Below are 144,179 nucleotides of genomic sequence, written 5' to 3'. Positions count from 1 at the left end.
ATAAGACTTGGGCACATCGGTCAGAGATTATCTATGCTAGATTTAGCTCTGAACAAGACTGTGAAGGATTATATTTGCTAGGTCAATTGAGGTGGGAAGATCCATTGTAGCTGGTGCCATTTTCCTACACTGGGATCCCAGACTATATTAATGAAGGGAGCAAGCTGAGTACAAACGCTCATTAATTGCTCTCTGTTTCTTGCTATGATAAATGTGACCAGCTGCCTCATTCTCCAGGTACAGTGACTTCTTTAGCACGAAGGACGATAACCTTGAACTGTGAGTGCAAATAAACCCTTCATCCCTATGCTGGCATGTCTATGATTTATCATAACAGAAAAAGATCCTAAGATGCTGTGATGACAGGTTGTTTAGCTTTGTTTTAGAATAGAGACCTTACGTACACTGAGAATCTGAGAAATTCACAGCAGTGAGAAAAACACCACTGACGACCTCAGGTCTGGGGCTTCACATCAAACCTCACAGAGAGGTTAATGCTGTTGAGACATTTTTCTGAGTTCCATCCTTGATGGGAGTCTGTGGTCCTCAGGAGGAATACAGAGCAAATGCAGAGCACATGTGTAAGTGTTGTTTGTCCCCTCTCTCTCCATGACTGTGATACAAGCTCAACATCTTTTCTGTCCTCTCCGTGATAGTAGAATGGACAACAGATTTGGTGTCAACAGTGTGCTTGACAAACAAGGACGATAATGTGAACAGAAACTAAATACATAGTTGAAACAGAATCATACCAATAACTGGAACACCAAATAAAGCAGTAGCTATAAATTGTATCTTCTGCTTATTATGAAGCTCTGAGTTTCTGATATAGAAAGTCTTCAAATGAAGATGATTACAATAAAGATCGAGTCTCTTCACAACTAATTGACACTCACACTGCAGTTCTTTGAGCAAAGTGCAGCATAAAAAAGAGATGTATGGAACTAAATAACAACCAGTTAACAAAACAGAAAGGTGAGAAATTTAAAAAATGTTTTCCATTTTCTTTATTTTTTCTTCTAATTCACTTTCACGCAAAACGCATATAGATAAACATAAACATATATTCCAACATTTATCAATGTCCCTGTCTCTTTGCTGCATAAGCCACTTTTATTTGGGAAGCCACTTCATGTGCCACTCACTTATGGTGAGACAGCTACCAGGAAGCTGTGAACATCAATGCAGTCACACCTTCTAACCTCTGGTCACACCCTCAACCCTCAGGAATGGTTTTATCATTTCACATCTGCAAGATGCTCTTCCTGCCCATGCTGAGCAGGTTGTCTGGAATAGCTAACTGCCCACTGAGAAGGTTGGTTCCCACCACTTCACCAGGAGGAACTGCCATTCTTAGGAAACTTTTCTTCAGAGGCCAAACTTTGACAGCACTAAGCTTCACAGTTCTTCAAGCAAGAAAAACCAGTAGGAAACAACCCTCTATTTTGAGATTTTCTGTGCCCATGTCCATCCAATGTACCCTGGCATTTACAATCAGAGCTCTTCTAACACCCTGCGTTATCGTGCCTACCCACACAGTGCTTGGGCATAGGGATAATGTGTCTTGCTGAGCCAGAAGCACTGAGAGCAAACAAATGAGAAAGATGTTTTGGGAATCAGTAAGAACAATAAAAGGTGCCCCTTAAAAAGTTTTTAGAAGAATATCTGGACTCTTCCATATTGGGGAATGAAATCCATAGCTAAACTTTTTTTCTCTTCAGTCCCTGTACTCTCACTATATCACATTTCAGAGAACAAACTCTTGATTCTCTGAACCTCCAATTTGTAAGTTCTGGGGTTACAGTGTAAACCACTAGTTCAAGCCCTCACATCATTCTTTCACTTTACGTATTTTTTTTTTATTTTGATGAGATGTTTTATCCCAGCTCATTATCCAGTAAGCCTAGGAATTCAGCTATTTAAATAATCAAAGGGATCTATGATTCAACCTGCAACTTAGCTCTTCAAAGCAACTCTCACATATTTTAAGTGAAGACACAGGTTTATAACAGCTGAATATGCAAGTAATATTGACTACTATTCATATTCCTGATAAAAATGTTCACATAGTGGACTGGAGAGTTGGCTAAGCAGGTAAGAGCACTGTCTCCTCTTCTCAAGGACCCAATTTTGATTCCCTGCACCCACACAGGGCCTAAGAATAATCTGCATGCCAAGTTCCAGTGTTTCTGACTCTCTCTCTCTCTCTCTCTCTCTCTCTCTCTCTCTCTCTCTCTCTCTCCTCTAGGAGTACTACACTCATTATCTGGTACACAGATATACCTGCAGGTAAAATATCCATGCATATAAAAAATTTTAAAAACTATTCACATACAGACCAGCTTGGAACTAATTAAATACTTGTCTGTCCTCTTCACCCTACACAGAGGCACAGAACATGGAGAGTTAAAACAAAACTGAGTTAGTAGGAGTTTATAGGAGAGCCTGGTGAACACGTCATTTTCTCCAGTCCTTTTTTCTGTTCTCTGTTGTTGCCTTGAGTGCACAGGGGTAATATGCTCAAGATTATTTGTGAGAACATGTATATATGAGCATAGTGAAGAAACTTTCTAAGAGATCTACTGAAAAACAAAACAAAAATACTGAAAATAATGAGTAATGTACCAAGGTGGAACCTTAGGAGGTAGGTTGAAAAGAAAAACATTAATTTTAGTTTTATAAATAAACAGATAGCTTCAAAAAATTAAAAGACAAAGTATCATTAAAATTATCAATATTGTAAGACATATGTCAGAATACTGGGAGAAATAAAGACCTAGGGTTGTGAATGAAAACACAACCCTAGGTTCAAACATCTGTTTCATCTTTTGAGAATTTATTTTGACCTGTACCCACTTTTGATTGTATTGTTTTCTTTCTTTTAAAATATTTATTTATTTTACAACTTAAATGCAATTTCTCCTCCTTCCTCACCTCCCAGTCCCTTTCCCCATTTTTCCTTTGTACCTCTCCCATCCACTCTTCCATTTCTATTGAAAAAAAGGGCAGGCCTCTCATGGATATCAAGAAAACATAACATATCAAGTTACAGTAAAAATGAATGTCTCCCCTTTTATTAAGGCTGGGCAAGGCAACCCAGTATGAGGAGTAGGGTCCCAAAAGCCAGTAAAAGAGTCAGACCCTGTTCCCTCTGTTAGAAGTTCCATAAGAAGACCAAACAACACAACATATATGCAGAAGTTCTAGGTCAGTTTCATGAATTCTTCCTGGTAGTTGGATAAGATTCTGTGAGGTCCTATATATCCAGGTTAGTTGATTTTGTGATATCCTTGATCCCTCTGATTCCTATAATCCCTCCCATCTGTAACCAGCAGGATTCCTCAAGCTTAGTATAAAGTTTGGCTATGGGTCTTTGCATCTGTTTCTATAAGTTGCAGGATGAAGCCTGTCTGGAGACAATTGGCATAAGCACCAATTCCATCACATTTAATAGACAGGATAGACTGTGGTCACAGGTTATGTGGCTAGGTTGATGCCCAATCCTTCCATTAGCCGTCTTGCCTGCTCACAGGAGACCTCAGTTCAGGCTACCCTACTGCCAGGATTCTTGAGTGAAGTCATCCCTGTAGATTCCTGTGAGTTTCCTTTGCACCAGTTTTCTATATAACCCTGAAATGCCTGTCCCCTTTCAGTTGTCTCTTTGAATACTTTTACCTCACTCCCAACTGATCACTTATGTTCCCATCTCCTCCTGGCCCGAGTACACCCATGAAATCTCTTCTATTTCCCCTTCCCAGGGAAATCTGAGCAACTCCTTGAGCCCTCCTTGTTACTTATCATCTCTGAGTCTGAGGATTGTATCATAGTTACTTTTACTTTACAGCTAATATACACTTTCAAGTGAGCACATACCATGTTTGTCTCCTATAAGAATGCTTGCTTGTCAGGTGCACAGTACCAATGTGGTCAAATCTCAAGGAAGTTCTGTCAATTCTCAGTTACTAGATCTTTGTAAAGTCTGCCCTAGGAACAAATTAACGCTGCTTCTGAGGAGTGACTATGTTCTCAATTGTTGGCTATTATGAAATCCATAGAGGATTCTTCTGTACTTCTGGTTTCCTATCTTCACCATCTGACTTCTCCATTTTCCACATATTGCCATGTGGTTCCTCCATAATGCCACCTACAATGCTGATGAGCAGATAGGGCTCCCAAGTCTTATACCTCATACCTCCCAGACTGTGAGCCTAGTGCATCTCATTTCTTCATAAATCATTCAGCCTTGGATAGTTTATTACAACAATAATTTAAGTAGTAGATTATGTTGATTGATTTATTTCCCTTTAAAAACTTAAAAACTAAATTTATTTCCAATTTCCTATCTATTTAGAATGCATTTTGCCTACATCCATCCTCACTCCTTTATCTCCTTTCCATCCCCTGCCAACACTTTTTTCATTATGAATGTCTTTTTCCCATATCGATGGCGTTTTGTTTAGTTTTGTGCTTTACTGATTGTTAGTTTATTTTCTGGGGTCCCTAGGCTTGGCCACTTAAAAAGTCAAAATCTTCTTCCAAATTTGTAGGCCAGGATATGGAGCCCAGAGAAGGGGGTGCAGTCTAGGGTTGTTGGATAGGATTAAAAGAGTTTATTGGGCAGTAGGGAGTGTGCAGTGTTTTATCTGGGATCTTCTTGCCATTCTGGCCACTGTGAAAGCTTTCAGAGTATGGGCCCTAATGTGGAGACATGCAGAGGGACTGTATTTTGGGATTGTTGGGTTGGTTTTAAGGAGTGTTAGTGGGTGGGAAGCAGTGTTTTACCTAGCTCTCCTGGATCCCACCCGGCCCCTAATAAAGCCTAAGACTCCTTCAAATGTAGTAGGCTGGTATATGGAGCCCAGGGGTGTCAGTGCAGTCTGTGGTTGTTGGGCAGGCATAATAGATTAAAGTGGGAGGTGGTCTGTACCTTACTTGGGGTCCCAAAAACCAGCCTGGCCACCAGTAAAGCTGCTGGGGGTGGAGGTCCTAGATCTGCCCTGTACTCAGGTAAAACCTAAATCTGCTTCTTAAGCTTTAGGCCAGGAAATAGGAGTGCACACTTCTACAGTCATTTTGGAAATCACTATGGCAGTTCATCAGAAAACCTGGAATCAATCTACCATAAGATCTAACTATACCACTCTGGGGCACATATTGAAAGGATTCTCAATCATAGAACTAGGAAACTTACTCAACTATGTTTATAGTAGTTTTGTTTGTAATAGCCAGAATGTGGAAACCATCTAAGACGGCTCTCAACTGAGAAATGCATAAAGAAAAGGTAGTAAATTTATATATTGGAGTATTACTCAGCTGTTAAAAGCAATGACATCAGGAAATCTGAAGGCAAATAGGTGGAATTAGAAAAAAGTCATCTTGAGTGAGGTAACACAGACCAAGAAATAAAAAGGTGGTGTATATTCTGTCATAAGTAGAGATCAACTGTAAAATAAAGAATAGCTATGCTACAGTCCACAGACCCTGAGAAACTAGGTAACAAGAAGGGTTCAATAGGGTGTCCCGCGCTTCCGTCTCGCCAGCAAGAACCACGCGGTACACATAGGATACTTCTGCAGTAAAGCTTTAATGCCCCTTGGGAGAGCGGGCATCAGCCAACATGGCGGAGACCCAGATAAGATGGAACCCATCCCTTATATAGGAAACAGACCCTGCTTCGGAACGTGTCATTCTTGGATTGGTCAACTGCTCCCAGTCCCAGGTGATACCTTGGGAGTAGTGGAAAAATACCAACACGTGTGAGCTTTCTAGCTCACCTGGCGGTGCAGCGCCATCTATGGTGGAGAGTGTGGTTGCGGCCTTCTACAATAGGGGACATCCAGATCTCCCTGAGGAAGGGAAATAGAAAGGTCTCATGAATGGATTGCAGAAAGGTGAGGATGTGATCATAAACAATCAGGCTTGGGGACATGCAAGAAACAAGTACTGAAAGAGGCTACTGTAAAAAAAAATGGCCTTTTCATGGTCAGGCAAAAACCTGGTGCAAGGGACACTCTCAGGAATCTACAAGGATGACCCTAGCTAAGATTTCTAGCAATAGGAATACATAGTCTGCACTGGCCATCTTCTGTGACCAGGCAAGGCTTCAAGTGGAAGGAGTAAAAAACCAACCTGGCCACATAACCTTTGCCCTATAGTCTGTCCTGCCTCTGGGCTGGCCTGGGGAAAGGGTGGCCTAGAGATAGAGGGAGTGGCCAACCAATGACTGGTCTAGCCTAATACCCATTCCAGGAGAGTAAGCACATGGCTGACACCTTCAGGAGCACCAGAACACACAGACAAAAGGACCTAGAATAGAACCAAACATGATTGGAGGGGAGCAAATATCAATATAATGATGGCTAACAATATTCTGCTTTAGTCATAGATTAGCCAAAGGGGTCACAAGAAACAGAGAGACTCAAATAAACTGGGTTGATAGGTGTTCACAGAGAAGACCTGGATATTAATCCACACACCAATGAACACCTGATTTTTTGATGCTAAAATTATACATTGGAAAAATGAAAGTATCTTTAACAAATGATGCTGGTATCACTGGATGTCAACATGTAGAAGAATGAAAATATATTCATATCTATCCCCATGCACAAAAATCGAGTCCAAATGGATTAAAGACCTCAATATAGATCTGACAACACTAAACCTGATAGAAGAGAAAGTGGAAAGTACTCTTCAATGCATGGGCACAGGAGACCGCTTCCTAAATATAACCTCAGAAGAACAGACACTGAGAGCAGCAATAAATAAATGGAACCTCCTAAAACTGAGAAGATTCTATAAATCAAAGGACACAGTCAATAATACAAAAAGTCAGCCTATAGAATGGGAAAAGATTTTCACCAAACACACATCAGACTGATCTTCAAAATAAATAATGAACTCAAGAAATTAGACATCAAAATTCTAAATAACCCAATTTAAAAATGGAGTATAGAACTAACAGAGAACTCTCAACAGGAAGAAGAACATATGTAGATCTGCATGGAAAATGGAAACGGGCAAGATCATTTGTTAAAAATCTAATTAAAAAAAAGAATCTCAAATAGCCAAAAGATACTTAAGAAAATGTTCAACATCCTTAGCAATCAGGGAAATACAAAGCAAAACAACTCTGAGATACTGTTACCTGTCAGAATGGCTAAGTTCAAAAACACCAATGATAACCTATGCAGGAGAGGATGTGGAGTAAGGGGAACACTCATTCATTGCATGTGGGAATGAAAACTATTAAAAACCACTTTGTAAATCAATATAACATTTTCTCAGAAAATTGGAAATCAACCTACCTTAGGATCAAGCAATACCACTCTTGGGCACATATTAAAAAGATAGTCAGTCATACTACAAAGACATTTGTTCAACTATGTTCATAGCATCATTATTTGTAAGAGCCAGGACCTACCTGGAAACAATCTATATGCCCCTCAGCCACAGAATGAATAAAGAAAATGTGGCACATTTACACATTAGAGTACTACTCAGCAGTAAAAAAAATGACACCATAAATTTTGCATGCAAATGGATGGAATTGAAAAACACTCTCCTGTGGGAGGTAACCCAGACCCAAAAGATGAATATGGTATGTACTCACTCATAAGTGGATACTAGCTAAGTAACTAGTGAACTAACTAGTGAACCCTAAGAAAAACATACATAGATCCACCTGGTAAGTGGAAACAGACTAGATCACCTGACAAAATTGGGAGCATTGTGGTGGGGGGAGAAGGGAGGGAAGAAGGGGAAGAAGAAGGGAGAGAAGAGAAGGGAAGGTTCTCAAGAGGAGAACTTGAGGGAATTGAATAGTCAAGATGGAGGAAGGATGGAGATGAGAGCAAGGAAAGAGATATCTTGATTGAGTGAGCTATTACAGGGTTAGCAAAAAATCTGGCTCTAGAGAAATTCTCAGGAATCCACAAGGATGACCCCAGCTAAGACCCTAAGCAATAGAGGAGAGGGGCCCCAATCTGGAATTGCCCTGTAGTAAGACTGATGATTATCTTAAATATTACCACAGAACCTTCATCCAGCAACTGATGGAAATAGAGTCAGAGACCCACATGGGAGCACTGGACTGAGCTCCCAAAGTCCAGGTGAAGAGTGGGAGGAATGAGAATATAGCAAAGAGATCAAAACCATGATAGGTACACTAATTGAAACAGTCTACTTGAGCTAATGGGAGCTCTCTCTCTCTCCAGCTGGACTGGGAAGGAGCAAGCATAGGACAAAACTAGTCCCTCTTAATGTAGTTGAAAGTTGCATTGCTGGGGCAGACTTAGGGGCCACTGGCAGTGGCACCAGGAATTATCTCTCCTGCATATATTGGCTTTTTATTAACCTATTCTCTTTGGATGATACCTAATCAACCTATACAGAGTAGGGAGGGCCTTGGACCTTCCCCAAAGAAATGTGCCTTACACTCACTGAGGATTGAATGGGGTGGAGTGAGAGGGTATGTAAAGGGAATGGGAGGAGTGGAGGGAGGGAAAACTTGGATTGGTATGTAAAATAAAAACGATAGTTTTTTAATAATGTAATAATAAGAAAAGAAAAGGAAAGAAAAGGAAAGGAAAGAAAAGAAAAGGAAAGAAAAGACAAGACAAGACAAGACAAGACAAGACAAGACAAGACAAGACAAGAAAAGAAAAGAAAAGAAAAATATCTAACCCTGAGCCATGGAGCAAGCTAGTAAGAGAGTAACTCTGTGGTTTCTGCTCACTTAAAATTTTGTTTTATATCCCCCCAATATTGTGTAGTAACACATAAAATGAAATAAACCACTCCCTCCTAAGTTTATTTGGTTCAGTGTTTTAGCACAGTATCAGAAAGCAGACTAGGACTGTACCTACACACACTGTTGACTTCTAATGAAAACAAGTCCTGCTCATATTTCCCAGTTCCTTTGAAGTTCTTTCCAGTAGAATTCAGCTTTCATTATGTTTGTTAAGTCTACTGCTGGTGTTCTATTTAAGTCTCTCTCTGAATCCACAGTGTAGTCCTTATGCTATGCTGGTAGTTATAATCTGCTTGTTGAAGAGATCAGTTAGCATTGACTTTAGGATGACAGATTTCACAGGCTGAGAGCTGTGTTAAGCAGATAGAAACAAAGTGGTTCTGTTCATTGAACATTTTGTAACAAAAGAACTGTTTTATATTGGTGAAGACCCATAGAGAGCCACTGTCATTTGTGTGACAAATGTGTGATGACTACTGATAGCTTCATCTGTATCTAGTGTAACTGATAGTATAGAGTTATTATATTTTTAAATTTTGAATGAGAAGCTGCAAACATTCCAATTTACAACAATTACAAACATCCCTATCCAATCCACCCAATAACTTTGTGCTGATAATTTTTCACTTAACTGGTATCAGTAGAGTGAATTTATTTATTTCTTTATTTATTGACTTGCTACTTTATTTAATAATGATTAATGTAGGTATTCAGATAGTTTGTGGCTTTATTTAGCGTATCTATAGGTACTTGCTTGGTAGTCTGTTTGCCAGAAAATACTCTGTGGTTCCTTTTGATATTCACAAATGTGTGATTCTTCTCCTCATTTTGCTGTGTAAAGTCTGTTGATTTGCCTCTCATTGTGCAATTCCATACCCATCAACTACAGGTTTGTTCTGTAGTACAGGGAATTAATATTTGCATCCAAATAATAGGCCATGATGAATTTAAAACATAAAGCATATCATCATCTTTCCTTTCTTTTAGCTGAAAATCCAAAAAGAAAGAGAAGAGTGGCAACTATTATAAAGAAAATAATTTAATTTGAGCATTCTTACAGTTTCTGGGTTTAGTGCATTTTCATCATGGCAAGAAGGATGGAATTATACAGCCAGACATAGTGCTAGAAAATCTGAATCTTGCAGACAGCAGGAAGAAGAGACACTGGAACTGGCTTAACTTGTGAAACTTCAAAGCCCACACCCAGTGATAGACTTCCTCTAACAAAGCCACACCTACTCCAAAAAGGCCACACATCCTAATCCCTCTCAGTTACTGCTGCTCACTAAAGCTCAAACACTCAAACATGATGGGGTCATTCTTCCTCAAACTAGCAACACTAACTAAGACAGCAAATATGAGAATTTAGTAGGTCTTCACTCTTAGAGTAACAGCAGATGAATCACAAGGGAGAACTGAAGACCCATTTAATTGCTCAGTCCTTGGGCCTGCTGTGTCAACAGTTAGAGTAATCCCAATGTGGTCCTCTCTCACTGGGGAAGACGATAAACCAGTAGTTCTCAGTTCACACGACTAGGGACCCCAGTCATCCTAGCATAGCATCAAAAATCACTAAGATTCCTGAAGAATACCTGTGTCTTAGTCCATGATGAAAGCCTGGAAAGGCTGGCTCTAGCATCAGCTGATACCAATTTGTACTAAATTGAAACAGAAACAAACCATAATAAAGGTCTGTAGACAAAAAGTTCCCAAGATTTTAACTCCATGTGGGTGGTAGGAATCAAAACTAGACACTCTTGAAGAGTAGCCATAGGATTATGGCTATACCATATTGCTATCAGGAATATAAATGATAGCAGAGGTTATTTGAATATATTACTATTAGACTCATATATCTTTACTTAAAATTGTGAGGATCTGTTTAAAAGGGCTAATGGGTAAATTGATCCACAGAGTCATTTGATTTTTTTCATTAAGTGGATTCCTAAGGTTACTGGAAAATTAAGTAGGATAAACATCGCATCAAAATCAAAATATACACAATCAAAAGTAAACAGATGGTGTAAGGTTTGGAGATGGTGGCTCACACTGTAATTCCAGGACTCAAAAGTTGGAGGGAGGAGGATTAGGACTCCGGGCCTGTCTTGGCTACATAGTCAGCTCTAAACCATCCTAAACTATATTAGATAACTCATCAGAAATAAAAAAAAGAAAATTAAGTTTGAAAGAAAGAGTGTTTTGAAGTAGATGAGCTGAGCCTGCTGACTCTATAGGAGATGCAGTGGAGTTACCCTTAAGTCCCTCCTCTGGGCTACAATACAGTGAAAGAATAGGAACAAAAAAAGGTATTATGTGTTGGTATTTAACTGTCTTCTCTATAAATAAGTTCTATACCTCTGTATCATAGAGCTAATAGATCCATGTGAAAACCTTTTCTGATCCCTTTTTATCACTCTTACTGAGTTCCTGAAGCATCCTTTACATTTCTTCCCTCTCATTGTTTGAGGCTCAGCAAGACTGTGTGGGTAGACATGATAACGCAGAGTGTTAGAAAAGTTGTCATTGTAAATGCCAGGACACATGTGGTTATGGTCACAGGAAATCTCAAAATAGAGCTCTTTTGGGTTTTGTTAAGAGCTGTGAAGTTTACCGTATTTCAGTTTTGTGAAAGTTCCACCTTAAGGCAGAAGTACTAAGACGTGTGAATTTGACCAGAACCAGCCAGTCCTCCCAGTGAAACTTCACCTCAACCTGGGACAGGAAGATCTAATTGTACTGTTATCTGATGATGCCACTGTGGTCTGAGGGACCCACTGGTTTGAATTTGTGACTAGATTTGTGCATCTCGACATAAAGAAGCAGGAAATTGTGGTTTAACAAATAAAGACTTTTACAGCAAAGAAGTCAAAGAAGTAAATAGATAATTGAGTGTGTATGTGTGGGATTTTTTTCCACAAAGCTGAATTTAGTGGCAAAATTCAAGAAAACAAAAACTTTCTTCAAACTTCATATATCTCTGTTACACGAGGCTGTTGGGATGAATTTTGGTGTTCTTTGTTTTGTACTACACTTTGGTCAAATAATCACAGTGAGATTGTCAGTCAGTTTGGTCTGAAGTGACTCTATTTTCTCGTGATATTTATGCTCATTAATAATTTACATTTTTCTGGAAATTCGGAGCTTAGTTGTACGGAGTCCAGAGGGTAGAGCTGGGAGATTTCTTTGCTTATGTTTTTTGGGCAGTCTGTGCTTGAGTAGATAGCTCTTTGATCATTAGCATTAATAGTAAAACTCAGTTTATAACCATAAGAGACATAGGATGTCTAACAAATGATTTAGCATCACAACATGTCAACTACACTTCTGGTTTTGTTTTTATCAAATCACTACAAAATGAGATGTCTGATATTACTTAGCAGGAAAATCAGCGAGTTCTATTTCAGACTAGTCAGGATTAAAGCAGTAGGCTATGCTGACTCCAGAGCCACCACATCGCCAAGCAAGGGTACAGCGTAGATTGCTGAACACATAGAAGAGTGAGAACTATCATTTCTCTTCAAAAAGAAACTGACATGGAGATATCACATAAAGATGTGTGGGTGAAGCCGGTCGGTGGTGGCATGTGCCTTTAATCCCAGCACTCATGAGGCAGAGCCAGGGGGGCCTCTGTGAGTTGGAGACTATCCTGGTCTACAAGAATAAGTTCCAGGACAGATTCAAAAACTACAGAGAAACCCTATCTTGCCAAAAACAAAACAGGGAGAAAAAAAATGAAGCTACGTTGCTAGAGCAGGCAATGATTTTCATAAACTGAAAATATAAGTGGTGTTATCTAAGTATACTGCTTTTCATTACCAGAACTGCAAAAAAAGACTCAATTAACAAAAGAATTTTAAGTTTCAGTTAGAAGGAACCAGAAGAACATATTTTACTTCTTCGGAGTGAAAGGGTCAGAAAACAATTTAGGATCCTTATACAAGTGAAATGATTATCATGGTGGTTAATGCCCCTTCAGGGATCAGATTCCTATGCAGGTACTTACATCTAGAAGAGACCCATGATCCCTCCAAATCTAAAATCCTCAAGGAAAAATAACACTATAAATGATTATACACACATTTGCCTAGGAGGAAGATTATCCATAAGCAAAACATCATTGTGAATCCTTTTCATATGCTCAAGGGGAACAAACTGAGTCAAGCAAACTACTGAAACGCAGCTCTACACACGCTCGTGTAAAACAGCTGATAACCAACCAGGCTTCTCAACTGGAAACTTCACATCATTTGTTCTGCCCTATATGCACATTGTATAACACTATTTCACAGATTTATCATTTGAGAGAGTTGTGTTTCCTACTCATCATATGGGATTATCATGGCCTCTTTCTACTGACTAAGTCCACTTAAACTTTTATCACTAAACCTGATGGCCTCTTTTAGTTGAACTAGAACAAATACATTTGCTTGATTTCAGATTTCATTGAAGCAGTCATCCAGTATGTCAGTGAGAGTAGTTGCACTAGCAGCCTACCAAATGAAGGGCCTGTAAAATTGGTACAAATCTACTCAAAAGACCTACCTACAGGGCTGGAGAGATGGCTCAGCCATTAAAGGCTAGGCTCACAACCAAAAAGACCTACCTATAGTGTTCAAATCAGAGTGAAACAATACCCATGTTCGCCACATTTTCTATATTGTGCTACCAAAGGAAAACATCTTCTCTTTCCAGAGGTGGGGAGGCTGTTTTGCATGTCTGTTATAACTGAATGGCTAATGTTCTTCTTCCCACTATTTAATTGATTCCAAGAATTGCTGATAAAAAGATATTAAGGCAATAGAAAAATAAATGTTTTAGAATAAGCATCATTTTAACTGTAATTCAAAATTATCAGTTAATGTTTATGAACTGAATTTTTCCCTCTACAAAAAAGATTGTGTTGCAATATAACTATGTAGTGTAAATTACATTAAAGTGTGGTTTAAATTAATGTCCTAATTAATATCTTTTGATAGAAGACAATAAGATGATTCATAAAATACTTAGCTTCAAATAATAAAGTGGTGAGAAAGCATAATATTTCTCAAGTGTATCAGAATATGTGGAATATTTTACCCAGGATTACCTCTGAAGATGTGCAAACATAAGTGTCAAGGAACAGTACTGTCAAATATTTTCTTCAGTTCATTTGTTTACCATAAAATTCAATTTATTTGCCGGGTGGTGGTGGCGCACGCCTTTAATCTCAGCACTCGGGAGGCAGAGGCAGTCGAATCTCTGTGAGTTCGAGGCCAGCCTGGTCTACAAGAGCTAGTTCCAGGACAGGCACCAAAAACTACAGAGAAACCCTGTCTCAAAAATTTAAAAAAAAATTCAATTTATTTTACTTTATTGTGCTCTTCTACAAAATAAGACAATATCATTTCTTCTTTAAGAAAAAAGAAAAAAAGAAACAAAAAAATAGTGTGGGTGATATGGAGTTGTTGAAGGTGTTTAGACAAAGAACCTGCTTAGTCATAGCTGCTGTGCCTATGAGCAGTAGCAGTAGGTCCACACAGGTGTTCCCGACAGTCACCTACGGAAGAAGGGGCTCCCCTGTGCCCTATTCCTCAATGCTGCTCTATTGGGGATAGAGATGGAAGTGACTAGCTAGAGGCACTCTGGAAGCACCCAATGAATTTGTCTTACACTGTTGAGATGAATCAATGTCTGTGAACTGTTTTGGAAAACATCTGGTGTATAATAATGGTAAATTTGAGTGATGACTCAGAGATAATGGTTTAAGAATCGTGAAGTGGACCCGTGAATGTCTCCATGAGTAAAGCACTGGTCACACAAGCCTGATGACCTCCTCAGATTTGATCCATGGAACCCAAAGTGGGAGAAAAGTACTAATTCCCAAAGCTGTCCTCTTACCCTAACTTGCAAACTCACATACAATTATTAGATATAATGATGATTATGATAATAATAATACATTTAAAAGTTCATTTTTAAGTCTACAAAAGGAGCCATGTAAAGAGACTAAAACCTACCATGTAAGACAATGGTCTTACATTGTGAAATAATTAGCAGCAAACATAAGAGGTAGAAATGAATGAAGACTAAGGGACTGAGAGTTAAAGGCTGGCTAGAAGTTAGTAAAAGAAGAGCTGCTAGTATTCAGGAATCTGTAATGGCCTGCTCTTGTGAATGTGACAGGACATAACCTCAGCTACAATCAATAAGAGCATATCCTGTCCACATTCACTGCACTTCATTTTGAAAGGGTGGGCCTTGCCCACCTCCAGTCTCTCTCTCTCTCTCTCTCTCTCTCTCTCTCTCTCTCTTTCTCTGCTTCTCTCATATCTTCTGTCATTCCTGTCCCCAAAGGCTGGTCTCCCTTCCTCCTCTCCACACATTTCCCACTCACTTTCCCCCAACAAAAAAATCTCTCTACCTGTCTCTGTTGCATGGCCTCTTTCGTTCTGGTGCTGCTGTTTTAAACTGACAACAAGAGAGAAGCAGGAAGTTTGCCTCTGCTATAGTCAAGAGGGGGTCAGGCTTTTCATTGGTGTATCAGTTCCTTTTCTTTTCTCCAATCCATTCCCCATTCTCCAGTGTCCCATTAATTTCTGTATCTTGATCTGATGTTCAATTTATATTTATTTCATTAAAAAAACCCATCAGGTTAGAAAACCTACAATCAAATGAAACTAAAGTTTATTGAGAAATTCTGTCAAGGGTTAGCTGACAGCGGCAGACTAAAGGAATCAAATAGCCTTGTTTTCCTCATTCCTCATCATCCTCACCATCATCATTGTGCTGTTTTAGATCTAGTCTGGGCCATTGCACATGCCAAACAAAGCCCTTTCTTGAATTATACCCCAATCCCAAAGATGCTTCTAAAGTCAGCAATCAGTATTGTGAGGCCTCACCAAGAGCTTTGAGGGAAGTCCTGTTGATGCAAAAAATCAGTTTTTCCCTTTAAGGTAACAAAAGATAGTTTCTTCAGCAGTCACTTTGAGTGACCATGGCTCCATATTCCAAAGTGGAAGTAGTTTCATGAAGTTTCTGTAATTTTACAGAACTGAGGAATTTATAAATCAAGCAAATTTAAGATATATTGGTGGACAACAGAGAGGTAGTTACAGCAAGACGGGGGAAGCTTTTCTATAGGTCATCAGATGACAAGTTTAGTTTTCAGATTGGTGAAAGTTAGTGGTCGGCTAAGATAATAAGTCTCACAAAGTTTTTATCTATTAGTTACAGGTTGTTAATTCTGTCATAGGTGGCCAAAGAATGGCTATGTAGGAGCTAGAGCTATTATGTAGTAAGGTAGTTAGTTTCTGTAGCTACGGAATCCCAACCTCTCCACTTCACTATAGTTTTAATCAGAAATGAGCAAATCAGTCTTTACTGATACAGCTTCTTTGCAGGAATTCTCATCACAAACTTTATGGGCAAAACTCATAGAGAAAAAAATCAACTTATTTCAGCTTTAAGCAAAGTAATTGTGAATGTTTTCACACACACAACTGGTGGACTATAAATGATTTACAGTGTGTGTGAAAATCTATACTACAGCTCGTTAAATGTCTATTTCCTTTGATCCCATGACTTCACACATAGAATGTCTTTCTAAGTATGTTCTAAAGTATAGTTCATATAGTTTTTAAATTAATAATCAATAAAATAGTGTAAATAATTTAAATATTCAACAGTAGGAGATTCTCAATTACTTAATTTAGTCTGTATAGAAATAACTAATAATTATGTCTTTAAAATTTGTAAATAAATATTTACAAAAGGAAAATGCTTATTACTTATTAGATAAGTAAAATTAAAAACATGGCATAAATGTGTATGTTGGTGGACAGCTAAATTTCCAGGAATGAAGAGACTGAGTTAAAAGGACTCAGAGTTTAAGGACAGCCTGGGCTGCAGAAGAAATACGATATAATAACTGTCTCATAAAGAAAATAAAAACCACCAAAAATCTCAAAACAAACCAATAAACAAAAACTGAGACTGGTACTCAGTCTTAGAATATTTGCTGAGCATGCAGAATATCTTAGATTTGATAACACACTTCCATGAAAACATCAGCAATAAAACCACTTCATATAGATTGACCTAAAGGACTACTGTCAACATTCTATATGAATAAAAAGCTAAAAGATAACATATAGTAAGAGTTTTATACCACAAACGTTAGTGCTTTAAAGGAATTCCTAGGGCACACGTAGCTGTAATAAACGTAATTCAAAAATAAAAAGTAATTTTAATGTTTTGTCAAATAGTAATGTTAGAAAAAAACTTCAATCAACCTATCACAAAATTAAGAGTGGGACATCTGCACTCACCTCTTTTTATTAGTGTTTTTGCTAAGGACACTGGTTTTACTTTCTCACAGTTATGCGCATTTGCCCAGTCTTCAAATATTGATTACGGACATTATTTACACTATCTGATATGGTAGCTTGGTTGTTTCTTTTCCGTCAGCATCAGCTTTCATCATACAATTTCCTCTTTTTGTTTTGGTCAAGAGGAGGGGCAAAAAGTCATGAGCTTGAGTATCACTCAGAGACGACTCAGTTCTGACTTTTCTCCTGGAGCTCTGAGAGAATCCAGGCCACTTGGAGGATCAACTGACTGCACCGGAATTGCTTCCTGGTAGAGACACAGGTAACAACTGTTATTGTTATTTTTCTATCACATGATCGCATATACACTAGAGAATTTCAGTGTAATTCTACATACATATAGAATTCTATATACATATATATAAATTCTGTATAGAATTTCTTTAACTTATTGGGGAAGCCCTGCTAGTTGTGTTAGATTTTGTTAATTCTGGTAGTATGTGAAAATTGGAGTTGGGCACTGATTTCTTTCTGAGTATGCTGTGTCTCATACTGTGTGCTAAGTAAGTAAGGTGAAGGGATCTATGGAGTTCATGACTCTTTAACTGGGTCAAATATTTTCATATTATTCATTGTGAAGAAGTCATAATAGCAATCAGGTAAGATGGCTCAGTGTGTAAAGATACGTACTACACAAATCTGACTGACCACCTGAGTTGATCTCTGAAACCCACATAAACGTGGAAGGAGAGGACTCACTCAGTAAAGTTCTCCTCTGTACACATGTGCACAATGGCACAGGCTCCTACCCAAGAACAATAATAATAAATAAAAAGTAAATATATGTATATAATAGAAAGATTCCTTTTACTTTAGAAATTAGGGAAAATGTGAATAATTTCAGAAAACTTCATAAATTAAAATTAGTGAAACGTCAATCCATGCACAATTTGGTTTCTGTATTATCTATTTGCTACCATCTCAGTTATGAAGGTAATGGTCAAGGTGAGTTATAAATATTTACTATTTAGTGATATATTGCTACCTATTATCAGACTGTATCCTTTATGAACATGAACTAATGACTGCATAATGATAGAGTTTATTCAAATATATGCTCCTCTGACAATATCATATACTACAATAGTATACATGAAATGTTTATGTACATGGAATCATTTGTGATTTAAACTTCAGGTTGTATCCTGCTATTATCCTCTCACCCTGTATAATGACCCTTTCTACTTTTCTGATTGCTGCAGTCACTCAGGTTTTGTATCAAGTGTGAATACTTGGAGCCAGAAGCCTTAGATGCAAAAGAACATGGAGCATTTGTCTTTCTGAATTTGTGCTCCCACTCGGTAGGATTTCCCATTGGTATCCATTTAGCAGGCCAGAACCTGGAGAAAAATGTGTGGGTGTGGCTGGGTGAAGAAGGTGAAAATATCAGATGTTTAGGCTTCAACACAAGAGATATTTATGTACTTGGAGTCCATAATGTTAATCACCAGTAAGTAGTATTAACATTCAAATATTGCTTCAAAGTTAGTGCCTGGAAAACTCGGATAGTCACGTATGACTAAAAAGCCTACAAAATACATTTTTATATTCATGTGTTTATCAAATCATGTAAATAATTTTAAAACAAAGATTTTTATTTGTTCAGAAAGTCTTGAATTTTCATATTTTAATTGATAGTTTAAAGGCATTCCAATGATTTGTGGTAGTACCAATTTTGTGTAACATTTTTATTTATGTACTGTGTCAATATGACAATCACTTGTTATTAAATTTATAAACTTTCTGCATTTCCTAGTAAAAACTCCTGTGACCATTAGATGTATAAATGACAGAAATCCACAAAGTGTTCTCATCTCTAGTAGAAATCAGGACTGGTCCAGGTGATTTAGGTTGTTTGCATTATTAAATTAATTAATTAGACCCCATTCTTTCCTATTGCACTGCAGCATCAGATCCAGGTATCTTCCTGAAGAAAGACATCTTAACTTGTTCTTTGGAAATCTCTCAAGATCAAATTTGTACATAGACCACACTTCATATATTCCCAAGATGACCGACAAGGAAATCACTTACACAACTGTGAGATTCCATAGGTCTTCAGAGTTGCAGAACCGAGGAAGACCTGATGAGGCACAAAGGTCCAGAGTAGCTGGGCATAGAAGTACGTGTTTTAAGCATTTAGTTTGTCTGTTCTTAATTCAACACAAACTTCTAATTTTGAAAATAATATCCTATTGACTGCTGTTAAAACCATTAATCATACTTTTGTTGCTGTGGCTGTTGTTACTTGGTTTTTTGAGACAGGATTTTCTTGTTTAATAATCTTGACTGTCCTAGACCTCACTTTGTAGAAGAGCCTGGCCTTGAACTCAAACTGTCTCGCAAGTGCTTGAATTAAAGGCATGTACCAGCAAGTCTGGCTAAAGTCTGTTTCATCTTATTTATTTATTTATTTTCTTTTTAATATTTTTTTTGGCAACGCAAAATTTCTCTGTGTAGCCTTGTCTCTCCTAAAACATATTCTGTAGACCAGACTGGCCTCAAACTCGGAGCTCCACTTGCCTCTGCGTACTGAGTCCTGGGATTGAAGGTGTGTGCCACCACCACTTAACAATAATCGTATTTCTAGTCATTAGCTAGTAACAAAAGACAGCCAGATGGGCAAATTAGAACAATGAGAGAGTTGAAGGAAACAATTATTAGAATGGAAAAAGGAGATGTAAATATATTCTGTCAAAGTTGAAAAACAATTAGGAGATCTATTTTAGTCTTGTAAAGAACAATTCTGGAACCTTTAAAAGGAACAGTAGAGTCTCAAGAAACACCAAATTCTCTAGTGAAATTAAATCTTAAGGAAATACAAAATATGCATTAGAAACAATACTTGTACTCTAGCAGAGGGTATTTTAATTGTCTCAAATATTCACAACCTCTAATATAATAAAGCAACAAACATAGTTAGTTGAGGGAGTCTCTTCCTGGAAAAAAGGGGCAGAGAAAGAGAGGGGATGAGAGAAAGAGAGTAGTGAGTGTGGAGCTCATTAAACCGCATTATGTGTTTTTGAAAATGTCAAAGGAGAAATAAGCTTATTAATAAAAAACTTCTTATCTGTTTTTTTTTCTTGACTCTATGTATAACGTCACAAATGAACTCTCAGGTACAAACTTTAACTTATTTGACATGGTGATAATCAGAGGCTTGACTTTCAGATTCCCAACACCTCAGATAAATGAAGATGTTTTGTATTATCTAGAGAAAATAGAACTTACAGAGAAAAAAAAAAAACAGAGAGTTAACTTTAGTCCCCTTCAAGAATGTACCTTTACACAGGTCAGCTCCAGAACCACCATGGTTTCCTACAGTTCCCGAGAACATCCACCCCTCTTCCCTTCCTCCCCATCCTCAGTTGTGCTCCCTTAAAGGACTGCATGCTCCAGTTTATCATCTTCTGCTTGGAATGTGTCTGTGTCTCTAATGCTTTCTGAAGGATGCACTTTTGATCGTTTAGTACTTGGTGAGGGGCATATGACTGCCATCCAGCTATTTCGAGGCTGAGTTAAGAAGACAGAGAATGTAAGATCAAAGATTTTGAAAAGATTTGAAATCTAGTGAAGCTTTACACATGTAGGATTTCTGCAATGGGTACATTTTAGGAAGAAAGAATTTTGAGTGCATGTGTTCAGTCAGTTTGTCTGATGGCTTTCTATAAAATATTTAGAGGCCAATATCCCCTTGATTCCATGCTACACAAAATATTATCACTATTGGGACATGCTCGTTCAACAATGATGACTTCTTTACTTTGTTTTGTTGATTTAAGAATCATCAGCATCCTGGCACTTCTTTGTGATACCTCTCGGAATCCTTTGTTCCATTCTGCTGGTGACAGGGGCAGTGCTCGTGATGCTCAGTGAGTAACGGGCATGCGTCTTCTTTGTCTTTCTGCCTAGACAATAACTTCAAACAGTAATTATGCAGTCAACATAGTCTGTCCATTGTACAGACTATAATCAGGGGATGTGCCACATAACTCTGTACTTGGGATGATTTTATTCCTGGCACACTACAGTGTCACTTTCTCTACACATCTCTTTCATTAATTTGGGGGCTGTTGAGAGCTTTTGTACTTCCTCATTAGTGGTAATGTTTATTCTGAGAACATGGTGATAGTCTGCCTTCTGAGCTCAGGTGACTGTGAATCTTAGGCAAACAATCTGTGAGAAACAGCTGTACAAAGGAAATGATGCTTTTCTTTTTTCCTCCGTCAATACTGAAAACATGATTGTGTAAGAAAACTAGATGTTTACATAGATATTAAAATTTCAGCCCTGTTTTATTCCTTCATATCTTTGGAGGAAATAACTGCCAGGCTATGCTAAAATATAACTACACACAAGGATATTATATTTCCCATCTGGTGCTTTGAGAATTGTGCCATATCTACATGTTTCTTAATTCACATTTTTAGTGTATGTTAGAGGTTGACTGAGTTCATTAGTTAGATATTTATTTGTAAGTTTTATGTGGGAAAAAAATTGAAGGGATTGTGGGGTAATATGCTCTCACCATAATTAAATTCTGCTTTATCATTTACTTTATACTGAAGTTTCTGGTAGAAATTGGTTTTCCATCTCTTTAGTGAGTGAATGAGATGTTATTTTTAAAAATGTCAAAATAGCAATTGAAGTAATGGCATATGTTATCAAGATGAGGCCTTTTCTTATATACTAAATTTCAATATTTAGTATTAATAACCATTTTGAGTTATATCTTTTTTATTTTAGTTTTTCAAGATAAATATGAGCTAAAGAAATGTCAAAACAACCTTGATCAAAGCACTGCACAAAATACCAGCTTCTTTAATAAAACATTGACAAATACGTCATCAGATTCTGAAGGCTGCAAAAATCAGGAGGAACAGAAGAGATGCTGTGGGAAAACTAAGGCTGTTTTAGATTACGGAAAGTACACAGGTAAGGAGCAGATCTTGAATAAGGAACTGGATTATTCTGTATTGATTGTTCTCCAGAAGATTTGAAGTCCAGTTATCAGGTTATAGTCCTGGTGATGTGTGGGTTAATGGTTGGGTTTCCTTATATTCTGTAGGGGCTTGGAACCCCAGAAATCCCTGTTTGAATTAGGAACATATTACACTTTCTAGAACTCAGTGACTGTTCTGTCTCCTACGGCTCCCAAGAAGGGAAGCTCAAATCAACACAGCTGAGAATTCAAGTTGTTTTCATCTGTGAGCAAAGCTGGGTCTCTCTTTCGTTGTTAACAGAATGTGGGAGTTTCCAGTAAGAGAATGTTTTCCAAATTCCTAGGCTGAAATGGACTAAGAACATTTACATGGACACTGTCATAAAAATAACTGTTTGTACTGTTTTTACTTTGGTATGAGAAAGTTGGTCTCTTTGTGACCAAGCTGTTTTCCCCACAGTGCACATGAGAGCTTCACCATGATGCTCACACTGGTGTATGTCTATCAGTGACACAAAGATGAAATTTTCTAATGTTACAAGGAATCTTCCCTTGCATCATGACTGGTTAGCTATAATTGACACAGTTTACCATTAATTATGAAGTGTTTTTTCAGAATTTAGTGTTCACAAAGAACTCTTGCATATAATCTCAGTGTTTAATAGCAAGAGTTGACCATCTTCACTATTCAAAGACTAATAATATCCTTAAAACTAGCAAATATAAAATATAAATGAATAAATTAAATAAACTAAATAAAAAATGAAGCTCCAAAAATAATTATTGAGTCATTCTGGATTCATCAAAAATGTTTTGTATTATTATATTAGAATAAAATGGCTGTCTCCTCTAAGTGGTAGCCCTGCAATGCTTCTGATTAGAACAAAGAGGAAGGATGATTGAAAATTTGAGAACAGTCTTGGTGTCCAGGACATTTCAAGGCAGCCTGAACTATACACTGATGTTACCTCTGCACAGAAAAATGGGTTGTACATAAAGGTTTATTAATACAGACAGGGTATCCTTACCACCAGAGCAAACAAATAAATGGCATTGAAATGTAGCTATAGAAACCACACATGTTTTAATGAATTCAAATTTGACACTTTGGGGCATGTGAGTGTACCATTGAAGGCAAGAGAACATAAGATCGCTATCCAAAGTTTCCTTATATGTCTCTTATTCCAATTAAGGTAAAAGCATCTAACATACACCACAGCACAGCTATACGTGCACGATAGCAGGTGGGTCACTGTGGGCACAGTGCATTGCTGCAGATCTCCATTGCATCCTACCTGTAACAGCCTCTGAGCACCGAGTACTCACTTCTCATTACTCTGGCCCCTGGGATCTTACAAACCTCTGCTTCTTAAAGTTGAAGTGTGTTAGAAACCTCATCTGATTGGAAACAAAAAGCATGGTTCTGGTCCCAGTTTGTTTCACTTTGCATTCTAACTTCAAATTCAACCACGCTTCTCTGACAGACTTTCTTTTTCTGTTGTTTTTTTTTTTAATTTATTTATTTATTTATTTATAAAAATTTCCATTTCCTCCCCTCCTCCCAATACCCTCCCGTTCCCCCCAATCCCTCTCCTCCTCCCTCTCCAGTCCCAAGAGCAGTCAGGGTTACCTGCCCTATGGGAATTCCAAGTTCCTCCCCCCTCCCTCCCTGTCTAGGAAGGTGAGCATCCAAACAGATCAGGATCCCAAAAAGCCAGTATATGCAGACGAAACAAGACCCAGTGCCATTGTCAATGGCTTCTCAGTTAGCCCCCATGTCAGCCACATTCAGAGAATCCGGTTTGATCACGTGCTCGTTCAGTCCCAGTCCAGCTGGCCTTGGAGAGCTCTCATTCGATCAGTTTCCTTGTATCAGTGGGTGAACGCACCCCTCGCGGTCCTGACTTCCTTTTACATGTTCTCGCTCCTTCTGCTCCTCATTTGAACCTTGGGGGCTCAGTCCAGTGATCCAATGTGGGTCTCCGTCTCTATCTCCATCCATCGTCGGATGAAGGTTCCTTCTGGTTCTGCCTTCCTTGGACACGTTCTCCCTCCCTCTGCTTCTCATTTGGACCTAGGGAGTTAAGTTCAGTGTTCCAATATGTGTCTCTGTCTCTATCTCCATCCTTCGCCCTATGAAGGTTCTGTGGTGACATGCAAAATATTCGTCAGTATGGTTATGGGCCAAGGCTAGTTCAGACACCCTCTACTCTGCTACCCAGGGAACAATCTGGGGACCTCTCCTTGGGCCTGGGAACCCTTCCAGAATCAAGTCTCTTGCAAACACTAAAATGGCTCCCTTAGTTGAGATATATACTTGCCTGCTCCCATAATCATCCTTCCTCGCTCCCCCATCCCATTTCCTCAAGCCATCCCCAGTCCTCCCCCTGTCCCCTATCCCTAACCATCAGACTTTCTTGTAGACTTCTGAGAAATGGAGGATATTGCAAAGATTCTGCTGTTTCATTCATAATGAATCTTCTCACAGCAGCTGCTGTGTCCTGACACTAAGTAAGCAGCAGTCAGGAGTCACTTGGGAGACTCATAAGTGTTGTGAAGTGCTAGATATTAGAAATGGTTTCATTGTATAACCAAAGCTGACTTGGAATATTCTCTATAGCCAATGCTGGCCTGGAATTGACTATTTAACCAAGGCTGACCTCAAACTGGAGGTGAATTTCCTGCCTCAGCCTATGTAGAGATGGGCTTATGGGCATCAGCCCTGCCCAACTTGATTTACTTCCCTTTCAAGGATATATGGTATTCCTTTGTGTGTACATGATACATTTTTCTATTGATTCATTCATAATGAACACTTAAATTATATTCACATTTCTATTATACATAGTACTGCATAGAGCATGGGTGTAGGATGGTCACTCAGCATTCTATTATCTCAATTTCTGAGAGCTGTGAGATTTTACTCAGTTATAGATGTGTAATAAATACATTGTTCTTATAATAGAATACCTGAAATTAAGAATTTTCACAATTCTTTCTCTGTTGTAGGCAAATGTACTAAAGCACACTTGTTGTGCTGTGGTATAAAATGTTATTATTTCATCAAGGACAATAAACGCTGGAATGACTGTAAGCTGACCTGCCAGGACTGCAGCTTATCCCTTTTGAAGATAGATGATGATGATGAACTGGTACTGTAGACTCTTAACAAGCCCATTTATTCTCTTAGACTGTGTCTCTAAATCTTGGAGAGTGAGATACTGACCCCAGGCAGGTTTATTGAAAGAGAGACCTTCCAAGATTAGATATGGTTGCCTATAATAAGAGCAAACACAGCATTAAGAGTCTCTCAGGATACTTCTCCTGCTCCTGGGCTAGTTGTCAGGACACAGGATCTGTTATGAGGAAGCTTTACTAAAGAGTCAGTTGTCTTTGCAAACTCCCCTGTTTCTCATGAGTCTGCAAGAGAGTCACTCTGAGAAGCATGTTTTCCCTGATGAAGTCATTATTTTATGATTTTATTATAGCACATTCTGTGACTGACAGTTATGTGTCTCCATAGAGTGCCAGCTACACCAGGAAAGGCAAATGTCTTGGGTTTGCTCTTTGGAAACTAGAAGTGAGACTACCTAAGATGAGTAATTGAACTGCAGTGGAGAATATAACTGACATCTGGGCCAACCTGCAGATTGTACGAGAGCCATGGAATTAAATATTTTTAGTTAAAATCATGCTTACTTTCACTAAATTTGCCCATAATATTTACCTCATGATATTCTAATATTTCATGAAATGTTATCTATCATTAGAAATGAGTATTAAAGGAAAACAAATGGCCAAAATACTGACATTAGATATTTACATTTTGACTAAAGAAATCTTTTCAAAGTCGTGTGATGGTGGCTCGTGCCTTTGAACCCAGTTCTCGATAGGCAGAGGCAGAATCCAAAGCTATAGTGAAAACCTGTCTAGAAAAAACAAAAAACAAAATCAAAAAAGAAAAAAGAAATATCCTCAAATACATAGAGGATCTTTTTCTAGGGAAATGATTGAATGGTCAGCTTGAAATCTTTTTAAATTAGAACTTGATGAATAATACTGCACCAATTTAAAACATGCTGTAATGCAGCACAAAATAAATTTTTATGTGAATTAATGATATAATTTTCCATTGCAATAGTAAATATAGATAAATTTACAATCATATTTTAAAATATATTCAATGATTTTATTAGCCATCATGTCCTCATATGTCACATGTAAGACACACTAATTTTTTCCACAATATCACACTTCCTCATATTCTGTCCCCTTCAGATCTGAATAATAGCATGGATTCCTCACTAGAACATGGAGAATAATGCACAGCTTTTCACAGCATTTTTCTTCTTAATGAATTTGGTTTGAAGACAGAGGTCACTTAAGATAAATGCTTCTCACACGCCTCCATAGTCTTCTAAAATATGAATTTGAATAATTTAATAACATGTCAGACTTACTTAAGGAGCTGGATATGCAATGTATATTTAGAGGTCTGAAGCAGGGAGGTTTAAGGCCGTCTTGGCTATACACTGAGCCTTTTTCTGAGAATCACAGAGGTAAATCTTTTCATAAAAGTAGTATCTCTAGACACTTGAAGCTTCATTTTAAATAACTTATGTAACTAAGTGGTTCTGACATAAATGAGTTACTCGTGAGAAATCACTTTAAAAATGAACTTGGAGGAGCTGAAGGGATGGAGGACAGGACAGAAGAGAAGTGATATAAGAATAGTTGGAACCTATCATGGCTATTTTTTTCTCATTTAACAGGAAAAAATGTTATCTTAAGAAAAATTTATTTTCCTTACAGAAGTTTCTAAAGTACCACCTTACTTCAGACACTTTCTGGATTGGATTATCTTATGATATAAGCAAAAAAAAATGGCAGTGGATTGACAATAGGCCATCTAATCAGTGAGTTTCCTGAATCCTTAAATTCTAAAACTGATGCCAAAGTTGGAAGGATTGTGTATAAAGGCTTTTCTCTCATTTCACATGGCTTTTCTCATTTTCTATGAAGCTCAAAGGTAAGGAAAAGAAGCAGAAGACAGTATCTGAGCAAGTATTACACAGGGAATAGAAATGTGTAGGAATTGATGGCCAGTGATGTAATACTGAACACATCAGGATTGTGTGTTGTAAGTTCCACAGGGCACAAAAAATAACCCAAAGGTTAAGATAATGTGAAGTGGTTTGATCTTCATGGAAGATACAATGAGCATGAGTATCTTAAACATTCATGACTTGTTTCTGTAGTTAGCTTTTAATTGTTAATTTATAAATATAGAAATCTCTATATACACATACATATCTACTTTAAATTTCAAGATTCTATAAGCTCTGAGCTTGTTCATTTTTGATCTGGTAGAAAACTGTTTATTGATTTTTTTCTTTATAAATAATATTTCTTAAAAATCTCATACATGCACAGAATTAAATATCATATCTATTGCCTACTTGCCCTCTCAAGCTTCATCTTACTGTACCCAAAGTTTTCCCCTGGTACATGTTTAATGGCCACCCACTGGAGCAAGGATACCTGGAAAAACCTTAATAAGAAATGTTTCTACCATTTCCAGCAGCTGTCACCTAACAATAGTGACTCTTTAAAAGATAAAGGATCCTTCTCCATCTATGCTGGAATTTCGCCCAGTTTGATCTTGTTCAAGTCTCACATAGGTAATCACAGCTGCTGTAAGTTTGTGAGTGAGAAAGCCTGTAACATGTAGGGGCCTGAGTGTTGGGGTTTCTGTCCTGCCCGGTACCCCACAGCTGGCAAACCCCCAAAGAAAATCACACAGAGATCTCCATACATTATAAGACTGATTGGCCCACTAACTCAGTCTTCTTATTAGCTCTTGTAGCTTATATTAACCCATTGTTCTTATCTATGCTAGCCACATGGCTCAGTACCGTTCACAGCAGGACAGGTCACATGTTGCTGCTTAGGTGGTCTGGGCTGGAGTATTTTGGGAAGCAGGAAGCTCCACCGAGCCATGTGGCTAGCATAGATAAGAACAATGGATTAATAAAAGCTACAAGAGCTAATAAGAAGACTAAGCTAATGGGCCAATCAGTGTTATAACTTAAAAAAAGTGACAGGTTGCAGATCATTTACTAATAGCAGTTCTACCCCATTTAAAAAAAGGATTCTAAATCAAATCCTCTTTATTTAGCTTTTCTACTGACCATTGTACATAACAAATTGTAACCAACACTCTAAAGAAAGGCAAACATTCATAATCCATTTTTGGAGAATATGAGTATACTTTTCCAGGCTACCTCAAGGTGATTAGAGGCATTGATAATCTTATGGAGACCTAAAGAAATTTTTGAATTATGTTCAAGTCCTGGATGGAATATTCTGTGAGGCTTGATCATCTCAGCCAGCAGTCTTAAAATGGTTCTGTATGCAAATACAGTAGCTTGGTGCTGCCAGGAACAGATGTGTCTCATTGTCATGAAAAGTCTTAAGTTTCTAAATATTTTAAATGCCATATTCTGAAGGTCTCTGAAAGATTTGAAGAATATCTAAATAACTGATATATATCTCTATATATTTAGAAAACCTAACTAACATGACTACTAACATCTATTATAGATGACTATCTATTAATCTCTATTTTTATCATACATTACATATTTTAAATGAACTACACAATCTCAATACCCAAATCAAGATCGGAAATGCATATACATATAACAAAATAGACCTTAAATTTGCCTCCATGAACCAAGATGCATACCAATTCAAATTATTCATATCTATCTCATATCATCTTTAAATGTAAAAGAACATTTATAAACAATATTTGGGAATATGCACGTAGTTCTGGCCATACTGCTTCCTGCTGTTTGGGTGTACTGTTAATCACATCTTTCATGGTATATTCTGCGTGTTACGTTTATCTCAGTCATTAGTTGGGCTAAGTGGGTTTTTTTTTGAGGATGTTTATGGCAACCTTACAGGAGGCCTTGGTCCATGAAACCCTAATTTCCTGGAAGCAATCCACAGGTTCCCATCTTCTTTGAAAACAAACAAAAACCTCTTTTCCCAAGCAACACGTCCATAGACCCAAATTTGGAAGTCATGATACCTTTAGAACATATATGTTGGTTTAGCTTAGCAGCCCATACAATGCAATTTCTTTATGTGCTTAGCTCCTTTACAATCAAAAGATTTAAAGATAACACAGTAGTATACATAATCCAGACACTGTGAATTTGCCGTTTTTACATGGCCTATTTTGCTTTCCTCTTTTTAATCTGAAACTATCTGTACTCTGTCTCTTTAAAGACTTTACTGTTTTTTATTTTTTTTTTCAACTGGCTGCAAAAGTTCAGTCATTTAATAACAACAGCTCCCCACCCTTATTCCACAACAGCACCCTGAGAATTATGGGCACCGCTGTGTAGGAGGCTGTGGAAAGCCAAACAAAATGAGGATGTCAGTCAGACTCCTGGGGGAAGAACTGGGCTGGGTAGAGGCCTCTTTGTCCAGTCACTGGAACGAACTTCATGGGAGGCTAGGACTGGCCACACACCACCAAAGTATGAGGGTGCTGGGCTGGTGCTCAGGTGCGTGTGCATCCCACTAGCTACTGCCATGTCCAGCTCCCAGTGAGGATGTCCAACTCCCAGGGAGGAATGGCTGGAGCTCACACAGGCCTTGTCTTCTTGGCCTTTTTCTCAGACCTCACCATTAGCTTTATTTTATGACTCTCTATACTCTTTTTCTTCTCTCTCCCAAGACTATGTATTTTTATCCAACACTGTGTCCCATTTATAGATAATTTATGTCTCAATCTGTCCTAATGTGTATCTGTAATTCTTTACTGTCCAGGAGCACTTCTTAAAATGCTAAGCGCTTCTTATGAATTTAGTTGTGCCATTAGTAGGGGTAATACTGTACCCTGTTTAGTCTGTTTGCCTGCCCAGTCTAAAACTTAAGCTACGCTATTACTATGATAAATATGGTGGTCCTTGCTGGCTCTGCACAGTCCAGCTTGGGGGAGACCTTTGTGCCTCTGAGTCTCTTGTGCTTCTGAGCCAACTGCACTGCCCCACTTCCAGGCACAAAGCGTGTCCTCATTGCCATCAAGCAAACTGCATGCAGCATGCTCCTCACCAACGCAACGCAAATGTTCTGTAGCCAGACCTCCTGCCCTTAAAGAGTCAGAACCCGTGACAGCAGCAGCCCAGGAAGCCAGCATTTTAAAACCACAGCTTTTATTCTGCTGTGACCGAGCCAGGAAAATCTCTCTCAAAGGAGCTGTGGCAAGAAACCAGAAAACAGCCAAAAGCTGTGGTAAACTCTTTCGTGTGTGTGTGTGTGTGTGTGTGTGTGTGTGTGTGTGTGTGTGTGTGTTTAAAATTAAGATTTCTCAGGTTTTTAAGGAGATTTAGTCCATCACGTTTGTGCCAATTTTTGTAAGGAGAAGGATGCTTGTTAACTTTGGCTCCCTGGCTAGCTTACACCTGAAATAAACACACAGAAACTAATTAATTAAAACACTGCTTGGACCATTAGCTCTAACTTCTTATTGGCTAACTCTTACATCTCCAATTTAACCATTTCTATTAATCTGTGTATCTTCACGTGGCAATTGCTTACCAGGAAAATTTCTAACTGGCATCTGTCTCAGGCAGACAATCCATGGCATCTCACTGACTCTGCTTTCTTCCTCCCAGAATTCAGTTCCATCTTCCCTGCCTACCTAAGTTCTGCACTATCAACTATGCCAAGTTTGTTTCTTTATTCGTTAATCAGTGAAAGCAACACACAAACAGAAGGAAATCCTACACAAATTCTCTGTGTATTTTTCATCTTTATGTGGCTTTAGTTCGAACTCTATTTCTTTTATTTTTAGTTTTAATTTTTGACTTTGTGAGACAGAGTTTCTTTTCTATACCTTTGACTGTCGTGCAACTCACTATATAGACTAGCCTGTCCTTGAACTCACAGAGATTTGCCTACTTCTGCATCCTATGTACTGGGATTAAGTGTGTGCTACCACACATTGAACTGACAGAGATCTGTATACCTCTGCCTCCCAAGTGTTGGGAATAAAGGTGTGTGCCACCACATCCAACTACTCTCTTTCCTTTTTTTATTTTAAGGATTTTATTCTTTTTCTTTCTCTACTTAACCTACATATATTTTTAAACCCACTGGAAAACATTTAGAGGTTTTCTTCATCTAAACCTTTCTCTACTGTATATTTCTTTGTATTCTGACCACATGACTCTTTAATTTGTTAATCAATAAAGTTAGTATTAAAGATGTGGATTTGATGGTTCTACCCCATTCCTTAGCTTTCTGAGAGTCTAGTCTCATGGAAGAGGTACTGACCAGACCCATGTTTATTACAATTCTATGCAGTTACAAGGTCTCAACCACCACCAAAACGCATATGTTTGACTATTCGTCAACACCATTTAAGTGTTTCATGGTGAGACCTCTTAAAAGGGCTGCAAGTTTGCAGCTAAAGCTGAGTCAAGAAGACTTTCTTAATTGAGATGCACATGACTCCGGCAAACAGAACCCACCTGAGAAAAAGCTACTACCAAGAATCTATGAACAAATCTGTTCTTTTGATTCCTGGGATTACTTCCCAGATTCTCTCAGGGTTTAAATGGATTTAGCTGCGCACGTTGATGCCGTTTGTTGACAGAGGTTTCTGTGCCACCTGGTCCTACAGCTGAGCAGCACCAAAGAAATACACAGATCTCTACTAAATAAATTACAAACTAGTTGGCCTATTAGCTCAGGATACATATTAACTTATTCTTACATCTTAATTTGACCCATTATTCTTGTCTATGTTAGCCACATGGCTTGGTTCATTTACCAGTGAAGCCTTCTCATCCTGCTTCCTCTACATCTAGAAGACTGCAGAATGCCTCTTTTCCTGTTCTCAGAATTCTCCTGTTCTCATTGTACCACTCTACTTTCTGTCTGGCCACCCCACCTATACGTCCTACCTTGCTACTGGCCAATCACTGTTTTATTAAAATACAAGTGACAGGGTGCAGACCATTGTCCCACAGTACACAGATCCTGAAAGCAGGTAACAGAGTCAGAGAAAACACATGCTTTCTCTGTTAGAACACAGACAAGAAGTCCATGCCACTTAACTGTTACACATATGCAGAGGACCTAGGTCACTCCCATGCAGGTTCTCTGCTTTTTGTTACAGTCTATGTGAGTCCCAATGAGCACATTTTGTTATTTTGTGTGGTTTTCTTATGGTATCCTTGGTGCCTCTGATGCTCACAATCATTCCTCTCTTCTTCCACAGGCTACCCGAAGGTTTACCTAAGGTTTGGCTCTGTGTCTCTTCACATTTACATCTACTGCTGCACCCAATGACAATTGAGCTAGGCAACATTCTATGAGTAAAGCAGTATATCAATAGGACTCATTTCATTGACATTTCTTGCCGCTCATATTTGGGTCTAACCTAGGTCTCTGGGCTGTCCAGACTCAGGTAGTTTTAGGGGTGGGATCCTTCTCATAGCATGAATCTCACACTCAACCAGTCATTGATTGTCCATTCCCATTTCCTCTGCTACACCTTTACCCCACTATCTCTTATAGACAAGGCAATTTGTAGATCAAAGGTTACATGATTGGGATGGGATCTCAATCCCTCCACTAAATGTCTTGCCTAGTTAAGGAAATAGCCTGTTCAGACTCTATATCCCCCATTGCTAGGAATTCTGGATAAGGTCACCCTCAATGATTCCTGGAAATTTCCATTGCACTAGGTTTCTAACTCAGATCACAAATGACCCTCAATACAGTTGTATTTCCAAGTATTCTCTTCTGCCCTTTCCCCAAACCAGATTGCTCCTGTTCCCATGCCCACCTACCTAATCCACCCATTATAACTATTCTACCTCTCATTCACAGTGCAATTTGTTGTGCAATCCCCCTGAATTTGAGCCCTCCGTGTTACCTAGTTTCATAAGTATGTGTATTGAAGCATAATTATTTTTTCATTTATGGCTAAACTCCCCCTATAAGTCAGTACATACCATGTTTCTTTCTTAATTTTTGTTAACTCTCTCTGAATGATGTTTTCAAGTTCCATCAACTTTGTGGAAAGTTCACTAATGTTCTTGTTTTTAACAGTTTCACACTACTCCATTGTGTGAATTTACCACACTACTTTTCTCCATTATTCTTGTGATCAATGTCTACGTTGGTTCCAATTTCGAGCTGTTATAAAAAAAAAGCCACTATGAATGTATTTGAAAATGCCCTTTGTGGTAAGATGGGGCATCACTTGGGTATAAGCCCAAGAGTATCATAACTGGCTCTTGACATAGGTCGATTATCTATTTTCTGAGAAACAGCTAGGTTGACTTCCAAAGTGACTGTATAAATTTGCACTCCCACCAGCAAAAGAGGAGATAATTATGTTTTAATTGCCTTTGATAGTTTGATATCACATATATAGTTGTTTTTAGACAGAAATTCAATTGTCACATACTGGTCTTGAACTCCTGATATTTTGGGATTATGGGGAGCTTTGACTCACCCTACATTGTCCTTTTCTCTGGAGAGATAGCAACCATTCTTATTTCATGTGTGTTAGTTGTTAATCCTACTGTCTGAAGTTCTATGGATTTAATGTACTGTCTCTGCTGACTTATGCTCATAATGCCATTTTCTTTCCTGTGTTTACTGAGTTTCTTCTTCCACATCCATAGAAACTGTCTGAAGCATAATATCCACATTGATAACTGTCTCAGGAATATTTCATTCAGTGTCTGGGAACATTGCAGGTCTGGCTCAGTTTTATTTAAATATGATAATGCCAAAATGGAGAGTTAATTTACAAATAAACAGGAAATTAAGTTCCTCTCTCCTCCAAAGACACTCTTAAGCCGGCTGTCACCAAGGGGTGTAGGAGACAGACACTCTTACAAGATGTTATAATATATTCAAAGAACACAGGCAATTTTTGCTTTTACTACTAGTTTTGGTTCTTATAGTTTAAGTATCATTTTATACAGGCTAGCCCCGCTCCTCCTACATCTCTCTCCCAAGCACTTGGATTGATGCTGTTTATCACCATGATTGGCCACAGAGTTAATTAATTTATTTATAGTCTAAAGTATCATACAGAGTCAGAGATGGGCAGGTGGAAACATGTGGAGTGCGGTATCAGTGGCTGGGAGGATACCTACATTCAGGTTAAAACATCTTTGTAGACCTTGACTATGCTACAGAACTCTCTGTTAAAGGTGGTATTAGTACTAGGGCCACTGTTGAGGATTCAGTTTAAAAGCCTGGTGGTGAAAAGACTTCTTTCACCAACACAGGCATTTTCTCCAGTGTAAAAATGCAGTAGTTTAGACACCTGATATAATGTCAGCATCTAATGGACCTAGTAAGCAGTTGTGAACTTAACTTGTGTTTCTTATATAGAGGTTGAGGTGGACATCACCTTGGACATAAATTTAGACCTCATGGTGATTCGTGTGTATTTTGAGTAATTACTGTCTTCTGGGTCTTTTCCTCTTTTCCAACATTCAATATACGTGCTTAATTGACTGTACCCATAATCACACCTCATGATTGACAAATGTGTGTACTCATTTCTATTTTATCTTACCTGTTCAGTCTATGCCCAAATACCAATGAGCATAATTTATTTTTTTTTGCTGTTACTGTGGTAAATCTAAATACTTTATTTTTACCTAATTTGAATCCAGGGGTTAAAAAATAAACTTTATTGAAGTTTTATCCTCATGACATCCCAGCCTATACAGTATGGATTTCATTCCTTATTTACCTTCTTTCACAAAGATTCTCATCAGCCTGGTCTTGGTAAATCTCACAGTGTTACCAAAACCATGGGACCTTGTCCTGTGTTCCACATTTATTCATTTTTATTTTTAAAATGTCTTTATTGCAAAAAGCATCATAGGAAATCAACTTTATTCTGAAATTATCTTTTGGTGAAAGCAAAAATTATATTTACTTGAAGATGGAAAATTAACAGAGTGGAATATATAAGGAGTTGAATTGTGATCAAGATACTATTCTTGTTTTATTATATTTCTTCTTTTATATTTATATACAACACATTAGTAGTTAGAAGGCAGTTGAAGGAGTCACTTTTCTCTTTCTACTATGTTGTATCTGAGGTCTAAACTCAAGTTATCAGGTTTGGTAGCAATGGTTTCCATGCACTGAGCCATGTCACTGGTCTAATACATTTCTTAAATAAGTTTAGAGAAAACTAAAAAAGCCTTTAGTAAAATACTTACAATTAACCTCATATTCTGTATATTTTGATCAATAAACATTGTTTTTAAAATTGTTAAATACACCAATATAAGATTCATATTTTATTAACTGCCTGTTATATGTTTTGCTTTATAGAGATTTGAAGAAATTAAAATTATTACAGGAAAATGGAGGCTGTGCATGTCTCAGTTTTCGAGGAGTACATGAAGATGACTGTGGTACAAAACACCCCTGCATCTGTGAAAAGAGAATGGATAGATTTCCTGATTCAGTGTGCAGTATGAAGGGAAAGTAAAAAGTGAAACATTTTATCATCTTTGCTGGTATCCTGTGATGATTTGTGACTGCTTAATGACTGAATGTTTTAACCACAGCACTCAGTCACCCGATCAAATACGGCAATGAGACAATGAGCTGGAAATGAAAGGAATGTTCTGCGTAAATATAACACACCACAACTCATCCTCCTTCCTACAAAACACATTACTTATATCTGGAGAATGGATGCCCTATGTCCCAAGCCCTAAGGAATCACTCCTTTGTTTCCTGAATGTCACACAGAAACAAATGCAGAACCCTGATAAATATCACATGTAACTCACCATCACTATCAAAAACCATTTCAATATTCCACTGCTTTGACATCACAATTAAGAACTAGGATACAGTTTCGGGATTCTATTTGTAGTTGGTTGCTTAAAGTTTGTAATTCTGCTCGCTCTCTCTCTTTCTTACCTCTTTCTTCTTCCTCCTCTTCTCTCTTTCCTCTTTCTGTTTCTCTTTCTCTTTCTGTCTGACCAATTTGTTGATAAGTTGAAATCCCCTAGATATAGGGATATTCTTTGAGGCCATCTGGATGTCATGACTCAGGCTTATAAATACTTGAGTTTGAATGCAGTCTGGGATACATAGTATGCTTCAGGCCATCATGGGCTACAGAAAAAGACTCTGTCTCATGAAGCATAATAATAATAATGGCGGTAATAATAATACTAAACTGTCCATAAATATTTTCTAAGATATTTCTGTTATAACATCATATTAAAATGATAAACTTCAAGAAATTCAGTACTGACCTAGTCATATGATCTATTCCATACTCCATAATAATAATTGTCAGTTTTCTGGGTTATATCACTATTAATATTTCGTCATATTCACTATCATTTGTGCTTTCACTGTAATGTCCTTTAGCTCTAAAATGGTTATAGACTTATGATGCCTTTATTTTTTGACCCTGACATTAAAATATCAAATTTGACCTTGGAGTGTATATGCAATTAAACGTCACCACTGTAAGTCATTAGACATGAGTTTAAAAACATGTCCATATCTTCATGAACCATTTTGCAGGTTAGTTTTTTGTCATTTTGACACAAGCTAGACTCAATCTGAGAGAAGAGAACCTCAATTAAGAGTGAGCCTCAAAAAGATCTGGCTGTAGGGAAGCCTATAGAGCTTTTTCTTAATTAGTGACAGATTGAGAGGCTCAGTCCTTTACAGGACGTATGACCCATGGACTGATGGTCCTGTGTTCTATTAAGAAAGCATGCTGAACAAGTCATGGGAAAATTCAAGTAAGCAGCACCTCTCCATGGCCTGCGCATCAGCTTCTGCCTCCTGGTTCCTGCCAGGTTTGAGTTTTTGTCCTGACTTCCTTCAATGAGGAACAGCAAACCTGAAGTGTAAGTCATATAAACCTTGTCCTTTCAACTTTCTTTTTGGTCATCGTGTTTCATTACAACAATAGAAACCACAATCTCTTGGAAACCCTTAATCCAGCACAGCCAATACATGGGACAGGATATAGGCCAAAGGTAATGTGACTGGGTTGGTTTCCCACTCCATCCCCTTGAAGCCTGGTCTGATCACAGGAGATGGCCAGTGCAGGCTACATATCCCTTATTACTAAGAATCTTAGCTGATGCCATCCTTGTAGATTCCTGGGAGTTTCTCTTGCATCAGGTTTTTACCTGACTGTGAAATGGCCCCTCTTTCCAGTAGTCTTTTTCAGTACATGAATTTTTGATGCCTCTGAACCTGAATTTTCACATTCACATCCTAACCTATCTGCATTTGATTCATGATATCTTTTCTATTTCCCCTTCTCAGGGAAATCTGGTTGTCCCCTTTTCAAGACTCTTTGTTACCTGGTTTCTCAGGGACAGTTTGCTTGATTTTACAATTAATCTCTTCTCTTGAGTGAACATATACCATATATTTCTTTCCTCGGTCTGGGTCACCTCACTCAGGAAGACTTTTTCTAATTCCACCCATTTGTCTTCAGATTTTCTGTTGTCATTGCTTTTAACAGTTGAGTAATGATTCATTGTATAAATGTACTACATTTTCTTTATCCATTCCTCAATTGAGGGCCATCTAGATGGTTACAGCATTCTTGCTACTACAAACAAAGCTGCTATGAACATAGTTGAGTAAGTCTCCTTCTGGTATGATTGGACATCCTTTGAATAAATGCTCGAGAGTTGTATAGTCTGGTCTTATGGTAACTTGATTACAGGTTTTCTGAGGAACCGTCCTACGGATTTCCAAAGTGGTTCCTTGTAGCTTTGAAATAGTCTCTACTTTTGGCCACTGGCTGGTGATTATAACTGAAATATCTGCGCCAGTATCTAGAAGGCCAGAAAATCTTTTTTCCTTTATAAACAAAGTGAGTTCTGGTCTCTGAAGACCTATGGCTTGTACCAAATATGCATCAGATGACCCAAATCTGTTCTTTCATCTTTTCTTTCTTACTCTTATTATGAGTTCGCACAGCTGGAAGTAAAATTAATTGTGCAAGCCTCTGACCTGTTTTTACGACAGAAACTCCACTTGGTGAGTGAGTCATCACTTTGATCTCTCCCTCATAATCAGCATCAATAAATCCAGGAGCCACAAAGATCCCTTGCATAGCTGAGCTACTTCTCCCTAACAGTAACCCTGCAGGGCCTTCAGATAAAGGCCCATAGATCCCTGTGGGGAGAGCTTACATCCACATTTCAGGTGTTAGAACCATGTATATGGAAGAACTGAGGTTGAGCTCTGTGCTTCCAGGGGTTGCCCTGAAAGTGTCCTGTATAGATTTCATTGTGGGGTACAGATTTCTGGATTGCCCCCTGAGTCCATTTCCAGAAAGGGGATTTCCTAGTTCATTTGTTTTTGATCTGTACTTACAAGCCCAATGCTTTCCTCTCCTGCATCTCCTACACAATCCTGGTTCTCTTCTAGTCTTCAAGCTTACTCTCCTATCACGACATCATCTGACCTGATGTCCAATAAGACTACATCCAAAACAGCCTCCAGGTATTCCTGTAGCCTGCATTCTCCCTGGAGCTAGGTCTCCCTGCTGGCATAAGACATCATTAATTGTCTTTCCCTGTAAGACAGCAGCTAAGGTGATAACTTTTGTATATGATTGGCCAATTTTCAATCAAATTCAGATATAATCTGCAACATTACTCTGTTTCTTAAAAGGCCTTATAGCCACCTTGCATACAGCATTGACGTTCTCAAATGGTAACTGTTTAATTAAATAATATCTGTCCTGCTTCTGAGTCTCTGGTGCGGGAGAATTGTCTGTATTCTGTCAATCATGTTTTAAATAAAATGCTAATTGGCCAGGCAGGAGGTGTAGGCAGGAAAACCAGACAGGATGTGGAAATGATGCAAGGAAAGCAGGAGAATTCTGGGGAGGAGGAAGTTGATTCCTCCCACTCCTGCCCAGATCACCAAAACATCAGGATGTGAGCTGCCCCACTGAAAAAGGGACTGAGTCACATGGCTAAAATAGATAAGAATAATGGGTTAAGATAAGTCATAAGAACTACTAAGTAGCCTGACCTAATGGGCCAATCAGCATTATAACTTACTGAGTCGTCTGTGGTTGATTTTCTCTGGGACTAAACAGCTGTTGGAACAGGGCAGGACAGAAAAACCCCGAACAAACAGGCTCCCTCATGTTATAGAATGGCGCCCACGTGGATAACTGAATCCACAGAAAGCCTGGAAACGTTTGGGAAAGATTAGAGTAAAGCATTTCATTTTTCAGCCTTAGCAGGAAAAAAAGCTGCGCTGTTTTAAAATGTAGGCTTCTGGGCGGTCCTGTCAGGAAAAACTCTGACTCTTTCAAGCAGGTGGTCATGGACACATTGTTGCAGCTTGGTTCCTGGCAAGGACCTTGAAATGCCATAGGAGCTTTTGACTGTTGTTTTCTCCATATTCCTTAGCAAATTAAAGACCCATGTGGTCAGGAAAAGAGAGATATACAGTAAAGAAAGATTCAAAGAGTAAGAAAACCTCTAAATCGTGTACATTGTGTTAAAAAATATATACAGGCTAAAGGTTAAAGTTCTCAGAGAAAAGAAAGAAAGAAAGAAAGAAAGAAAGAAAGAAAGAAAGAAAGAAAGAAAGAAAGAGAAAGAGAAAGAGAGAAAGAAAAAAAGAAAGAAAGAAGAACAGTAGCCTGTGAGGCAGAGACAGATGGATATCTGGGAGTTCAAGGATAGCCTGGTCTACAGAGTTATTCCAGAACAAAGATATGCAGAGAACCTGTCTCAAAAAGCCAAAAGTTAAAAGTAAAAATAAGAGAAATAGAGGTTAAAATGAAGCTGCATAAAGATGGAAAATATACAGAGAATCTTGATACTGTATGCTATTATGCTCTTTTTGAATTGTTTGAATGCTGAGGAAGGAGAAACAGCTGCTAAAAGATATTTGCTTATAAATGCTGCAGAATTAATCCAAGACAGGTATTTTGAAAACACCTTGGCTTCAAAATTGAAGTCAAAAGGTATGTTACTTTGGAGAAGAGATTTTGCTTTTGTTTCCACAGAAAATGAGAGGCTGTGGATTTATTCAGGGTTAAGAAAAATCATCTTTGATCAAGGGAGACCACCTGAGCAAACTCCGGTAGGAACAGATGGGCCCAGATATCTGAGTTCTTCATCCAAAACAGATCCAAGACTACTGCCTGAGATGATCAAGACTCACAGGATACTTCAGTCAGGAATTGATCATAACTCTAAATTTTCTTTAGGTCTCCATAAGATTATCAGTGTTCCCAACCAGCGGAAGTAGCCTGGAATAATACACCCACATTCCCAAAAAATGGACTATGGATATTTTCCTTTGTTTTTTTTTAAAAAAAGAGGGGGAAGTGGTGTGGGAGAATTATCTGTATTCTGTCAATCATGTTTTAAATAAAACGCTGATTGGCCAGGCAGGAGGTGTAGGCAGGAAAACCAGACAGGATGTGGAAATGATGCAAGGAGAGCAGGAGAATTCTGGGGAGGAGGACGTTGATTCCTCCCACTCCTGTCCAGATCACCAAAGCAGCAGGATGTGAGCGACCCCACTGAAAAAGGGACTGAGCAACATGGCTAAAATAGATAAGAATAATGGGATAAGATAAGTCATAAGAACTACTAAGTAGCCTGACCTAATGGGCCAATCAGCATTATAACTTACTGAGTCGTCTGTGGTTGATTTTCTCTGGGATTAAACAGCTGTGGGGTACCGGGCAGGACAGAAAAACACAAACAAACATGCCCAACTCATGATATAAGTCTCCAATTAACCTAGAAGATGCCTGTGTTAGTCTGGAAACAAAGTCCTGAGATAACTCATCTGGTCCCTGTCTTATACTAGATAACTCTTCAGTCTGTTCTTTTGATGGTAGAAACTTACTCCAGGCCTTCTTGGCCGCTGCACTAATTTGGACATATGTCGCTATATCATAATCTAACTGTTGATTTGTTCCCGTATATGGTTCCTCACCTGCAAGCATCTCATTTGAAAATAGATACCCGCTGGGCTCTGTTTCTCTCAGCTGTGGCCTGACATTGTTCTGTAAATTTCGTTTTGTACAATAGATAATCTCCTCCTGACAGGCAAGCCTTGGCTATCTACTTCTAATCCGCTGGTGGAAGATCTTCTACAGCTATATTTTCCACCAGTGTCTGGGTAAAGGATGCCATGGTGCCATATTGAGAGCAAGTGGTTTTTAATTCGTTGAGTAATTTAAATGATATAGGAGTATGTATTCTAAGCACAATTCCTTGCGCATCTCTCTGCTCCATTTCTGGAACAATTGAAATCCTTGCTTCTCTTCTCCTCTGTTATCAGCTTCACTGATACAAGCCTGCAGAGGAGATTCATTGCTATTGTTATGCCTTTGTTTTATTTTCAGTGTACTCTGAACTGTGGGTGTATCTAAGCCTGCTATTACTGTACGAAGAGTATTGCTCTTCTGACAAGGGTCCTGTATCTGCATAGTTCCTAATCTGCACAATAGTGAGGTTACCATTCTTCTCAAGCCTTTTATTTCTTTCTGAACCCTGTCATCATATAATTTGCAATAGCCAGAACCTGGAAAGAACTTAGATGCCCCTCAATGCAAGAATGGATAAAGAAAGTGTGGCAATCTACAAGTTAGAGTACTACTTAGTGATAAAAAAAAATGGCATCATGAATTTTGCATGCAACTGGATGGATTTAGAAAACACTATCCTGAGTAGATACCTCAGACCAAAAAGATGTATACGACAGGTACTCACACATTAATGGATTCTAGTCATAAACAAAGGACATTGAGCCTATAGTTCACGATTCTAGAGAACCTAAGTAATACGGTGAACTGAAAGAAAAACATATTATATAGATCCTCCTAGAGACTGGAAGCAGACAATACCACCAGGAAAAAGTTAGGAGCATGGGGGTGGAATTAGGGAGGAGAGAGGGAGAGAGAGAGGGGAGAAGGGGTGGGTTGGGGAGAAATTGGGGGAGCAGGATGATTGAGATGGAGGAAGGGCAGATATGGGAGCAAGGAAGAAGATATCTTAATTAAGGGAGGCATTGTGGGGTTGGCAAGAGGCTTGACTCTAGAGGGGTTCCAAGAAGTACATAGGGATGTTCCCAACTAGGACCCTGGGCAGTGGAGGAGAGGGTGCATGAACTGGCCTTGTCCTGTAGTCAGACTGATGACTATCTTGAATATCACCATAGAACCTTCCTCCAGCAACAGATGGAGATGGAGACTGAGACCCACATCGGAGCACTCAACTGAGCTCCCAAGGTCCAGTTGAAGAGCAGAAGGAGGGAGAATATGACCAAGGAAGTCAGAACTATGCAATCAAACTGGACCCTCTGAATGTGGCTCACAATTGAGGGAGACTGAGAAGCCAATGATAATGGCACTGGGATTTGTCTCTAGGGCATGTACTGGCTTTTTGGGGTCCTACTCTATTTGGATGCATACCTTCCTAAGCCTGGATGGAGGGGGGAGGGCCTTGGACTCCCCACAGGGCAGGGTACCATGCCCTCTCTTAGAAATGGAGCGGGGAAAGGGAGAAAATGTGGGGGAGCGAGACTGGGAGGAGGGGAGGAAGTGGAAATTTTGATTCCTATTATTTTTAAAGTAATAAAAATATCAGGAAAAATAATTTAAAAATGTGTGAGAGTTGCTATGAAGGGTTAAAGTGCAAATTGCATCACAGATCCCTTTGATTGTTTAAACAGATGAATTCCTAGACATATTGGATAACTAGTCAGTATAAAACATCTCAACAAAATAAACAATACACAAAGTGAAAGAACGATGTGAAGGCTGGAACCAAGTAACTTATAATGTAACAGAAGAACTCACAAATTGGAGGGAGGAAAATCAGGAGGCCAGGTCTGTCTCAGCTACAAAGCCATTTCTCGGCCATCCTGAACTATATCAGACCATATGTCAGGAAAAAATTACATGTAAAAGAAAAAATGCTTTGAGAAGGATGAGCTGAGTGTAGATCCACAGAGGATGTAACAGAGTTGGAGAGTCTCTTCTCTGACCTATGATATAGTGAGTGGACTGGGACTGAGGAGGCAAAAAGCTTAGTTATGGATTTCATTCCCCAATATAAAAGAGCCTAGATATCCATTTGAAATAATTTAGGGGCCCATTTATTACTCTTATTGAATTCCCAAAACATCTTTCTCATTTCCTTGCTCTTGGTGCTTCTGGACCAGTAAGACACACTAGCACTACACTGAAGCACTGTTTGGGTAGGTACGACAACACAGAGTATAAGAATAGCTTTGATTATACATGCTAGCACACATCAGGTCATTATGGAAATCACAGGAAATCTCAGAATAGAGATGTATTTTCTTTTTGTTTTTCTTGCTTTAAGAAGTGTGAAGTTTAGTGTTGTCAATGTTTGACTTCTGAAGAGAAGTATCATCATGTGGAAAACTGACGAAGAAAGACAGTTTCCCCAGCAAAGTGGTTCAAACTAAACTTCTCGGTGGACTGTTTGCTATTCCATATAACATCCTCAACTTGGGCAGTTTGCAGAGATGAAATGATAAAGCCTGCTGAGGGCTGAGGGTGTGACCAAACATTGGGAGGTGTGACTGCACTGATGTGCACAGCTTCCTAGCTGCAGTCTCACCACAAGTGAGTGGGCACATGGTGTGGCTTCCCAAATAAAAGTGATTCTTGCAGCACTGAACCAGAAACATAGATATATAGTGGATATGTATTTATGTTTATCTGTATGTGTTTTTGTACAAAAGTGAAGTTAGAAGACAAAATTAAAGAAAATGAAAAACATTTTTTATATCTCTCAACTTTCTGTTTTATTAGCTGATTGTGATTAAGTTTCATACTTCCTTTTTGTGCTACACTTTGCTCAAAGAATGGAATCAACCTACCTCAGGTTTTAGCAATACCACTCGTGTGAATATACCCAAGAGATGCCCAATCACACTACAAAAGCATTTGTTCAACTATGTTCATAGCAGCATTATTTGTAATAGCAAGAACCTAGAAACAACCAAGATGACTCTCAACTGAAGAATGGATAAAAAAAAGTGTGGAATATATACACATTAGAGTACTACTCAGAGGTTAAAAAAAAAAAACAATGATATCTTGAACTTTGCATGCAAATGGATGAAAATAGAAAACACTATCCTGAGTGAGGTAACCCAGACCCCAAAAGATGAATACGGTATGTACTCACTCATTTGTGGACTCTAGACATAAACCAAGGTCATCAAGCCCGTAGTTTACAAGCCCAGAAGAGGGGGAGAGGGAAGGGAGAAAAGAAGGACTGGCAAGAGTTTGGGGGCGTGGTAGGGTGGAGATGGAGGAAGGGCAGATATAAGAGCAGGGAAGATACCTACAGTAAGGGATCCATTTTAGGGTTGGCAAGATACTTGGCTCTAGAGGGGATCCCATCCACGGGGATGTCCCCAGCTAGGTCCTTGGACAGCAGAGGAGAGGGTGCCTGAACTGTCCTTGCCCCACTATCACACTGATGATTATCTCAAAAATCACCATAGATTCTTAGTCCAGCAGTGGATGGAGATAGAGACAGAGACGCTCATCAGAGCAAAGGACTAAGCTCCCAAGGTCCAGCTGAAAGGCAGGAGGGAGAAGATGAGCAAGTAAGTCAGGACCGCGAAGGGTTTGTCCATGAACTGAGACAATGAGCCTGTTCTAACGGGAGCTCACCAAATCCAGCTGGACCAGTTCGGAATGAACATATGATCAAACCAGACTCTCTGATTGTGGCTGACAATGGGGACTGACTGAGAAGCCATTGATAAACGCACTGCGACTTGTTTTTCAGTATCTTCTGGCTTTTTGAGACCCTAGCCTATATGGATGCACAGCTCCTTAGGCCTGGATGTAGGGGGAGGGCCTTGGACTTCCTACAGGGCAAGGTTCCTGGCCCTCTCTCAAGCAGGGCAGGAGAGGGAGGAGAGGATGTGGGGGAGTGGGAGTGGATAGGGAGAAGGGAAGGAAGTGTAAATAATTGAATGGAAAAAAAAGAACTGTAGTGTGAGTGTCAATCAATTAGTTGTGCAGAGACTCGGTCTTTAACGTAATCATCTTCATTTGAAGACTTTTTTTAAAGAAACTCAGAGCTTCATAACGAACAGAAGAGAAAATTTACAGCTATTGCTTTATTTGCCGTTCCAGTTATTGGTATGATTCTGTCTCCACTATGTATGTAGTTTCTGTTCACACTTTTGTACTTGTTTTTCAAACACACTGTTGACACCATATCTGTTGTCCTTTCTGCTGTCACAGACAGGATGGAAAGGATGCTGTGCATGTATCACAGTCCCAGAGAGCGAGGAGACAAACAACATTCACACCTGAGCATGTGCTCAGTGTTCCTCCTGAGGTCCACAGCCTCCCATCAAGGATGGAAATCAGAAAAATGTCTCAACAGCTTTATCCTTTCTGTGAACATTTTGATGAGAATCCTCAGACCTGAGGTCATAGGTGGTGTTTTTCTCACTGCTGTGAATTTCTCAGATCCTCAGTTTTACTTAAGGTCTCTATTCTAAAACAAAGCAAAACATCCTTCCATCACAGCATCTTAGGTTCTTTTTCTGCTATAAGAAATCATAGACAAGCAAGCATAGGGGATGAAGGGTTTATTTTCACCTACAGTTCAAGTTTATCGTCCTTCGTGGTAAAGAAGTCACTGTACCTGGAGAATGAGGCAGCTGGTCACATTTCATCATAGCAAGAAACAGAGGGCAATTAATGAGCGATTGTACTCAGCTTGCTCCCTTCATTAATATAGTCTGGGATCCAGTATACAAAAATGGCACCAGCTGCAATGGATCTTCCCACCTCAACTGACCTAGCAAATATAACCCTTCACAGTCTTGTTCAGAGCTAAATCTAGCATAGATAATCTCTGGCAGGTGTGCCCAAGTCTTGTCTATGCTTGATCTTGTCAAGTCCACAATGCTAACTACCACTACCAGTTTGATATGATAGGAAAAAGAACCTAGCTCATTGTGTATGCTGGTTTAATACAGTTGCTGTAGCAGAGTAATAGGCTGAGTAAGTTACAATGAAAAGAGGTTTGTTTAGGTGCAGATTTTTTAAGGTTGGAAATCTCATTGTCAGTTGTCATCATTTGGGGTGAGGACTAACATTTGCCAAACCATGACACAAAGTGAAGGGTGATAGTTGCAGACTGGCATATGTAGAACAATGAACGGGATACATGGGCTTGCTTTGTGACACCTGCTGTCAGAGAGGAGGGGTGCTTACAGATAAGGTCTCACTTAATAGCTCTAGGTGTTCTGACACTCAATATGTAGTAGACCAAGCTGTCTTGCACTTCTGATTATTTCCTGCCTGTGCTTCCGGGGATTGCAGCAGTGTAGTAACATGCCTATTTGCATTTAAGTTTTGCTTTATATAAGTCATATTGCAGTCATCATACACATCAAAAACACACAGACAGACGCAGACACACACACACAGAAACACACACACACACTTGTTGTGTCAATTGTTCCAGTAATGTATATCTGTAACACAGAACCGAGGTGGATGATGCAGGAGAATATTGGATTTGAATCCAGCCTGTGTTGCATAGTGAGTTTCAGGCCATTATTAGTATACATCATGATTCTGTCTGAAACAGAACCAAAAAACGAAACCAGCAACCAAGCAAACAAAAAAACAAATAAGCAAGCCCTCAAAAGATGAACATGTAGCTCTTAGTTCATCTCTTGTTGAGGATGTGCAAGAGCTTGGGTTTAATAACCCAGCCTTATAGAAATGACAGCAATTGAACCAATATGGAAAGACACCAACTTTCATTGTAAACATTCTGTGTGGATTAAAGGGTAGATCGGTAAACACCAAGAAAATCACAATGGGAATGTAACTGTCTTATGGCATTCCTAATATACATTAACTCCCAATAGACACAATTAAAAACCAAAAAGTATTATTTTCTCTAAAGTATATATAAATATTAATCTAAAACAAAATTCCTAAAAAAGTATTGAAATTTGGAACTGAAGAACTTAGTCATCCCATTTATTTTATATACCCTTATATTCATACAGAGTTATTTCAGTCACTTCCTCTAGAACAATGGCTTCTTTTAATCACATTATATTTTAGCTGAAAATGTTGGCAGTGTTTTCTCAAAATGTATCTTCCTTTATCCTTTCAGTCATGAAATACTGGTTACAAATGTGATTCTGCTGCATGTGAAATGTGGGTCATTTCATATGCAGCAGGAATGCATAGTTCATGATTCTGATCTTTCAGTATCAGCTCTCAACATACAATTTCCTCTTTTCACTTTGGTCGAGAGGAGGGGCAGAACATTACAGTCTGGAGTATCTTACCGAATGAACTCTCTTCTGTGTTTCCTTTGGAGCTTCTGAGAGGAATCAGGACTGGAAAGAACAACTTGTTCTTCATCCTCAGTTTCCTCCACCTGCATCACCACCTGGATGGAGTATAGGTAACAACTATTTTGATTCCTTCAGTCATCTCTACACAGGATCATACTTATTCTATAGAAATACCATTCAGTTACAAATGGATGGCATGACAGTAACAGAGATAGGAAAGACGGTCATATTAGGACTATATTAGATCTGACTGTGAACACTGGAATTTAGCTTCAAGAGAAGAATTTTTTTATTGTGCTATGATTTTTGTTGTGTGTGATATAGAGTGATCAGTAGAATTAATGACTTGGTGATTAGTTCAAGTGGTTTATATACATTCTTCTACGCTTCGTAGAATTTTATATTAGGAAAGATTTCATTTTTAGAAAATTAATGAAATTGTAAATGAGTTTAGAAAATTTCATCAATGAAAATGTGTTAGATATTGAAATGAATTGAGATCACCAAAAATTTTTAATATTACCTGTTTGTTTCATTGTACCTTCAAATGCTGTTTAATGGAAGAGGCAAGATAAATCATAAGTACTTATGATTTAATAATTTTTTATTAATTATCATATGTTTTGGAAGTCAGACACCTTCCACACTCTTTACAGTGTTCAGATCTTTAAAGGAATTAATAATCTTCCAACCTACCCCAGCATAAAATTCTGGAATGTTTTAAACTTGGACATTTTAATTTTTTCTTTGCCTAGACGTCATCACAAGACTATATTTTAATTTAAGCCTTCTTGCTTCTGTCCAAGATGAGGAATCAGCAAGTGATATATTCAAACTCAACAGTTTTTGAGTCTTCTTCAGAGTCACAGAGTCCAGCAAGTCAGTTTGAAACTCAAGGTCCCAGAGAGTTTGGCCGCAAAGGTGAGTGCTCTCCTCCTGGGCACTATACACACCAGGCACTGAACTGTCCCAGCCTTATTGCTGATTGTCAACTGGTACAAGGAGAAAACTGCAGGAAGAAGTGAAGACTTAGAAGCGTTTATTTAAAAAGTAAAATTTAAGACTGAAAAAAATCAATAATTTATTTGCCTTGTGTTATTCTTGTTTGTTTGGTCGGGTTTTTTTTGTTGTTGTTGTTTGTTTTTGTTTTGTTTTTAGTGTCAGGGTCTCAAGTAGCCAGGTCCAATCTTTCCTGTGCTATGTGACAAAGGGTGGCCCAGAATCTTTAATGATACCAAATCAGCCTTTAAATTATGGGATTACAGTGGTGAACCACCTAGCCTGCCTCGAATACATTTTTATAAATTGGAGAAACCATCAGCTTTTAGCTAATTTTATCAAATTATGATTTAAAATATGAGGCCTTTAGAAATGAACTACATTCTGAGGAAACACCAAATTTTTGAAAGATTATAAAATCTTAAATAAATGAAAAGTATAGCTGGGCAGTGGTGGTGCACACCTTTAGTCCCAGACCTCAGGAGGCACAGGCATGCAGATCTCTGTGCCAGCCTGGGCTACAATCTGACATTCCATTTATTGCTGTTCGCATGCATGTATTTTAGAGCTGACCACTTGGTATTAGATATTCAATTATGGGCTCATTCCTAGAAGAGATTATTTTCTCTATCACCTGTTATCAACTGCCTAGGGCCTTGCGGAGATTTCCCCTGTCCTTATTGGCATGTTCTCTGATGTTGTGGTTGGGTTAATCTTGCTTAGGTTGTGCTATTTTTGAGATTACTGAATGTAGCTTTCCTGTCTTCAGTCTCTGTATTTTACAATCTTTAGTCCTCTCTTCTGAGCTCTTCCCTGAACAGTAGGTGTAGGAGTTAGTTTGTATTCTGGAATTGTGCTTAAAATGTTAGAGTTTATCATCCCTTTGTCATATGAAGCTCTAGGTTATGGCAAGTTGTGAACCATGGGATGGTCCTGGTGATGATTCTGTTACCAGTTTTGATGTCTTTAGAGTTATATCTCTTACAATCTCCTTACATCACATTGCAGTGGCTCTGGGGATCCTTTGCTTACTTCTGATGACGGCAATCATGGTGTGGCTGACATACAGTGAGTAATTCACATACATCATTTTCCTAGGTAATGCCAATAGACTCTAATTATGCCACAGAAATCATACTTTGTCCATTATTTTGTCTGTCATCAGATGGCATTCCAGGTGGCCCAGAGTTTGTAAGTTATTTTGTTTTCCCTTGGACTCCAGAAACCTTGGGCATTACAGTAACTCTGGAGTTGCCTTGGAGCTATTCTGTTTTACTCATAATAATATACCCTGATAATACGTGTGTTGCTGATATTCTGCTTTCTGAGCACTGGTGATTATGAATCTTACATAGACAGCTCGTAAAAAGTAGCAGTACAAAATAAATTACATTTTTTTGTGAATTTCTCTCACACACTTATATCAAGGACATGGTTAAATGAATAGATGGATTCTGTACACAGAAGTTAGAAGTTCTAGGACTTCAGCTTTACCTTTTGTTTGATGTCCTCACATGCTTAGAGTAAACCACTGAAGGGACAAGCTCCAACAAAGCTGGAAATCTGCATATTATTGTCTCTTCTCCTGTGGGTACTCCATCTGCTCTAATGGTAACTGTGGTGTTACTTCATGTCTCTTAGTTCAAATTTTCAAGCTGTATTGTTCTCTCACTATTTTACTTAAATATTTATTTGTAAGTCTTTTGTTACAAAAAATTGAAGTAATCCAAGCATAAGGTGCTTACATCATAATATTTTTAGCTATTTCATCTACTTTACACTGAATCTGCCAGTTGTGACAAGTTCGTGTTTCTATTCTTATAGTGAGTTAAATGAAGCATTGCTTTTTAAGTGTGAAAATAGCATTTGAAGTAATGATATGTATTTCCTGTCAACTTGAAGATTTTCCCTAACCTTAAATTTCAATATTTATTCATTACAAGCATTTTTTGTATTATACCTACTACTAAGTTTAGTTTTTCAGTATAGTGAAGAAAAACATGAACTGCAAAAAACTCTAAAAGCAACCTCAATCTCATGTATCACACCATGGAAAAGGACAGATACTTCAAGAAAAAAAAATGCTGAGAAATAAACCTAGAGAGAAGATAAGGTTGTTTTTTGATTATTTGTTTGTTTTTAGCTTGCATAGGGCACACAGGTAATGAGGGGATCTTGAATAAGGAACTGCATTATTCTGTATTGTTTCTTCTCCAGAAGCTTTGAAGCCCAGTTAACATATGTGAGGCTGATCTGTGGCTTAATGGTTGGGCTTCATTATTTCATGCAGGGGCCTGAAATTCAGGAAATTCCTGTTTGTATTAGGACAATCTTACAGTTTCTAGAACCCAGTGACTTTTCTTTCTTCTACTGCATTCAGGAGATAGATTCACAAATTAGCACTCCTAAAAATTAATGCTTTGGTTTAAGAGTAAATCCAAGTCTCCAACATTGTCCTTGAAGAACATGGAAGTTTTCAGTTCTTCAAAAGAGTGCATTTTCCAGATATTTAGTATGAAATAGAATAAGGTATTTTCCAAGTATTTAGTATGAAATAGAATAAGGTATTTGAATTGCTACAATAATAAATAGAAGTGTGTGTGTGTTTCCTCATTAGTTAGTATCAAATATGTTGCAAGTTTGTGACCAAACGGTTCTTACTGCAGGCATGTGGGAACTTTACAATGGTGCCCACATTCATGTACTACTGCTAGTGATCCCATTAGTAATAGGAAAAGGATTAAAATATCATGTGTTGTGAAAGACCTTCTTTACCTTCCATTATGACTGGTTTTCTTTCATTGACTGCTTATCAATTATTCTTAACATTTGATCAGCTTTTGCATATGGTCTCTATTCACAGTAGGAATGCACATCCTCATCACACAAGGACAAATAATACCTTTAACCTGGTGCATTAAAATATGTGAAAGAATAAAAGCACCAAAACTCTTTGAACCATTTCAAACTAATGAATTATGTTTTATGTTATGATTTTAGAATAAAATAACTATCACCTCCAATTATAGAATCAATTTTTAATGCTTTTGATTAGAAGGTCAAGGCAGGAGTATTGTATATTTGAAGACAGTCTGGGCAGACCAGCAAATTCCAAGAAAGCCTGAGCTACACAGTGATGAAACTCCAGAGAACAAAGGTCAGAGACAAAGTTTGTTGATAGAGCAAGGCCAACTCCAACACTTCACAAAACAATCATGTTGAATTGTTATTGCTATTCAATCTTCAGGCATTTTAATGTATTTAACTTGACATGCTTGGGGATATGGGTGTACCCTTGAAGGCATCTCCACAATCACCAGAAAATACCATCAACTTCAAAAGTTTCCTCCTGTGTCTCTTACTTGTTTTTAGTTAAGAGCATTTAAAATAGACCTCAGCACAACTCTGAGTGCACAGTCACTTGTGAACTACTGTGGGCTCTGTTCGTTAATGCAGATCTAGCACTGTGTCCTACATGTAATGGCCTCAGAGCAGCAAATGTTCATTTCCCACTCCCCAAGCCCCTGGGATCCTAAAAACTTCTGCTTTTTGAACCTGGGCACTGAAGCTCATCTGAGTGGAATCATAAAGTATGGTCGTGGGCCAGGAGTGTTTCACTTTGCATCCTCAAATCCGGCCAGGCTTCTCTGACAGAATTTCTTGTAGACTTCTAAGAAAGGGAGGATAATGCAAGGACACTGTTGTCTCTTTAGTAAGTTAATATGCTCATGGTAGATGCTGTGTCCTGACACTATCTAAGCAACAGACAGGAGTTTCTTGGGAGACTATTACTAAATATTTGATCATTTAGGTCAGGATTTCTCATTGGGGGCATTAGATGTGAGAAATGGCATAGCCCAGGCTCCTCTCTAACTCATGGCATTGCCAGTGTTGGCCTAGAATTCACTTATTAGTCAAGGATGGCCTCAAATTGGTGGTGATCCTCCTGCCTCAGTCTATGGATTTCCAAAATTATAGGCAAAAACTACCATGCCTGGCCATTTTACTCCTCTCTTTAAAAGATATATAGTATTCCTTTGTGTGTATGTGCTATGATTTCTCTATTGATTCATCTATAATGGATGCTTAAGTTTTTCCAATATTGCTATTATAAATATTGTTATATATAGCATGAGTATGTATGGGGTCTCTTGGCCTCCTAGAATCCCAATTTCTGAGAACTGTGACTTTTGCTTAGTTACATACTTTTAATAAATACATTGTTCTAATAACAGAATACCAGAGAATAAGAAGTTTAACTATTCAACTTCTCTGTTGTAGACAAAGATGTTGAAGGACACTGGTTCCCCTGTGGCATAAAATGTTATTTCATCATGGACAATAAACACGGGAGTGGATGTAAACAGACCTGCCAGGACTGCAGTTGTCACTTTTGAAGACAGATGATGAGGATGAACTAGTACTGTAGACTCTTACTTGTCACTTATTATCCTAGACTACCTTGTGACCTGATAGGGGAGTGCAGCCAATCACATTCTGTTCATGGGACGTGTCGCCCTAAGACAAAATTTATCTATAAACCTGGCGGGTGAAAGCTCCCGCCCTCTCTCTCCCTCTCCACCTGGCCTAGATCCAGCATTCCAGATGGGTGGGACTCTGTAAGTTTTTCCTTCTGTTTTATTAAAGCTGTATCTTTTGTAAGATAGTCTGGGGACCTTTCATTACCGATCGCCCTGCGGCATCAGTGACCCTTGGATAGTGAGATACTGAGTGCAGGTATTTTTTAAAAAGTAAGACCTTCAAGGGTTCTATATGGTTTGCCTATAATGTGAGCAAAACAGTCCAGTAAGAGTCTCCAAGGAAATTAATTCCTCTTCCTGGCTAGGTCAGGGAACAGGGTCATTTACAAAAAGACTTGATACTTAAGAGACAATTGTGATTTTGCAGTCTCCTCTCTTTCTCACAAATCTGCAAGAGGCTCCCTCAGAGAAGCAAGTTTTCCCTGAATAACTTTAACCCTTTAGTATAGAATATCCAGCAACTGACATTTATTTATTTCCATAGAGTTCAACTACACTTGCCTGGAGCATAGGGCTTACTCCTTGAAATCCAGAAGTCAAAGTGCCTGAAATGAGCAGTTGGATGACAATAGAGAAACTAACTGACTTCTGTGCCCATTTGAAAAATGGAAATTATATGAGAGCCACAAAATAAGTGGTTTTTACCAGTTAGCCCCATGGTAATTGTAGCTGAATTTGTCCATATTATTAGTTTCATAATATTCAAATCTTTCAAAAAATGTTATCTTTGGAAATGATTATTTAAAAGAAATATAACGGTCAAGGTCCTGACTTTGTCTGCTTACATTTATTATGAAAGAAATCTATTTAAATACATTGAGGGTATTTTGTAGAAAAATGATTGCAGAATCAGCTTGAAGCCTTTATCATTTAGAATACGATTCGTAACTTAAACAGAAATTTATTCACATGTTCGAACAATTACAGAATAAAATGTACTTCCATATCGTGTAATTATATACTTTCTTTTTTTTTTAAAAGTTTATTAAATTATAAAAGTTTCCATTTCCGCCCCTCCTCCCAACACCCTCCCACTTCCCCCACTCCCTCTCCTCCTCCTTCTCCATCCCTAAGAGTAGTCAGGGTTTCCTGCCCTGTGGGAAGTTCAAGTTCCTCCCCCCTCCCTCCAGGACCAGGAAGGTGAGTATCCAAACAGACTGGATCCCAAAAATCCAGTATATGCAGAGGAAACAAGTCCCAGTGTCATTGTCAATGGCTTTTCAGAAAGACTCCGGGCCAGCCACATTCAGAGAATCCGGCCACATTCAGAGAATCTGGTTGGATCACGTGCTCGTTCAGTTCCAGTCCAACTGGCCTTGGTGAACTCTCATTAGATCAGTCCCCTTGTATCAGTGGGTGATGGCGCCCATCGCAGTCCTGATTTCTTTTTTCATTTTCTTCATCCTTCTGCTTTTCATTTGGACCGCGGAGGGCTCCGTCCGGTGCTCCAATATGGGTCTCCGTCTATATCGCCATCCAACGTCGGATGAAGGTTTCCTCTGCTCTTGCCTTCTTTGTTCACGTTCTCCTTCCTTCTGCCTCTCCTTTGGACCTAGGGAGCTAGGTCACGTGTTTCGACGTGGGTCTCCGCCTCCCTCTCCTTCCATCACCAGATGAGGGTTCTATGGTGATATGCAAAATGTTCATCAGTATGGTTGTGGGCCAAGGCCGGTTCAGGCACCCTCTCCTCTGTCCAGAGAACAATCTGGGGATCTCTCCTTGGACCTGGGATCCCCTTTATGCTCAAGTCTCTTGTAAACCCTAAAATGACTCCCTTAGTTGAGGTATATACTTCCCAGATCCCATATCTATCCATTTTCCCTCTCCCACAACCCAGTCCCCCGATCTTTCCCCATTCCTCCCCTACTCCCTTCTCTCTAACCTTCTCCCCTTCCAACAGCCCCCCCCCCCCCATGCACGCGAGGTTACCTGGGACTCTTGTCTATTTCCAATCTCCAGGAGGATAGCTACATGATTTTCGTCAGGTTCACCTTCTTATTTAGCTTCTCTAGGATCACGAATAATAGGCTCAAAGACCTTTAATTACGGTTAGAATCCACTTATGAGTGAATACATACCATATTCCTCTTTTTGGGTCTGGCTTACCTCACTCAGTAAAGCGTTTTCTATTTCCATCCATTTGCATGCAAAAGTCAAGATGTCATTGTTTTTTACCGCTGAGTAAAACTCTAATGTGTATATGTTCCACACCTTTTTTAACCATTCTTCTATTGAGGGGCACCTAGGTTGTTTCCAGGTTCTGGCTATTACAAATAGTGCTGCTATGAACATAGTTGAACAAATGCTTTTGTAATATGTTAGGGCATCTCTTGGGTATATTCCCAAGAGTGGAATTGCTGGGTCCTGAGGGAGGTTGACTCCCAGTTTCCTGAGAAACCGCCACACTGATTTCCACAGTGGCTGCACAAGTTTGCATTCCCACCAACAATGGATGAGTGTTCCCCTCATTCCACATCCTCTCCAGCATAGGCTATCATTGGTGTTTTTGAGTTTGGCTATTCTGACAGGTGTAAGATGATACCTCAAAGTTGTTTTGATTTGCATTTCCCTGATCGCTAAGGAGGTTGAGCATGACCTTAAGTGCTTTTTAGCCATTCGAAGTTCATCTGTTGTGAATTCTCTGTTCAGTTCAGTACCCCATTTTTTAATTGGGTTAATTAGAGTTTTAGTGTCTAGTTTCTTGAGTTCTTTGTATATTTTGGAGATCAGACCTTTGTCTGTTGAGGGGTTTGTGAAGATCTTCTCCCAGTCAGAAGGTAGCCTTTTTGTCTTACTGACAGTGTCCTTTGCTTTACAGAAGCTTCTCAGTTTCAGTAGGTCCCATTTATTTATTGTTTCTCTTATTGTCTGCGCTCCTGGGGTTCTGCTTAGAAAGTGGTCTCCTGTGCCTATGTCTTGTAGACTACTTCCTACTTTCTCTTCTATCAGGTTCAAAGTGGACGGATTAATGTTGATGTCTTTAATCCATTTGGACCTGAGTTTTGTGCATGGTGATAGATATGGATCTATTTTCATTCTTCTACAGGTTGACATCCAGTTATGCCAGCACCATTTGTTAAAGATGCTATCCTTCTTCCATTGTATAGCTTTAGCTCCCTTGTCAAAAATCAGGTGTTCATACGTTTGTGGGTTAATACCTGGGTCTTCTATTCGATTCCATAGGTCGACTTCTCTGTTATGCCAATACCAAGCTGTTTTCAGTATTGTTGCTCTGTAATAGAGTTTGAAATCAGGGATGGTAATGCCTCCAGAAGTTCCTTTATTGTATAAGATTGTTTTGGCTATCCTGGGTTTTTTGTTTTTCCATATAAACTTGATTATTGTTCTCTCCAGGTCTGTGAAGAAGTTTGATGGGATTTTGATGGGAATTGCATTGAATCTATAGATTGCTTTAATTGACACAGAAAACATAGTTAAATTCAAATTCATATTAGTAGTCATCATTCCTTTTGGATGTCATATATAAAGTACATTATAATACTTCCAATGGTTCTATCATAGGTCTCTGGGTGTCCAGGAGCTCCAGTAAGTATGTCCTGTAGTGTCAGGGGCAGGTTTATGCTTATGGATTGGGTATTAATGTAGATCAGTTATAAGTTGGCCATGCCCCAAATCTCTAGGCTACCCTTATCCATGGTTGTCTCATTGGCAGAACTGACTATACTCAAAGGTTATGTGGTTGAGTTGCCATCTCAATCATTTCACTGGAAGTTTTATCTGATCACAGAACACAGTCGTTTCGGGCTACATATCTGCATTGCCAGGAGTCTTAGCTGGGGTTATCCTTGTAGATTAATAGAAAATTCCCTTGTCCAGGTCTCTACCTGACCCAGAAATCTCACCACCATTCATTCTTCTCTTTAAGAACTTTCTCCCTCCATCCCTACCTGTCCTCAGTCCACTTATGAAATCTCTTCTTTTCCCCTCTTCCCAGGGAGATCCAGGAATCCCTCACATGAACCCTCCATGCTACCTATTCTTGCTGCATCTGTGGACTATAGCATAGTTCTCCTGTATTTTACAGCTAATATTCACTTATAAGTGAATATTACAGACCATGTTTGTTTTTCTGGGTCTGGGTTACCTCACACAAGAGGTTTTAATGATGGTGCTCTTTTATTTTTTTCCTCAGTCTGTATTGAAAACATGATTATGTAAAAAAACTAGATGCGTACAGAGATGTTAAAACTTCAGCCCTGTTGAATTCCTTCAGAATTTGGAGAAAATAACTCCCAGGCTGTGCTAAAATATAACTGCACATAAGGATATTATAGTTTCCATCTGGTGCTTTGAGAATTGTGCCATATCTATATGTTTCTTAATTCACATTTTCAGCATACGTTAAAGGTTGACTGAGTTCATTAGTTAGATCTTTATTTGTAAGTTTTATGTGGAGAAAAAATTGAAGGGATTGTAGGGTAATATGCTCCCATCATAATTTAATTCTGCTTTATCATTTACTTTATACTGAAGTTTCTGATAGAAATTTGTGCTTCCGTCTCTTTAGTGAGTGAACTGAGATGATATTTTTAAAAATGTCAAAATAGCATTTGAAGTAATGGCATATGTTATCAACATGAGGCCTTTTCTTATATATTAAATTTCAATATTTAGTATTAATAATCATTTTGAGTTATATCTTTTTTATTTTAGTTTTTCAAGATAAATATGAGCTAAAGAAATGTCAAAACAACCTTGATCAAAGCACTGTACAAAATAGAAATTTCTTTAATAAAACATTGACAAATGAGTCATCAGATTATGAAGGCTGCAAAAATCAGGAGGGACTGAACAGATGCTGTGGGAAAACTAAGGCTGTTGTAGATTACGGAAAGTACACAGGTAAGGAGCAGATCTTGAATAAGGAACTGGATTTTTCTGTATTGATTGTTCTCCAGAAGATTTGAAGTCCAGTTATCAGGTTATAGTCCTGGTGATGTGTGGGTTAATGGTTGGGTTTCCTTATATCCTGTAGGGTCTTGGAACCCCAGAAATCCCTGTTTGAACTAGGAACATATTACACTTTCTAGAACTCAGTGACTGTTCTGTCTCCTACGGCTCCCAGGAAGGGAAGCTCAAACCAGCACAGCTGAGAATTCAAGTTGTTTTCATCTGTGAGCAAAGCTGGGTCTCTCTTTTGTTGTTAACAGAATGTGGGAGTTTCCAGTAAGAGAGTGCTTTCCAAATTCCTAAGCTGAAATGGACTAAGAACATTTACATGGACACTGTCATAAAAATAACTGTTTGTACTGTTTTTGCTTTGGTAGCAGAAAGTTGGACTCTTTCTGACCAAGGTGTTCTCCCTGCAGTGCACATTAGAGCTTCACCATGATGTTCACACTGGTGTATGTCTATCAGTGACACAAAGATGAAAATATCTAACGTTATAAGGAATCTTCCCTTGCATCATGACTGGTTAGCTATAATTGACACAGTGTACCATTAATTATGAAAATTTTCAGAATTTATTAATTATTATAATTATTAATCATGAATATTTTTCAGAATTTAGTGTTCACAAATACTCTTGCATATAATCTCAGTGTTTGATAGCCGGAGTTGACCATCTTCACTATTCAAAGACTAATAATATCTTTAAAACTAGTAAATATAAAATATAAATGAATAAATTAAATAAACTAAATAAAAAATAAAGCTCCAAAAATAATTATTGAGTCATTCTGGATTCATCCAAAATGTTTTGTATTATAATAACAGAATATAATAGCTATCTCCTCTAAGTGGTAGCATTGCAATGTGTGTGATTAGAACACAGAGGAAGGATGATTGAAAATTTGAGAACAGTCTTGGTGTCCAGTAAATTTCAAGGCAGCCTGAACTATACACCGATGTTACCTCTGCACAGAAAAACGGGTTGGACATAAAGGTTTATTAATAGAGAGAGGGTATCCTCACCACCAGAGCAAACAAATAAATGGCATTGAAATGTAGCTATAGAAACCACACATGTTTTAATGTATTCAAATATGACACTTTGGGGCATGTGAGTGTACCACTGAAGGCAGAAGAACAGAAGATCGTTATCCAAAATTTCCTTATACATCTCTTATTACAATTAGGGTAAAAGTATCTAACATAGACCACAGCACAGCTGTACGTGCATAATAGCAGGTGGGCCACGGTGGGCACAGTGCATTGCTGCAGCTCTCCATTGTATCCTACCTGTAACAGCCTCCAAGCACCGAGTACTCATTTCTCATCACTCTGGCCCCAGGAATCTTACAAACCTCTGCTTCTTAGAGCTGAACTGTGTTAGAAACCTCATCTGAGTGGAATCAAAAAGCATGGTTCTGGCCCCAGTTTGTTTCACTTTGCATTCTAACTTCAAATTCACCCACGCTTCTCTGACAAACTTTCTTGTAGACTTCTGAGAAAGGGAGGATATTGCAAAGATTCTGCTGTTTCACTCATAATGAATCTTCTCACAGAAGCTGCTGTGTCCTGACACTAAATGAGCAGCAGTCAGGAGTCACTTGGGAGACTCATAAGTGTTGTGAGGTGCTAGGTGTTAGAAATGGTTTCATTGTATAACCAAAGCTGACTTGGAATATTCTCTATAGCCAATGCTGGCCTGGAATTGACTATTTAACCAAGGCTGACCTCAAACTGGAGGTGAACTTTCTGCCTTAGTCTTCTATGTAGAGATGGACTTATGGGCATCAGGCATTCCCAGCTGGATTTACTTCCCTTTCAAGGATAGATAGTATTCCTTTGTGTGTACATGATACATTTTTTCAATTGATTCATCCAAAATGACACTTAAATTATATTCACATTTCTATTATAAACAGTGCTGCATAGAGCATGGGTGTAGGAGGGTCAATAAGCATTCTAGAATCTCAATTTCTGAGAGTTGTGAGATTTTACTCAGTTATAGATGTGTAATAAATACATTGTTCTTATAATAGAATACCTGAAATTAAGAATTTTCACAATTCTTTCTCTGTTGTAGGCAAATGTACTAAAGCACACTTGTTGTGCTGTGGTATAAAATGTTATTATTTCATCAAGGACAATAAACGCTGGAATGACTGTAAGCTGACCTGCCAGGACTGCAGCTTATCCCTTTTGAAGATAGATGATGATGATGAACTGGTACTGTAGACACTTAACACGCCCATTTATTCTCTTAGACTGTGTCTCTAAATCTTGGAGAGTGAGATACTGACCCCAGGCAGGTTTATTGAAAGAGAGACCTTCCAAGATTAGATATGGTTGCCTATAATAAGAGTAAACACAGCATTAAGAGTCTCTCAGGATACTTCTCCTGCTCCTGGGCTAGTTGTCAGGACACAGGATCTGTTATGAGGAAGCTTTACTAAAGAGTCAGTTGTCTTTGCAAACTCCCCTGTTTCTCATGAGTCTGCAAGAGAGTCACTCTGAGAAGCATGTTTTCCCTGATGAAGTTATTATTTTATGATTTTATTACAGCACGTTCTGTGACTGACAGTTATGTGTCTCCATAGAGTGCCAGCTACACCAGGAAAGGCAAATGTCTTGGGTTTGCTCTTTGGAAACTAGAAGTGAGACTACCTAAGATGAGTAATTGAACTGCAGTGGAGAATATAACTGAGCTCTGGGCCAACCTGCAGATTGTATGAGAGCCATGGAATTAAATATTTTTAGTTAAAATCATGCTTATTTTCACTAAATTTGCCCATAATATTTACCTCATGATATTCTAATATTTCATGAAATGTTATCTATCATTAGAAATGAGTATTAAAGGAAAACAAATGGCAAAAATCCTGACATTAGATATTTACATTTTGACTAAAGAAATCTTTTCAAAGTCGTGTGATGGTGGCTCGTGCCTTTGATCCCAGTTCTCGATAGGCAGAGGCAGAATCCAAAGCTATAGTAAAAATCTGTCTAGAAAAAACAAAAAACAAAATCAAAAATGAAAAAAGAAGTATCCTCAAATACATAGAGGATCTTTTTCTAGGGAAATGATTGAATGGTCAGCTTGAAATCTTTTTAAATTAGAACTTGATGAATAATACTGCACCAATTTAAAACATGCTGTAATGCAGCACAAAATAAATTTTTATGTGAATTAATGATATAATTTTCCATTGATATAGTAAATATAGATAAATTTACAATCATATTTTAAAATATATTTAATGGTTTTATTAGCCATCATGTCCTCATATGTCACATGTAAGACACACTAATTTTTTCCACAATATCACACTTCCTCAAATTCTGTCCCCTTCAGATCTGAATAATAGCATGGATTCCTCACTAGAACATGGAGAATAATGCACAGCTTTTCACAGCATTTTTCTTCTTAATGAATTTGGTTTGAAGATGGAGGTCACTTAAGATAAATGCTTCTCACACGCCTCCATAGTCTTCTAAAATATGAATTTGAATAATTTAATAACATGTCAGACTTACTTAAGGAGCTGGATATGCAATGTATATTTAGGGGTCTGAAGCAGGGAGGTTTAAGGCCGTCTTGGCTATACACTGAGCCTTTTTCTGAGAATCACAGAGGTAAATCTTTTCATAAAAGTAGTATTTCTAGACACTTGAAGCTTCATTTTAAATAACTTATGTAACTAAGTGGTTCTGACATAAATGAGTTACTCATGAGAAATCACTTTAAAAATGAACTTGGAGGAGCTGAAGGGATGGAGGACAGGACAGAAGAGAAGTGATATAAGAATAGTTGGAACCTATCATGGCTGTTCTTTTCTCATTTAACAGAAAAAAGTTATCTTAAGAAAAATTTATTTTCCTTACAGAAGTTTCTAAAGTACCAGCTTACTTCAGACACTTTCTGGATTGGATTATCTTATGAGATAAGCAAAAACAAATGGCAGTGGATTGACAATATACCATCTAATCAGTGAGTTTCTGAATCCTTAAATTCTAAAACTGATGCCAAAGTTGGAAGGATTGTGTATAAAGACTTTTCTCTCATTTCACATGGATTTTCTCATTTTCTATGAAGCTCAAAGGTAAGGAAAAGAAGCAGAAGACAGTATCTGAGCAAGTATTACACAGGGAATAGAAATGTGTAGGAGTTGATGGCCAGTGATGTAATACTGAACACATCAGGATTGTGTGTTGTAAGTTCCACAGGGCACAAAAAATAACCCAAAGCTTAAGATAATGTGAAGTGGTTTGATCTTCATGGAAGATACAATGAGTGTGAGTATCTTAAACATTCATGACTTGTTTCTGTAGTTAGCTTTTAATTGTTAATTTGTAAATATAGAAATTTATATATACACATACATATCTACTTTAAATTTCAAGATTCTATAAACGCTGAGCTTGTTCATTTTTGATCTGGTAAAAAACTGTTTATTGATTTTTTCTTTATAAATAATATTTCTTAAAAATCTCATACATACACAGAATGAAATATCATATCTATTGCCTACTTGCCCTCTCAAGCTTCATCTTACTGTACCCAAAGTTTTCCCCTGGTACATGTTTAATGGCCACCCACTGGAGCAAGGATACCTGGAAAAACCTTAATAAGAAATGTTTCTACCATCTCCAGCAGCTGTCACCTAACAATAGTGACTCTTTAAAAGATAAAGGATCCTTCTCCATCTATGCTGGAATTTCTCCCAGTTTGATCTTGTTCAAGTCTCACATAGGTAATCACAGCTGCTGTGAGTTTGTGAGTAAGAAAGCCTGTAACATGTAGGGGCCTGAGTGTTGGGGTTTCTGTCCTGCCCAGTACCCCACAACTGGCAAACCCCAAAGAAAATCACACAGAGATCTCCATACATTATAAGACTGATTGGCCCATTAGCTCAGTCTTTTAATTAGCTCTTGTAGCTTATATTAACCCATTGTTCTTATCTATGCTAGCCACATGGCTCATTACCATTCACAGCAGGACAGGTCACATGTTGCTGCTTAGGTGGTCTAGGCTGGAGTATTTTGGGAAGCATTCAGTTCCACCGAGCCATGTGGCTAGCATAGATAAGAACAATGGATTAATAAAAGCTACAAGAGCTAATAAGAAGACTAAGCTAATGGGCCAGTCAGTGTTATAACAAAAAAAGTGACAGGTTGCAGACCATTGACTAATAGCAGTTCTACCCCATTAAAAAAAAGGATTCTAAATCAAATCCTCTTTATTTAGTTTTTCTACTAACCATTGTACATAACAAATTGTAACCAACATTCTAAAGAAAGGCAAACATTCATAATCCATTTTTGGAGAATATGAGTATACTTTTCCAGGCTACTTCAAGGTGATTAGAGGCATTGATAATCTTATGGGGACCTAAAGAAAATTTTGAATTATGTTCAAGTCCTGGATGGAATATTCTGTGAGGCTTGATCATCTCAGCCAGCAGTCTTAGAATGGTTCTGTATGCAAATACAGTAGCTTGGTGATGCCAGGAACAGATGTGTCTCATTGTCATGAAAAGTCTTAAGTTTCTAAATATTTTAAATGCCGTATTCTGAAGGTCTCTGAAAGATTTGAAGAATATCTAAATAACTGATATATATCTCTATATATTTAGAAAACCTAACTAACATGACTACTAACATCTATTATAGATGACAATCTATTAATCTCTATTTTTTTCATACATTACATATTTTAAATGAACTACACAATCTCAATACCCAAATCAAGATCGGAAATGCATATACATATAACAAAATAGACCTTAAATTTGCCTCCATGAACCAAGATGCATACCAATTCAAATTATTCATATCTATCTCATATCATCTTTAAATGTAAAAGAACATTTATAAACAATATTTGGGAATATGCACGTAGTTCTGGCCATACTGCTTCCTGCTGTTTGGGTGTACTGTTAATCACATCTCTTTCATGGCATATTCTGCGTGTTACGTTTATCTCAGTCATTAGTTGGGCTAAGTGGGGTGTTTTTTGAGGATGTTTATGGCAACCTTACGGGAGGCCTTGGTCCATGAAACCCTAATTTCCTGGAAGCAATCCACAGGTTCCCATCTTCTTTGAAAACAAACAAAAACCTCTTTTCCCAAGCAACACGTCCATAGACCCAAATTTGGTAATCATGATACCTTTAGAACATATATGTTGGTTTAGCTTAGCAGCCCATACAATGCAATTTCTTTATGTGCTTAGCTCCTTTACAATCAAAAGATTTAAAGATAACACAGTAGTATACATAATCCAGACACTATGAATTTGCCGTTTTTACATGGCCTATTTTACTTTACTCTTTTTAATCTGCGACTATCTGTACTCTGTCTCTTTAAGGACTTTACTGTTTTTTCTTTATTTTTTTTCCAACTGGCTGCAAAAGCTCAGTCATTTAATAACAACAGCTGGCCACCCTTATTCCACAACAGCACCCTGAGAATTATGGGCACGGCTGTGTAGGAGGCTGTGGAAAGCCAAACAAAATGAGGATGTCAGTCAGACTCCTGGGGGAAGAACTGGGCTGGGTAGAGGCCTGCTTGTCCAGACACCGGCACGAACTTCATGGGAGGCTAGGACTGGCCACACACGACCAAAGTATGAGGGTGCTGGGCTGGTGCTCAGGTGCGTGTGCATCCCACTAGCTGCTGCCATGTCCAGCTCCCAGTGAGGATGTCCAACTCCCAGGGAGGAATGGCTGGAGCTCACACAGGCCTTGTCCTCTTGGCCTTTTTCTCAGACCTCACCATTAGCTTTATTTTATGACTCTCTATATTCTTTTTCTTCTCTCTCCCAAGACTATGTACATTTACCCAACACTGTGTCCCATTTATAGATAATTTATGTCTCAATCTGTCCTAATGTGAATCTGTAATTCTTTACTGTCCAGGAGCACTTCTTAAAATGCTAAGCGCTTCTTATGAGTTTAAGTTGTGCCATTAGTAGGGGTAATACTGTACCCTGTTTAGTCTGTTTGCCTGCCCAGTCTAAAACTTAAGCTATGCTATTACTATGATAAATATGGTAGTCCCTGCTGGCTCTGCACAGTCCAGCATGGGGAAGACCTTTGTGCTTCTGAGTCTCTTGTGCTTCTGAGCCAAGTGCACTGCCCCACTTCCAGGCACACAGCATGTCCTCATTGCCATCAAGCAAACTGCATGCAGCATGCTGCTCACCAACGCAATGCAAATGTTCTGTAGCCAGACCTCCTGCCCTTAAAGAGTCAGAACCCCAGAACCGGTGACAGCAGCAGCCCAGGAAGTCAGCATTTTAAAACCACAGCTTTTATTCTGCTGTGACCGAGCCAGGAAAATCTCTCTCAAAGGAGCTGTGGCAAGAAACCAGCAAACAGCCAAAAGCTGTAGTAAACTCTTTCTTTTGTCTGTGTGTGTGTGTGTGTGTGTGTGTGTGTGTGTGTGTGTGTTTAAAATTAAAGTTTCTCAGGTTTTTAAGGAGATTTAGTCCATCACGTTTGTGCCAATTTTTGTAAGGAAAGGGATGCTTGTTGACCTTGGCTCCCTGGCTAGCTTACACCTGAAATAAACACACAGAAACTAATTAATTAAAACACTGCTTGGACCATTAGCTCTAACTTCTTATTGGCTAACTCTTACATCTCCAATTTAACAATTTCTATTAATCTGTGTATCTTCACGTGGCAATTGCTTACCAGGAAAATTCTAACTGGCATCTGTCTCAGGCAGACAATCCATGGCATCTAATGACTCTGCTTTCTTCCTCCCAGAATTCAGTTCCATCTTCCCTGCCTACCTAAGTTCTGCACTATCAACTATGCCAAGGTTGTTTCTTTATTCGTTAATCAGTGAAAGCAACACACAAACAGAAGGAAATCCTACACAAACTCTCTGTGTATTTTTCATCTTTATGTGTCTTTAGTTCGAACTCTATTTCTATTATTTATAGTTTTAATTTTTGACTTTGTGAGACAGAGTTTCTTTTCTATACCTTTGGCTATCTTGCAACTCACTATATAGACTAGGCTCTCCTTGAACTCACAGAGATTTGCCTACTTCTGCATCCTATGTACTGGGATTAAGTGTGTGCCACTACACCTTGAACTCACAGAGATCTGTCTACCTCTGCCTCCCAAGTGTTGGGAATAAAGGTGTGTGCCACCACATCCAACTACTCTCTTTCCTTTTTTTATTTTAAGGATTTTATTCTTTTTCTTTCTCTACTTAACCTACATATATTTTTAAACCCACTGGATAACATTTAGAGGTTTTCTTCATCTAAACCTTTCTCTACTGTATATTTCTTTGTATTCTGACCACATGACTCTTTAATTTGTTAATCAATAAAGTTAGTATTAAAGATGTGGATTGATGGTTCTACCCCATTCCTTAGCTTTCTGAGAGTCTAGTCTCATGGAAGAGGTACTGACCAGAGCCATGCTTATTACAATTCTATGCAGTTTCAAGGTCTCAACCAACACCAAAACGCATATGTTTGACTATTCGTCAACACCATTTAAGTGTTTCATGATGAGACCTCTTAAAAGGGCTGCAAGTTTGGAGCTAAAGCTGAGTTAGGAAGACTTTCTTAATTGAGATGCACATGCCTCCTGCAAACAGAACCCACCTGAGAAAAAGCTACTACCAAGAATCCATGCAAAACTCTGTTCTTTTGTTTCCTGGGATTACTTCCCAGATTCTCTCAGGGTTTAAATGGATTTAGCTGCACACATTGATGCCATTTGTTGACAGAGGTTTCTGTGCCACCTGGTCCTACAGTTGAGCAGCACCAAAGAAATACACAGATCTCTACTAAATAAATTGCAAACTAGTTGGCCTATTAGCTCAGGATACATATTAACTTATTCTTACATCTTAATTTGACCCATTATTCTTGTCTATGTTAGCCACATGGCTTGGTTCATTTACCAGTGAAGCCTTCTCATCCTGCTTCCTCTACATCTAGAAGAAGACTGCAGAATGTCTCTTTTCCTGTTCTCAGAATTCTCCTGTTCTCATTGCACCACTCTACTTTCTGCCTGGCCACCCCACCTATACTTCCTACCTTGCTACTGGCCAATCACTATTTTATTAAAATACAAGTGACAGGGTGCAGACCATTGTCCCACAGTAGACAGGTCCTGAAAGCAGGTAACAGAGTCAGAGAAAACACATGCTTTCTCTGTTAGAACACAGACAAGAAGTCCATGCCACTTAACTGTTACACATATGCAGAGGACCTAGGTCACTCCCATGCAGGTTCTCTGCTTTTTGTTACAGTCTATGTGAGTCCCAGTGAGCATATTTTGTTGATTTTGTGTGGTTTTCTTATGGTATCCTTGGTGCCTCTGATGCTCACAATCATACCTCTCTTCTTCCACAGGCTACCCGAAGGTTTACCTAAGGTTTGGCTCTGTGTCTCTTCACATTTACATCTACTGCTGCACCCGTGACAATTGAGCTAGGCAACATTCTATGAGTAAAGCAGTATATCAATAGGACTCATTTCACTGACATTTCTTGCCGCTCATATTTGGGTCTAACCTAGGTCTCTGGGCTGTCCAGACTCAGGCAGTTTTAGGGGTGGGATCCCTCTCATAGCATGAATCTCACACTCAACCAGTCATTGATTGTCCATTCCCATTTCCTCTGCTACACCTTTACCCCACTATCTCTTATAGACAAGGCAATTTGTAGATCAAAGGTTACATGATTGGGATGGGATCTCAATTCCTAAACTAAATGTCTTGCCTAGTTAAGGAAATAGCCTGTTCAGACTCTATATCCCCCATTGCTAGGAATTCTGGATAAGGTCACCCTCAATGATTCCTGGAAATTTCCATTGCACTAGGTTTCTAACTCAGATCACAAATGACCCTCATTCCAGTTGTCTTTCCAAGTATTCTCTTCTGCCCTTTCCCCAAACCAGATTGCTCTTGTTCCCATGCCCACCTACCTAATCCACCCATTATAACTATTCTACCTCTCATTCACAGTGCAATTTGTTGTGCAACCCCCCCTGAATTTGAGCCGTCCTTGTTACCTAGTTTCATAGGTATGTGTATTGAAGCATAATTATTTTATCATTTATGGCTAAACTCCCCCTATAAGTCAGTACATACCATGTTTCTTTCTTAATCTTTGTTATCTCTCTCTGAATGATGTTTTCAAGTTCCATCAACTTTGTGGAAAGTTCACTAATGTTCTTGTTTTTAACAGTTTCACACTACTCCATTGTGTGAATTTACCACACTACTTTTCTCCATTATTCTTGTGATCAATGTCTACGTTGGTTCCAATTGCCAGCTGTTATAAAAAAAAAAAGCCACTATGAATGTATTTGAAAATGCACTTAGTGGTAAGATGGGGCATCACTTGGGTATAAGCCCAAGAGTATCATAACTGGCTCTTGACATAGGTCGATTATCCATTTTCTGAGAAACAGCTAGGTTGACTTCCAAAGTGACTGTATAAATTTGCACTCCCACCAGCAATAGAGGAGCTAATTATGTTTTAATTGCCTTTGATACTTTGATATCACATATATAGTTGTTTTTAGACAGAGATTCAATTGACACATAGTGGTCTAGGACTCCAGATATTTTGGGACTATGGGGAGCTGTGACTCACCCTACATTGTCCTTTTTCTCTGGAGAGATAGCAACCATTCTTATTTCATGTGTGTTAGTTGTTAATCCTACTGTCTGAAGTTCTATGGATTTAATGTACTTTCTCCGCTGACTTATGCTCATAATGCCATTTTCTTTCCTGTGTTTACTGAGTTTCTTCTTCCACAGCCATAGAAACGGTCTGAAGCATAATATCCACATTGATAACTGTCTCAGGAATATTTCATTCAGTGTCTGGGAACATTGCAGGTCTGGCTCAGTTTTATTTAAATATGATAATGCCAAAATGAAGAGTTAATTTACAAATAAACAGGAAATTAAGTTCCTCTCTCCTCCAAAGACACTCTTAAGCCGGCTGTCACCAAGGGGTGTAGGAGACAGACACTCTTACAAGATGTTATAATATATTCAAAGAACACGGGCGATTTTTGCTTTTACTACTAGTTTTGGTTCTTATATTTTAAGTATCATTTTATACAGGCTAGCCCCGCTCCTCCTACATCTCTCTCCCAAGCACTTGGATTGATGCTGTTTATCACCATGATTGGCCACAGAGTTAATTAATTTATTTATAGTCTACAGGATCATACAGAGTCAGAGATGGGCAGGTGGAAACATGTGGAGTACGGTATCACTGGCTGGGAGGATACCTACATTCAGGTTAAAACATCTTTGTAGACCTTGACTACGCTACAGAACTCTCTGCTAAAGGTGGTATTAGTACTAGGGCCACTGTTGAGGATTCAGTTTAAAAGCCTGGTGGTGAAAAGACTTCTTTCACCAACACAGGCATTTTCTCCAGTGTAAAAATGCAGTAGTTTAGACACCTGATACAATGTCAGCTTCTAAAGGAACTAATAAGCAGTTGTGAACTTAACTTGTGTTTCTTGTATAGAGGTTGAGGTGGGCATCACCTTGGACATAAATTTAGACCTCATGGTGATTCATGTGTATTTTGAGTAATCACTGTCTTCTGGGTCTTTTCCTCTTTTCCAACATTCAATACACATGCTTAATTGACTGTACCCATAATCACACCTCATGATTGACAAAAGTGTGTACTCATTTGTATTTTATCTTACCTGTTCAGTCTATGCTCTAATACCAATTAGCATAATTTATTTCTTTTGCTGTTACTGTGGTAAATCTAAATACTTTATTTTTACCTAATTTGAATTCAGGGGTCAAAAAATGAACTTTTATTGAAGTTTTATCCTCATGACATCTCAGCCTATACAGAATGGATTTCATTCCTTATTTACCTTCTTTCACACAGATTCTCATCAGCCTGGTCTTGGTAAATCTCACAGTGTTACCAAAACCATGGGACCTTGTCCTGTGTTCCACATTTATTCATTTTTATTTTTAAAATGTCTTTATTGCAAAAAGCATCATAGGAAATCAACTTTATTCTGAAATTATCTTTTGGTGAAAGCAAAAATTATATTTACTTGAAGATGGAAAATTAACAGAGTGGAATATATAAGGAGTTGAATTGTGATCAAGATACTATTCTTGTTTTATTATATTTCTTCTTTTATGAATGAAATGGGCACAAGTGTGTGCACATTTCACAACACATTAGTAGTTAGAAGGCAGTTGAAGGAGTCACTTTTCTCTTTCTACTATGTTGTATCTGAGGTCTAAACTCAAGTTATCAGGTTTGGTAGCAATGGTTTCCATGCACTGAGCCATGTCACTGGTCTAATACATTTCTTAAATGAGTTTAGAGAAAACTAAAAGAGCCTTTAGTAAAATACTTACAATTAGCCTCATATTCTGTATATTTTGATCAATAAACATTGTTTTTAAAATTGTTAAATACACCAATATAAGATTCATATTTTATTAACTGCCTGTTATATGTTTTGCTTTATAGAGATTTGAAGAAATTAAAATTATTACAGGAAAATGGAGGCTGTGCATGTCTCGGTTTTCGAGGAGTACATGAAGATGACTGTGCTACAAAACACCCCTGCATCTGTGAAAAGAGAATGGATAGATTTCCTGATTCAGTGTGCAGTATGAAGGGAAAGTAAAAAGTGAAACATTTTATCATCTTTGCTGGTATCCTGTGATGATTTGAGACTGCTTAATGACTAAATGTTTTAACCACAGCACTCAGTCAGCCGATCAAATATGGCAATGAGGCAATGATCTGGAAATGAAAAGAATGTTCTGCGTAAATATAACAACACACCACAACTCATCCTCCTTCCTACAAAACACATTACTTATATCTGGAGAATGGATGCCCTATGTCCCAAGCCCTAAGGAATCACTCCTTTGTTTCCTGAATGTCACACAGAAACAAATGCAGAACCCTGATAAATATCACATGTAACTCACCATCACTATCAAAAACCATTTCAATATTCCACTGCTTTGACATCACAATTAAGAACTAGGATACAGTTTCGGGATTCTATTTGTAGTTGGTTGCTTAAAGTTTGTAATTCTGCTCTCTCTCTCTCTCTCTCTCTCTCTCTCTCTCTCTCTCTCTCTCTCACCTCTTTCTCTTTCTGTCTGACCAATTTGTTGATAAGTTGAAATTCCCTAGATACAGGAATATTCTTTGACGCCATCTGGATGTCATGGCTCAGGCATATAAGTCCTTGAGTTTGAATGCAGTCTGGGATACATAGTATGCTTCAGGCCATCATGGGCTACAGAAAAAGACTCTGTCTCATGAAGCATAATAATAATAATAATGGCGGTAATAATAATACTAAACTGTCCATAAATATTTTCTAAGATATTTCTGTAATAACATCATATTAAAATGATAAACTTCAAGAAATTCAGTACTGACCTAGTCATATGATATATTCCATACTTCATATTAATAATTGTCAGTTTTCTGGTTTATGTCACTATTGATATTTCCTCACATTCACTATCATTTGTGCTTTCACTGTAATGTCCTTTAGCTCTAAAATGGTTATAGACTTATGATGCCTTCATTTTTTTGACCCTGACATTAAAATATCAAATTTGACCTTGGAGTGTATATGCAATTAAACGTCACCACTGTAAGTCATTAGACATGAGTTTAAAAACATGTCCATATCTTCATGAACCATTTTGCAGGTTAGTTTTTTGTCATTTTGACACAAGCTAGACTCAATCTGAGAGAAGAGAACCTCAATTAAGAGTGAGCCTCAAAAAGATCTGGCTGTAGGGAAGCCTATAGAGCCTTTTCTTAATTAGTGACAGATTGAGAGGCTCAGTCCTTTACAGGACGTATGACCCCTGGACTGACGGTCCTGTGTTCTATTAAGAAAGCACGCTGAACAAGTCATGGGAAAATTCAAGTAAGCAGCACCTCTCCATGGCCTGCGCATCAGCTTCTGCCTCCTGGTTCCTGCCAGGTTTGAGTTTTTGTCCTGACTTCCTTCAATGAGGAACAGCAAACCTGAAGTGTAAGTCATATAAACCTTGTCCTTTCAACTTTCTTTTTGGTCATCGTGTTTCATTACAACAATAGAAACCACAATCTCTTGGAAACCCTTAATCCAGCACAGCCAATACATGGGACAGGATATAGGCCAAAGGTAATGTGGCTGGGTTGGTTTCCCACTCCATCCCCTTGAAGCCTGGTCTGATCACAGGAGATGGCCAGTGCAGGCTACATATCCCTTATTACTAAGAATCTTAGCTGATGCCATCCTTGTAGATTCCTGGGAGTTTCTCTTGCATCAGGCTTTTACCTGACTGTGAAATGGCCCCTCTTTCCAGTAGTCTTTTTCAGTACATGAATTTTTGATGCCTCTGAACCTGAATTTTCACATTCACATCCTAACCTATCTGCATTTGATTCATGATATCTTTTCTATTTCCCCTTCTCAGGGAAATCTGGTTGTCCCCTTTTCAAGACTCTTTGTTACCTGGTTTCTCAGGGACAGTTTGCTTGATTTTACAATTAATCTCTTCTCTTGAGTGAACATATACCATATATTTCTTTCCTCAGTCTGGGTCACCTCACTCAGGAAGACTTTTTCTAATTCCACCCATTTGTCTTCAGATTTTCTGTTGTCATTGCTTTTAACAGTTGAGTAATGATTCATTGTATAAATGTACTACATTTTCTTTATCCATTCCTCAATTGAGGGCCATCTAGATGGTTACAGCATTCTTGCTACTACAAACAAAGCTGCTATGAACATAGTTGAGTAAGTCTCCTTCTGGTATGATTGGACATCCTTTGAATAAATGCTCAAGAGTTGTATAGTCTGGTCTTATGGTAACTTGATTACAGGTTTTCTGAGGAACCGTCCTATGGATTTCCAAAGTGGTTCCTTGTAGCTTTGAAATAGTCTCTACTTTTGGCCACTGGCTGGTGATTATAACTGAAATATCTGCGCCAGTATCTAGAAGGCCAGAAAATCTTTTTTCCTTTATAAACAAAGTGAGTTCTGGTCTCTGAAGACCTATGGCTTGTACCAAATATGCATCAGATGACCCAAATCTGTTCTTTCATCTTTTCTTTCTTACTCTTATTATTAGTTCGCACAGCTGGAAGTAAAATTAATTGTGCAAGCCTCTGACCTGTTTTTACGACAGAAACTCCACTTGGTGAGTGAGTCATCACTTTGATCTCTCCCTCACAATCAGCATCAATAAATCCAGGAGCCACAAAGATCCCTTGCATAGCTGAGCTACTTCTCCCTAACAGTAACCCTGCAGGGCCTTCAGATAAAGGCCCATAGATCCCTGTGGGGAGAGCTTACATCCACATTTCAGGTATTAGAACCATGTATATGGAAGAACTGAGGTTGAGCTCTGTCCTTCCAGGGGTTGCCCTGAAAGGATCCTGTATAGATTTCATTGTGGGGTACAGATTTCTGGATTGCCCCCTGAGTCCATTTCCAGAAAGGGGATTTCCTAGTTCATTTGTTTTTGATCTGTACTCACAAGCCCAATGCTTTCCTCTCCTGCATCTCCTACACAATCCTGGTTCTCTTCTAGTCCTCAGGCTTGCTCTCCTATCACGACATCATCTGACCTGATGTCCAATAAGACTACATCCAAAACAGCCTCCAGGTATTCCTGTAGCCTGCATTCTCCCTGGAGCTAGGTCTCCCTGCTGGCATAAGACATCATTAATTGTCTTTCCCTGTAAGACAGCAGCTAAGGTGATAACTTTTGTATATGATTGGCCAATTTTCAATCAAATTCAGATATAATCTGCAACATTACTCTGTTTCTTAAAAGGCCTTATAGCCACCTTGCATACAGCATTGACATTCTCAAATGGTAACTGTTTAATTAAATAATATCTGTCCTGCTTCTGAGTCTCTGGTGCGGGAGAATTGTCTGTATTCTGTCAATCATGTTTTAAATAAAATGCTAATTGGCCAGGCAGGAGGTGTAGGCAGGAAAACCAGACAGGATGTGGAAATGATGCAAGGAGAGCAGGAGAATTCTGGGGAGGAGGAAGTTGATTCCTCCCACTCCTGCCCAGATCACCAAAACATCAGGATGTGAGCTGCCCCACTGAAAAAGGGACTGAGTCACATGGCTAAAATAGATAAGAATAATGGGTTAAGATAAGTCATAAGAACTACTAAGTAGCCTGACCTAATGGGCCAATCAGCATTATAACTTACTGAGTCGTCTGTGGTTGATTTTCTCTGGGACTAAACAGCTGTTGGAACAGGGCAGGACAGAAAAACCCCGAACAAACAGGCTCCCTCATGTTATAGAATGGCGCCCACGTGGATAACTGAATCCACAGAAAGCCTGGAAACGCTTGGGAAAGATTAGAGTAAAGCATTTCATTTTTCAGCCTTAGCAGGAAAAAAAGCTGCACTGTTTTAAAATGTAGGCTTCTGGGCGGTCCTGTCAGGAAAAACTCTGACTCTTTCAAGCAGGTGGTCATGGACACATTGTTGCAGCTTGCTTCCTGGCAAGGACCTTGAAATGCCATAGGAGCTTTTGACTGTTGTTTTCTCCATATTCCTTAGCAAATTAAAGACCCATGTGGTCAGGAAAAGAGAGATATACAGTAAAGAAAGATTCAAAGAGTAAGAAAACCTCTAAATCGTGTACATTGTGTTAAAAAATATATACAGGCTAAAGGTTAAAGTTCTCAGAGAAAAGAAAGAAAGAAAGAAAGAAAGAAAGAAAGAAAGAAAGAAAGAAAGAGAAAGAGAAAGAGAAAGAGAGAAAGAAGAAAAGAAAGAAAGAAGAACAGTAGCCTGGGAGGCAGAGACAGATGGATATCTGGGAGTTCAAGGATAGCCTGGTCTACAGAGTTATTCCAGAACAAAGATATGCAGAGAACCTGTCTCAAAAAGCCAAAAGTTAAAAGTAAAAATAAGAGAAATAGAGGTTAAAATGAAGCTGCATAAAGATGGAAAATATACAGAGAATCTTGATACTGTATGCTATTATGCTCTTTTTGAATTGTTTGAATGCTGAGGAAGGAGAAACAGCTGCTAAAAGATATTTGCTTATAAATGCTGCAGAATTAATCCAAGACAGGTATTTTGAAAACACCTTGGCTTCAAAATTGAAGTCAAAAGGTATGTTACTTTGGAGAAGAGATTTTGCTTTTGTTTCCACAGAAAATGAGAGGCTGTGGATTTATTCAGGGTTAAGAAAAATCATCTTTGATCAAGGGAGACCACCTGAGCAATCTCCGGTAGGAACAGATGGGCCCAGATATCTGAGTTCTTCATCCAAAACAGATCCAAGACTACTGCCTGAGATGATCAAGACTCACAGGATACTTCAGTCAGGAATTGGTCATAACTCTAAATTTTCTTTAGGTCTCCATAAGATTATCAGTGTTCCCAACCAGCGGAAGTAGCCTGGAATAATACACCCACATTCCCAAAAAATGGACTATGGATATTTTCCTTTGTTTTTTTTAAAAAAAAGAGGGGGAAGTGGTGTGGGAGAATTATCTGTATTCTGTCAATCATGTTTTAAATAAAACGCTGATTGGCCAGGCAGGAGGTGTAGGCAGGAAAACCAGACAGGATGTGGAAATGATGCAAGGAGAGCAGGAGAATTCTGGGGAGAAGGAAGTTGATTCCTCCCACTCCTGTCCAGATCACCAAAGCAGCAGGATGTGAGCGGCCCCACTGAAAAAGGGACTGAGCAACATGGCTAAAATAGATAAGAATAATGGGATAAGATAAGTCATAAGAACTACTAAGTAGCCTGACCTAATGGGCCAATCAGCATTATAACTTACTGAGTCGTCTGTGGTTGATTTTCTCTGGGATTAAACAGCTGTGGGGTACCGGGCAGGACAGAAAAACACAAACAAACATGCCCAACTCATGATATAAGTCTCCAATTAACCTAGTAGATGCCTGTGTTAGTCTGGAAACAAAGTCCTGAGATAACTCATCTGGTCCCTGTCTTATACTAGATAACTCTTCAGTCTGTTCTTTTGATGGTAGAAACTTACTCCAGGCCTTCTTGGCCGCTGCACTAATTTGGACATATGTCGCTATATCATAATCTAACTGTTGATTTTTTCCCGTATATGGTTCCTCACCTGCAAGCATCTCATTTGAAAATAGATACCCGCTGGGCTCTGTTTCTCTCAGCTGTGGCCTGACATTGTTCTGTAAATTTCGTTTTGTACAATAGATAATCTCCTCCTGACAGGCAAGCCTTGGCTATCTACTTCTAATCCGCTGGTGGAAGATCTTCTACAGCTATATTTTCCACCAGTGTCTGGGTAAAGGATGCCATGGCGCCATATTGAGAGCAAGTGGTTTTTAATTCGTTGAGTAATTTAAATGATATAGGAGTATGTATTCTAAGCACAATTCCTTGCGCATCTCTCTGCTCCATTTCTGGAACAATTGAAATCCTTGCTTCTCTTCTCCTCTGTTATCAGCTTCACTGATACAAGCCTGCAGAGGAGATTCATTGCTATTGTTATGCCTTTGTTTTATTTTCAGTGTACTCTGAACTGTGGGTGTATCTAAGCCTGCTATTACTGTACGAAGAGTATTGCTCTTCTGACAAGGGTCCTGTATCTGCATAGTTCCTAATCTGCACAATAGTGAGGTTACCATTCTTCTCAAGCCTTTTATTTCTTTCTGAACCCTGTCATCATATAATTTGCAATAGCCAGAACCTGGAAAGAACTTAGATGCCCCTCAATGGAAGAATGGATAAAGAAAGTGTGGCACATCTACACATTAGAGTACTACCATTAGAGTGGTAAAAAAAAATGGCATCATGAATTTTGCATGCAACTGGATGGATTTAGAAAACACTATCCTGAGTAGATACCTCAGACCAAAAAGATGTATACGACAGGTACTCACACATTAATGGATTCTAGTCATAAACAAAGGACATTGAGCCTATAGTTCACGATTCTAGAGAACCTAAGTAATACGGTGAACTGAAAGAAAAACATACTATATAGATCCTCCTAGAGACTGGAAGCAGACAATACCACCAGGAAAAAGTTAGGAGCATGGGGGTGGAATTAGGGAGGAGAGAGGGAGAGAGAGAGGGGAGAAGGGGTGGGTTGGGGAGAAATTGGGGGAGCAGGATGATTGAGATGGAGGAAGGGCAGATATGGGAGCAAGGAAGAAGATATCTTAATTAAGGGAGGCATTGTGGGGTTGGCAAGAGGCTTGACTCTAGAGGGGTTCCCAGATGTACACAGGGATGTCCCCAGCTAGGACCCTGGGCAGTGGAGGAGAGGGTGCATGAACTGGCCTTGTCCTGTAGTCAGACTGATGACTATCTTGAATATCACCATAGAACCTTCCTCCAGCAACAGATGGAGATGGAGACTGAGACCCACATCGGAGCACTCAACTGAGCTCCCAAGGTCCAGTTGAAGAGCAGAAGGAGGGAGAATATGACCAAGGAAGTCAGAACTATGCAATCAAACTGGACCCTCTGAATGTGGCTCACAATTGAGGCAGACTGAGAAGCCAATGATAATGGCACTGGGATTTGTCTCTAGGGCATGTACTGGCTGGCTTTTTGGGGTCCTACTCTATTTGGATGCATACCTTCCTAAGCCTGGATGGAGGGGGGAGGGCCTTGGACTCCCCACAGGGCAGGGTACCATGCCCTCTCTTAGAAATGGAGCGGGGAAAGGGAGAAAATGTGGGGGAGCGAGACTGGGAGGAGGGGAGGAAGTGGAAATTTTGATTCCTATTATTTTTAAAGTAATAAAAATATCAGGAAAAATAATTTAAAAATGTGTGAGAGTTGCTATGAAGGGTTAAAGTGCAAATTGCATCACAGATCCCTTTGATTGTTTAAACAGATGAATTCCTAGACATATTGGATAACTAGTCAGTATAAAACATCTCAACAAAATAAACAATACACAAAGTGAAAGAACGATGTGAAGGCTGGAACCAAGTAACTTATAATGTAACAGAAGAACTCAAATTGGAGGGAGGAAAATCAGGAGGCCAGGTCTGTCTCAGCTACAAAGCCATTTCTGGGCCATCCTGAACTATGTCAGACCATATGTCAGGAAAAAATTACATGTAAAAGAAAAAATGCTTTGAGAAGGATGAGCTGAGTGTAGATCCACAGAGGATGTAACAGAGTTGGAGAGTCTCTTCTCTGACCTATGATATAGTGAGTGGACTGGGACTGAGGAGGCAAAAAGCTTAGTTATGGATTTCATTCCCCAATATAAAAGAGCCTAGATATCCATTTGAAATAATTTAGGGGCCCATTTATGACTCTTACTGAATTCCCAAAACATCTTTCTCATTTCCTTGCTCTTGGTGATTCTGGACCAGTAAGACACACTAGCACTACACTGAAGCACTGTTTGGGTAGGTACGACAACACAGAGTATAAGAATAGCTTTGATTATACATGCTAGCACACATCAGATCATTATGGAAATCACAGGAAATCTCAGAATAGAGATGTATTTTCTTTTTGTTTTTCTTGCTTTAAGAAGTGTGAAGTTTAGTGTTGTCAATGTTTGACTTCTGAAGAGAAGTATCATCATGTGGAAAACTGACCAAGAAAGACAGTTTCCCCAGCAAAGTGGTTCAAACTAAACTTCTCGGTGGACTGTTTGCTATTCCATATAACCTCCTCAGCTTGGGCAGTTTGCAGAGATGAAATGATAAAGCCTGCTGAGGGCTGAGGGTGTGACCAAACATTGAGAGGTGTGACTGCACTGATGTGCACAGCTTCCTAGCTGCAGTCTCACCACAAGTGAGTGGGCACATGGTGTGGCTTCCCAAATAAAAGTGATTCTTGCAGCACTGAACCAGAAACATAGATATATAGTGGATATGTATTTATGTTTATCTGTATGTGTTTTTGTACAAAAGTGAAGTTAGAAGACAAAATTAAAGAAAATGAAAAACATTTTTTATATCTCTCAACTTTCTGTTTTATTAGCTGATTGTGATTAAGTTTCATACTTCCTTTTTGTGCTACACTTTGCTCAAAGAATGGAATCAACCTACCTCAGGTTTTAGCAATACCACTCGTGTGAATATACCCAAGAGATGCCCAATCACACTACAAAAGCATTTGTTCAACTATGTTCATAGCAGCATTATTTGTAATAGCAAGAACCTAGAAACAACCAAGATGACCCTCAACTGAAGAATGGATAAAAAAAAGTGTGGAATATATACACATTAGAGTACTACTCAGAGGTTAAAAAAAAAAACAATGATATCTTGAACTTTGCATGCAAATGGATGAAAATAGAAAACACTATCCTGAGTGAGGTAACCCAGACCCCAAAAGATGAATACGGTATGTACTCACTCATTTGTGGACTCTAGACATAAACCAAGGTCATCAAGCCCGTAGTTTACAAGCCCAGAAGAGGGGGAGAGGGAAGGGAGAAAAGAAGGACTGGCAAGAGTTTGGGGGCGTGGTAGGGTGGAGATGGAGGAAGGGCAGATATAAGAGCAGGGAAGATACCTACAGTAAGGGATCCATTTTAGGGTTGGCAAGATACTTGGCTCTAGAGGGGATCCCATCCATGGGGATGTCCCCAGCTAGGTCCTTGGACAGCAGAGGAGAGGGTGCCTGAACTGTCCTTGCCCCACTATCACACTGATGATTATCTCAAAAATCACCATAGATTCTTAGTCCAGCAGTGGATGGAGATAGAGACAGAGACGCTCATCAGAGCAAAGGACTAAGCTCCCAAGGTCCAGCTGAAAGGCAGGAGGGAGAAGATGAGCAAGTAAGTCAGGACCGCGAAGGGTTTGTCCATCAACTGAGACAATGTGCCTGTTCTAACGGGAGCTCACCAAATCCAGCTGGACCAGTTCGGAATGAACATATGATCAAACCAGACTCTCTGATTGTGGCTGACAATGGGGACTGACTGAGAAGCCATTGATAAACGCACTGCGACTTGTTTTTCAGTATCTTCTGGCTTTTTGAGACCCTAGTCTATATGGATGCACAGCTCCTTAGGCCTGGATGTAGGGGGAGGGCCTTGGACTTCCTACAGGGCAAGGTTCCTGGCCCTCTCTCAAGCAGGGCAGGAGAGGGAGGAGAGGATGTGGGGGAGTGGGAGTGGATAGGGAGAAGGGAAGGAAGTGTAAATAATTGAATGGAAAAAAAAGAACTGTAGTGTGAGTGTCAATCAATTAGTTGTGCAGAGACTCGGTCTTTAACGTAATCATCTTCATTTGAAGACTTTTTTTAAAGAAACTCAGAGCTTCATAACGAACAGAAGAGAAAATTTACAGCTATTGCTTTATTTGCCGTTCCAGTTATTGGTATGATTCTGTCTCCACTATGTATGTAGTTTCTGTTCACACTTTTGTACTTGTTTTTCAAACACACTGTTGACACCATATCTGTTGTCCTTTCTGCTGTCACAGACAGGATGGAAAGGATGCTGTGCATGTATCACAGTCCCAGAGAGCGAGGAGACAAACAACATTCACACCTGAGCATGTGCTCAGTGTTCCTCCTGAGGTCCACAGCCTCCCATCAAGGATGGAAATCAGAAAAATGCCTCAACAGCTTTATCCTTTCTGTGAACATTTTGATGAGAATCCTCAGACCTGAGGTCATAGGTGGTGTTTTTCTCACTGCTGTGAATTTCTCAGATCCTCAGTTTTACTTAAGGTCTCTATTCTAAAACAAAGCAAAACATCCTTCCATCACAGCATCTTAGGTTCTTTTTCTGCTATAAGAAATCATAGACAAGCCAGCATAGGGGATGAAGGGTTTATTTTCACCTACAGTTCAAGTTTATCGTCCTTCGTGGTAAAGAAGTCACTGTACCTGGAGAATGAGGCAGCTGGTCATATTTCATCATAGCAAGAAACAGAGAGCGATTAGTGAGCGATTGTACTCAGCTTGCTCCCTTCATTAATATAGTCTGGGATCCAGTGTACAAAAATGGCAACAGCTGCAATGGATCTTCCTACCTCAACTGACCTAGCAAATATAACCCTTCACAGTCTTGTTCAGAGCTAAATCTAGCATAGATAATCTCTGGCAGGTGTGCCCAAGTCTTGTCTATGCTTGATCTTGTCAAGTCCACAATGCTAACTACCACTACCAGTTTGATATGATAGGAAAAAGAACCTAGCTCATTGTGTATGCTGGTTTAATACAGTTGCTGTAGCAGAGTAATAGGCTGAGTAAGTTACAATGAAAAGAGGTTTGTTTAGGTGCAGATTTTTTAAGGTTGGAAATCTCATTGTCAGTTGTCATCATTTGGGGTGAGGACTAACATTTACCAAACCATGACACAAAGTGAAGGGTGATAGTTGCAGATCGGCATATGTAGAACAATGAACGGGATACATGGGCTTGCTTTGTGACACCTGCTGTCAGAGAGGAGGGGTGCTTACAGATAAGGTCTCACTTAATAGCTCTAGGTGTTCTGACACTCAATATGTAGTAGACCAAGCTGTCTTGCACTTCTGATTATTTCCTGCCTGTGCTTCCGGGGATTGCAGCAGTGTAGTAACATGCCTATTTGCATTTAAGTTTTGCTTTATATAAGTCATATTGCAGTCATTATACACATCAAAAACACACAGACAGACGCAGACACACACACACAGAGACACACACACACAGAAACACACACACACACTTGTTGTGTCAATTGTTCCAGTAATGTATATCTGTAACACAGAACCGAGGTGGATGATGCAGGAGAATATTGGATTTGAATCCAGCCTGTGTTGCATAGTGAGTTTCAGGCCATTATTAGTATACATCATGATTCTGTCTGAAACAGAACCAAAAAACGAAACCAGCAACCAAGCAAACAAAAAAAAACAAATAAGCAAGCCCTCAAAAGATGAACATGTAGCTCTTAGTTCATCTCTTGTTGAGGATGTGCAAGAGCTTGGGTTTAATAACCCAGCCTTATAGAAATGACAGCAATGGAACCAATATGGAAAGACACCAACTTTCATTGTAAACATTCTGTGTGGATTAAAGGGTAGATCAGTAAACACCAAGAAAATCACAATGGGAATGTAACTGTCTTATGGCATTTCTAATATACATTAACTCCCAATAGACACAATTAAAAACCAAAAAGTATTATTTTCTCTAAAGTATATATAAATATTAATCTAAAACAAAATTCCTAAAAAAGTATTGAAATTTGGAACTGAAGAACTTAGTCATCCCATTTATTTTATATACCCTTATATTCATACAGAGTTATTTCAGTCACTTCCTCTAGAACAATGGCTTCTTTTAATCACATTATATTTTAGCTGAAAATGTTGGCAGTGTTTTCTCAAAATGTATCTTCCTTTATCCTTTCAGTCATGAAATACTGGTTACAAATGTGATTCTGCTGCATGTGAAATGTGGGTCATTTCATATGCAGCAGGAATGCATAGTTCATGATTCTGATCTTTCAGTATCAGCTCTCAACATACAATTTCCTCTTTTCACTTTGGTCGAGAGGAGGGGCAGAACATTACAGTCTGGAGTATCTTACAGAATGAACTCTCTTCTGTGTTTCATTTGGAGCTTCTGAGAGGAATCAGGACTGGAAAGAACGACTTGTTCTTCATCCTCAGTTTCCTCCACCTGCATCACCACCTGGATGGAGTATAGGTAACAACTATTTTGATTCCTTCAGTCATCTCTACACAGGATCATACTTATTCTATAGAAATACCATTCAGTTACAAATGGATGGCATGACAGTAACAGAGATAGGAAAGACGGTCATATTAGGACTATATTAGATCTGACTGTGAACACTGGAATTTAGCTTCAAGAGAAGAATTTTTTTATTGTGCTATGATTTTTGTTGTGTGTGATATAGAGTGATCAGTAGAATTAATGACTTGGTGATTAGTTCAAGTGGTTTATATACATTCTTCTACGCTTCGTAGAATTTTATATTAGGAAAGATTTCATTTTTAGAAAATTAATGAAATTGTAAATGAGTTTAGAAAATTTCATCAATGAAAATGTGTTAGATATTGAAATGAATTGAGATCACCAAAAATTTTTAATATTACCTGTTTGTTTCATTGTACCTTCAAATGCTGTTTAATGGAAGAGGCAAGATAAATCATAAGTACTTATGATTTAATAATTTTTTATTAATTATCATATGTTTTGGAAGTCAGACACCTTCCACACTCTTTACAGTGTTCAGATCTTTAAAGGAATTAATAATCTTCCAACCTACCCCAGCATAAAATTCTGGAATGTTTTAAACTTGGACATTTTAATTTTTTCTTTGCCTAGACGTCATCACAAGACTATATTTTAATTTAAGCCTTCTTGCTTCTGTCCAAGATGAGGAATCAGCAAGTGATATATTCAAACTCAACAGTTTTTGAGTCTTCTTCAGAGTCACAGAGTCCAGCAAGTCAGTTTGAAACTCAAGGTCCCAGAGAGTTTGGCCGCAAAGGTGAGTGCTCTCCTCCTGGGCACTATACACACCAGGCACTGAACTGTCCCAGCCTTATTGCTGATTGTCAACTGGTACAAGGAGAAAACTGCAGGAAGAAGTGAAGACTTAGAAGCGTTTATTTAAAAAGTAAAATTTAAGACTGAAAAAAATCAATAATTTATTTGCCTTGTGTTATTCTTGTTTGTTTGGTCGGGTTTTTTTGTTGTTGTTGTTTGTTTTTGTTTTGTTTTTAGTGTCAGGGTCTCAAGTAGCCAGGTCCAATCTTTCCTGTGCTATGTGACAAAGGGTGGCCCAGAATCTTTAATGATACCAAATCAGCCTTTAAATTATGGGATTACAGTGGTGAACCACCTAGCCTGCCTCGAATACATTTTTATAAATTGGAGAAACCATCAGCTTTTAGCTAATTTTATCAAATTATGATTTAAAATATGAGGCCTTTAGAAATGAACTACATTCTGAGGAAACACCAAATTTTTGAAAGATTATAAAATCTTAAATAAATGAAAAGTATAGCTGGGCAGTGGTGGTGCACACCTTTAGTCCCAGACCTCAGGAGGCACAGGCATGCAGATCTCTGTGCCAGCCTGGGCTACAATCTGACATTCCATTTATTGCTGTTCGCATGCATGTATTTTACAGCTGACCACTTGGTATTAGATATTCAATTATGGGCTCATTCCTAGAAGAGATTATTTTCTCTATCACCTGTTATCAACTGCCTAGGGCCTTGCGGAGATTTCCCCTGTCCTTATTGGCATGTTCTCTGATGTTGTGGTTGGGTTAATCTTGCTTACGTTGTGCTATTTTTGAGATTGCTGAATGTAGCTTTCCTGTCTTCAGTCTCTGTATTTTACAATCTTTAGTCCTCTCTTCTGAGCTCTTCCCTGAACAGTAGGTGTAGGAGTTAGTTTGTATTCTGGAATTGTGCTTAAAATGTTAGAGTTTATCATCCCTTTGTCATATGAAGCTCTAGGTTATGGCAAGTTGTGAACCATGGGATGGTCCTGGTGATGATTCTGTTACCAGTTTTGATGTCTTTAGAGTTATATCTCTTACAATCTCCTTACATCACATTGCAGTGGCTCTGGGGATCCTTTGCTTACTTCTGATGACGGCAATCGCAGTGTGGCTGACATACAGTGACATACAAATGAGTAAATGACATACATCATTTTCCTAGGTAATGCCAATAGACTCTAATTATGCCACAGAAATCATACTTTGTCCATTATTTTGTCTGTCATCAGATGGCATTCCAGGTGGCCCAGAGTTTGTAAGTTATTTTGTTTTCCCTTGGACTCCAGAAACCTTGGGCATTACAGTAACTCTGGAGTTGCCTTGGAGCTATTCTGTTTTACTCATAATAATATACCCTGATAATACGTGTGTTGCTGATATTCTGCTTTCTGAGCACTGGTGATTATGAATCTTACATAGACAGCTCGTAAAAAGTAGCAGTACAAAATAAATTACATTTTTTTGTGAATTTCTCTCACACACTTATATCAAGGACATGGTTAAATGAATAGATGGATTCTGTACACAGAAGTTAGAAGTTCTAGGACTTCAGCTTTATCTTTTGTTTGATGTCCTCACATGCTTAGAGTAAACCACTGAAGGGACAAGCTCCAACAAAGCTGGAAATCTGCATATTATTGTCTCTTCTCCTGTGGGTACTCCATCTGCTCTAATGGTAACTGTGGTGTTACTTCATGTCTCTTAGTTCAAATTTTCAAGCTGTATTGTTCTCTCACTATTTTACTTAAATATTTATTTGTAAGTCTTTTGTTACAAAAAGTTGAAGTAATCCAAGCATAAGGTGCTTACATCATAATATTTTTAGCTATTTCATCTACTTTACACTGAATCTGCCAGTTGTGACAAGTTCGTGTTTCTATTCTTATAGTGAGTTAAATGAAGCATTGCTTTTTAAGTGTCAAAATAGCATTTGAAGTAATGATATGTATTTCCTGTCAACTTGAAGATTTTCCCTAACCTTAAATTTCAATATTTACTCATTACAAGCATTTTTTGTATTATACCTACTACTAAAGTTTAGTTTTTCAGTATAGTGAAGAAAAACATGAACTGCAAAAAACTCTAAAAGCAACCTCAATCTCATGTATCACACCATGGAAAAGGACAGATACTTCAAGAAAAAAAATGCTGAGAAATAAACCTAGAGAGAAGATAAGGTTGTTTTTTGATTATTTGTTTGTTTTTAGCTTGCATAGGGCACACAGGTAATGAGGGGATCTTGAATAAGGAACTGCATTATTCTGTATTGTTTCTTCTCCAGAAGTTTTGAAGCCCAGTTAGCATATGTGAGGCTGATCTGTGGCTTAATGGTTGGGCTTCATTATTTCATGCAGGGGCCTGAAATTCAGGAAATTCCTGTTTGTATTAGGACAATCTTACAGTTTCTAGAACCCAGTGACTTTTTTTTCTTCTACTGCATTCAGGAGACAGATTCACAAATTAGCACTCCTAAAAATTAATGCTTTGGTTTAAGAGTAAATCCAAGTCTCCAACATTGTCCTTGAAGAACATGGAAGTTTTCAGTTCTTCAAAAGAGTGTATTTTCCAGATATTTAGTATGAAATAGAATAAGGTATTTTCCAAGTATTTAGTATGAAATAGAATAAGGTATTTGAATTGCTACAATAATAAATAGAAGTGTGCTTGTGTTTCCTCATTAGTTAGTATCAAATATGTTGCAAGTTTGTGACCAAACGGTTCTTACTACAAGCATGTGGGAACTTTACAATGGTGCCCACATTCATGTACTACTGCTAGTGATCCCATTAGTAATAGGAAAAGGATTAAAATATCATGTGTTGTGAAAGACCTTCTTTACCTTCCATTATGACTGGTTTTCTTTCATTGACTGCTTATCAATTATTCTTAACATTTGATCAGCTTTTGCATATGGTCTCTATTCACAGTAGGAATGCACATCCTCATCATACAAGGACAAATAATACCTTTAACTTGGTGCATTAAAATATGTGAAAGAATAAAAGCACCAAAACTCTTTGAACCATTTCAAACTAATGAATTATGTTTTATGTTATGATTTTAGAATAAAATAACTATCACCTCCAATTATAGAATCAATTTTTAATGCTTTTTATTAGAAGGTCAAGGCAGGAGTGTTGTATATTTGAAGACAGTCTGGGCAGACCAGCAAATTCCAAGAAAGCCTGAGCTACACAGTGATGAAACTCCAGAGAACAAAGGTCAGAGACAAAGTTTGTTGATAGAGCAAGGCCAACTCCAACACTTCACAAAACAATCATGTTGAATTGTTATTGCTATTCAATCTTCAGGCATTTTAATGTATTTAACTTGACATGCTTGGGGATATGGGTGTACCCTTGAAGGCATCTCCACAATCACCAGAAAATACCATCACCTTCAAAAGTTTCCTCCTGTGTCTCTTACTTGTCTTTAGTTAAGAGCATTTAAAATAGACCTCAGCACAACTCTGAGTGCACAGTCACTTGTGAACTACTGTGGGCTCTGTTCGTTAATGCAGATCTAGCACTGTGTCCTACATGTAATGGCCTCAGAGCAGCAAATGTTCATTTCCCACTCCCCAAGCCCCTGGGATCCTAAAAACTTCTGCTTTTTGAACCTGGGCACTGAAGCTCATCTGAGTGGAATTATAAAGTATGGTCGTGGGCCAGGAGTGTTTCACTTTGCATCCTCGAATCCAGCCAGGCTTCTCTGACAGAATTTCTTGTAGACTTCTAAGAAAGGGAGGATAATGCAAGGACACTGTTGTCTCTTTAGTAAGTTAATATGCTCATGGTAGATGCTGTGTCCTGACACTATCTAAGCAACAGACAGGAGTTTCTTGGGAGACTATTACTAAATATTTGATCATTTAGGTCAGGATTTCTCATTGGGGGCATTAGATGTGAGAAATGGCATAGCCCAGGCTCCTCTCTAACTCATGGCATTGCCAGTGTTGGCCTAGAATTCACTTATTAGTCAAGGATGGCCTCAAATTGGTGGTGATCCTCCTGCCTCAGTCTATGGATTTCCAAAATTATAGGCAAAAACTACCATGCCTGGCCATTTTACTCCTCTCTTTAAAAGATATATAGTATTCCTTTGTGTGTATGTGCTATGATTTCTCTATTGATTCATCTATAATGGATGCTTAAGTTTTTCCAATATTGCTATTATAAATATTGTTATATATAGCATGAGTATGTATGGGGTCTCTTGGCCTTCTAGAATCCCAATTTCTGAGAGCTGTGACTTTTGCTTAGTTACATACTTTTAATAAATACATTGTTCTAATAACAGAATACCAGAGAATAAGAAGTTTAACTATTCAACTTCTCTGTTGTAGACAAAGATGTTGAAGGACACTGGTTCCCCTGTGGCATAAAATGTTATTTCATCATGGACAATATACACGGGAGTGGATGTAAACAGACCTGCCAGGACTGCAGTTGTCACTTTTGAAGACAGATGATGAGGATGAACTAGTACTGTAGACTCTTACTTGTCACTTATTATTCTAGACTACCTTGTGACCTGATAGGGGAGTGCAGCCAATCACATTCTGTTCATGGGACGTGTCGCCCTAAGACAAAATTTACCTATAAACCTGGCGGGTGAAAGCTCCCGCCCTCTCTCTCCCTCTCCACCTGGCCTAGATCCAGCATTCCAGATGGGTGGGACTCTGTAAGTTTTTCCTTCTGTTTTATTAAAGCTGTATCTTTTGTAAGATAGTCTGGGGACCTTTCATTACCGATCGCCCTGCGGCATCAGTGACCCTTGGATAGTGAGATACTGAGTGCAGGTATTTTTTAAAAAGTAAGACCTTCAAGGGTTCTATATGGTTTGCCTATAATGTGAGCAAAACAGTCCAGTAAGAGTCTCCAAGGAAATTAATTCCTCTTCCTGGCTAGGTCAGGGAACAGGGTCATTTACAAAAAGACTTGATACTTAAGAGACAATTGTGATTTTGCAGTCTCCTCTCTTTCTCACAAATCTGCAAGAGGCTCCCTCAGAGAAGCAAGTTTTCCCTGAATAACTTTAACCCTTTAGTATAGAATATCCAGCAACTGACATTTATTTATTTCCATAGAGTTCAACTACACTTGCCTGGAGCATAGGGCTTACTCCTTGAAATCCAGAAGTCAAAGTGCCTGAAATGAGCAGTTGGATGACAATAGAGAAACTAACTGACTTCTGTGCCCATTTGAAAAATGGAAATTATATGAGAGCCACAAAATAAGTGGTTTTTACCAGTTAGCCCCATGGTAATTGTAGCTGAATTTGTCCATATTATTAGTTTCATAATATTCAAATCTTTCAAAAAATGTTATCTTTGGAAATGATTATTTAAAAGAAATCAAACGGTCAAGGTCCTGACATTGTCTGCTTACATTTATTATGAAAGAAATCTATTTCAATACATTGAGGGTATTTTGTAGAAAAATGATTGCAGAATCAGCTTGAAGCCTTTATCATTTAGAATACGATTCATAATTAAACAGAAATTTATTCACATGTTTGAACAATTACAGAATAAAATGTACTTCCATACCGTGGAATTATATACTTTCTTTTTTTTTAAAAGTTTATTAAATTATAAAAGTTTCCATTTCCGCCCCTCCTCCCAACACCCTCCCACTTCCCCCACTCCCTCTCCTCCTCCTTCTCCATCCCTAAGAGTAGTCAGGGTTTCCTGCCCTGTGGGAAGTTCAAGTTCCTCCCCCCTCCCTCCAGGACCAGGAAGGTGAGTATCCAAACAGACTGGATCCCAAAAATCCAGTATATGCAGAGGAAACAAGTCCCAGTGTCATTGTCAATGGCTTTTCAGAAAGACTCCGGGCCAGCCACATTCAGAGAATCCGGCCACATTCAGAGAATCTGGTTAGATCACGTGCTCGTTCAGTTCCAGTCCAACTGGCCTTGGTGAACTCTCATTAGATCAGTCCCCTTGTATCAGTGGGTGATGGCGCCCATCGCAGTCCTGATTTCTTTTTTCATTTTCTTCATCCTTCTGCTTTTCATTTGGACCGTGGAGGGCTCCGTCCGGTGCTCCAATATGGGTCTCCTTCTATATCGCCATCCAACGTCGGATGAAGGTTTCCTCTGTTCTTGCCTTCTTTGTTCACGTTCTCCTTCCTTCTGCCTCTCCTTTGGACCTAGGGAGCTAGGTCACGTGTTTCGACGTGGGTCTCCACCTCCCTCTCCTTCCATCACCAGATGAGGGTTCTATGGTGATATGCAAAATGTTCATCAGTATGGTTGTGGGCCAAGGCCGGTTCAGGCACCCTCTCCTCTGTCCAGAGAACAATCTGGGGATCTCTCCTTGGACCTGGGATCCGCTTTATACTCAAGTCTCTTGTAAACCCTAAAATGACTCCCTTAGTTGAGGTATATACTTCCCAGATCCCATATCTATCCATTTTCCCTCTCCCACAACCCAGTCCCCCGATCTTTCCCCATTCCTCCCCTACTCCCTTCTCTCTAACCTTCTCCCCTTCCAACAGCCCCCCACCCCCCCCCATGCACCCGAGGTTACCTGGGACTCTTGTCTATTTCCAATCTCCAGGAGGACAGCTACATGATTTTCGTCAGGTTCACCTTCTTATTTAGCTTCTCTAGGATCACGAATAATAGGCTCAAAGACCTTTAATTACGGTTAGAATCCACTTATGAGTAAATACATACCATATTCCTCTTTTTGGGTCTGGCTTACCTCACTCAGTAAAGCATTTTCTATTTCCATCCATTTGCATGCAAAAGTCAAGATGTCATTGTTTTTTACCGCTGAGTAAAAGTCTAATGTGTATATGTTCCACACCCTTTTTAACTATTCTTCTATTGAGGGGCACCTAGGTTGTTTCCAGGTTCTGGCTATTACAAATAGTGCTGCTATGAACATAGTTGAACAAATGCTTTTGTAATATGTTAGGGCATCTCTTGGGTATATTCCCAAGAGTGGAATTGCTGGGTCCTGAGGGAGGTTGACTCCCAGTTTCCTGAGAAACCGCCACACTGATTTCCACAGTGGCTGCACAAGTTTGCATTCCCACCAACAATGGATGAGTGTTCCCCTCATTCCACATCCTCTCCAGCATAGGCTATCATTGGTGTTTTTGAGTTTGGCTATTCTGACAGGTGTAAGATGATACCTCAAAGTTGTTTTGATTTGCATTTCCCTGATCGCTAAGGAGGTTGAGCATGACCTTAAGTGCTTTTTAGCCATTCGAAGTTCATCTGTTGTGAATTCTCTGTTCAGTTCAGTACCCCATTTTTTAATTGGGTTAATTAGAGTTTTAGTGTCTAGTTTCTTGAGTTGTTTGTATATTTTGGAGATCAGACCTTTGTCTGTTGAGGGGTTTGTGAAGATCTTCTCCCAGTCAGAAGGTAGCCTTTTTGTCTTACTGACAGTGTCCTTTGCTTTACAGAAGCTTCTCAGTTTCAGTAGGTCCCATTTATTTATTGTTTCTCTTATTGTCTGTGCTCCTGGGGTTCTGCTTAGAAAGTGGTCTCCTGTGCCTATGTCTTGTAGACTACTTCCTACTTTCTCTTCTATCAGGTTCAAAGTGGTCGGATTAATGTTGATGTCTTTAATCCATTTGGACCTGAGTTTTGTGCATGGTGATAGATATGGATCTATTTTCATTCTTCTACAAGTTGACATCCAGTTATGCCAGCACCATTTGTTAAAGATGCTATCCTTCTTCCATTGTATAGCTTTAGCTTCCTTGTCAAAAATCAGGTGTTCATACGTTTGTGGGTTAATACCCGGGTCTTCTATTCGATTCCATAGGTCGACTTCTCTGTTGTTATGCCAATACCAAGCTGTTTTCAGTATTGTTGCTCTGTAATAGAGTTTGAAATCAGGGATGGTAATGCCTCCAGAAGTTCCTTTATTGTATAAGATTGTTTTGGCTATCCTGGGTTTTTTGTTTTTCCATATAAACTTGATTATTGTTCTCTCCAGGTCTGTGAAGAAGTTTGATGGGATTTTGATGGGAATTGCATTGAATCTATAGATTGCTTTAATTGACACAGAAAACATAGTTAAATTCAAATTCATATTAGTAGTCATCATTCCTTTTGGATGTCATATATAAAGTACATTATAATACTTCCAATGGTTCTATCATAGGTCTCTGGGTGTCCAGGAGCTCCAGTAAGTATGTCCTGTAGTGTCAGGGGCAGGCTTATGCTTATGGATTGGGTATTAATGTAGATCAGTTATAGGTTGGCCATGCCCCAAATCTCTAGGCTACCCTTATCCATGGTTGTCTCATTGGCAGAACTGACTATACTCAAAGGTTATGTGGTTGAGTTGCCATCTCAGTCCTTTCACTGGAAGTTTTATCTGATCACAGGACACAGTCGTTTCAGGCTACATATCTGCATTGCTAGGAGTCTTAGCTGGGGTCATCCTTGTAGATTAATAGAAAATTCCCTTGTCCAGGTCTCTACCTGACCCAGAAATCTCACCACCATTCATTCTTCTCTTTAAGAACTTTCTCCCTCCATCCCTACCTGTCCTCAGTCCACTTACGAAATCTCTTCTTTTCCCCTCTTCCCAGGGAGATCCAGGAATCCCTCACATGAACCCTCCATGCTACCTATTCTTGCTGCATCTGTGGACTATAGCATAGTTCTCCAGTATTTTACAGCTAATATTCACTTATAAGTGAATATTACAGACCATGTTTGTTTTTCTGGGTCTGGGTTACCTCACACAAGAGGTTTTAATGATGGTGCTCTTTTATTTTTTTCCTCAGTCTGTATTGAAAACATGATTATGTAAAAAAACTAGATGCGTACAGAGATGTTAAAACTTCAGCCCTGTTGAATTCCTTCAGAATTTGGAGAAAATAACTCCCAGGCTGTGCTAAAATATAACTGCACATAAGGATATTATAGTTTCCATCTGGTGCTTTGAGAATTGTGCCATATCTATATGTTTCTTAATTCACATTTTCAGCATACGTTAAAGGTTGACTGAGTTCATTAGTTAGATCTTTATTTGTAAGTTTTATGTGGAGAAAAAATTGAAGGGATTGTAGGGTAATATGCTCCCATCATAATTTAATTCTGCTTTATCATTTACTTTATACTGAAGTTTCTGATAGAAATTTGTGCTTCCGTCTCTTTAGTGAGTGAACTGAGATGATATTTTTAAAAATATCAAAATAGCATTTGAAGTAATGGCATATGTTATCAACATGAGGCCTTTTCTTATATATTAAATTTCAATATTTAGTATTAATAATCATTTTGAGTTATATCTTTTTTGATTTTAGTTTTTCAAGATAAATATGAGCTAAAGAAATGTCAAAACAACCTTGATCAATGCACTGTACAAAATAGAAGTTTCTTTAATAAAACATTGACAAATGAGTCATCAGATTATGAAGGCTGCGAAAATCAGGAGGGACTGAACAGATGCTGTGGGAAAACTAAGGCTGTTTTAGATTACAGAAAGTACACAGGTAAGGAGCAGATCTTGAATAAGGAACTGGATTATTCTGTATTGATTGTTCTCCAGAAGATTTGAAGTCCAGTTATCAGGTTATAGTCCTGGTGATGTGTGGGTTAATGGTTGGGTTTCCTTATATTCTGTAGGGTCTTGGAACCCCAGAAATCCCTGTTTGAACTAGGAACATATTGCACTTTCTAGAACTCAGTGACTGTTCTGTCTCCTACGGCTCCCAGGAAGGGAAACTCAAACCAGCACAGCTGAGAATTCAAGTTGTTTTCATCTGTGAGCAAAGCTGGGTCTCTCTTTCATTGTTACCAGAATGTGGGAGTTTCCCGTAAGAGAGTGTTTTCCAAATTCCTAAGCTGAAATGGACTAAGAACATTTACATGGACACTGTCATAAAAATAACTGTTTGTACTATTTTTGCTTTGGTAGCAGAAAGTTGGACTCTTTCTGACCAAGGTGTTCTCCCTGCAGTGCACATGAGAGCTTCACCATGATGTTCACATTGGTGTATGTCTATCAGTGACACAAAGATGAAAATATCTAACGTTATAAGGAATCTTCCCTTGCATCATGACTGGTTAGCTATAATTGACACAGTGTACCATTAATTATGAAAATTTTCAGAATTTATTAATTATTATAATTATTATTAATTATTATAATTATTAATCATGAAAATTTTTCAGAATTTAGTGTTCACAAAAACTCTTGCATATAATTTCAGTGTTTGATAGCAGGAGTTGACCATCTTCACTATTCAAAGACTAATAATATCTTTAAAACTAGTAAATATAAAATATAAATGAATAAATTAAATAAACTAAATAAAAAATAAAGCTCCAAAAATAATTATTGAGTCATTCTGGATTCATCCAAAATGTTTTGTATTATAATAACAGAATATAATAGCTATCTCCTCTAAGTGGTAGCATTGCAATGTGTGTGATTAGAACACAGAGGAAGGATGATTGAAAATTTGAGAACAGTCTTGGTGTCCAGTAAATTTCAAGGCAGCCTGAACTATACACCGATGTTACCTCTGCACAGAAAAACGGGTTGGACATAAAGGTTTATTAATAGAGAGAGGGTATCCTCACCACCAGAGCAAACAAATAAATGGCATTGAAATGTAGCTATAGAAACCACACATGTTTTAATGTATTCAAATATGACACTTTGGGGCATGTGAGTGTACCACTGAAGGCAGAAGAACAGAAGATCGTTATCCAAAATTTCCTTATACATCTCTTATTACAATTAGGGTAAAAGTATCTAACATAGACCACAGCACAGCTGTACGTGCATAATAGCAGGTGGACCACGGTGGGCACAGTGCATTGCTGCAGCTCTCCATTGTATCCTACCTGTAACAGCCTCCAAGCACCGAGTACTCATTTCTCATCACTCTGGCCCCAGGGATCTTACAAACCTCTGCTTCTTAGAGCTGAACTGTGTTAGAAACCTCATCTGAGTGGAATCAAAAAGCATGGTTCTGGCCCCAGTTTGTTTCACTTTGCATTCTAACTTCAAATTCACCCACGCTTCTCTGACAAACTTTCTTGTAGACTTCTGAGAAAGGGAGGATATTGCAAAGATTCTGCTGTTTCACTCATAATGAATCTTCTCACAGAAGCTGCTGTGTCCTGACACTAAGTGAGCAGCAGTCAGGAGTCACTTGGGAGACTCATAAGTGTTGTGAGGTGCTAGGTGTTAGAAATGGTTTCATTGTATAACCAAAACTGACTTGGAATATTCTCTATAGTCAATCGTGGCCTGGAATTGACTATTTAACCAAGGCTGACCTCAAACTGGAGGTGAACTTTCTGCCTTAGTCTTCTATGTAGAGATGGACTTATGGGCATCAGGCATTCCCAGCTGGATTTACTTCCCTTTCAAGGATAGATAGTATTCCTTTGTGTGTACATGATACATTTTTTCTATTGATTCATCCAAAATGACACTTAAATTATATTCACATTTCTATTATAAACAGTGCTGCATAGAGCATGGGTGTAGGAGGGTCAATAAGCATTCTAGAATCTCAATTTCTGAGAGTTGTGAGATTTTACTCAGTTATAGATGTGTAATAAATACATTGTTCTTATAATAGAATACCTGAAATTAAGAATTTTCACAATTCTTTCTCTGTTGCAGGCAAATGTACTAAAGCACACTTGTTGTGCTGTGGTATAAAATGTTATTATTTCATCAAGGACAATAAACGCTGGAATGACTGTAAGCTGACCTGCCAGGACTGCAGCTTATCCCTTTTGAAGATAGATGATGATGATGAACTGGTACTGTAGACTCTTAACAAGCCCATTTATTCTCTTAGACTCTGTCTCTAAATCTTGGATAGTGAGATATTGACCCCAGGCAAGTTTATTGAAGAGAGACCTTCAAAGATTAGATATGGTTGCCTATAATAAGAGCAAACACAGCATTAAGAGTCTCTCAGGATACTCCTCCTGCTCCTGGGCTAGTTGTCAGGACACAGGATCTGTTATGAGGAGGCTTTACTAAAGAGTCAGTTGTCTTTGCAAACTCCTCTGTTACTCATGAGTCTGCAAGAGAGTCACTCTGGGAAGCATGTTTTCCCTGATGAAGTCATTATTTTATGATTTTATTATAGCACATTCTGTGACTGACAGTTATGTGTCTCCATAGAGTGCCAGCTACACCTGGAAAGGCAACTGTCTTGGGTTTGCTCTTTGGAAACTAGAAGTGAGACTTCTTGAGATGAGTAATTGGATTGCAATGGAGAATATAACTGACATCTGGGCCAACCTGCAGATTATATAAGACCCATCGAATTAAATTTTTTTAGTTAAAATCATGCTTATTTTCACTGAATCTGCCCATAATATTTACCTCATGATATTCTAATATTTTACAAAATGTTATCTATCATTAGAAATGAGTATTAAAGGAAAACAAATGGCCAAGATACTGACATTAGATATTTACATTTTGACTAAAGAAAACTTTTCAAAGTCGTGTCACGGTGGCTCGTGCCTTTGATCCCAGTACTCGGTAGGCAGAGGCAGAATCCAAAGCTATATTGAAAACCTGTCTAGAAAAACCAAAACACAAAATCAAAAACGAAAAAAGAAAGAAATATCCTACAATACATAGAGGATCTTTTTCAAGGGAAATGATTGAATGGTCATCTTGAAATCTTTTTTCATTTAGAACTTAATGAATAATACCCACCAATTTAAAACATGCTGTAAATGCGGCATAAAATAAATTTTTATGTGAATTAATGATATAATTTTCCATTGATATAGTAAATATAGATAAATTTAAAATCATATTCTAAAATATATTAAATAGTTTTATTGGCCATCATGTCCTCATATGTCACATGTAAAACACACTAATTTTTCCACAACATCCCACTTCTTCAAATTCTTTCCCCTTCAGATCTGAATAATTCTGTCCACTTCATATCTGAATAATAGCATGGATTCCATTCCTCACTAGAACATAGAGAATAATGCACAGCTTTTCACAGCATTTTTCTTCTTAATGAATTTGGTTTGAAGACGGAGGTCACTTAAGATAAATGTTTCTCACACACCTCCATAGTCTTCTGAAATATGAATCTGAATAGTTTAATAACATGTCAGACTTATTTAAGGAGCTGGATATGCAATGTATATTTAGGGGTCTGAAGCAGGGAGGTTTAAGGCCATCTTGGCTATACACTGAGCCTTTTTCTGAGAATCACAGAGGTAAATCTTTTCATAAAAGTAGTATCTCTAGACACTTGAAGCTTCATTTTAAATAACTTATGTAACTAAGTGGTTCTGACATAAATGAGTTACTCATGAAAAATCACTTTAAAAATGAACTTGGAGGAACTGAAGGGCTGGAGGACAGGACAGAAGAGAACTGGCATAGAATAGCTGGAACCTGTCATGGCTGTTCTATTCTCATCTAACAGAAAAAAATTATCTTAAGATAAATTTATTTTCCTTACAGAAGTTTCTAAGGTACTACCTTACTTCAGACACTTTCTGGATTGGATTATCTTATGAGATAAGCAAAAAAAAATGGCAGTGGATTGACAATGTCCCATCTACTCTGTGAGTTTCCTGAAACCTTAAATTCAAAACTAATGCCAAAGTTGGAAGGATTGTGTATAAAGGCTTTTCTCTCATTTCACATGGCTTTTCTCATTTTCTATGAAGCTCAAAGGTAAGGAAAAGAAGCAGAAGACAGTACCTGAGCAAGTATTAGACAGGGAATAGAAATTTGTAGGAATTGATGGCCAGTGATGTAATACTGAACACATCAGGATTGTGTGTTGTAAGATCCACAGGGCACAAAAAATAACCCATAGGTTAAGATAATGTAAAGTATTTTGATCTTCATGGAAAATACAATGAGTGTGAGTATCTTAAACATTCATGACTTGTTTCTGTAGTTAACTTTTAATTGTTAATTTGTAAATATAGAAATCTCTATATACACATACATATCTACTTTAAATTTCAAGATTCTATAAACTCTGAGCTTGTTCATTTTTGATCTGGTAGAAAACTGTTTATTGATTTTCTTTATAAATAATATTTCTTAAAAATATCATACATGCACAGAATTAAATATCATATCTATTGCCTACTTGCCCTCTCAAGCTTCATCTTACTGTACCCAAAGTTTTCCCCTGGTACATGTTTAATGGCCACCCACTGGAGCAAGGATACCTGGAAAAACCTTAATAAGAAATGTTTCTACCATTTCCAGCAGCTGTCACCTAACAATAGTGACTCTTTAAAAGATAAAGGATCCTTCTCCATCTATGCTGGAATTTCGCCCAGTTTGATCTTGTTCAAGTCTCACATAGGTAATCACAGCTGCTGTAAGTTTGTGAGTGAGAAAGCCTGTAACATGTAGGGGCCTGAGTGTTGGGGTTTCTGTCCTGCCCAGTACCCCACAGCTGGCAAACCCCCAAAGAAAATCACACAGAGATCTCCATACATTATAAGACTGTTTGGCCCATTAGCTCAGTCTTCTTATTAGCTCTTGTAGCTTATATTAACCCATTGTTCTTATCTATGCTAGCCACATGGCTCATTACCATTCACAGCAGGACTGGTCACATGTTGCTGCTTAGGTGGTCTTGGCTGGAGTATTTTTAGAAGCAGGAAGCTCCACCGAGCCATGTGGCTATCATAGATAAAAACAATGGGTTAATAAAAGCTACAAGAGCTAATAAGAAAACAGAGCTAATGGGTCAATCAGTTTTATAACTTTAAAAAAAGTGGTGCAGGAGAATTGTCTGTATTCTTTCAATCTGTTTATTTTGAATAAATGCTGATTGGCCAGGCAGGAAGTATAGGTGGGTCAACCAGATAGGAAGTAGAGGCAGGGCAATGAGAACAGGAGAATCCTAAGAAGGAGGAAGCCCATTCCTCCCATCCCTCCTATTCCTGCCCAGACCACTGAGAAGCAACATGTGACCTGCCCCACTGTGAAAGGTACCAAGCCATGTGGCTAACATAGATAAAAACAATGGGTTAATATAAGCTACAAGAGCTAATAAGAAGCTTGAGCTAATGGGCCAATCAGTTTGTAAGTAATGCAAGACCCTCTGGGTGATTTTCTTTGGGGATTACTGGCTGTGGGAACTGGGCAGGACAGAAACCCCAACAAGCAGGTCCTCATGTTACAAAAGCCTTGTCATGTCCAGATGGCAGGATTTCACAGTCCATTAGCTGGCTCTCATACTTTTTCCACTTCCTCTTCCCTGTTGTTCCCAGAGACTTGGGGTGGTTTTGGAGAAGGGGGGTTGATGAAGATATCACCATAGGGCTAAACACATTTTCTCTTCTTTTCTGAATTTTGACTACTTCCATGGTTCTGTATAGATTACTGCCTGCTGCATATGAAGTTTCCCTGACCAAAGTTGAAAGCAGTTAGCTACATGCCCACTTAACAAAATAATTGTAGCAGGTTCCGCCCTAGGGCTTTTGACCGCTACAATCATGGGTGTTTTGATTTGGATTATAATACCAAACATTATCCCTCACGTAGTAGAAATCTCAACTACAATAAGAAAGCAGTCATTTATCCCGTGATAATGGTACCTCTGGGAATATCTGGACTAGCAGGCCAATATTGTAACATGCTGGGTTTAGTGCTGGGTAAGACCATTCATATCTTTTCTGTTCCAGCAGCACCTTGTCACCCTTTGAAAACTAGCCCAAGTGAAGACGTTTCCTGACTGATTTGAAATTGATTTCTCTATGTCCTGACAACAAAGTGTGTGCTGTCTTCAGCTCACAGATCTTACTGTTTAGTTTGGGTGGCTAACCAAGGGCAATGGCACAGTTCTGTGATGTTTTTGTGACCACTGTGGTCTCTCTGACCAGTAATTATCCTAGGTGTATCCCCAGCTTTATACTTTGATTTTTACATAATATCTTGCATTTTCTGTGGTTATGACTATTTTTACAGTTATATTTTCATTTTCAAATACATTTTTTCAATTGACTATATCTTGATCACCTTTCCCAACTCCTAACATGTCCCACATGCTTCTCACCTCCCTACCTATATAAATTAATTTCTTTTCTTTGATCATCCAAAAACAATAAAAAAGGCCAATCGAATCAAACAAAATACCAATCGGACAAAAAATGTTTGTATACACACACACACACACACACACACACACACACAAACACACACACAAAATAAAGTGAACAAAAAAACAAGAAACTCAAGTCACCTACGTGAAAAAGAATATGGTTTGGGTTGGTCAAGTACAAGTTTATTAAATCATGGTGGTTTATAAGGCCATTAATAAACCTTTTGTTTTGGTTAATACACTTTTTATCCTTGCCTCTTTTTTTATGCCCTAGTACTATTTTCATTTGAACTTTTAATGCTTAGAATTCATCCCTCTATTTTCATTTCATATAATTTCATTTCTCCTGCTTATTGATGGCTAAAAATACTAATATTGAAATTTCACTCACAGGATTTCTGTGTTAGTTCTCAAATAGCATTGGAAAATATATGTATGTATTTATGTATATGTATATATCTGTATGTATGTATGTATGTATGTGTATTTATGTATGTGTATGTACTTAAACACACAATGTTTATTATCCGATTCCTACAATGTGACCATTCAAAAAGCAAAAACAGAAAATACTGTTTTATTTTTGAGGGTCGCCTTTTTTTTTCTATTTTTAAAATTTTTTGCCAAGTGGTGGTGAATGTGTTTAATCCAAGCACTTGGTGGCAAACACAAGAAGATCTCTAGAAGTTAGAAAAAAATCTCATCCACAAAGTTAGAAGCCAGAGTTGATACACACTAACTAAATATAACTAAAATAATTTTAACTAATTAACTATTTCTTTCAGTCCAGTTCCAGTCTTCTCTCCTTCCCTCCTCTCCTTTCAATCCCTCTAGTACCTTTCTTTCTCTTCCATTGTCTATTCTACTCCTCCTCCTTCCTCTTCTAAAAAGTGTAGTCATGTTCCCATGTAGGCATCTCTTTTCTGATTATAACTGCATGAAGCAACCCAGGGTCCTTTTTGTGTACACTGTGAAGATGTATTGCTGTTACAAGTTTAATAAAAAACTTAGGGGTCAACATATAGGCAGGATTCCCAAGCAAACAGGACACTGAGAAGAAGGGAGGAGATACAGGGAGTCACCAGCAGACAGAGATTGAACAGACATTCAGGATGAGAAGTACAGTCATGAGTCACATGGCAATGCAAAGAATGTACATGGATTAATTTAAGTTATAAGAGCTAGCTATAAACAAGCCTAAACTTTCAGCTGAGCTTTCGTAATGGATAATAGGTCTCTGGTTCATTGTTGGGGAGCTGGTGGCCCAAAAGAAATGTCTGTCAAGTGCTGGCAGAAATTTCTGTCCCATCTCATCCCACAGCCATTCATTTCCAAAGAAATGGACAGAGGTCTACTAGATTATGTATAAACTGGTTGGTTTATTAGCTCAGGCTTCTTATTAACCTTGTTTTTAATCTCAAACTGGCCCAATATTCTTGTCTGTGTTAGCCACGTGGCTTTGTGTCTTTATCAGTGAGGCATTCTCATCTTGCTTCCTCTGCATCTGGATTATGACTGTAGACAGTGACTTTTCTCTTCCCATAATTCTCCTGTCCTCATCTACGTCCTGTGGGGTTTCCCCACATTGTACTTCCTGCCTGGCTACTGACCAATCAGCATTTTATTAAAATACAAGTGACAATTTGCAGACCATTGACTCATAGCAGTTCCACCCTATTTAAAAAAAAAGAACTCTAAATCAAATCCTCTTTGTTCAGCTTTTCTACTGATCATTATACATAACAAATTGTAACCAACATTCTAAAGAAAGGCAAACATTCATAATCCATTTTTGGGAAATATGAGCATAGTTTTCCAGACTACTTCAAACTGATTGAGGCACTGATAATCTTATGGGGACCTAAAGAAAATTTTGAATTATGTTCAAGTCCTGGATGGAATATTCTGTGAGGCTTGATCATCTCAGCCAGCAGTCTTAAAACAGTTCTGTATTCAAATACAGTAGCTTGGTGCTGCCAGGAGCAGATGTGTCTCATTGCCATGAAAAGTCTTAAGTTTCTAAATATTTTAAATACCATATTCTGAAAGATTCGAAGAATATCTAAATAACTGATATATATCTCTATATATTTAGAAAACCTAACTCACATGACTACTAACATCTATTATAGATGACTATCTAGTAAGCTATATTTCTGAATTATACATTACATTTTTTAAATGAGCTACAAAATCTCAACACCCAAATCAAGATCAGAAATGCATATACATATAACAAAATTGACCTTAAATTTCCATCTATGAACCAATATGCATACCAATGCAAATTATTCATATCTATCTCATATCATTCTTTAAACGTAAAAGAACAATTATAAATAATATTTGAGAATATGCACATAGTTCTGTCCATACTGCTTCCTGCTGTTTGGGTGTACTGTTAATCACGTCTTTCATGGTATATTCTGCATGTTACGTTTATCTCAGTCCTTAGTTGGGCTAAGTGTTCTTTTTTCTTTTTTTTTTTTTTGAGGATGTTTATGGCAACCTTTCAGGAGGCCTTGGTCCATGAAACAACATTCGCCTGGAAGCAATCCACAGGTTCCCATCTTTTTTGAAAACAAACAAGAACCTCTTTTCCCAAGCAACACATCCTTAGACCCAAATTTGGAAATCATGATACCTTTAGAACATATATGTTGGTTTAGCTTAGCAGCCCATACAATGCAATTTCTTTATGTGCTTAGCTCCTTTACAATCAAAAGATTTAAAGATAACACAGTAGTATACATAATCCAGACATTCTGTGAATTTGCCGTTTTTACATGGCCTATTTTACTTTCCTCCTTTTAATCTGCCACTATCTGTACTCTGCCTCGTTAAGGACTTTACTGTTTTTTAAACCATTAGCTATATTTTATGACTCTCTATACTCTTTTTCTTCTCTCTCCCAAGACTATGTACATTTATCCAACACTGTGTCCCATTTATAGATAATTTATGTCTCAATCTGTCCTGATGTGTATCTGTAATTCTTTACTGTCCAGGAGCACTTCTTAAAATGCTAAGCGCTTCTTATGAATTTAAGTTGTGTCATTAGTAGGGGTAATACTGTACCCTGTTTAGTCTGTTTGCCTGCCCAGTCTAAAACTTAAGCTATACTATTACTATGATAAATATGGTAGTCCCTGCTGGCTCTGCACAGTCCAGCTTGGGGGAGACCTTTGTGCCTCTGAGTCTCTTGTGCTTCTGAGCCAACTGCACTGCCCCACTTCTAGGCACACAGTGAGTTCACATTGCCATCCAGCAAACTGCATGCAGCATGCTGCTCGCCAACGCAACGCAAATGTTCTGTAGCCAGACCTCCTGCCCTTAAAGAGTCAGAACCCGTGGCAGCAGCAGCCCAGGAAGCCAGCATTTTAAAACCACAGCTTTTATTCTGCTATGACCGAGCCAGGAAAATCTCTCTCAAAGGAGCTGTGGCAAGAAACCAGCAAACAGCCAAAAGCTGTGGTAAACTCTTTCGTGTGTGTGTGTGTGTGTGTGTGTGTGTGTGTGTGTGTGTGTGTGTGTGTTTAAAATTAAGCTTTCTCAGATTTTAAGTAGGTTGAGTCCATCACGTTTGTGCCAATTTTGTAAGGAGAAGGATGCTTGTTAATCTTGGCTGCCTGGCTATCTTACACCTGAAATAAACACACAGAAACTAATTAATTAAAACACTGCTTGGACCATTAGCTCTAACTTCTTATGGACTAACCCTTACATCTCCAATTTAACCATTTCTATTAATCTGTGTATCTTCACGTGGCAATAGCTTACCAGGAAAATTCTAAGTGGCATCTGTCTCAGGCAGACAATCCATGGCATCTCACTGACTCTGCTTTCTTCCTCCCAGAATCCAGTTCCATCTTCCCTGCCTACCTAGAGTTCTGCACTTTCAACGATGCCAAGGTTGTTTCTTTATTCATTAATCACTGAAAGCAACACACAAACAGAAGGAAATCCTACACAAACACTCTGTATTTTTCGTCTTTATGATTCTTTAGTTCGAACTCTATTTCTTTTATTTGTAATTTTAATTTTTGACTTTGTGAGACAGAATTTTTCTGTATACCTTTGACTGTCTTACATGTAACTCACCATATAGACTAGCCTGTCCTTGAACTCACAGAGATTTGCCTACTTCTGCATCCTATGTACTGGGATTAAGTGTGTGCTACCACACCTTGAACTCACAGAGATCTGTCTACCTCTGCCTCCTAAGTGTTGGGAATAAAGGTGTGTGTCACCACATCCAACTACTCTCTTTCCTTTTTTTTTTTAAGGATTTTATTCTTTTTCTTTCTCTACTTAAGCTACATATATTTTTAAACCCACTGGAAAACATTTAGAGGTTTTCTACATCTAAAACTTTCTCTACTGTATATTTCTTTTTAGTATGACCACATGAGACTTTAATTTGTTAATCAATAAGGTTAGCATTAAAGATGTGGATTTGATGGTTCTACCCCATTCCTTAGCTTTCTGAGAGTCTAGTCTCATGGAAGAGGTACTGACCAGAGCCATGTTTATTACAATTCTATGCAGTTACAAGGTCTCAACCACCACCAAAAAGCATATGTTTAGCTATTTCGACAACACCACTTAAGTGTTTCATGGTGGGACCTCTTAAAAGGGCTGCAAGTTTTGCAGGTAAAGCTGAGTCAAGAAGCCTTTCTTAAATGAGATGCACTTGTCTCCTGCAAACAGAACCCACCTGAGAAAATGCTGCTACCAATAATCCATGCAAAACTCTGTTCTTTTGTTTCCTGGGATTACTTCCCAGATTCTCTCAGGGTTTAAATGGATTTAGCTGCACACATTGATGCCGTTTGTTGACAGAGGTTTCTGTGCCACCTGGTCCTACAGCTGAGCAGCACCAAAGAAATACACAGATCTCTACTAAATAAATTACAAACTAGTTGGCCTATTAACTCAGGCTACATATTAACTTATTCTTACATCTTAATTTGACCCATTATTCTTGTCTATGTTAGCCACATGGCTTGGTTCATTTACCAGTGAAGCCTTCTAATCTTGGTTCCTCTACACCTGGAAGGAGACTGCAGACTGCCTCTTATCCTCTTCACAGAATTCTCCTGTTCTCATTGAACCACTCTACTTTCTGCCTGGCCACCCCACCTATACTTCCTGCCTTGCTACTGGTCAATCACTGTTTTATTAAACTACAAGTGACAGGGTGCAGACCATTGTCCCACAGCTGTCACGTCCTGAAAGCAGGTAACAGAGTCAGAGAAAACCCCTGCTTTCACTGTTAGAACACACACAAGAAGACCAAGCCACATAACTGTTACACATATGCAGAGGACCTAGGTCACTCCCATGCAGGTTCTCTGCTTTTTGTTTCAGTCTATGTGAGTCCCTATGAACATATTTTGTGGATTTCATGTGGTTTTCTTATGGTATCCTTGGTGCCTCTGATGCTCACAATCATTCCTCCCCTCTTGCACAGGATACCCCAAGGTTTACCTAAGGTTTGGCTCTGTGTTTCTTCACATTTACATCTATTGCTGCACCCAGTGAAAATTGAGCTAGGCAACAATCTATGAGTATAGCAGTATATCAATAGGATTCATTTCATTGACATTTTTTGCTGGTCATATTTGGGTCTAACCTAGGTCTCTGGGCTGTCCAGACTCAGGCAGTTTTAGGGGTGGGATCCCTCTCATGGCATGAATCTCAAACTCAACCAGTCATTGATTGTCCATTCCCATTTCCTCTGCTATACCTTTACCCCACTATCTCTTATAGACAAGGCAATTTGTAGATTAGAGGTTACATGATGGAGATGGGTTCTCAATCCCTCCACTAAATGTCTTGCCTAGTTAAGGAAATAGCCTGTTCAGACTCTATATCCCTCATTGCTAAGAATTCTGGATAAGGTCACCTTCATTGATTCCTGGGATTTCCATTGCACTAGGTTTCTAATTCAGGTCACAAATGATCCTCATTCCAGTTGTCTTTCCCAGTATTCTCTTCTGCCCTCTGACCCAAACCAGATTGTTCCTGCTCCCATGCCCACCTACCCAAATCCACCCATTATAACTATTCTATCTCTCATTGACAGTGCAATTTGTTGTGGAACCCCCCTGAATTTGAGCCCTCTTTGTTACTTATTTTCATGGGTCGGTGTATTGAAGCATAATTATTTTTTCATTTATGGCTAAACTCCACTTATAAGTCAGTACATACCATGTTTCTTTCTGAATCTGGGTTATCTCTCTCTCAATGATGTTTTTAATTTCCATCCACTTTGCAGAAAGTTTACTGATGTCCTTGTTTTTAACAGTTTCACACTACTCCATTGTGTAAATTTACCACATTAACTTTCTCCATTCTTCTTGTGATGAATGTCTATGTTGTTTCCAGTTTTCAGCTATTATATATAAAGCCATTATGAATGTATTTGAAAATGCCCTTTGTGGTAAGATGGGGCAGCCTTTGGTATAAGCCCAAGAGTAGCATAACTGGCTCTTGACATAGGTCGATTATCCATTTTTGGAGAAACAGCTAGGTTGACTTCCAAAGTGACTGTATAAATTTGCACTCCCACCAGCAAAGGAGGAGCTAATTATGTTTTAATTGCCTTTGATATTTTGATATCATATATATAGTTGTTTTTAGACAGAGATTCAATTGTCCCATACTGGTCTTGGACTCCTGATATTTTTGTCTCAATCTCTCAGGGGCTGGGATTATGGGGAGCTGTGACACAGCCTGTATGGTCCTTTTTCTCTGGAAAGATAGCAACCATTCTTATTTCACATGTGTTAGTTGTTAATCCTACTGTCTGAAGTTCTATGGATTTAATGTACTGTTTCCACTGGTTTATGGTCATAATGTCATTGTCTTTCCTATATTGACTAAGATGCTTTTTCCACAACTATAGAAACTATCTGAAGCATAATATCCACATTGATAACTGTCTCAGGAATATTTCATTCAGTGTCTGGGAACATGGCAGGTCTGGCTCAGTTTTATTTAAATATAATAATGCCAAAGTAAACAGCTAATTTACAAATATACAGGGAATTTAGTTCCTCTGTCCTCCAAGGACACTCTTAAGCTGGCTGTCACCAAAAGGTGCAGGAGACAGACACTCTTACAAGATGTTATAATATATTCAAAGAACACAGACCATTTTTGCTTTTATTACTAGTTTTGGTTCTTATATTTTAAGTATCATTTTATACAGGCTAGCACCGCTCCTCCTACATATCTCTCCCAAGCACTTGGATTGATGCTGTTGATCACCATGATTGGTCACACAGTTGATTAATTTATTTATAGTCTACAGGATCATACAGAGTCAGAGGTGGGCAGGTGAAAACATGTGGAGTGCGGTATCAGTGGCTGGGAGGATACCTACACTCAGGTTAAAATATCCTTGTAGACCTTGACTATGCTACAAAACTCTTTGCTAAAGGTAGTATGAGTACTAGGGCCACTCTTTAGGATTTATTTTAGAAGCCTGGTGGTGAAAAGACTTCTTTCACCAACACAAGCATTTTCTCCAGTGTAAAAATGCAGTAGTTTAGACACCTGATACAATGTCAGCTTCTAATGGACCTAGTAAGCAGTTGTGAACTTAACTTGTGTTTCTTGTATAGAGGTTGAGGTGGGCATCACCTTGGACATAAATTTAGACCTCATGGTGGTTCATGTGTATTTTGAGTAATTACTGTCTTCTGGGTCTTTTCCTTTTTGCCAACATTCAATACACATTCTTAATTGGTTGTACCCATAATCACACCTCATGATTGACAAATGTGTGTACTAATTTCTATTTTATCTTACCTGTTCAGTCTATGCCCAAATACCAATTAGCATAATTTATGTCTTTTGCTGTTACTGTGGTAAATCTAAATACTTTATTTTTTTCTAATTTGAATCCAGGGGTCAAAAAATGAACTTTTATTGAAGTTTTATCCTTGTGAAATCTCAGCCTATACTCTATGGATTTCATTCCTTATTTATCCTTGTGACATCTCAGCCTATATTGTATGGATTTCATTCTTTATTTACCTTCTTTCACACAGATTCTCATCAGCCTGGTCTTGTTTAATCTCAGTGTTGCCAAAACAATGGGACCTTGTCCTGTGTTCCACATTTATTCATTTTTATTTTAAAAATGTCTTTATTGGAAAAAGAATCATAGGAAATCAACTTTATTCTGAAATTATCTTTTGGTGAAATCAAAATTTATATTTACTTGAAGATGGAAAATTAACATAGTGGAATATATAAGGAGTTGAATTGTGATCAAGATCTATTCTTGTTTTATTATCTTTTTTATATATATTCTTTTATGAATGAAATGGGCCCAACTGTGTGCACATTTCACAACACATTAGTAGTTAGAAGGCAGTTGAAGGAGTCACTTTTCTCTTTCTACTATGTTGTATCTGAGGTCTGAACTCAGGTTGTCAGGTTTGGTAGCCATGGTTTCCATGCACTGAGCCATGTCACTGGTCTAATACATTTCTTAAATGAGTTTAGAGAAAACTAAAAAAGCCTTTAGTCAAATACTTACAATTAACCACATATTCTGTATATTTTGATCAATAAACATTGTTTTTAAAATTATTAAATACACCAATATAAGATTCATATTTTAATAACAGCCTGTTATATGTTTTGCTTTATAGAGATTTGAAGAAATTAAAATTATTACAGAAAAATGGAGGCTGTGCATGTCTCGGTTTTCGAGGAGTACATGAAGATGACTGTAGTACAAAACACCCCTGCATCTGTGAAAAGAGAATGGATAGATTTCCTGATTCAGTGTGCAGTATGAAGGGAAAGTAAAAAGTGAAACATTTTATCATCTTTGCTGGTATCCTGTGATGATTTGTGACTGCTTAATGACTAAATGTTTTAACCACAGCACTCAGCCAGTCGATCAAATACGGCAATGAGCTGAAAAAGAAAAGAATGTTCTGCTTAATTCTAACAACACACCACAAGTCATCCTCCTTCCTACTAAACACAGAACTTACGTCTGGAGAACAAATGCCCTTTGTTCCAAATCCTAAGGAATCACTCCTTTGTTTCCTGAATGTCACACAGAAACAAATGCAGAACCCTGATAAATATCACATGGAACTAACCATCACTATGACAAACCATTTTAAAATTCCACTGCTTTGACATCACAATTAAGAACTAGGAGGCAGTTTCAGGATTTTATTTGTCAGTTGGTTGCTTAAAGTTTGTAATTCTGCTCTCTCTCTCTCTCTCTCTCTCTCTCTCTCTCTCTCTCTCTTTCTTTTCTTCTTCCTTCTCCTATTCCATCTTTCCTCTTTCTCTTTCTCTTCTTCTTTCTCTTTCTTTTTCTGTCTGACCAATTTGTTGATAAGTTGAAATCCCCTAGATATAGGAATATTCTTTGAGGCCATCTGGATGTCATGGCTCAGGCTTATAAATACTTGAGTTTGAATGCAGTCTGGGATACATAGTATGCTTCAGGCCATCATGGGCTACAGAAAAAGACTCTGTCTCATGAAGCATAATAATAATGATTGTGGTAATAATAATATTAAACTGTCCATAAATATTTTCTAAGATATTTCTATTATAGCATCATATTAAAATGATAAACGTCAAGAAATTAAGTATTGACCTAGTCATATGATCTATTCCATACTCCATATTAATAATTGTCAGTTTTCTGGGTATATCACTATTGATATTTCCTCATATTCACTACCACCCATGCTTTCATTTTTAATGTCCTTTAGTTATAAAATGGTTATAGACTTATGATGCCTTCATTTTTTGACCCTGACATTAAAATATCAAATTTGACATTGGAGTGTATATGTAATTAAACGTCACCACTGTAAGTCATTAGACATATGAGTTTAAAAGCATGTACATATCTTCACGAACCATTGTGCAGGTTCATTTTGACACAAGCTAGACTCATCTGAGAGAAGAGAACCTCAATTAAGAATGAGCCTCAAAGATATCTGGCTATAGGCAAGCCTATAGAGCCTTCTCTTAATTAGTGACAGATTGAGAGGCTCAGTCCTTTAGAGAACGTATGGCCCATGGACTGATGCTCCTGTGTTCTATTAAGAAAGCACACTGAACAAGTCATGGGAAACTTCAAGTAAGCAGCACCTCTCCATGGCCTGCGCATCAGCTTCTGCCTCCTGGTTCAGTTTTTGTCCTGAATTCCTTCGATGATGAACAGCAGACCTGAAGTGTAAGTCATATAAACCTTGTCCTTTCAACTTTCTTTTTGGTCATCGTGTTTCATTACAACAATAGAAACCACAATCTCTTGGAAACCCTTAATCCAGCACAGCCAATACACGGGACAGGATATAGGCCAAAGGTAATGTGGCTGGGTTGGTTTCCCACTCCATCCACTTGAAGCCTGGTCTGATCACAGGAGATGGCCAGCGCAGGCTACATATCCCTTATTCCTTAGAATCTTAGCTGATGTCATCCTTGTAGATTCCTGGGAGTTTCTCTTGCATCAGGTTTTTACCTGACTGCGAAATGGCCCCTCTTTCCAAAACTCTTTTTCAGTACTTGAATTTTTGATGCCTACGGACCTGAATTTTCACATTCACATTCTAACCTATCTGCATTTGACTCATGATATCTTTTCTGTTTCCCCTTCTCAGGGAGATCTGGGTGTCCCATTTTCAAGACTCTTTGTTATCTAGTTTCTCAGGGTCTGTTTGCCTTGATTTTACAATTAACCTCTTCTCGAGTGAACATATACCATATATTTCTTTCCTCAGTCTGGGTCACCTCACTCAGGAAGACTTTTTCTAATTCCACCCATTTGTCTTCAGATTTTCTGTTGTCATTGCTTTTAACAGTTGAGTAATGCTTCATTGTATAAATGTACTACATTTTCTTTATCCATTCCTCAGTTGAGGGCCATCTAGATAGTTTCAGCAATCTTGCTATTACAAACAAAGCTGCTATGAACACAGTTGAGTAAGTCTCCTTCTGGTATGATTGGACATCCTTTGAATAAATTCTCGAGAGTTGTATAGTCTGGTCTTATGGTAACTTGATTACAGGTTTTCTGAGAAACTGCCCTACTGATTTCCAAAGTGATTCCTTGTAGCTGTGAAATAGTCTCTACTTTTGGCCACTTAGAAGGCCAATGGCTGGTGGTTATAACTGTTATATCTGCGCCAGTATCTAGAAGGCCAGAAAATCTTTTTATTCCTTTATAAACAAAGTGAGTTCTGGTCTCTGAAGACCTATGGCTTGTACCAAATATGCATCAGACGACCCAAATCTGTCCTTTTGTCTTTTCTTTCTTACTCTTATTATTGGTTTGCACAGCTGGAAGTAAAATTAATTGTGCAAGCCTCTGACCTGTTTTTACGACAGAAACTCCACTTGGTGAGTGAGTCATCACCTTGATCTCTCCTTCATAACCAGCATCAATAACTCCAGGAGCCACAAAGATCCCTTGCATAGCTGAGTTACTTATCCCTAACAGTAACCCTGCACTGCCTTCTGGTAAAGGCCCTTAGATCCCTGTGGGGAGAGCTTGCATCCACATTTCAGGTGTTAGAACCATGTATATCAAGAACTGAGGTTGAGCCCTGTGCTTCCTGGGGTTGCCCTGAAGGGGTCCTGTATAGATTTCATTGTGGGGTACAATTTGCTGGATTGCCCCATAATTCTGTGCCAGGGCCTGAGGTTGGCCCCTGAGTCCATTTCCAGAAAGGGGATTTCCTAGTTCATTTGTTTTTGATCTGTACTCACAAGCCCAATGCTTTCCTCTCCTGCATCTCCTACACAATACTGGTTCTCTTCTAGTCCTCAGGCTTACTCTCCTATCACGACATCATCTGACCTGATGTCCAATAAGACTACATTCCAAAACAGCCTCCGGGCATTCCTGTAGCTTGCATTCTCCCTGGAGCTAGGTCTCCCTGCTGGCATAAGACATCATTAATTGTCTTTCCCTGTAAGGCAGCAGCTAAGGCGATTCCTTGTGTATATGATTGACCAATTTTCGATTAAATTCAGATATAATCTGCAACATTACTCTGTTTCTTAAAAGGCCTTATAGCCACCTTGCATACAGCATTGACGTTCTCAAATGCTAACTGTTTAATTATTATCTGACCTGCTTCTGAGTCTGCAAATAACCTAGTAGATGCCTGTGTTAGTCTGGAAACAAAGTCCTGAAATAACTCATCTGGTCCCTGTCTTATATTAGATAACTCTTCAGTCTGTTCTTTTGATGGTAGAAGCTTCCTCCAGACCTTCTTGGCCACTGCACTAATTTGGACATGTGCTGTTATATCATATTCTAACTGTTGATTTGTTCCTGTATATGGTCCCTCACCTGCAAGCATCTCATACGAAATAGGAATCTGCTGGGCTTTGTTTGTCTCAGCTGTGGCCTAACATTGTTCTGTAAATTCAGTTTTCTACAATAGATAATCTTCTGACAGGCAAGCTTTGGATATCTGCTTCCAATCTGCTGGTGGCAGATTTTCTACAGCTATATTTTCCACCAGTGTCTGGGTAAAGGATGCCATGGTGCCATATTGAGCACAAGCAGTTTTTCTTTCTTTGAGTAATTTAATGATATAGGAGTATGTATTCTGAGCACATTTCCTTGTGCATCTCTCTGCTCCATTACTGGGAACAATTGAAATCCTTGCATCTCTTCTCCTGTGCTAGCATCTTCACTGATACAAGCCTGTAGAGGAGATTCGTTGCTATTGTTATGCCTCTGTTTCATTTTCAGTGTAGTCTGAAGTGTGGGTGTATCTAAGCCTGCTATTACTGTACGAAGAGTATTGCTCTCCTGACAAGGGTCCTGTATCTGCATAGTTCCTAATCTGCACAATAGCGAGGTTACCATCCTTCTGAAGCATTTTATTTCTTTCTGAACCCTGTCATCATGTAATTTGTAATTGCCAGAACCTGGACAGAACCTAAATGCCCCTCAATGGAAGAATGGATAAAGAAAGTGTGGCACATCTACACATTAGAGTACTACTTAGTGGTAAAAAAAAAAATGGCATCTTGAATTTTGCATGCAAATGGATGGATTTAGAAAACACTATCCTGAGTGAGATACCTCAGACCAAAAATATGTATATGGTATATACTCACACATTAGTGGATTCTAACCATAAACAAAGGACATTGAGCCTATAGTTCACGATTCTAGAGAACCTAAGTAATAAGGTGAACTGAAAGAAAAACATATATATAGATCCTCCTAGAGACTGGAAGCAGACAAGATCACCAGGAAAAAGTTAGGAGCATAGGGGTGGAGTGGGGGAGGGGGAGAGGGGGAGAGAGAAGGGAGAAGGGGAGGGTTTGGGAGAGATTGGGTGAGCAGGATGGTTGAAATGGAGGAAGGGCAGATATGGGAGCAAGGAAGAAGATATCTTAATAAAGGGAGGCATTGTGGGGTTGGCAAGAGGCTTGACTCTAGAGGGGTTCCAAGAAGTACATAGGGATGTTCCCAGCTAGGACCCTGGGCAGTGGAGGAGAGGGTGCATGAACTGGCCTTGTCCTGTAGTCAGACTGATGACTATCTTGAATATCACCATAGAACCTTCCTCCAGCAACAGATGGAGATGGAGACTGAGACCCACATCGGAGCACTCAACTGAGCTCCCAAGGTCCAGTTGAAGAGCAGAAGGAGGGAGAATATGACCAAGGAAGTCAGAACTATGCAATCAAACTGGACCCTCTGAATGTGGCTCACAATTGAGGGAGACTGAGAAGCCAATGATAATGGCACTGGGATTTGTTTCTAGGGCATGTACTGGCTTTTTGAGGTCCTACTCTATTTGGATGCATACCTTCCTAAGCCTGGATGGAGGGGGGAGGGCCTTGGACTCCCCACAGGGCAGGGTACCATGCCCTCTCTTAGGAATGGAGGGGGTAAAGGGAAGAAGAGTGGGGGAGCGAGAGTGGAAGGAGGGGAGGAAGTGTAAATTTTGATTCCTATTATCTATAAAGTAATAAAAATATCAGGAAAAAATAATAGAAACAATGTGTGAGAGTTGCTATAAAGAGTTAAGATGCAAATTGCATCACAAATCCCTTTGATTGTTTAAACAGACAAATTCCTAGACATTCTGGATAACTAACCAGTATAAAACATCTCAACAAAATAAACAATACACAAAGTGAAAGAACGATGTGAGGGCTGAAACCAAGTGGCTTATAATGTAACAGAAGAACTCACAAATTGGAGGGAGGAGAATCAGGAGGCCAGGCCTGTCTCAGCTACAAAGTCATTTCTGGGCCATCCTGAACTATGTCAGACCATATGTCAGGAAAAAATTACATGTAAAAGAAAGAATGCTTTGAGGAGGATGAGCTGAGTGTAGATCCACCGAGGATGTAGCAGAGTTGGAGAGTCTCTTCTCTGACCTATGGTATAGTGAGTGGACTGGGACTGAAGAGGCAAAAAGCTTACTTATGGATTTCATTCCCCAATATGAAAGAGCCTAGATATCCATTTGAAACAATTTAGGGGCCCATTTATGACTCTTACTGAATTCCCAAAACATCTTTCTCATTTCCTTGCTCTTGGTGCTTCTGGACCAGAAGGACACGCTAGCACTATATCTAAACACTGTGTGGGTAGGTACGACATCACAGAGTATAGAATAGCTCTGATTATAAATGCTAGCAAACATCAGGTGATTGTGGGCACAGGAATTCTCAGAATAGAGTTTTATTTTCTTTTTGTTTTTGTTGCTTTAATAAGTGTGAAGTTTAGTGTTGTCAATGTTTGACCTCTGAAGAGAAGTATCATCACGTGGAAAACTGACCAAGAAAGACAGTTTCCCCAGCAAAGTGGTTCAAACTAAACTTCTCAGCTCTTTGTTCCATATAACCTCCTCAGCTTGGGCAGGAAGAGCAGTTTGCAGAGGTGAAACGATAAAGCCTGCTGAGGGCTGAGGGTGTGACCAGAGGTTAGAAGCTGTGACTGCACTGATGTGCACAGCTTCCTAACTGCAGTCTCACCACAAGTGAATGGGCACATCATGTGGCTTCCCAAAAAGGTGATTCTTGCAGCACTGAACCAGAAACATAGATATATAGTGGATATGTATTTATGTTTATCTCTGTGTATTTTTATACAAAAGTGAAGTTAGAAGAAAAAATTAAAGAAAATGAAAACCATTTTTTATATTTCTCAACTTTCTGTTTTATTAGCTGATTGTGATTAAGTTTCATACTTCCTTTGTGTTCTACACTTTGCACAAAGAACGGAATCAACCTACCTCAGGTTCTAGCAATACCACTCATGAGAATATACCCAAGAGATGCCCAATCACACTACAAAAGCATTTGTTCAACTATGTTCATAGCAGCATTATTTGTAATAGCAAGAACCTGGAAACAACCTAGGTGCCCCTCAATAGAAGAATGGATAAAGAAAGTGTGAACTATATACACATTAGAGTACTACTCAGCGGTAAAAAAACAATGATATCTTGAACTTTGCATGCAAATGGATGAAAATAGAAAACAGTATCCTGAGTAAGATAAGCCAGACCCCAAAAGATAAATACGGTATGTACTCACTCATTTGTGGACTCTGGCCATAAACCAAGGTCATTAAGCCTAGAGAAGCCAAATAACAAGGTGAACACCAAGAAAACGACATATAGATCCTCCTGGAAATTGGAAGCAAACAAGATTGCAGGGCAAAAGCTGTGAGCGTGGGAGTGGGGGCAAGGGTGGGGGTGAATTGGCGGAAGGGGAGAGGGGGAGAGGGAAGGGAGAAAAGAAGGACTGGCAAGAGTTTGGGGGAGTGTAAGGGTGGAGATAGAAAAAGGGTGAATATGGGAGCAGGGAAGAAGATACCTACAGTAAGGGATCCATTTTAGGGTTGGCAAGAGAATTGGCTCTAGAAGGGATCCCATCCATGGGGATGTCCCCAGCTAGGTCCTTGGACAGCAGAGGAGAGGGTGCCTGAACTGTCCTTGCCCCACTGTCATACTGATGATTATCTCAAAAATCACCATAGAATCTTGGTCCTGCGACAGATGGAGGTAGAGACAGAGACCCTCATCAGAGCAACTGACTGAGCTCCTAAGGTCCAGCTGAAAGGCAGAAGGAGGGAGAAGATGAGCAAGGAAGTCAGAACTGCGAGGGGTTGGTCCACCAACTGAGGCAATGTGCCTGTTCTAATGGGAGCTCACCAAATCCAGCTGGACAGGGTAGGATGAACATGTGATCAAACCAGACTCTCTGATTGTGGCTGACAACGGGTACTGACTGAGATGCCATTGATAAACGTACTGAGACTTGGTTTTCGGTATGTTCTGGCTTTTGGGGAACCTAATCTATATGGATGCACAGCTCCTTAGGCCTGGATGTAGGGGAGGGCCTTGGACTTCCTACAGGGCAAGGTTCCTGGCCCTCTCTCAAGCAGGGCAGGAGAGGGAGGAGAGGATGTGGAGTAGTGGGAGGGGATAGGGAGAAGGGAAGGAAGTGTAAATAATTGAATGGAAAAAATAAAAAAAAAAGAACTGCAGTGTGAGTGTCAATCAATTAGTTGTGGGGAGACTCGATCTTTAACGTAATCATCTTCATTTGAAGACTTTCTTTTTAAGAAACTCGGAGCTTGGTTTAATAAAATTACTTTCAAAAAAAAAAAGAAACTCGGAGCTTCATAACAAACAGAAGATAAATTTACAGCTGTTGCTTTATTTGCCATTCCAGTTATTAGTATGATTCTGTCTCCACTATGTATGTAGTTTCTGTTCACACTATTGTCCTTGTTTGTCAAACACACTGTTGACACCATATGTGTTGTCTATTCTGCTGTCACAGACAGGATGGAAAGGATGTTGAGCTTGTATCACAGTCTCAGAGAGCGAGGAAACAAACAACATCCATACCTGATCACGTGCTCTGCATTTGCCCAGTGTTCCTCCTGAGGACCACAGCCTCCCATCAAGGATGGAAATCAGAAAAATGTCTCAACAGCATTAACCTTTCTGTGAACTGTTTGATGTGAATCCTCATACCTGATGTCATCAGTGGTATTTTTCTCACTGCTGTGAATTTCTCAGATCATCAGTTTTACTTATGGTCTCTATTCTAAAACAAAGCGAAACAACCTGCCATAACAGCATCTTATGTTCTTTTTATGTTATAAGAAACCATAGACAAGCCAGCATAGGGGATGAAGGGTTTATTTTCACTCACAGTTCAAGTTTATCTTCCTTCATGATAAAGAAGTCACTGTAGCTGGGACTTGAGGCAACTGGTCATATTTCATCATAGCAAGAAACAGAGAGCGATTAGTGAGCGATTGTACTCAGCTTGCTCCCTTCATTAATACAGTCTGGAATCCCAGTGTAGAAAAATGACACCAGCTAAAATGGATGGATCTTTCCCACCTCAATTGACCTAGCAAATATAATCCTTCACAGTCTTGTTCAGAGCTAAATCTAGCATAGATAATCTCTGGCAGGTGCGCCCAAGTCTTGTCTCTGCTTGATCTTGTCAAGTCTACAATACTAACTACCACTACCAGTTTGATATGATAGGAAAAAGAACCTAGCTCATTGTGTATGCTGGTTCATCACAGTTGCTGTAGCAAAGAAATAGGCTGAGTAAATTTCAGTGAATAAAGGTTTGTTTAGGTGCAGATTTTTCAAGGTTGGAAATCTCATTGTCAGTTGTCATCATTTGGGGTGAGGACTAACATTTACCAAACCATGACACAAAGTGAAGGGTGATAGTTGCAGACTGGCATATGTAGAACAATGAACTGGATTCATGGGCTTGCTTTGTGACACCTGCTGTCAGAGAGGAGGGGTGCTTACAGATAAGGTCTCACTTAATAACTCTTGGTAGTCTGAAACTCAATATGTAGTAGACCAAGTGGTCCTTGCACATCCGGTTATTCTCCTGCCTGTGCTTCCTATGATTGCAGCAGTGTATTAGCATGCATTTTTGCATTTAAGTTTTGGTTTATATAAGTCATATTGCAGTCATCATACACATCACACACACACAGACACACACACACAGACACACACACACACACACACTCGTTGTGTCAACTGTTCCAGTAATGTATATCTGTAACACAGAATCGAGGAGGATGATGCAGGAGAATATTGAATCCAGCCTGGGCTGCATAGTGAGTTTCAGGCCATTATTAGTATACATCATGATTCTGTCTGAAACAGAACCAGAAAACCAAACCAGCAAGCAAGCAAACAAACAAACAAATAAACAAGTCCTCAAAAATGAACATGTAGCTGACAGTTCATCTCTTGTGGAGGACATGCAAGAGCTTGGGTTTAATAACTCAGCCTCATAGAAATGACAGCAATGAAACCAAAATGGAATGAAATCAACTTTCATTGTAAACATTATTTGTGGATTAAAGGATAGATCAGTAAACACCAAGAAAATCACAATGGGAATGTGACTGTCTTATGGCATTCCTTATATACATTAACTCCCAATAGACACAATTAAAAAACAAAAAGTATTATTTTCTCTAAAATATATATAAATATTAATCTAAAACAAAATTCCTGAAAAGTATTAAAATTTGGAACTGATGAACTTAGTCATCTCATTTATTTTATATACCCTTATATTCATATAGAGTTATTTCAGTCACTTCTTCTAAACAATGGCTTCTTTTAATCACATTACATTTTAGCTGAAAATATTGGCAGTGTTTTCTCAAAATGTATCTTCCTTTATCCTTTCAGTCATGAAATACTGGTTACAAATGTGATTCTGCTGCATGTGAAATGTGGGTTATTTCATATGCAGCAAAAATGCATAGTTCATGATTCTGATCTTTCAGTATCAGCTCTCAACATACAATTTCCTCTTTTCACTTTGGTCGAGAGGAGGGGCAGAACATTACAGTCTGGAGTATCTTACAGAATGAACTCTCTTCTGTGTTTCATTTGGAGCTTCTGAGAGGAATCAGGACTGGAAAGAACGACTTGTTCTTCATCCTCAGTTTCCTCCACCTGCATCACCACCTGGATGGAGTATAGGTAACAACTATTTTGATTCCTTCAGATATCTCTACACAGGATCATACTTATTCTATAGAAATACCATTCAGTTACAAATGGACAGCATGACAGTAACAGAGATAGGAAAGACAGTCGGTCATACTAGGACTGTATTAGTTCTGACTGTGAACGTTGGAATTTAGCTTCAAGAGAAGAATTTTTTTATTGTGCTATGATTTTTGTTGTGTGTGATATAGAGTGATCAGTAGAATTAATGACTTGGTGATTAGTTCAAGTGGTTTATATACGTTCTTCTACGCTTCATAGAATTTTATATTAGGAAAGATTTCATTTTTAGAAATTTAATGAAATTGTAAATGAGTTTAGAAAATTTCATCAATGAAAATGTGTTAGATATTGAAATGAATTGAGATCATCAAAAATTTTTAATATTACCTGTTTGTTTCATTGTACCTTCAAATGCTGTTTAATGGAAGAGGCAAGATAAATCATAAGTACTTATGATTTAATAATTTTTTTATTAATTATCATATGTTTTGGAAGTCAGACACCTTCCACACTCTTTACAGTGTTCAGATCTTTAAAGGAATTAATAATCTTCCAACCTACCCCAGCATAAAATTCTGGAATGTTTTAAACTTGGACATTTTAATTTTTTCTTTGCCCAGACGTCATCACAAGACTATATTTTAATTTAAGCCTTCTTGCTTCTGTCCAAGATGAGGAATCAGCAAGTGATATATTCAAACTCAACAGTTTTTGAGTCTTCTTCAGAGTCACAGAGTCCAGCAAGTCAGTTTGAAACTCAAGGTCCCAGAGAGTTTGGCCGCAAAGGTGAGTGCTCTCCTCCTGGGCACTGTACAGACCAGACATTGAAAACGGTCCTAACCTTACTGCTGATTGTCAAGTGGTAATAGGAGATCAATGCAGGAAGAGGTGAAGACTTAGATGCGTTTATTTAAAAAGTAAAATTTGAGACTGAAAAAAATCAATAATTTATTTGCCTTGTGTTATTCTTGTTTGTTTGGTCGGGGTTTTTTTGTTGTTGTTTGTTTGTTTTTGTTTTGTTTTTAGTGTCAGTGTCTCAAGTAGCCAGGACCAATCTTTCCTGTGCTATGTGACAAAGGGTGGCCCATAATCCTTGATGATACCAAATCAGCCTCGAAATTATGGGATTACAGTTGTGAACCACCTAGCCTGCCTCAAATACATTTTTATAAATTTGAGAAACCATCAGCTTTTAGCTAATTTTATTAAATTATGATTTAAAATATGAGGTCTTTAGAAATGAACTACATTCTGAGGAAACACCAAATTTTCTAAAGAAATAAAATCTTAAATAAATGAAAAGTATAGCTGGGCAGTGGTGGTGCACACCTTTAGTCTCAGACCTCAGGAGACAGAGGTAGGCAGATCTCTGTGCCAGCCTGGGCTACAAGCTCTTGTTCCAGGACAGGCTCCAAAGCAATAGAGAAACCCAGTCTTGAAAATATAAAACAAAAGAAAATAAACAAACACAAAAAAATACAGAAAAAGGAAAGAAAAGTATGTGTTAAAAGCATATCTCTTTCTAAAACAGATATTCTAATGCCAATCATCAGGATCAACAGTCAGATCAGAAGGGAAGTCTAAAGTCATTACTCTCATCCCCTTGTCCTTTAAATATTGTCTCGTTCAGTGTCTAAACTGAAAACTTCTGCTTTGTTAGTGTGGTGATAATAAAATGCGGGGCCCTAGAACCCAAGACCTTAAGTCACAAGGAAAATTATCTTATTTTCCGAGAAAAACATAATTTATAGACAGGAAAAGAGCTGACTTAAAAGATTTTTTTTGAAAGTAATTTTATTAAATTATAAAAAGTTTCCATTTACGCCCCTCCTCCCAACGCCCTCCCACTCACCCCCTCCCTCTCCTCCTCCCTCTTTGTCCCCATGGGCAGTCAGGGTCTCCTGCCCTGTGGGAAGTCCAAGTTCCTCCCCCCTCCCTCCAGGTTCAGGAAGGTGAGCATCCAAACAGACTGGATCCCAAAAATCCAGTATATGCAGAGGAAACCAGTCCCAGTGTCATTGTCAATGGCTTCTCAGAAAGACTGCAGGCCAGCCACATTCAGAAAATCCGGCCACATTCAGAGAATCTGGTTGGATCACATGCTCGTTCAGTCACGGTCCATCTGGCCTTGGTAAACTCTCATTAGATCCGACCCCTTGTATCAGTGGGTGATAGTATCCCTCGCAGTCCTTCGTCATTTTCTTCCTCCTTCTGCTCCTCATTTGGATCTTGGGGGGCTCAGTTCGGTGCTCCAACGCGGGCCTCCATCTGTATCGCCATCCAACGCCAGATGAAGGATCTATGGTGATAAGCAAAATATTCATCAGTATGGTCATGGGCCAAGGCCGGTTCAGGCACCCCCTCCTCTGTCCAGAGAACAATCTGGGGATCTCTCCTTGGACCTGGGATCCCATATATAATAAAGTTTCCTGTAAACTCTAAAATGACTCCCTTAGTTGAAATATATTCTTCCCTGATCCCACATTCATCCTTCCTCCCTTCCCCCCATCTCGGTCAGCCGAGCTTTCTCCATTCCTCCCCTACTCCCTTCTCTCTAACCCTCTCCCCTTCCAACAACCCTCCCACCCCCCCATGCACCCAAGGTTACCTGGGACTCTTGACTATTTCCTACCTCCTGGCGGATAGCTAAATAATCTTCATCAGGTTCGTCTTCTTATTTAGCTTCTCTAGGATCACGAATAATAGGCTCGAAGACCTTAAATTATGGTTAGAATCCACTTATGAGTGAATACATACCGTGTTCCTCTTTTTGGGTCTGGCTTACCTCACTCAGTAAAGCGTTTTCTATGTCCATCCATTTGCATGCAAAATTCAAGATGTCATTGTTTTTTACCGCTGAGTAAAACTCTAATGTGTATATGTTCCACACCTTTTTTAACCATTCTTCTATTGAGGAGCACCTAGGCTGTTTCCAGGTTCTGGCTATTACAAATAGTGCTGCTATGAACATAGTTGAACAAACGCTTTTGTAGTATGTTTGGGAATCTCTAGGGTATATTCCCAAGAGAGGAATTGCTGGGTCCTGAGGGAGGTTGACTCCCAGTTTCCTGAGAAACCGCCACACTGATTTCCAAAGTGGCTGCACAAGTTTGCATTCCCACCAACAATGGATGAGTGTTCCCCTCATTCCACATCCTCTCCAGCATAGGCTATCATTGGTGTTTTTAACTTTAGCTATTCTGACAGGTGTAAGATGGTATCTCAAAGTGGTTTTGATTTGCATTTCCCTGATCGCTAAGGAGGTTGAGCATGACCTTAAATGTCTTCTGGCCATTCGAAGTTCATCTGTTGTGAATTCTCTGTTCAGATCAGTACCCCATTTTTTAATTGGGTTAATTAGAGTTTTAGTGTCTAGTTTCTTGAGTTCTTTGTATATTCTGGAGATCAGACCTTTGTCTGATGAGGGGTTGGTGAAGATCTTCTCCCAGTCGGAAGGCAGCCTTTTTGTCCTACTGACAGTGTCCTTTGCTTTACAGAAGCTTCCCAGTTTCAGTAGATCCCATTTATGGAAACTTATAGAGTTCAGAATTTTTAGACTGGCTACCAGCTTCTACAAGTTTCTTAAGATTGATCTTTCCTTCCTCTTCATGTGATATCTTAGTGTTCTAATTACAGTTTTGACTTTTCTACCTGCATCTTGCTTATGCTTTCAGTGCTTTGTAAGATGAACAAACTGTGTTCAAGCCTGTCATTCCAGTTTCCTGTGAGACTGAGGGGGGAAGACTGAGAGTTCAAGGCTGAATGGACGAGACTTATCTAAACTCCTCGGGAACTGTGTGTATACATAGGGTATAAGCAGAATAGTTGTCTGCTACCTAGAAATTGAAAACTTAAACTTTTTACAGCTCATTAGAATGTATTAATTATATAAAATAAAGGGTTTCATTATTATTTGTGTATACAAGTAAATATAATTTACTGATCATCTTTATCCATTGTTTTTATATCCTGTTCCCCTTTCTCTGTTACCCTTCCAGTTCTTCATAATGCTCCTACTTTGGTGTATTGACTTTATTGTTTCCATTCACTTTAATTATTAGTAATATGTTTACATGTGTTTATATATTCAATCTGACATTCCATTTATTGCTGTTCGCATGCACGTATTTTAGAGCTGACCACTTGGTATTAGATATCCAATTATGGCCTCCTTTCTAGAAGAGATTTATTTTCTCTCTCACCTGTTATCGATTACCTAGGGTCTTGTGGAGATTTCCCCTGTCCTTATTGGCATGTTCTCTGGTGTTGTGGTTGGGCTAGTCTTGCTTAGATTATGCTATTTTTGAGACTGCTGAATGTAGCTTCCCTGTCTTCAGTCTCTGTATTTCACAATCTTTAGTCCTCTCTTGTGAGCTCTTCCCTGAACAGTAGGTGTAGGAGTTAGTTTGTATTCTGGAATTGTGCTTAAAACATTAGAGTTTGTCATCCCTTTGTCATATGAAGCTCCAGGTTATGACGAGTGGTGAACCATGGGATGGTCCTGGTGATGATTCTGTTACCAGTTTTGATGTCTTTAGAGTTATATCTCTTACAATCTCCTTACATCTCATTGCAGTGGCTCTGGGGATCCTTTGCTTACTTCTGATGACGGCAATCGCAGTGTGGCTGACATACAGTGAGTAATTCACATACATCATTTTCCTAGGTAATGCCAATAGACACTAATTTTGCCACAGAAATCATACTTTGTCCATTATTTTGTCTGTCATCAGGTGACATTCCAGGTGGCCCAGAATTTGTAAGTTATTTTGTTTTCCCTTGGACTCCAGAAACCTTGGGCAACACAGTGACTCTGGGGTTGCCTTGGAGCTATTCTGTCTTACTCATAATATATACCCTGTGATAATACATGTGTTGCTGATATTCTGCTTTCTGAGCACTGGTGATTATGAATCTTACATAGACCGCCCGTAAAAAGTAGCAGTACAAAATAAATTACGTTGTTTTATAGATTTCTTTCACACACTTATATCAATGACATGGTTAAGTGAAAAGATGGAATCTGTACACAGAAGTAAGAAGTTCTAGAACTTCAGATTTATCTTTTGTTTGATGTCCTCACATGCTTAGAGTAAACCACTGATGGGCTAAGCTCCAACAAAGCTGGAAATCTTCATATTATTGTCTCTTCTCCTGTGAGTACTCCATCTGCTCTAACGATAAGGGTGGTGTTACTTCATGTCTCTTAGTTCAAATTTTCAACCTGTATCATTCTCTGACTATTTTACTTAAATATTTATTTGTAAGTTTTTGACTACAAAAAAATTGAAGTAATCAGAACATAACGTGCTTACATAGTAATATTTTTTAACTATTTCATCTACTTTACACTGAAGCTGCCAGTTGTGACAAGTTCGTGTTTCTATTCTTATAGTGGGTTAAATGAATCATTGCTTTTTAAGTGTCAAAATAGCATTTAAAGTAATGATATATATTTCCTGTCAACTTGAAGATTTTCCCTAACCTTAAATTTCAATATTTACTCATTACAAGCATTTTTTGTATTATACCTACTACTAAGTTTAGTTTTTCAGTATAGTGAAGAAAAACATGAACTGCAAAAAACTCTAAAAGCAACCTCAATCTCATGTATCACACCATGGAAAAGGACAGATACTTCAAGAAAAAAAAATGCTGAGAAATAAACCTAGAGAGAAGATAAGGTTGTTTTTTGATTATTTGTTTGTTTTTAGCTTGCATAGGGCACACAGGTAATGAGGGGATCTTGAATAAGGAACTGCATTATTCTGTATTGTTTCTTCTCCAGAAGCTTTGAAGCCCAGTTAGCATATGTGAGGCTGATCTGTGGCTTAATGGTTGGGCTTCATTATTTCATGCAGGGGCCTGAAATTCAGGAAATTCCTGTTTGTATTAGGACAATCTTACAGTTTCTAGAACCCAGTGACTTTTCTTTCTTCTACTGCATTCAGGAGATAGATTCACAAATTAGCACTCCTAAAAATTAATGCTTTGGTTTAAGAGTAAATCCAAGTCTCCAACATTGTCCTTGAAGAACATGGAATTTTTCAGTTCTTCAAAAGAGTGTATTTTCCAGATATTTAGTATGAAATAGAATAAGGTATTTTCCAAGTATTTAGCATGAAATAGAATAAGGTATTTGAATTATTACAATAATAAGTAGAAGTGTGTAAGTGTGCTTGTGTTTCCTCATTAGTTAGTATCAAATATGTTGCCAGTATGTGACCGAGCTATACTTACTGCAAGCATGTGGGAGCTTTACAATGGTGCCCACATTCATGTACGTCTGCTAGTAATCCCATTAGTAATAGGAAAAAGATTAAAATGTTATGTGTTGTGAAAGACCTTCCTAGCCTTCCATAATGACTGGTTTTCTTTCATTGACTGCTTATCAATTATTCTTAACATTTGATCAGCTTTTGCACATGGTCTCTACCCATAGTAGGAGGACAGATCCTCATTATACAAGGACAAATAATATCTTTAAGCTGGTGTATTAAAATATGTGAAAGAATAAAAGCACCAAAAAAATTTGTAGCATTCAAATCTAATAAAATATGTTTTATGTTATGATTTTAGAATAAAATAAATATCACTTCTCATTATAGAACCAATTTTAATGCTTTCGATTAGAAGGGCAAGGCAGGGGTATTTTATATTTGAAGACAGTCTGGGCAGCCCAGCAAATTCCAAGGAAGCCTGAGCTACACAGTGATAAAACTCCAGAGAACAAAGGTCAGAGACAAAGTTTGTTGATAGAACAAGGCCAACTCCAACACTTCACAAAACAATCATGTTGAATTGTTATTGCTATTCCAACTTCGAGCACTTTAATGGATTTAACTTGACATGCTTGGGGAATGGGTGGACCCTTGAAGGCATCTCCACAATCACCAGAAAATACCATCATCTTCAAAAGTTTCTTCGTGTGTCTCTTACTTGTCTTAAGTTAAGAGCATTTAAAATAGACCTCAGCACAACTCTGAGTGCACAGTCACTGAGTAGTGCACTTGTGAACTACTGTGGGCTCTGTTCATTAGTGCAGATCTAGCACTGTGTCCTACATGTAATGGCCTCAGAGCAGCAAATGTTCATTTCCCACTCCCGAAGACCCTGTGATCCTAAAAGCTTCTCCTTCTTGAACCTGGGCACTGAAGCTCATCTGAGTGGAATTATAAAGTATGGTCGTGGGCCAGGAATATTTCACTTTGCATTCTCAAATCCATACAGGCTTCCGTGACAGAATTTCTTGTAGACTTCTAAGAAAGGGAGGATAATGCAAGGACACTGTTGTCTCTTTAGTAATTTAGATGCTCATGACAGACACTTGTCCTGACACTAACTGAGTAGCAGACAGGAGTCTCTTGGGAGACTATTACTGAACAGTTAGTCACTTAGGTCGGGATTTCTCTTTGGGGGCATTAGATATGAGAAATGATTTAATTCCATAGTCTAGGCTCCCTTCTAACTCACAGTATAGGCAAGGTTGGCCTAGAATTCACTTATTAGTCAAGAATGGCCTCAAATTGGTGGTGATCCTCCTGCTGCAGCCTATAGATTTTTAGACTTATAAGCACAAATTACCATGCCTGGCCATTTTACTCCTCTTTAAATGATATATAGTATTCTTTTGTGTGTATGTGCTATGATTTTTCTATTGTTTCATCTATAATAGATGCTTAAGTTTTCCTCACATTGCTATTATAAATATTGTTATATATAGCATGAGTATGTATGGGGTCTCTCAGACTTCTAGAATCTCAATTTCTGAGAGCTGTGAGTTTTGCTTAATTACATACCTTTAATAAATACATTGTTCTAATAACAGAATACCAGAGAATACGAAGTTTAACTATTCAACTTCTCTGTTGTAGACAAAGATGTTGAAGGACACTGGTTCTCCTGTGGCATAAAATGTTATTTCATCATGGACAATAAACACTGAAGTATATGTAAACAGACCTGCCAGGACTGCAGCTTGTCTCTTTTGAAGACAGATGATGAGGATGAGTTTGTACCATAGACTCTTACTTGTCACTTATTATCCTAGACTCTGTTGTGACCTTTGGATAGTGAGATACTGAGTGCAGGTATTTTTTTGAAAGTAAGACCTTCAAGGGTTCTATATGGTTTGCCTATTATGTGAGCAAAACAGCCCAGTAAGAGTCTCCAAGGAAATTAATTCCTCTTCCTGGCTAGGTCAGGACACATGGTCATTTACAAAAAGACTTGATACTTAAGAGACAATTGTGATTTTTGCAATCTCCTCCCATTCTCACAAATCTGCAAGAGGCTCCCTCAGAGAAGCAAGTTTTCCCTGAAAAACTTTAACCCTTTAGTATAGAATATCCAGCAACTGACATTTATTTATTTCCATAAAGTACCAACTACACTTGCTGGAGCGTAGGGCTTACTCCTTGAAATCCAGAAGTGACACTGCCTGAAACGAGCAGTTGGATGACAATAGAGAAACTAGCTGACTTCTGTGCCCATTTACAAAATGGAAATTATATTAGAACCACAGAATAAGAGGTTTTTACCAGTTAGCCCCATGGCAATTGTAACTGAATTGGTCCATAATATTAGCTTCATAATATTCATGTCTTTCAAAAAATGTTATCTATCTTTGGAAATGAGTATTTAAAAGAAATCAAATGGTCAAGGTCCTGACATTGTCTGTTTACATTTATTATGAAAAAAATCTATTTCAATACATTGAGGGCAATTTCTAGAACAATGATTGCAGAATCAGCTTGAAGCCTTTATCATTTAGAATACGATTCATAATTAAACAGAAATTTATTCACATGTTTGAACAATTACAGAATAAGATGTACTTCCATATCATGTAATTATATACTTTTCTAATTGATACAGAAAACATAGTTATATTCAAATTCATATTAGTAGTCATCATTCCATTTGGATGTCATATATAAAGTACATTATAATATTTCCAATAGTTCTATCCTAGGTCTCTGGGGTCCGGGTGCTCCAGTAAGTAGGTACTGTAGTGTCAGGGACAGGCTTATTCTTATGGCTTGGATATTAGGGTAGAGCAGTTATAGGTTGGCCATGCCCCCAATTTCTAGGCTACCCTTATCCATGGTCATCTCCTTGGCAGAACTGACTATACTCAAAGGTTATGTGGTTGAGTTGTCATCTCAGTCCTTTCACTGGATGTTTTACCTGATCACAGGACATGGTCATTTCAGGCTACATATCTGCATTGCCAGAAGTCTTAGCTGGGGTTATCCTTGTAGATTAATAGAAAATTCCCTTGTCCAGGTCTCTACCTGACCCAGAAATCTCACCACCATTCATTCTTCTCTTTAAGAACTTTCTCCCTCCATCCCTACCTGTCCTCAGTCCACTTATAAAATCTCTTCTTTTCCCCTCTTCCCAGGGAGATCCAGGCATCCCTCACATGAACCCTCCTTGTTACCTATTCTCTCTGCATCTGTGGACTATAGCATGGTTCTCCTGTATTTTACAGCTAATGTTCACTTTTAAGTGAATATTATACCTCATGTTTGTATTTCTGGGTCTGGGTTACCTCACACAAGAGGTTTTAATGATGGTGTTCTTTCATTTTTTCCTCAGTCTGTATTGAAGACATGATTATGTAAAAAGACTTGAAGAGCACAGAGATGTTAAAACATCAGCCCTATTGAATTCCTTCACAATTTGGAGAAAATAACTCCCAGACTGTGCTAAAATATAACTGCATACAAGGATATTATATTTTCCATCTGGTGCTTTGAGAATTGTGCCATATCTGTATGTTTCTTAATTCACATTTTCAGGATATGTTAAAGGTTGACTGAATTCATAAGTCAGATCTTTTTGTAAGTTTTATGCGGAGAAAAAATTGAAGGGATTGGAGGGAAATATGCTTCCACCATAATTTAATTCTTCATCATTTACTTTATACTGAAGTTTCTGATAGAAATTGATGTATCTGTCTCTTTAGTGAGTCAATTGAGATGTCATTTTTTAAAATGTCAACAGAGAAATTGAAATAAAGACATATGTTAGCAACATGAGGCCTTTTCTTATATCTTTAATTTCACTATTTAGTACTTATAAACATTTTTGTGTTATATCTTTTTTATTTTTTGTTATATCTTTTTTAATTTTAGTTTTTCAGTGTAGTCAAGAAAAATATGATCGAAACAACCTCACTCAAAGCATTAGACAAAATATCAACTCCTTTAATAAAACACTGACAAATGAGTCACCAGAGCATGAAGACTGCAAATACGAAAAGGAACAGAAGAGATGCTGTGGGAAAACTAAGGCTGTTTTAGATTACGGAAAGAACACAAGTAAGGAGGGGATCTTGAACAAGGAATTGGATTATTCTGTATTGATTCTTCTCCAGAAGATTTGAAGTCCAGTTATCAGGTTATAATCCTGGTGATTTGTGGGTTAATGTTTGGGTTTCCTTATATCCTGTAGGGGCCCGGAACTCCAGAAATCCCTGTCTAAATTAGAAGCATCTTACATTTTCTAGAACTCAGTAATTGTTCTGTCTCCTGCACTCAGGAAAGGAAGCTCAAACAGCACAGGTAGTTTTCATCTGTGAGCAAATCTGGGTCCCCCTTTCATTGTTAACAGAATGTGGGAGTTTCCAGTAAGATAGTGTTGTCCAAATTCCTAAGCTGAAATGGACTAAGAACATTTACGTGGAAACAGTTATAAAAATAATTGCTTGTATGTTTGTTTTCCTTCTCCTTTGGTATCAGAAAGATGTCCTATTTGTGACCAGAGTGTCCTCCCTGCAGTGCACATGAGAGCTTCACCATGGTGTGCACACTGATGAATTTCTATCAGTGACTCAAAAATGAAAATATCTAATGTAACAAGGAATCATTCCTTGCATTGTGACTGGTTAATAATAACTGACATAGTTTACCATTAATTTTTAACTATTTGTTCAGAATTTAGAGTTCACAAAAAACTCTTGCATATGATCTCAAGTGTTTGATAGCAAGGTTGACAATCTTCGATATTCAAGAACTAATAATATCTTTAATACTGGTAAATTTAAAATATGTGACAGAAAATAATAAGGCTCCAAAAATAATTATTAAGGCATCCCAGACTCGACATTAAGTCCTCCCGACTCTATCTTAGAGGATATAGATAAAATAACTATCTCCTCTAAGTGATAGCATGATTCTGCAATGCTTGTGATTAGAACACAGACAAAGGATGATTGCAAATTTGAGGAGTGTCTTTGTGTCCAGTAAATTCTAAGGCAGTCTGAACTATACAGTGATGTTACCTCTGCACAGAAAATCAGGAGTTGGATATAAAGGTTTATAAATAGATAAAGGGTATCCACATCACCAGAGCAAAAAATAAGTTGCATTGAAATGTAGCTATAGAAACCACACATATTTTATTATATTCTAATTTGACACTTTGGGCATGTGAGTGTACCATTGAAGGCAGGAGAACATAAGATCATCATCAAAAGCTTCCTTATATGTCTCTTATTTCTATTAAGGTAAAAGCATCTAACATACATCACATCAAAGCTGTACGTGCACAATAGCAGGTGGGCCACTGTGGGCACAGTGCATTGCTGCAGATCTCCATTGTATCCTACATGTAACTGCCTCAGAGCACTAAGTACTCATTTCTCATCCCTGTGGCCCCTGGGATCTTATAACCCTCTGCTTCTTAGAGCTGAACTGTGTTAGAAACCTCATCTGAGTGGAATCAAAAAGCATCGTTCTGGCCCCAGTTTGTTTCACTTTGCATTCTATCTTCAAATTCATCCACGCTTCTCTGACTTTCTTGTAGACTTCTGAGAAAGGGAGGATATTGCAAAGATTCTGCTGTTTCATTTATAGATCTTCTCACAACAGATGCTGTGTCCTGATGCTAAGTGAGCAGTAGTCAGGTGTCACCTGGGAGCCTCATAGGTGTTGTGAGGTGCTAGGTGTTAGAAATGGTTTTCTTGTACAACCAACGCTGAATTGGAATATACTGTATAGTCAAGAATGGCCTGGAATTCACTGTTTAACCAAGGCTGACTTCAAACTGGAGGTGAACTTCCTGCCTCAGCCTATGTAGAGATGGGTTTATGGGCATAAGCCATGCCCCGCTGGATTTACTTCCCTTTCAAGGCTGGATAGTATTTCTTTGTGTGTACATGCTACATTTTTTTCTATTGATTCATCCTTAATTAACACATAAATTATATTCACATTTCTATTTTAAACAGTGCTGCAAAGAGCATGTGTGTAGAGGGGTCACTCAGCATTCTAGAATCTCAATTTCATAGAGCTGTAAGATTTTACTCAGTTATAGATGTGTGATAAAGATATTGTTCTAATAATAGAAAACCTGATATTAAGAATTTCACAATTCTTTTTCTGTTGTAGGCAAATGTACTGAAACACACTTGTTCTGCTGTGGTATAAAATGTTATTATTTCATCATGGACAGTAAACGCTGGAATGACTGTAAGCTGACCTGCCAGGACTGCAGCTTATCCCTTTTGAAGATAGATGATGGTGATGAACTGGTACTGTAGACTCTTAACATGCCCATTTATTCTCTTAGACGCTGTCTCTAAATCTTGGAGAGTGAGGCAAGTTTATTGAAAGACAGACCTTCAAAGATTAGATATGGTTGCCTGTGATAAGAGCAAACACTGTATTAAGAGTCTCTCAGGATACTCCTCCTGCTCCTGAGCTAGTTGTCAGGACACAGGGTCTGTTATGAGGAGGCTTTACTAAAGAGTCAGTTGTCTTTGCAAACTCCCTAGTTTCTCATGAGTCGGCAAGAGAGTCACTCTGAGAAGCATGTTTTCCCTGATGAAGTTATTATTCTATTATTTTATTACAGCACGTTCTGTGACTGACAGTTATGTGTCTCCATACAGTGCCAGCTACACCTGGAAAAGTAACTGTCTTGGGTTTGTTCTTTGAAATCCAGAAGTGAGACTGCCTAAGATGAGTAATTGAATTGCAGTGGTGAATGTTACTGACTAACGAGGCAATCTGCAAAATGGAGATTATATGAGAACCATGGAATTAAATAATTTTTTGGGCTATAACCATGCTGATTTTCACTGAATCTGTCCTTAATATTTACCTCATGATATTCTAATGTTTCACAAAATATTATCTATATTTAGAAATGACTATTACAGGAAAACAAGTGGTCAAGATACTGACATTACATTATACACTTTCACTATAGAAATCTTTACAAATTTGGGTGGTGGTGGCTCATGTCTTTGATCCTAGTACTCGGGAGGCAGAGGCAGGCAGATTTCTATGAGTTCAAAGCCAGCCTGATCTACAAGAGGCTGTTCCAGGACAGGATTCAAAACTACAGTGAAAACATGTCTCAAAAATACAAAAAAAAATCAAGAAACCAACAAAGAAAGAAATCTCCACAAATACATAAAGAGTCTTTTTCTAGAGAAATGATTGAAAGGTCAGCTTGAAATCTTTTTCATTTAGAACTTGATGAATAATACTCTACCAGTGTAATACATGCTGAATAATTACAGCGTAAAATAAATTTTTATGTGAAGTCATGATATAATTTTCCATTTGATACATGAAACATAGATAAATTTAAAATCATACCCTAAAATATATTCAATAGTTTTATTAGCCATCATGGCCACATATGTCACATGTAAGACACACCAATATCTTCCACATACCTCCCACTTCCTCCAGTTCTGTCACTTTCAGTTCTGAATAATAGCATGGCTTTCTCACTAGAACATGGAGGATAATGCACATCTTTTCATGGTATTTTTCATCTTAATGAATTTGGTTTGAAGTTGGGGTTCACTTAAGATGAATGCTTCTCACATGCCTCCAAAGTTCTCTGAAATATGAATTTGTATATTTTCATGAACCATCAAACTTACTTAAGGAGCTGGATATCCAATGCGCATTTAGTGATTGAAGCAGGGAGACTGTGAGTTCAAGGCCAGTCTTGGCTACACAGTCTTTCTCTGAGAATCACACACATAAATCTTTTCATGAAAGTAGCATCTCTAGGCACTTGAAGCTTCATTTTAAATAACTTATGTAACCGATTAGTTCTGGTATAAGATGGGAAATCACTTTAAATATGAACTTGGAAGAACTGAAGGACTGGAGGACAGGACAGAAGAGAACTGACATCAGAATAGCTGGGACCTATTATGGCTGTTCTATTCTCATCAAACAGAGATAAATTTTATTGTAAGATAAGTTTTTATTTTCCTTACAGAAGTTTCTAATGTACCATCTTACTACAAACACTTTTTGGATTGGATTATCTTATCAAATAAGCAAAAGCAAATGGCAATGGATTAACAATGGCACATCTAAATTGTAAGTTTTCAGAACCATCACCCTCTAACACTGAAGCCAGACTTAGGAGGATTGTTTGCAAAAGTTTGTCTCTCATTTCACATGGCTTTTCACATTTTCTATGAAGCTCAGGGGTAAGAAACAGAAGCATAAGGCAGTACCTGGGCAAGTATTAGACAGGGAATATAAGTTTGTAGGAGCTGATGACCAGTGATGTAATACTGAACACAGCTCAGGACTGTGTGTTGTAAAATGTACAAGGCACAAAAAAACAAAAGCTTAAGATAATGTGAAGTGATTTGATCTTTATGAAAATTACAATGAGTGTGAGTGTCTTAAACACTCATGACTTGTTTCTGTAGTTAGCTTATATAATTGTTAATTTACAAATATAGAAACATGTTTGTGTGTGTGTAGATAGATAGAGATAGATAGATAGATAGATAGATAGATAGATAGATAGATAGATAGATAGATAGATAGATACTCTACATTTCAATGTGATTTAGTCTATATGCTCTGAGCTTGCTCATTTCTGTCCTGGTAGAAAACTGTTTATTGATTTTCTTAATAAATGATTTTTCTTAAAAATCTCATAGATGTACAGAATGAAATATGACCATATCTATCCCCTACTTGTCCTCTCAAGTTCCCATTACTGTACCCAAAGTTTTCCCCTCGTATATGCTTAATGACCATCCACTTGAGCAAGGATACCTGGCCAAAACCTTAATAAGAAATGTATCTACCATTTCCAGCAGCTGTCACCTAAAGATAGTGATTCATTAAGAGATGGAGGGTCCTTCCTCATTTATGCTGGAATTTCAACTAGTTTGATCTTGTTCAAGTCTCACAGAGATAACCACAGCTGCTGTGAGTTTGTGAGTGGGAAAGCCTTGTCATGTCCAGATGGCAGGATTGTACAGACCATCAACTGGCTCTCATATTTTTTTCCCACTTTCTCTTCCCTGTTATTCCCAGAGACTTGGGATGGTTTTGAGGGGGGGAGGAAGTTGATGAAGATGTTGCCAAACACATTTTCCCCTCTCTTCTGAACTTTGACTACTTTCATGGCTCTGTACAGATTACAGCCTGCTGCAAAAGAAGCTTCTTTGACCTAGGTTTAAAGCAGTTATCTACATGCCCACTTAGTAAAATAAATGTATCAGGTTCCACCCTAGGGCCCTTGACCTCTACAATCATAGGATTTTGATTTGGATTGCAATACCAAACATTATATCCCTCATGAAGTAAAAATCTCAACTACAATCAAAAGCAGTCAGTTATCCTATAACAATGGTACCTCTGGTAATATCTTGACTAGAAAGTCAGAATAATAGAATGCTGGATTCAGTGCTGGGTAAGACCATTCATATCTTTTCTTCTCCAGCAGCACCTTGTCATCCTTTGAAAACTAGCCCAAGTGAAGATGTTTCTTGATTGATTTGAAATTGATTTCTCTATGTTCTAACAACAATGTGTGGCTTGTATTCAGCAATCAGATCTTTTCATGTAGTTAGGGTGGGTAACCAAGGGCAATGGCACAATGCTGTGCTGTTTTGGTGACCTCTGTGGTCTCTCTGACCAATAATTTCCCGGGGTGTGTCCCCTGCTTTATATTTTGATTGTCACTTAATAACTTATGTTTTCTGTGATTCTAACTATTTTTACAGTTATATTTTCATTTTCAATTACATTTTTTAATTGACTATATTTTGATCACCTTTCCTTACCCCCAACACATCCCACATGCTTCTCACCTCCCTACCCATCTAAAATCAAGTTCTTTACTTTGCTCTCCCAAAAATAAATCAAAAATGACAATCAAATCAAACAAAAAACCCAATCAGAAAAAAGATGTCTAAATACAAATACAAAAACAAACAAAAAACACAAACCACTTACGTTAAAAATAGTGGGAGTTTGTTTTGGCCAAACACAAGTTTATTAACTAATGGTGGTCTATAAAGTATTTTATAGATCCTTGTTTTGTTTAATACACCTTTTATCCTCTCCTCTTTTTCCCCCCAGTGCTATTGTCATTTTATCTTTTAATCTTCAGAATTCATCCCTCTATTTGCATTCCACATATTTATCCATTCCTCATGCTCATTGATCGTTTTAGAAATACTAATATTGAAATTTCTCTCCTATGAATTCTGTTTGTCCTCAAATATCATTGGAAAATATATGTATAGATGTATGTATGTATATATATTTGTATGTTTATGTATATATCATCATCTATGTATGTGTATTTATGCATGTGTATGTATAAAAACACAATCTTTATTATCAAATTCTTACAATGTGACCATCCAAAAAGCAAAAGAAGAAAATACTGTTTTATTTTTCTATTTTAAATTTTTTTTTGCCAGGTGGTGGTGGTGCATGCCTTTAATCCCAGCACTTGGTGTCAGACATAAGCATATCTCTGTGAGTTCAAGATCAAACTTGTCAACAAATTAGTAGCCAGGGCTGTTACACAGAGAAACCTGTCTTGAAAAAGCAAAAATAAATAAATAAAATAATTTTCATTAATTACCTATTTTCTTCCAGTCCAGTCTTCTCTCCCTCCATCCCTCATCTCCTTTCAGTCCCTCTCCTACCTCCTTTTTTCTTCCATGCTCTAAACTACTACTCCTCCTGTCTCTTCTAAAAGGAAAAGTCCTCCTGTGGGCATCTCCTTTCTAATTGAAGCTGGATGAGGCAACCCAGTATGAGGAAAGGGTCCCTCTTTTTGTACACTGTGAAGATGTGTCGCTATTACTGGTTTAATAAAAAGCTGAGTGGCCAACAGCTAGGCATAATTCCCAGGTACAGAGGACACTGGTAAAAAGAAGGGAGATGACACAAGGAGTTACAAGCAAATAGAGATGGAACAGACATGCAGGATGAGAAGTAGAGTCATGAGTCACATGGCAAGCATAAAATGTAAATGGATTGACTTATGCTATAAAAGCTACTTAGAAACAATCCTAAGCATTCAGCTGAGCTGTCATAATTGATAATAAGTCTCTGTTTAATTGGTGGGGAGCTGTTGGCCCAAAGGAAATGTCTGTCAGGTGTTGGCAGAAGTTTCTGTCCCACCTGGTCGCACAGCCGTTTAATCAAAAAGAAATGCAGAAAGGTCTACTAAATTAATTATAAAATGATTGACCTATTAGCTCAGGCTTCTTATTAACTAATTTTTAAATCTTAAATTGGTCCATTATTCTTGTCTGTGTTATCCAGTGGCTTGATGCTTTTATCACTGAGGTGTTCTCATATAAATTCCTCTGCATCTGGATGACTACTACAGACTGCGACTGTCCTTTTCCCAGAATTCTTCTGTCCTCATCATGCAACCTCTACTTCCTGCCTGATTGCACCACCTGTACTTCCTACCTGGCTACTGAACAATCAGCATTTTATTAAAATACAAATGACAGGTTACAGACCTTTGTCCCACAGTAGTTCCTCCCCTTAAATAAATTTAAAAAACAACCAAGAACTCTGAATCAAATCTCCATTGTTTTGCTTTTCTACTGACCATTATGCAAAGCAACTTTTAACCAATATTTTAAAGAAAGGCAAACATTCATAATCAGTTTTTTTGGGAATGTGGGCATAGCTTTCCAGGATACTTCCAGCTGCACACTATTCTGATGCAGATCTCAGAGGAAACTGCAACAGACGTTCTATAAAATATTGTATCATCTGGACCATCTACTCCTATTGGAGTTTCTTCAGGGGGTTCCTCCTTGATGAAACCTGGTTTTTCTTAGCCCAGAATGAAATCACAGACTCCCATTTTCTGTAGAAACAAAAGCAAACCCTCTTCTCCAAAGTAACATACTTTTTGACTTAAATTTTGAAGTCAAGGCATTTTCAAACTATATATGTAAGGATTAATCCAGCAGAATTTATAATCAAATATCTTTTAGCAGGCTTTGATCCTTCCTCAGCCATCAAACAATTTAAAGACAACACAATAACATACAGTATCCAGACTTCCTGTGTATTTTTAATCTTTATGTGGCTTTATTTTAAACTCTATTTCTTTTATTTTTATTTTGAATTTTTGGCTTTTTGGGACAGGGTTTCTCTGTGTATCTTTGACTGTCCTGGAACTCACCCTGTAGACTAGGCTGTCATTAAACTCACAGAGATCTGCCTGCCTCTGCCTCCCAAGTGATGAGATTAAAGGTGTGTGCCACCACACCCAACTACTCTCTTTCTTTCTCTTTTTTATTTTAAGGACTTCATTCTTTTTCTTTCTCTTCCAAACCTACATTTATTTTTAAAAACACTGTAAACAATTTAGAGGTTTTCTTCTTCTGAATCTATCTTTACTGTATACCACTCTTTTTCTGACCACATGAGTCTCTAATTTGCTAAGCAATGTGGTTATGATTAAAGCCATGGATTTGATAGCTGGATCTACCCCATTCCTTAGATTTCTGAGAGTCTAGCCACATGGAAGAAGTACCAACCAGAGCCATGTTTATTACAACTCTATGGAGTTTCAAGGTCCCTGCCACCACCAAAAAGCATGTGGTTGGCTATTCATCAATACCATCTAAGTGTATCATGGTGGGGCCTCTTAAAAGGCCTACAAGTTTTTGCAGCTAAAACTGAGTCAGGGAGCATTTCTAACTAGCAAACAGAGCCCACCCGAGAAAATGCTGCTACCAAGAAGCCATGAATAACTTTGTTCTTTTGTTACTAGAATTACTTCCCAAATTCTCTCAGGTTTTAAGTGGATTTAGTTGTCTACATTGACACCATTTGTTGACAAAGGTTTCTGTCTCACCTGGGCCTGCAACTGATCAATCCCAAAGAAATACACAGAGGTCTACTAAATTAATTACAAACTGGTTGCCCTATTATCTCAGGGTTCTTATTAACTTATTTTTACATCTTAATTTGACCCATTATTCTTGCCTATGTTAGCCACATGACTTGGTAAATTTACCATGAGGTGTTCTCATCTTGCTTCCACTGAATCTGGATGAAGACTGCAGACTACCTTTATTCCTCGTACCAGAATTCTCCTGTTCTCATTGCACCACCTCTACTTTCTGTCTGGACACCCCACCCATACTTCCTGCCTTGCTACTGACCAATAAATGTTTTATTAAAATACATGTGACAGGGTACAGACCATTGTCCCACAACATTCAGGTCCCAAAGTCAAGTAACAGAGTCAGAAAAAAAATCTGCTTTTAATGTTAGAAAACACATAAGAAAACCAAGCCACACAACTGTTGCACATATGCAGAGGACCTACGTCACTCCCATGCAGTCTTCCTGCTTTTTGGTTCAGTCTATGTGAGTCCCTATGAGCACAGTGCAGTTGAGTTTTCTCATGCTTTTTCTTATGGTATACTTGGTGCCTCTGATGCTCACAATCATTCTTCCCCTCTTCCACAGGATACCCCAAGGCTTTCCTAAGGTTTGGCTGTGTGTCTTTGCACATTTCTACCTGTAACATAAGGGCCGGTTTGTTGGGGTTTCTGTCCCGTCTGATACCCGACAGCCGGCAAGTCCCAATTAAATCACACAGAGTCTACATTAGGTTATAAGCTGATTGGTTCATTAGCTCAGTCTTCTTATTAACTAATTCTTACATCTTACGGTAACCCATAATTTTTGTCTGTACATGTGGCTCAGTACCTTGTCCAGGGGGACAGGTTACATCTCGCTTCTCTGTGGTCTGGGCAGGAATGGAGGAATGGGCTTCCTCCTTCCTTGCCTTCTCCTGTTCTCATCGCCCTGCCTCTATTTCTTGTCTGGTTGACCCACCTGTACTTCCTGCCTGGCCAATCAGTGTTTTATTAAAATATGATTGACAGAATACTGCACCACTTCCCTCTGGTGTCAGAAGTGGGATTCGAACCGAATAATTTCATTGACATTTTTGCCAATCATATTCAGCTCTAACCTAGGTCTCTGGGCTGTCCAACCTCAGGCAGTTTTAGGGGTGGGATCCCTCTCATGGCATGGGTCTCAAACTGAGCCAGTCATTGATTGTCCATAACCATTTCTTCTGTATCACCTTTATGCCAATATCTCTTACAGGCAATGCAAATTGTAAGCCAGACATTACATGATAGGAATGGGCTCTCAATCCCTCCACTAAATGTCTTGCTTAGTTACAGGAAATAGCCTGTTGAAACTCTGTATCCCCTATTGCTAGAATTATCAATAAGGTCACTCTCATTGATTTCTGGGAGCTTTCATTGCACTAGGTTTCTAACTCACACCACAAATGACCCTCACTCCAGTTGTCTTTCTCAGTACTTTCTTCTGTCATCTTCCCCAAACCTGATTGCTCCTGTTCCCATGCCCACACACCCCAATCCACCCATAATGACTACTCTATATCCCATTCACAGTGAAATTTGCTGTGCAACCCACCTGATTTTGAGCCCTCCTTGTTACTTAACTTCATGGTCTATGTATTGAAGTACAGTTATCCTTTCATTTATGGCTAAACTTCATCTATATGTCAGTACATATGTTTCTTTCTGGATTGTGTTATCTCACTCTGAATGATATTTTCAAGTTCCATCTACTTTGTGGAAAGTTTACTGATGTCCTTGTTTTTACCAGCTCCATACTACTTCATTGGGTAAATTTACCAAAATTTCTTTATCCATTCTTCTTGTGATAGATGTCTATGTTGTTTCCAGTTTCCAGCTATTATAAATAAAGCCACTATGAACATAGTTGAAAAGGCCATCTGTGGTGGTCTGGAGCATCCTTTGGGGTAGGATTGAGTATAATCCCAAGAATAGCATAGCTGGCTCTTGATATAGGTCGATTATCCGTTTTCTGAGAAACAACCATGTTGATTTCCAAAGTGACTGTATAAGTTTGCACTCCCAGCAACAAAGGAGGGGCTAATTATGTTTTAATTGCCTTGGATATCATTTCATTTATATTGATTTTGTTGTTTTTAGATAGAAATTCAATTGTCCCATGCTGGCCTTGGACTCCTCATATTTTTGTCTCCATCTCTCAGATGCTGGAACTATGGGGAAGGTGTGACTCTGCCTATATTGTCCTTTTTCTCTGGAAAGATAGCACTCATTCTCATTTCACATGTGTTAGTTGGTAACCCTAGTGTCTGAAATTCTAGGATTTAATGTACTGTTTCTGCTGGCTTTTGTTTGTAATGTCATTTTCTTTGTTGTATTTACTGAGCTTCTTCTTCCACAGTCCCAGAAACTATGTGAAGCATGATATTCACAATAGTAACTATCTCAAGAATATTTCATTCAGTGTCTGAGAACATGGCACGTCTGGCTCACTTCCATTTAAACATGATTCTGCCAAAGCGGACAGCTAATTTACAAATATACAGGAAATTAAATTCCCTTCTCCTCCAAGGACACTCTTAAGCAGGCTGTCACAGAGGTGGCCAGCGGACAGATACTCTTAGAAGATGTTATAATATATTCAAAGAACACAGACTAATTTTGATTTTATTAGTTTTGGTTTTTATATTTTAAGAATCATTTTATACAGGCTAGCCTCACTCCTTCTAAATCTACCTCCCAAGCACTACAATTGATGGTGTTTTTCACCATGATTGGCTACAGAGTTAGTGAATTCATTTATAGTCTACATCACCGCACAGAGTCAGAAATGGGCAGGTGGAAATATTTGGAGTGAGGTATCAGCAGCTGGGAGGAAACCTGCATTCAGATTAAAACATCTTTGTAGACCTTGACTATGCTACAAACTCTCCACTGAAGGTGGTATGAGAACTTGGGCCACAATTTAGGATTCAGCTTAAAAGCCTCGTGGTGAGAAGATTTCTTTCACCACCACAGTTATTTTCTCCAGTGTGAAAATGCAGTTTCACATTTTAGTTTAGACACCTGCTACAAGGTCAGTTTCTAATGGATCTAGAAAGCATGTGTGAATTTAACTTGTGTTTCTTGTACAGAGGTTCATGTGGGAATCACCATGGAAGTAAAGTTTAGAACTCATGATGAACCATGTATACCTTCTGAATAGTTACTGTCTTCTGGGTCTTTTCCTCTTTCCTGACATTCAAAGCGCATGCTTAATTGATTGTACCCATAATCATACCTCATGATTGACTAATGTGTGTACTCATTTCTTTTATCTTACCTTTTCTGTCTATGCCCCAAATACCAACTAGCATAATTTATGTCTTTTGCTGTTACTGTGGTAAATCTCAATACTCTATTTTTACCTAACTTGAATCAAGGGCTCAAAAACTGATGAACTTTTGTTGAAGCTTTATCCCTTTGACACCTCAGCCTATACAGTATGGATTTCATTCACTGTTTTACATTCTTTTGCACAGATTCTCATCAACCTAGCCTTGTTAAATCTCACAGTGTTGCCAAAAGCATTGGACCTTATCCTGTGTTCCACATTTATTTTTTTTATTATTTTTAAAATGTCTTTATTGCAAAAAGCATCATAAGAAATCAACTTTACTGTGAAATTATCTTTTGGTGGTAGCTAAAATTTTATTTACTTGAAGATGAAAAATTAACAGAGTGGAAAATATAAAGAGTTGAATTGTGATCAAGAGACCATTCTTGTTTTTATTATATTTATTTCGTTTTATGAATGTATAAAAGTGTGTGCCCATGTCACAACACATCAGTAGTTATAAGGTAGTTGAAGGATTCACTTTTTTTTTTCTACTATGTTGTATCTGAGGTCTGAACTCAGGTTGTCTGGTTTGGTAGCAATGGTTTCCATGCACTGAGCCATGTCACCAGCCCAATACATTTTTTTTCAAAGTTTATTAAATTATAAAAGTTTCCATTTCCGCCCCCCTCCCAACACCCTCCCACTCCCCCCACTCCCTCTCCTCCTCCCTCTCCATCCCTAAGAGCAGTCAGGGTTTCCTGCCCTGTGGGTAGTTCAAGTTCCTCCCCCCTCCCTTCAGGTCCAGGAAGGTGAGTGTCCAGACAGACTGGATCCCAAAAAATCCAGTATATGCAGAGGAAACAAGTCCCAGTGTCATTGTCAATGGCTTTTCTGAAAGACTCCGGGCCAGCCACATTCAGAGAATCCGGCCACATTCAGAGAATCTGGTTGGATCACGTCCTCGTTCAGTCCCAGTCCAACTGACCTTGGTGAACTCTCATTAGATCAGTCCCCTTGTATCAGTGGGTGATCGCACCCCTCACGGTCCTGATTTCCTTTTTCATGTTCTTGCTCCTTCTGCTCCTCATTTGGTATAGTACGGAGCTGCGGGCAGGCCTGCTTTTCGCCTCACCCGGCTCCCGCACGGCTAGCTTAGTCCCAGAAATAACAACACACAAATTGTATTCATTTCAGCACTGCTTGGCCCATTATCTCTAGAGAGTTGGTTACTGACTAACTCTCATATCTTGATATTAACCCATTTCTAATAATCTGTGTAGCACCACGAGGTGGTGGCTTACCGGAAAAGATTCAGCATGTCTGACCTGGTGGCTAGCTCCATGGCTTCTGCCTCATAGCCCTCTTCCCAGCATTCTGTTCTGTTTACTCCGCCTACCTAATTTTCTGTCCTATCAAGGGGCCAAGGCAGTCTCTTTATTGACCAATGAAAATAACACAATAGATAGATAACCCTCCTCCATCAATTTGGACCTTGGGGGGGCTCAGTCTGGTGCTCCAATGTGGGTCTCCGTCTGTATCGCCATCCATCCTCGGATGAAGGTTCCCTCTGGTCTTGCCTTCTTTGCTCACGTTCTCTTTCCTTCTGCTTCTCGTTTGGACCTAGGGAGTTAAGTCCAGTGTTTCAATGTGGGTCTCTGTCTCTATCTCCATCCATCACCAGATGAAGGTTCTATGGTGATAAACAAAATATTTATCAGTATGGTTATGGGCCAAGGTGGTTCAGGCACCCTCTCCTCTGTCCAGAGAACAATCCGGGGATCTCTCCTTGGACCTGGGATCCCATTTATAATCAAGTCTCTTGTAAACCCTAAAATGACTCCCTTAGTTGAGATATATTCTTCCCTGACCCCATATCCATCCTTCCTCCCTCCGCCCCCATCCCACTCCCCCGAGCTTTCCCCATTCCTCCCCTACTCCCTTCTCTCTAACTCTCTCCCCTTCCAACAACCCTCCCACCCCCTCATGCACCCGAGGTTACCTGGGACTCTTGTCTATTGCCAATACATTTTTTTAAATGAGTTTAGAGAAAACAAAAGAACCTTTAGTAAATTACTTACAATTAAGTCCATATTCTGTATATTTATGTCAATAAACGTTTTTAAAATCAATGAATACACCAATATAAGAGTCATATTTTAATAACTGCCCATTATATGTTTTGCTTTATAGAGATTTGATGAAATTAAAATTATTAAAGGAAAATGGAGGCTGTGCATGTCTCAGTTTTCGAGGAATACATGAAGATGACTGTGGTACAAAACACCCTTGCATCTGTAAAAACAGAATGGATAGATTTCCCGATTCAGTGTACAGTATGAAGTAAAGTAAAAAGTGAAACATTTTATCACCTTTGCTGATATCCTGTGATGATTTGTGTCTGCTTAATGACTAAATGTTTTAAAGACAAGGCTCAGTCAGCTGAGCAAATATGGCAATGAGTTGGAAATGAAAGGAATGCTCTGCTGAAATCTAACTACACATCACAAGTCATCTTCCTTCCTACTAAACACAGAAGTTATGTCTGGAGAATGGATGCCCTTTGTTCCAAGCCCTAAGGATTCACTCCTTTGTTTCCTGAATGCTACACAAAAACAAATGCACAACCCTGATAAATATCACAAGTAACTCATCATCACTATGATAAACCATTTCAATATTCCACTGCATTTATATCACAATTAAGAACTAGGATGCAGTTTCAGGGTTCTATTGATCAGTTGGTTGCTTAGTGTTTGTAATTTTGCTCTCTCTCTCTCTCTCTCTCTCTCTCTCTCTCTCTCTCTCTCTCTTCCCTCTTCTCCTCTTCTCTATCTGTCTCTTTCTGTTTGATCAATTTGTTGATAGGTTGAAATCCCCTAGATACAGTAATATTCTTTGGGGCCAGCTGGATGTCAGGGCTCAGACTTATAAGTTTGAAAGCAGTCTGGGTCACATAGTATGCTTCAGGCCATCATGGGCTACAAAAGAAGCCCACTCTGTCTCAGGAAGCATAATAATAGTGATGGTGGTAATAATAATACTGAACTGGCCATAAATATTTTCTAAACTATTTCTACTCTAACATCATACTAAAATGATAAAACTCAAGAAATTTAGTATTGACC

At 38.5% G+C, this 144,179-nt stretch overlaps 4 protein-coding genes across 7 annotated transcripts; all 4 read left to right on the top strand.

Moving 5' to 3' along the window:
- The first annotated feature begins 17,222 nt into the window (after window positions 1-17,222).
- Window positions 17,223-36,587, top strand: LOC125399297 (killer cell lectin-like receptor 2). 2 transcript variants are annotated; one of them, XM_087904063.1, is made up of 8 exons: window positions 17,246-17,380; window positions 18,321-18,419; window positions 19,026-19,240; window positions 20,901-20,990; window positions 21,865-22,053; window positions 25,070-25,212; window positions 26,873-26,976; window positions 35,462-36,587. In XM_087904063.1, the coding sequence occupies exons 3-8, from the start codon at window positions 19,129-19,131 to the stop codon at window positions 35,619-35,621; spliced, it is 798 nt and encodes a 265-aa protein (XP_087760189.1). In that variant the 5' UTR covers window positions 17,246-17,380; window positions 18,321-18,419; window positions 19,026-19,128; the 3' UTR covers window positions 35,622-36,587. The 2 variants fall into 2 exon arrangements, with proteins under 2 accessions (XP_087760190.1, XP_087760189.1); XM_087904064.1 differs by lacking the exon at window positions 18,321-18,419 and having other exon boundaries at window positions 17,223-17,380.
- A 10,848-nt stretch (window positions 36,588-47,435) lies between these two features.
- On the top strand, window positions 47,436-70,634 carry LOC148122566 (killer cell lectin-like receptor 2). Of its 3 annotated transcripts, none has more exons than XM_087904070.1 (7): window positions 47,436-47,610; window positions 48,307-48,421; window positions 49,508-49,567; window positions 57,715-57,903; window positions 60,035-60,177; window positions 61,836-61,939; window positions 70,462-70,634. In XM_087904070.1, exons 2-7 carry the CDS (start codon window positions 48,307-48,309, stop codon window positions 70,619-70,621), a joined length of 771 nt encoding a protein of 256 aa, XP_087760196.1. In that variant the 5' UTR covers window positions 47,436-47,610; the 3' UTR covers window positions 70,622-70,634. The 3 variants fall into 3 exon arrangements, with proteins under 3 accessions (XP_087760196.1, XP_087760195.1, XP_087760198.1); XM_087904069.1 differs by having other exon boundaries at window positions 47,437-47,610; window positions 48,256-48,421; XM_087904072.1 differs by lacking the exon at window positions 49,508-49,567 and having other exon boundaries at window positions 47,437-47,610; window positions 48,256-48,421.
- Window positions 70,635-82,450: 11,816 nt separating this feature from the next.
- Window positions 82,451-108,377, top strand: LOC146895310 (killer cell lectin-like receptor 2). Its single transcript, XM_087904073.1, has 7 exons — window positions 82,451-82,625; window positions 83,271-83,436; window positions 84,522-84,581; window positions 92,745-92,933; window positions 95,084-95,226; window positions 96,917-97,020; window positions 108,197-108,377. The coding sequence occupies exons 2-7, from the start codon at window positions 83,322-83,324 to the stop codon at window positions 108,354-108,356; spliced, it is 771 nt and encodes a 256-aa protein (XP_087760199.1). The 5' UTR covers window positions 82,451-82,625; window positions 83,271-83,321; the 3' UTR covers window positions 108,357-108,377.
- A 10,009-nt stretch (window positions 108,378-118,386) lies between these two features.
- LOC125399106 (killer cell lectin-like receptor 2) lies at window positions 118,387-143,419 on the top strand. The gene is made up of 7 exons (XM_087904074.1): window positions 118,387-118,561; window positions 119,212-119,377; window positions 123,168-123,227; window positions 128,734-128,919; window positions 130,990-131,132; window positions 132,848-132,951; window positions 143,245-143,419. The coding sequence occupies exons 2-7, from the start codon at window positions 119,263-119,265 to the stop codon at window positions 143,396-143,398; spliced, it is 762 nt and encodes a 253-aa protein (XP_087760200.1). The 5' UTR covers window positions 118,387-118,561; window positions 119,212-119,262; the 3' UTR covers window positions 143,399-143,419.
- Window positions 143,420-144,179: the final 760 nt, after the last annotated feature.

Source organism: Myodes glareolus, chromosome 3 (assembly GCF_982192425.1).
Source record: "Myodes glareolus chromosome 3, mMyoGla1.1, whole genome shotgun sequence".
NCBI classification, from domain to species: Eukaryota; Metazoa; Chordata; class Mammalia; order Rodentia; family Cricetidae; genus Myodes; species Myodes glareolus.
The sequence above is the reverse complement of the archived record's forward strand: the minus strand, read 5'-3'. Positions and strand labels throughout refer to the sequence as shown.

Excerpts from the sequence above, each read along its gene's own strand:
- LOC148122566 (XM_087904070.1), top strand. The coding sequence starts at position 48,307 with ATGAGGAATCAGCAAGTGATATATTCAAACTCAACAGTTTTTGAGTCT. Across the intron at positions 48,422-49,507 it reads CAGAGAGTTTGGCCGCAAAG|TGGCTCTGGGGATCCTTTGC; the intron begins GTGAGTGCTCTC and ends ATCACATTGCAG. Across the intron at positions 57,904-60,034 it reads AGATTACGGAAAGTACACAG|GCAAATGTACTAAAGCACAC; the intron begins GTAAGGAGCAGA and ends TCTCTGTTGTAG.
- LOC146895310 (XM_087904073.1), top strand. The coding sequence starts at position 83,322 with ATGAGGAATCAGCAAGTGATATATTCAAACTCAACAGTTTTTGAGTCT. Across the intron at positions 95,227-96,916 it reads TAGATGATGATGATGAACTG|AAGTTTCTAAGGTACTACCT; the intron begins GTACTGTAGACT and ends TTTTCCTTACAG. Across the intron at positions 97,021-108,196 it reads GACAATGTCCCATCTACTCT|AGATTTGAAGAAATTAAAAT; the intron begins GTGAGTTTCCTG and ends TTTGCTTTATAG.
- LOC125399106 (XM_087904074.1), top strand. The coding sequence starts at position 119,263 with ATGAGGAATCAGCAAGTGATATATTCAAACTCAACAGTTTTTGAGTCT. Across the intron at positions 119,378-123,167 it reads CAGAGAGTTTGGCCGCAAAG|TGGCTCTGGGGATCCTTTGC; the intron begins GTGAGTGCTCTC and ends ATCTCATTGCAG. Across the intron at positions 131,133-132,847 it reads TAGATGATGGTGATGAACTG|AAGTTTCTAATGTACCATCT; the intron begins GTACTGTAGACT and ends TTTTCCTTACAG.
- LOC125399297 (XM_087904064.1), top strand. The coding sequence starts at position 19,129 with ATGACCGACAAGGAAATCACTTACACAACTGTGAGATTCCATAGGTCT. Across the intron at positions 19,241-20,900 it reads CAGAGTAGCTGGGCATAGAA|AATCATCAGCATCCTGGCAC; the intron begins GTACGTGTTTTA and ends TGTTGATTTAAG. Across the intron at positions 25,213-26,872 it reads TAGATGATGATGATGAACTG|AAGTTTCTAAAGTACCACCT; the intron begins GTACTGTAGACT and ends TTTTCCTTACAG.